General features: G+C 35.7%; 2 protein-coding genes and 1 long non-coding RNA gene across 4 annotated transcripts; 1 reads left to right on the plus strand and 2 right to left on the minus strand.

Annotated features, from left to right (window-relative positions):
• Window positions 1-3,841: 3,841 nt before the first annotated feature.
• Window positions 3,842-39,166, minus strand: LOC127875937 (uncharacterized). Its single transcript, XM_052420695.1, has 8 exons — window positions 39,018-39,166; window positions 24,093-24,276; window positions 22,995-23,188; window positions 21,837-22,046; window positions 20,480-20,767; window positions 17,433-17,605; window positions 10,894-11,128; window positions 3,842-10,129 (listed from the first exon to the last, which is right to left on the minus strand). Exons 1-8 carry the CDS (start codon window positions 39,091-39,093, stop codon window positions 6,486-6,488), a joined length of 5,004 nt encoding a protein of 1,667 aa, XP_052276655.1. The 5' UTR covers window positions 39,094-39,166; the 3' UTR covers window positions 3,842-6,485.
• On the minus strand, window positions 36,290-38,991 carry LOC127875945 (uncharacterized). Of its 2 annotated transcripts, none has more exons than XR_008047522.1 (5): window positions 38,455-38,991; window positions 37,925-38,001; window positions 37,634-37,729; window positions 36,947-37,028; window positions 36,290-36,656 (listed from the first exon to the last, which is right to left on the minus strand). It is a non-coding gene; the product is annotated as an uncharacterized LOC127875945 (long non-coding RNA). The 2 variants fall into 2 exon arrangements; XR_008047523.1 differs by lacking the exon at window positions 38,455-38,991 and adding an exon at window positions 38,343-38,413.
• Window positions 39,167-53,074: 13,908 nt separating the features above from the next.
• On the plus strand, window positions 53,075-101,448 carry LOC127877881 (dimethyladenosine transferase 1, mitochondrial-like). Its single transcript, XM_052424197.1, has 5 exons — window positions 53,075-53,179; window positions 74,330-74,837; window positions 76,942-77,293; window positions 79,057-79,210; window positions 98,592-101,448. Exons 2-5 carry the CDS (start codon window positions 74,580-74,582, stop codon window positions 98,857-98,859), a joined length of 1,032 nt encoding a protein of 343 aa, XP_052280157.1. The 5' UTR covers window positions 53,075-53,179; window positions 74,330-74,579; the 3' UTR covers window positions 98,860-101,448.
• The last annotated feature ends 5,920 nt before the right edge of the window (window positions 101,449-107,368 follow it).

Below are 107,368 nucleotides of genomic sequence, written 5' to 3' on the forward strand. Positions count from 1 at the left end.
CAGGGTCAAATTTGACCCAAAGGGCATAATTTGACCAAACTTGGTAGAGGACTTTTAGATGTTACTGCATACCAAATTCGGTAGCCATAGTCTGAATGGTTTTGACAAGAAGATTTTTAAAGATTTCACAAAATAGGCGCTTTATAAGCGTTTATTCAATTTTGTGACCCCCCGGGCAGGGTCAAATTTGACCCCAGGGATAAAATTTGAACAAATTTGGTAGAGGACTATTAGATGTCACTACATACCAAATTTGATAGCCCTAGGCCTGATGGTTAAGGACAGAAAGATTTTAAAAGTTTTTTACAAAATAGGCCTTATATAAGCATATGTTCAATTTTGTGATCCCCCGGGGCAGGGTCAAATTTGACCCCAGGGGCATAATTTGAACAAACTTGGTAGAGGACTATAAGATGTCACTACATACCAAATTTGGTAGCCCTAGGCCCAATGTTTATGGACAAGTATATTTTTAAAGTTTTTAAAAAATAAGACCTTCATAAGCATATGTTCAATTTTGTGACCCCCGGGGCAGTTTCAAATTTGAACCCAGGGGCATAATTTGAACAAACTAAGAAGAGAACTATATCATGTCACTACATACCAAATTTGGTAGCCCTATGCCATACAGTTATGGACAGAAAGATTTTTTTAAGTTTTCACAAAATAGGCCTTATATAAGCATATGTTCAATTTTGTGACCCCTGGGGCAGGGTCAAATGTGACCCCAGGGGCATAATTTAAAGAAATTTGGTAGAGGACTATTAGATGTCTCTACATACCAAATTGTATAGCCCTAGGCCCAATGGTTATGGACGAAAGATTTTGAAAGTTTTCACAAAATAGGCCTTATATAATCATATGTTCAATTTTGTGACCCCCGGGGCAGGGTCAAATTTGACCCCAGGGGCATAATTTGAAGAAATTTGGTAGAGGACTATTAGATGTCACTACATACTAAATTTGATAGCCCTAGGCCCAATGGTTATGGACGAGTAGATTTTGAAAGTTTTCACAAAATAGACCTATATAAGCATATGTTCAATTTTGTGACCCCAAGGGCAGGGTCAAATTTGACCCCAGGGGCATAATTTGAAGAAATTTGGTAGAGGACTATTAGATGTCTCTACATACCAAATTTGATAGCCCTAGGCCTAATGGTTATGGACAAGAAGATTTTGAAAGTTTTCACAAAATAGGCCTTATATAAGTAAATTTTCATTTTTTGTGACCCCTGGGGCAGGGTCAAATTTGAAAGAGGTTCACCCCAGGAACATTCCTGAGAAATTTCATCAGAATTGGCCCAGTAGTTTAGGAGAAGATCTTTTAAGGAAACGTTAACGCATGCACGGACGCACACAGGACCACGACATAAGCCCCACTTGCCTCTGGCCAGTGGAGCTAAAAATTGTTCAATGCAAGCTAAATTTATTGACTTGACACCACCTGCTGTTTTAATTTTAGTAACAGTGATACTTTGACCAAACTACCTGGTAGCCCCAAAAACATTTCTCAATATTATTTCTGAAGTATATTTAAAATGTAGAACTTATTATTCAACTGCATTTTTGCAGATCTGCAATACATCTTGTTTTAACACCATGTGGATTAATTTACATTGACTCTGAACCTGTCCAATCTGAAATATACTGTATCCATGTGCATCTGATACAGTGACATGGTAAAAACAAGAGCACCGCCTTGCGGGTGCAGACCGCTCATCTATTTTCTTTTTAAAGGTGAAGGGACTCTCATTTTCAATCACAAAGGAGGGAGGAGTGGAGTGAAGAGGGGTGTATAGTGTGGGGTTGTGGACATTTATTACATTATCTTCCAAAAAAGCGAAAAAAAAAAAAAAAAAAATCGGGAGGGGGGGGGGGGGGGGGGTTTGGGTGCGATGGTTGGACGGTATTTCAAACATAACCGTTTTAAAAAAAAAATGGGGGGGGGGTATAGTGTGAGGGTGTGGTGATAATTTGTGAGATGATCTTAAAAAAAAAAAAAAAAAAAATCAAAAAAAAAATTGGGGGGGGGGGTGGGGGGGGGGGGGGGTGGGGGTATAGTGTGAGGGTGTGGTGGTCATTTGTGAGATGATCTTAAAAAAAAAAAAAAAAAAAAAAAAAAATTAGGGAGGGGGGAGGGGGGGAGAGGGCACGGGGGATGGTTTGGGTGAAGTCTATTGTGGTATGTCAGGTAAGAGTAGTTTCATCAAAGTATCAATCAAATTTAATCATAAATAAAGAAGTTATGGCAATTTTAGCAAAATTTAATAATTTGACCTTGAGAGTCAAGGTCATTCAAAGGTCAAAGTAAAATTCAAGTTGCCAGGTACAGTAACCTCATGATAGCATGTAAGTATTTGAAGTTTGAAAGCAATAGCCTTGATACTTCGAGTGGATCGAAACACAAAATTTAACCATATATTATAAGTTACTAAGTCAAAAAAGGGCCATAATTCCGTAACAATGACAACCAGAGTTATGCAACTTGTCCTTTTACTGTACCCTTATGATAGTTTGTGAGTGTTCCAAGTATGAAAGCAATATCTATGATACTTTAGGGGTAAAGTGGACCAAAACATAAATCTTAACCAAATTTTCAATTTTCTAAGTATAAAGGGCCCATAATTCCGTCCAAATGCCAGTCAGAGTTACATAACTTTGCCTGCACCGTCCCCTTATGATAGTTCATAAATCTTGCAAGTATGAAAGCAATAGCTTTGATACTGTAGGAATAAAGTGGACCTAAACACAAAACTTAATCAAATTTTCAATTTTCTAAGTATAAAAAGGGCACATAATTCTGTCAAAATGCCAGTCAGAGTTACATTACTTTGCCTGCACAGTCCCCTTATGATAGTTAGTAAGTGTTGCAAGTATGAAAGCAATAGCTTTGATGCTTAAGGAATAAAATGGACCTAAACACAAAACTTAACCAAAATTGTCAATTTTCTAAGTATAAAAAGGGCACATAATTCTGTCAAAATGCATGCCAGAGTTATCTAACTTTGCCTGCCCAGTCCCCTCATGATAGTAAGTAAGTGTACCAAGTTTGAATGCAATAGCATTGATACTTACTGAGAAAAGTGGAACTAAACGCAAAACTTAACCAAAATTTTCAATTTTTTAAGTATAAAAAGGGCACATAATTCTGTCAAAATGCACGCCAGAGTTATCTAACTTTGCCTGCCCAGTCCCCTCATGATAGTAAGTAAGTGTACCAAGTTTGAATGCAATAGCATTGATACTTTCTGAGAAAAGTGGACCTAAACGCAAAACTTAACCGGACGCCGACGCCAACGCCGACGCCGACGCCAAGGTGATGACAATAGCTCATAATTTTTTTTCAAAAAATAGATGAGCTAACAAGAGATGTGTTTGTCAGAAACACAATTCCCCCTACTGCTCCACTTTGATTTATTAAAAAATTTTTATCATTTGGCAGGTACAGATAATTATCTCCCTTAAAAGCTTATTACTTCCCTTGGATTTGTTACCTCTGACCTTGAAGGATGACCTTGACCTTTCACAACTCAAAATGTGCAGCTTCATGAGATACACATGCATGCCAAATATTAAGTTGCTATCCGATATGACATACAAGTAATGAGCATTTTTCGAAACCTAAACGCAAAGTGTGACATACAGACAGACGTCAAACGGACATCCCGATCACTATATGCCCTCCTTCTGGAGCATAATAATGACAACTGATTGGCTAATATAAATATGCAAATAGTTATTTTCTATACATATGTTAATGACAGATTTTTATAATTATTTATTATCTTAAATATAATGTATGAAATCACTACACCTGGAGTAAAAACCACAATGCCTAGAATTATTAAACATGTATTTATTTTGAATACATTTGGTATGTGAACACAAGTGGCATATGGCTATATGCGAAATATACAAAGCTTACAACCAACACCAAATAATACACAAACTTAATAATTAAGTGTAATAATCATGAATCGATGCATGATGACTTTTGGCTTGATACATGATGACTTTTGGCTTTACGTGGTTACTTATTAAAAATCAACAATCTACAGAAAACCAACAAATGCCCTCTATATAATCATTTACATCCATTTGAAAAAAATATTTCTTAGATGTATTGTTTACATGAAAGCAATTACATTTGTCTTAATACATTTGAACTGACATGTTCACATAACCCTTCATCACTCACATGAGCATTTTGACCAGTTTGTAGTCCCTTATAAAAATCAAGTTTTGATAATGGACCTTCATTACTAGATACAAGTTTTAAAGGCTTTAGTTTAAACGCTGGCATATTGATGAGCAGCACAGTATTAAACCTGAACAATCTGCAAGCAACTCACAAGCAGGTCTGGTTTTAGACTGTTTGCAAATAGCCCATTACCACTTTGCTTTTGAGTGGGAAAGAGTAGACTCCATGAGTAGAAAGTTTCATAAGGAGCTGTGTAACATTGCCACAGAGAAAACAAGTAAGAATAGGAGCTGAACAAGAGTAAAACAAAGGTATAATTTAATAAAGGTAGAGATAAGGAAAATGGCTAGTGTTTTTTTTAAATAAATTAAACACATTCTCGTTATAAATTGATGATTGTGCTATCTGTACTAGAGCCATATGCCTGCTATAGAAATATATACACCTGTCAAATAAACTTCCAGAACGAAGTGTATTCAATGTATTAAAATAATATAACTCAACATACATGTAGGACAGGGCTGCCCAAGTAAAATATCACTATATCCTTTAAAGGAATATACACAAACTACAATTGTACACAGCGAGTATGTGACCTCGATCTTTGATCTAATGAACTCAACAATTAGACAATATTTTGTCCACACCCTAACAAAACAATTCTTTATTTAGAATGAAAGTGTTTTTACATGTACATGGACATTTCAAAATCTACCAATGCATAAAGTTATCAACTTATAACTAATATGCAACCTATTGAAAACATAGGTGATGATAAGGTAAACTTTTATATTTTTTTTTAAATTAGACTTTCTTTCTTAAAACATTTGGACATTAAAATGCTAAAAATGTATTAAACAAATGTCAATTAATTATAAATCATATACTATATCATGATAAGTGACTTTCAAGAAACAAATTAAAAAACACCAACAAACATTAAGATATAAAAAAATTAAGAAAATAAAATCATGCGTCAAAGTAATTCGATCAACAAAAATGATGATTCTACAAAACCTTAAGTGTAATTGAAATCAACACAACAACTGAAAAGCAGCAATTAAGTAGAATTCTTGAAGAAAACAAGAGCCATAGGATGACATATGCCCCGATAAACGCTTTGATAGAAGTTATGAGCATTTTTAGAAACCTAAAAGCATTTTTAGAAACCTAAACGTGGACCCTAAGTTCAAGGTCAAGGGGGCCAAAATTTGTGTGCGTATGGAAAGGCCTTGTCCACATACACATGCATACCAAGTATGAATGTTACATCTGAAGCGACATAGAAGTAACGAGCATTTTTCAAAACCTAAACGCAATGTGTGACGGACAGTGCGATCACTATATGCCCTCCTTCGCGGGCATAAAAACATTGCATATGTATGTCAACTGACATGTCAACATTTGTCAAGACATGTATTACATCCATACATTATTAATTGACAATATTACTGGACTAGAATCAATACAGCTCATTACAACTTGCAAAAAAATCTGAAAACTTGGTCAAAACTGGAAAAATAGATTTGACAATCAAATTCAAGTCACTATCTTACCGACACCTTTGTAATTAAACACTCAAAAAACATAGAATCTTTTGCTCCTCAAAGAATCAAGCATAATGTATTTCAAATAATAAAGTAGCAAATTTGTTTAATTGATATTCCCCGCAAAATTCATTTTGTTTAGAGATTGGTGCAAATCGCTTCGTAAACGGTATAATCCACACACACAATTAATTAAGTATAGGGTAATTGATTGTATGCATTGAAATTCTCCTGATTGATCTATACACCCATGAAGTTTCATCTCAAAATCTTGTAGCATATCTGAAATTAAGCCCTGAAAAGTTACATCATTCAAAAACAACAAATGGCATTAACTCTTATTTTAGGAAGTGTAAGGTTATGGTTCTTGTGCAAGGCAATTCTCCTTATTGATATCTATTCACCCATGAAGTTTCATGTTTAAATCTGGTGTGGTATCCGAGATATGGCCCCGAAAAGTTACATCATATAAAAAACAAAGGGCAATAACTCTTTTTTAAGAAAGTCTAGGGTTATGGTTCTTGTGCATGACACATCTCAATATTGATATCTATACAACCATGAAGTTTCATGTTGATATCTTATATAGTTTCTGAGATATAGCTTTGAAAAGTTTGTACCAGACAGGTGAGCGGAATGACAGGCGGACGCAATTAGGGACGGACAACACCAATTCTATATCCCTCCGCCTTTGGAAGGGGCTAACAAAGCGGGACAATGTACATTTAATGAAACTCAGATGTATGCAGTTTTCGAAAGGGCAAAGGTTCCATCTCCTGGGTCTATATTCTCCTGATCGCACTCGCTGCTCTGTGCACTCCAAGTGCTAGTGTTGTCAGAGAACGTCCTCTTGCTAAGACCGGAGCTCCTGCGTCGGTGCGGGGTCTTCTCTGCAGACATCGACGAATCCTCACAGTACTTTGTCAAACTGATTTCCGATCCTGTTGACAACTTTGGCGTGCTCATGAACCGCGTTCTACTGAGAAAATCAAGGCTTATGCGCTTGTCTTGTCCATATATCGGCGAGAACACGGGTGTGTTATCTATCGCCTGAAGGGGCAGTCGTGGTGCAGATTTGAAGACATTTTCTGGGATCTGGTAGTTACTGGACTTGTTGACAGAGTCTTCCCAAGGGATGGAGTCCGATTGGGAGTGCTGGGACGTTTGACTGCTGGAGTTATCACGCGGAAAACTGGACGCAGAGAAACTAAGGACATTTTTGCCGGCCATACGCAGAAAGTTTGTTGGAGAGTCAGTTGTGTTTTCGAGGGTCCCTGTGTACGAATTGCAGTCAGATTCCTGAGACCACTGGAATGATGATGCAGTGTCTGAAATATTGGACAACTGTGAGCCATTGGAGCGTCGCCTTAATGAGTCGCCTGCTTTTGAAACATCCGTGGATTTGTTTCCTTGGAATGTTTGTTCTAATGACCTGCGCCTAACATCAGCTGGCACAGCAAATGTGAAATTAGACTGAGCTCTCTGAGGAGCCTCGGGACTCTTTCTAACTGGTCTAAAAGCACTATTCAATCCTGAAATATTAATTGGTGATTTACTTTGCGAAATTTCTTCGGACTGCAAACTGCTATTATCGCACGCAAGATCACTTGATATCTGTGATTGTGTACTTCTATTATCTGAGCTTAACTTGATGCTGACATTTTGACGAAGACTGTGCTCATCCAAAATCACAGCATCTGACAGACTTTCAGGAGAAGCTCTTGAACACCTGGCCAGGAATTCACTTTGCACAAACAGATTCTCATAATCTAGATGCACTGATGTGTTGGTTGAGGCCACGCTATCTGCAACACTATCACAGCTCACTCTTCTGATGTTCTCATTCCCACCACTGTTACCAGATGGCTTTCTAAACTTGTATGGTGAATCTGAATATTCTGTTACTTCTATTGGCGAGTTTTTCTTCCCTACTTCACTCTTTGATCGTAGTTCATGCAGTTTTTTAGGAGCCATTTTTGCAACATTGCTCAACCGACCTCCAGGGACTTGCTCCAAACTTGAACGCCTTCTTTCTTGATTAACATTCCCAACACTATGACCTTTTCTGTATGGCGAATACTGGTATGTTTGTAATCTTTCTTCCTGAGTATTAGAATAATAATTGGCTGCTGCCGACTCTTCTGAACTCTGACCTCTGTTTATCCTATACTCAGAATACAGCTGCTGCAGCCTGACTCGCTCTGTCTGGTTTGTGTACAGGTACTCAGACACTCGGTTCCCCGTAGGCAAGCTATTATAGCTGTCTGCTGGGTTCATCCCCTGGGACTCTCCATCCAGGTAGGGCAAGCTGGCCGCCTTCTTCAATGTGGCATCCGAAGCGTTCAGACTTGTAGGTCCCTGTGACCTCTTCAAGGATTCTGAGGACAATGAAATCGTCTCCACTGAAGACTGCAGTCCACCCTTACTGCTGGACATATCAGAAAGCATTGCAGACAGACTGGACTTCTCCAGGTACGTACTGGAGCCATGACGAGTCCCAAATGACGCTGTCGAATTCTGACTCCTGGTCAAGTTCTCGTTTGATGGCTCCTGCTCCTTTCCATTCCAGTTTTCCTCATCCATAGTTGGTGGCTCCGTGAAGAAACGACTGGAGCCTCCAGAACCTCCCGAGGATGAGCGTCTGGAATATCTCAGTGGTGGCAGTGTGGGTGAGCCCTGTTGGTCAGCGTCTGAATCAGACACAGTCTCCCCAGTCTTTGTAGTGTCTTTAAAAAACACAGAATCTCCATCTGAAGTTTTCAAAGAGTTTGTGCTTAACACTGGTGTTAAATTGTTAAAGCTTTGCGAACAACTTTTGTCCCAGAAAACTTCATGATCTAAGCTCATTTTCTTTTTCAATGCATCAGTTGGCTTTTTGGCAGAAATGGACAGGATTTCGTTTTCCAGAACAGGTGTAGACTGGAATACATTTTGATTCTGAGAACTGAAGTTCATGTAGGCGGGACTGGCCATATTGGACTCGTCACTCTGAAAGCCACTGGATCTTGACCTCTGGGCTGACAGGCTGCTGGTGTGGTTTGACAGTGACTGTCCTCGGTCTGAAGAGGGCATCCCACGATCAGAGAGGTACGATGAGGAAGAATAGTCCCTGCTGTTGAAGCTATCCAGCGAATGTTTACCCTCAAACTGGCCAGGACTGGTTTTGCTCATCCGTGAATTCTCTACGGAGGATAACCTGGTGTTGGTACTGTCCTGCCGTGTGCTCTGCACAATATCTGGCTGCAGTTCTGAAAGACGCAGTCTTCCAGAGGCATCAGGGAGGGGCAGGGATGTATCTGAAAATGAGAGCATTTTAGAGTCACTCGAGTATCTGCTGTCTGTGATAGATTCCTGTGATTTATTCACAACTTGCTTGCACAATGATGGAAGTCTGCATAATCCATCCATGTTGTCGGCTGAATAGAAACTGTCCTTGTTCACGGAGTTGTCTTTGGAATTTAGGTCACTGTAGGACAAGGAGAGATGAGTTATGCCTCTCGATACGTCTTGCGTGACTGTCAAAACAGGACCATTATCTGGCAAAACATGAGGTTTAGATTCCAAAGTCAGATATTTCTTCGAGTGGGGCTTCATATCAAATCGTTCTTCTGACTGCTCAATCAGTTTTCTGGCGTCTAACGGTGAAATATCAACCAGATTAAACCTGTCTGTACTCTTATCCCACACAAACACAGAGTCGTCACATTCCAAGGACCTCATGGAATCATTTGAAATCGCGGAAACACGACCTTTCTTAGGCCTGATCTCGGAAAGGGATTTATTCTGCTCATCACTAAAGCTGTACGGTACCAATCTGTACTTGTTCCTCTCCGCATAACTATCCTGATAGGCTGAACCATTAAAAGACACAGAATTTTTATCCAAACCGGAATCATTCCTGACGGTGGAGTGCAGTTGTCTTGTATTTGGTACCTCATCAATAGAGTTGTTCTGCTCATACTGATACAGCCTGTGCGCTGGCGACAAAGACTTCTCATGAAGCAGCGACCTTGCAGACTCATTAGAAGTGTGCGACACTCTCCCTCTAGAACAATCCATTTCAGTCACACTTTTGTGCTGCTCATTTCCATACCTTGAAATAGTTGAAATGTTTTGTTCCACAGCTATAGACTGCAAACCAGCACTCTGTCGTCGGGTCTGGTCAAAGAATGAGTCGCATATGGAGCTGTCAGACACATACGAGGGGTCCTGCTTGCATCGTGAGAACATCTCGATGAGGTTGTAGTCCTGCATGGAGTGCTTGGATACCTCCTGTTCCCCATGCAGGTAGGACTGTCCTTTCATGTCAGACTGGTTTACCAAAGTGCTCACCTGCATACCTAGGGCTGTCCAAGAACGACCGGTGTTGTAACTGCCATCTAAAACAAAAGTTGAACTGGTTTATGGAGATCCCAATAAAAAATAATAATTGCAGGTCAAATTTAACTAAAGCTCTGAGTTCTCAAAATAACTTAATTGGTGATCAAATATTTTGTTTAAAATCATGAAAAACTATGTTGACGATGGAATTCACAGACTGCTTTCTAAAAAAGATTTGATCTCAATTACATATAACAGGGGTGTCAATTGGCCTAAATCTTAAATCCTGAAAATCATCCTAGAATTTGGGGGACGGAGTCAAAAGAGTTTTAATTATTCATTAAATTATGTTTCCTTTGTAAACAATATGCTAAAGGTCAATAATTTGTGTTGAAGATGACATTTTGTGACAAGAATGCTTAAAATAACCAAAACAATCCTCTGTTTTATATCAATATCAAAAATTTTCCTTGAGGGCTTAAATCCTGAATTCAGGAATAATCCTGAAAATTGACACCTCTGATATAAGCCTTCCAATTGTTACAATAAATTTGTTAATTTCAGATGATTAATAAGACACTATCTTCCAGATTTGCAAGATAATAACAGAGTAAATGAAAATAGACTTTCTAAATGGTTTTAAATAAAAACAATCCTGATGTTACACCTGCAGTTATATTATTTTTTTAATATTTATTTATTTGACAAAATGCCATAAAGAAGCATAAGTACCATGATTTAAAGCTGAAAGAGACAGGTACCATAAAGATATTGTAAAATACACACAACAGCATCAGAGACTTCAACTCCAACCTAGACCTACCTGCAAAGTCCCGTCCTTCCTTGCGTTTCCATGTGAGCGTAGTCGGGGACAGGTACTTGTCAGACAGTGTGCTCCTGTTGGGGTTGTCTGGCCTCACAGCGGGGTCGATCAGATTGTCTGGGTTCTCCACTAGTCCTGCCTTGCTGAGGTCAACAGAGGCACTTAGCCACAGGTTGATACGAGCAGATGTGGTGGAGACGTCAAATATGGACGGCTTTTGTGTTGCCGCTTTGTCCTAGAGAAATAATGTGCTCTTTCAGACAACTTTTTTTAGAGGATGAAGAAGACTTTGACTTAACAGGGGTCTGATTTACGAACCACCTTAGGGCAGAATAATGTCCTACACACCTTACAAGGTTCAATTATTGTCTTCATTTGAACAAAGATCCAGACAAGAATATCAGTGAAACTGATGAATGCTCCCCGATGATGCGCTTTGTCAATCTATGTGTAAATAACCACCTAAAAAAATCATTTATTAGCCTCGGTGACCTTGACCCCAGTGACCTCAAACTTAATCAAAAGGTAGAGGCCCATGTAAGGTACCTACATGCCAAATATGAAAGAGGTCGGTAAAGTATTGAAGGTGCTATCAGAAACTGTAACAAAAGTGTGATGAAAAAATATATTATCAGCCTCGGTGACCTTGACCCCAGTGACCTCAAACCTCATCAAAAGGTAGAGGTTCATGCAAGGTACCTACATGCCAAATATGAAAGAGATCGGTAAAGTATTGAAGGTGGTATGAGAAACTGTAACAAAAGTGTGACGAAAAAATCTGTTTTTAGCCTCGGTGACCTTGACCCCAGTGACCTCAAGCCTCATCAAAAGGTAGAGGTCCAAGCAAGGTACCTACATGCCAAATATGAAAGAGATCGGTAAAGTATTGAAGGTGCTATGAGAAACTGTAACAAAAGTGTGACGGAAAAATCTATTATTAGCCTCGGTGACCTTGACCCCAGTGACCTCAAGCCTCATCAAAAGGTAGAGGCCCATGTAAGGTACCTACATGCCAAATATGAAAGAGATCGGTAAAGTATTGAAGGTTATATGAGAAACTTATCAAAAGTGTGACGGAAAAATCTATTATTAGCCTCTGTGACCTAGACCTTGACCCCAGAGATCTCAAACCTCATCAAAAGGTAGAGGTCCATGCAAGGTACCTACATGCCAAATATGAAAGAGATCTGTAAAGTATTGAAGGTGCTATGAGAAACTGTATCAAAAGTGTGACGGAAAAATCTATTATTAGCCTCGGTGACCTTGACATTGACCCCAGTGACCTCAAACCTCATCAAAAGGTAGAGGTCCATGCAAGGTACCTGCATGCCAAATATGAAAGAGATCGGTAAAGTATTGAAGGTGCTATGAGAAACTGTATCAAAAGTGTAACGGAAGGAAGTAAGGAAGGAAAGACAAACTGGCAAATATATGTCCCCTGAAAATTTTCGGGGAGCATTAAAAATTACCGGTAAGTTTATTTGTATAATATGATTGACATTAAAAGTGAGGAAATCAGCCAAAAGGAGGAGAAATCACATTCCTGCTTAAGTTTAAGGGTGTGGTAAAAGTTAAAATGTATGGTAAGGCAAAACATCTTTTCTGGCCGTATTGCCAATTTTTTTGTAATGATTAAATCCTAATGTCACGAGAATAACAAACAAGAGGGCCATGATGGCCCTGAATTGCTCACATGACTCATTAAGATCAGATGAAAACTATGACCTCTATTGTCTACACAATGTTTTTCTATGATTTGACCTAGTGACCTAGTTCCTGACTCTAGATGACCCAAATACAATCCCAATCCAGATTTCATCAAGATAAACATTCTGACCACAGTTCATAAATATTGGATGAAAACTGTGACCTCTATTGTCAACACAAGGTTTTTCTATTTATTTGACCTAGATTTTTGCCCCGGATGACCCAAATACAATCCCACCCAGATTTCATCAAGAATTCTGACCAAATTTCATAAAGGTTGGATGAAAACTGTGATCTCTAATGTCTACACAAGGTTTTTCTATTATTTGACCTAGTGACCTAGTTTTTGACCCCAGATGACCCAAATAAAATCCCAACCCAGATTTCATCAAGATAAACATTCTGACCAAATTTCATAAAGATTGGATGAAAACTGTGACCTCTATTGTCTACAGAAGGTTGTTCTATTATTTGACCTAGTGACCTTGTTTTTGACCCCAGATGACCCAAATACAATCCCAAACCGGATTTCATCAAGATAAAGATTTTGACCAAATTTCATCAAGATTGGATGCAAACTGTGACCTCTACTGTCTACACAAACAAATTGTTGACGGACGGACGCACGGACACACGCAGGCACGCACAACGGACGCCGGACATCACACGATCACATAAGCTCACCGTGTAACTTCATGACAGGTGACCTAAAAATATGTGTCGGAGATAAACATGAACAGTTGTGGTTAAAATCCCATAGAAACAAGGGCTGTTTGTAAAACATGCATGCCCCCCTATATGGGCTATAAGTTGTAGTAGCAGCCATTGTGTGAATACGTTTTTTGTCACTGTGAATGGTGGTGGTGGTGGTGGTGTAGTAGTAGTAGTAGTAGTAGTAGTAGTAGTAGTAGTAGTAGTAGTAGTAGTAGTAGTAATAGTAGTTGTAGTAGTAGTAGTAGTAGTAGTAGTAGTAGTAGTAGTAGTAGTAGTAGTAGTAGTAGAAGTAGTAGTAGTAGTAGTAGTAGTAGTAGTAGTAGTAGTAGTAGTAGTAGTAGTAGTAGTAGTAGTAGTAGTAGTAGTAGTAGTAGTAGCAGTAGTAGTAGTAGTGGTAGTAGTAGTAGTAGTAGTAGTAGTAGTAGTAGTGGTAAAAGTAGTAGTAGTAGTGGTAAAAGTAGTAGTAGTAGTGGCAGTAGTAGTAATAGTAGACGTGGTGGTGGTGGTGGTGGTGGTGGTGGTGGTCGTAGTAGTAGCAGTAGTAGTAGTAGTAATAGTAGTTGTAGTAGTAGTAGTAGTAGTAGTAGTAGTAGTAGAAGTAGTAGTAGTAGTAGTAGTAGTAGTAGTAGTAGTAGTAGTGGTAGTAGTAGTAGAAGTAGTAGAAGTAGTAGTAGTAGAAGTAGAAGTAGTAGAAGTAGTAGTAGTAGTAGTAGTAGTAGTAGTAGTAGTAGTAGTAGTAGTAGTAGTAGTAGTAGTAGTAGTAGTAGCAGTAGCAGTAGCAGAAGCAGTAGCAGCATTACAAGACCAATACTTAAGAATGATCAAATGGCAAAAGGTAACCTTGCACTGGCAGTAAATATGGGGCTCATTTACAGGTCAGATTTGGAATCTCTGCTGTAAAATGAGATTTTGAATGAATTAAAGGGAGGCAAATCTGTAATAAAAAGAACATGCATAAACCGTAGTTGTTTCCCTTGTTTGAACCATGCTAAATCCTTACAAGTTTGGAAAGAATTGGATGAAAAATTTGGACTTTATTGCATAAACACCATTTTCTCAATTCAAGGGGAGGTAATTCTGTACTTCATGGACCAATAATGCTCATTTTTTTGTAGGGTTCGTGTCCTCATTGATATAAAGACACTGTGCAAATTTGGAAAGGATCGGACAAAAAATGTGGAAGATTTTTGAAAGTTTTTACAAAATAGGCAAAAACGAATAAACTTGCAAAGTTCAACGAGCTCCTGCGGCCATGTTTTTTGACGAATCAAATTTCTTTGAACAACTTTTTCAGGGGAGCCTTCAAAGGTCATCCCTGTGAAATTTTTTGAAAATCTGATGAGCGGTTTCTGACAAGAAGATTTTTTTAAGGTTTTTACCATATATGGTCATGGCGGCCATCTTGGTTATGTGATCAAATTTTTTTTAACAATTCTTTCGTCCCATGACCTAGGGATGCTCCACATGAAATTTAGTTGAAATTGGCTCAATGGTTTAGTAGAAGAAGATGTTTACAAATTGTTTACAGACAGACGGACGGCCGGACGCTGAGTGATCACAATAGTTCACCCCGAGCTATCGCTCAGGTGAGCTAAAAACTAGAATATGTATTGCACATTGTGTACAGAATCTAAATGCATGGTACATAGGAGAAATGGCTGCATAAACATGTGTCTAAACGTAAAAACACCAAAAAAATCTTTATTTCCAGAAAGTGGTTTAACAAGAGATGTGTTTGTCAGAAACACAATGCCCCCTATTGCGCCGCTATGAAAAAAAATTCAATATTTAATTTGGCAGGTTTAGAAATTATCTCCCTTTTAAAGCTTATTACTTCCCTTTGATTGTATTTTTTGACTTTTGACCTTGAAGGATGACCTTGACTTGACTTTTTACCACTCAAAATGTGCAGCTTCATGAGATACACATGCACGCCAAATATCAAGTTGCTATCTTCAATAGTGCAAAAGTTATAGCCACACACGGACACACAGATAAACAGATGGGCAGCAGTATGCAAAATTCCCCTATCGCCTGATCGCCAATTTGATGAAATCTTGGCTCTGACGATAGAAAAATTGAATATAGATCGCCTGAATTGCGATGAAAAAAAATCAGAGAAAATAAACAAACAAATAATCAATTTATGCATTTCAGGTGAAAATTCTTACAGCGACACCGCTTGATTACTTTTCTTAGTTTTCTATCATTAGTGATCTCCCTTAGCTGTTATAGAGAATTTCAAGTCCGGCTCGCGTATTAAAAATATCGTAATACTTTTGGTAAACTGAACTTGAATTCTATGCCGATAAATGAAATAATAGTGCAACTTTTTGTTTTTAAATTAAGTAAAACGGTTGAATGTGTGTTATTAATAGTTTTGAAATTATTAAATAACCGTAACAGTGTAACACTTCAATATTTACACATGTCATAAAGTCGCCGATGACACTTTTAAAATATTGGTTTATTATCATGATCGACTGATGTAAAAGCTTATCCAGTCAACTAGCATACATGGGCATTCACTCCAAACAATTAAGGCTTAGATCAAAAGATGAGAGCGAGTGTCATTTTGCCGACAGTTTCGATAGTTTTCTGTTCTGGAAGCGCAATTAGTACACCGCCTTGCAGGCGGAGTTAAGCGGTACATTAACATCGATAGAAACCAATGAGAACGCGCGCAGTGTGTATACATATGCAGTAGTTTACCTAAGCGATGAAATGTTGTCGTTATAGACATGTATTTATGCACAAAAAAGTAAAACACTCGCAACACATTCCCAACAGTAAATATGAATACGATTTACTTTAGGGTGTTATACTGTTAACTTGTTTCGTGTTTCAAAACTCTTAAAAAATAATTCCCCAGTCGATGCGCAATTTATTTTGAATTCATAACCATACACATGTAAACTAACTCACCCGTGCATAGTGCCAATGTATCCATACGTAGACGACTCTATTTTATATCCCTCTTAGTGTATTATGTAAGTAAATGCATATAAATAAAAAATATTTTTCAAAATATAGTGATCAATTAAATCAAAACACTTGAACTCATGAGCCCTGGTGTTTATCGTTCATATGATTAAGATTGATACCTGTGAGCACCGGTTTTGTATTTTTACTGGTAACTACTTGCTGCCGAGAATTACACTTTTATTGAACTGCTAAAGCCAATAATTTTTAAACTGAAATTGAAAGCTACGACAGAATCAAAGTTTGAAACCTGGAATACTGATTTGTTTACAATCTTACGGTTACCCCCCAAATGCAATCTATATATAACGACTGTGTTCGTCCTTTCATGATAATGTCATTGTAAATTATTTCATTTTTGTTCTGACTACGAAAAATTTCCTCTGGCTATGATATTTTAAAGTTTCATAGCCACATTGGCTATGAAGACAAATAAGTGAGTTTTGTAGACTAAGACAGACCATTCACCTGCTATATGCCACCCTACCGAGGGCATAAAAACAGATTGCTTTTTCATCCCTAACTAGTCTTGCTTACTTACATAATATATCCCCTTTTCGATAAATGAAAACATTTAAACTGACACATTAAATATTGAGACTTTTTTTAGTCAAGCCATTCCAAGGCCAAACGTCTGACATTGGGAAAAACATCACTGAAAGTGCATGATTGAAAAGTCATTCTACTTACAAGCTTTAGCCTTATTACAGCCTCAAGTATGACAGATGTTTAAGTTCCACACATTATAGTAAATCATGAACAGTCATAAGACATTGTTGAATGTTGTTAATAACAATACAATATATAAACTGTTTTCAATTTTGAGCCCATATATACTGGTTTTGAGACTTTTTGAATAGAGGAAGAGATAATTATACTTTCTAATATAAATAATAACAAAAGGTTTGTCTTTTCAGCTTATTTTAGAGCATATAACTCTGGGAATCGATTGATCATTGGGTCTGAAAAGCGTCTCGATGGTGATAAGAAATCTGAAGTTTTCATCCAATCATTTTTAAAATGTGGACATAGTCCACTCCACCTACTTTTGTCAGAAGGAAAACAGACTAACTGACCAATCAAGAGCCAGAGTGACTCACAACCGACCAATCAACACCTTTCCCTGCAGTGCATACCAGTGTACAAGGCTCCTCCTCACGTTGATCAGGAGGTATGTTGGTTGGTCTGTGTATGGCCGACCCTCGCCACTGTTGGCTCCCTGCCTTCAGGAAGCTGTCCTGCTTTTTTCGGAGGGGCACCGGCCCACTGTGGTGACAGCAGCCATAATAAAGCAGCAGGAACAATGTGCCTATAAAACAGTCATATCAATGTTTCGTCTTTAACATGATGTAGTTTTCTTAACTGCTGTGGACAAATTTAGGCATTATCTCCAATTTGTATTTCAATAACCAAGATAATAATAATAATGAGTTCTTCCTCAAAATGAAACTGACACCTACAACTGTCAATCCCCTCTCAATACTATGATGATACATAGTGCTGCAACAATAAGCCAAAAACCGTATTGCAATATATTGTCAGTTCAAAAACCCGTATTGCAATATATCGCAATATATTGCTAACTTGTAGTGCTGCAACAATACGCCAAAAACCGTATTGCAATATATTGTCAGTTCAAAAACCCGTATTGCAATATATCGCAATATATTGCTAACTTGTACCAGAATGATAACTCGCCAATTACCCGATAATCCTGTATATTCCAGTTTTAAAGCGACTTCTGGTAAATATTTACTATAGATGTGCTCAACAAAAACAAGAAGCACAAACCTTCGCAAATTTTCTTAAGTATCAAAAACATTATGGCATTTGTTACTATTTAAAGATGTGATGAAATAACGTCCAACCGGGACGTTTTTGTTTTCACTCATGGTTCAAACGGAAATCTCAAACCTAAATTCAAGCACATTTCAAGGACTTTTTAAGGCCAAATTTTCATTTTCAAGGCCGAGAACCGTACGTTAGTTTCCTTTAAAAAAATGCATTTTCAAGCCAGATTAACACAGTATATATCATTTATTTGCTCAAACACATTAAACTTATTACACAATAACTCATACATGTTATTTCTAGATTTTACATACAAATACATGTTATCCATCCTTAACTCAATGAGTCTCACACATGTTTTTACTTTTTAAAGTTATTACAAACAAACACATTGTCTCTTTCTATGCTCACATCAAACAGACTAGTTCATTTTATTTAAACAGAAGTCAGTATACTATAACAGTTTGTATTTCACAGGGCTGTTGTTGTTTATGTCTGTTTTAGATTCAATAGTTTTAACAATAGTACCTTCCTGTTTCACCAAAAAACACATTGCAGGAACCCTGTTTGCTTCTCAATTTCATGTTTTCTTTGTGGGTTTCCCCTTTATAGTGGCTTTTCAAAGCGCTTTTCCCCATTCCCCCGACACCAATGGTCTTCATATAGACCCAACAATGTGCTTTTCGAATGTCATTTGTTTTCTGTACCCAGGAATATTCATAAGTTTCGCGCAAAACATAACGATTAACGTCATTTTGACAACTTGTTTATGACCAGAAAATAGCGCCATGAATATTCATGTTTAAAGAATGTTGACGTATCGTATAAGTTGTAATTATTTAAGCATTTTTCTGCATTTCATCGGTGTTTATGACCAGAAAGTAGCGCCAGGAATATTCAGTTAACCACTCTGGTTTGAAACGACACTACCCCATCGCTGCATTTTTACTCGCGAAAATTGATCACAATGGAGAACCTCTGACGTAGTACACATAATCTGTGACGTGTACACTTAACGTTGCGTACCCAATAGTGTACGAAACTTATATTTCGTACTCAACTTTTTGCGCGAAGGAATTTATGATAAATTTTCGTAATATTTCCCTTAAGATCGATTAAAGTTCATGGCAATGATAAAAGTAATTTTGAACAGAAATAAACATTTTCAAGGCTTTTTTACATGAAATAAGCACTTTTCAAGCACTTATTCAAGGCCAACCTTAGTTCAAGGGCTTTTCAAGCCTAGGACTCGTTTTCAAGCACTTTTCAAGCCCTGTGCGAACCCTGTCACTGAACACGGGTAATTCGCCTGACATGATGTTCCCGTTTTTATACCACACAAAATACACCCATACTTTCCATGCGACGTTCTACATGTCTGCATAATTTTCGCGCGCTTTTTATTGAGACAAAGGACTTTTTATTTGACGCTATTGTTTTATTGTCGCGTAAGCATTAAAATTTGGCAGCGTGTTTCCGAAATTCGGATTACAAATTAAAAATGCTCAATTCAGAATCGAACGAAACATTTACAGTTGTGCGCAATTAATATAGCGATAATCATCGAACGAATGCTCCCATGTATCAACGCTACTCCGTATAATACACTATTTAGAATGCTATTTTTACGTAAAAATTTATTTACACCGCTTTGCTTTGTTTACCATATCGTTATTTTGGATTGCTTTTCTGGACGAAATGTGAATGAATTTTTGTAAATTTTTCGTACCAGTATGATGAGAATCGTATCACAATACAATATGCAGATTGCGTATTGCAATATATACCAATATACCGGTATATTGTTGCAGCACTAATGATACATCTCAACTTAGATAGGGGAGAGTAAACTATCTCTAAGCATTTTTGTGCTCTATTTCTAACAGAAAAGGAAATGTGAATGTCTAGAGAGGATTTTTCTGGTATGACAGGCAAGTAACATATTTTTTAAAAACCCTTTGTAAATAGTTGTTTTGTTTGTTTATTAGGATTTTATGCTGATCAGCAGTATTTGGGTCATATCACAGTGGTCAATAACTTAACACTTTTCCCAGGTTTACTTGATTACCAGTACTAATGGACATACTTGTGCCAGTAACTGACAACTGCCCTATGAAAATAAGAGCTAGGGTGATAATTGGCATGAAAATTATTTTGTGACAAATCCCCATACAAGTTATTTTGCCAGGACGGACAGGGATGAAGGCCATCCTTATCCTATTTTTAGTCCAGCTTTATTCCAAATCAGCCAGCCAGCCCCATTCATTATGCAGCCAAACCATGTTTAATTATTAAAAAGTTGCTTTGTTGCTTGTTTTCTTTTGAAGTATTAATTTGAAAATTTTCACATAAAAGACGATAAATAACTATATGAAAAAGCAATTCAAAATACCGTATGTAAAACTCCCAAAGACCACAGAAAATGCAGTGACGTCAAACCAGACAGGCCCAGTAAACGTCTTGCACATGTACCACACTGTCATGTACACTGCCGTCTCTACTAGCATGAGAATGTAGTAGAATGCCATGCGGTATCTGGACCTTCCATCCTTCAAGTTCAGGAAGCATAAAATGTGGATGACCGAGGCTATGATGGTGAACAGGCGACGCTCGCATGCAGTGGAGCCAAACTCAGGATCCTGCTTGATGATCCAGACCAGCATGATTATGAAATGCAGCACTGAAGTGGCAATAAAAATTTGTAAAAACACACAAACCAAAACGTTTTTTTGCACTATTTACTACAGACATAATATGGGCCTCATCACAATTGCTGAAAGGCTTTCTTTTGTTTTGCTTCATTTCAAATTTTTAAAAACACATTTGTACTTAACAGTGTGTTTTTCCCACCATTTTGGGAATGGGGATGGGTCCCTTTGTATTGGGAAATATCGTGTCTTTATTACTAAAATGGGGAAATTAATGTTGTTGATTTTATGCTTACAAATACTTTTAAATTGGTAATAAAAGTGAGTTCAATATCATATGTTCTAAAGTTCAACTTATAGAGCTGGATTTGGAGATAGTTGATATGCTTAGACTTATGTGGACGAAAAAACACTGCTTTAAAATTATACATTAGATTCTTTTGGTCAAGAAAACCACATTACATCTTTTTTATTACATGGCACTTTTGGGAGTTATTTTATAGTTGTCATGGGGTCATATATCTAATGGCAATAATGTTTCTTTCTAACATCCTGTCTCAAACTTTCATTGTATTACATTGTATTCCCTTTACCGCTTAGATATGTATTTTGACACGTGTAGTCCAATCAAAAGTTAAATTTAATTAAATACCTTCATTACTAAATTCAATTTTTAAAGGCTTCATTGCTAACTCTTAAATACTGATGAGCAGCAAACGGCAGAAAACCTGAACAAGTGAACAGACTGCGAGTTACTCGCAGGCTTGCGAGTTACTCGCAGGCTGTTCTGGTTTTATGCTGGTTGCAAAAGCCATTTTCACTTTGCTTCTTATGAGGGAAAGGGTGAAGGCATATAATTATAAATACAGGTGTTCTGTGTAGAAATTAAGACATGAGAAGTTGAAAGAACCACTTTTCACATTTGTTTTTATTGAAGATTTCCAATTTCTTCAAGTTTTAATTATTACTTATTAAATGTCATTTACTCATCAGTTATATTTTTACCACTTAAATCTAAATGACAAAAAATTCCCAATAAGACCACAATAAACCAAATTCCGAAATGATTCCAACAATACCTGGAAGCAAACACTTCATTACCTAGGGGCACAACAACATATGGTTTAAACACTGATGTAAACAGCACAATGGAGACGACACGTGCAGTGACCATCCCAGTCTGCCAGTTGACGTGGGCAAACATCGCAATGGCCTTGCGCTTGTACATCTTCCTGTAGGCCAGGTGGAGGGCATCCATGTAGGACGTCATGGCCCACGCAATGGACATGAGAGAGAAGAACAGGGAGAAACCTGCGGGCAGATGACAACAGGGAGATCATCAACACTGTTTTATACAGACAGTTTATATCATGGTTTCTCTGCAGTTAAAATCAGCAATAAACATATTAAAAAGATTAAGTTTGCGACCAAGTACCAACCATTCAAATATGAAAGAAAATCATATTTCAAACACCGACACAAAGATTCAGAATACATTTTTCAGAAATGAAAATCAGCTAATTTGTTTGCATAATAATATATACTGTAGTAAAATATGAAAATGATATAGATCTTATGTTTCTCAAGCTATGATTTCATCTTTTATTTTATGAAGCCTGACTTCTAATATAATTACAAAAAGACTTTGTTAAGGGACCTTTTCACAGATTTTTGCATGTATTGCAGTTTGCCATTAAATGCTTGAAATTGATAAAATATCAACATTGGAACTAAATAGTTCACGTTAAAAAAACAATGAAATTAATGAAAGAAAAAAAATAATCCGCAAATGGGCTCGAACCACAGTCCCTTGAAGAAAAAGTCTAACTCTGTAACCACTTAGCCATCTGTGCTCACGTGATAGTGAACTTCATGCTTAGTATAAACAATCTTCGTAATGTCACAAAATATGACAATAACAACAGCGCTCTCCAAGTTACTCAATTGTTTTTCGTTTGTAACACTTTATAATTTCCAGGTTATTAAATCGTCAAAAGATGCACATAATGAATATTTTTCGAGTATGTTTAATGTGCGGTATTACTTTTTCCTCGCAAATATCATAAACTACAAAGTATATTTGCAAATCTGAAACATTTTTATTCAAAGTTGTCAATAAACCAAAACGTGAAAAGGTGCCTTTAAGACCAAGACAATTGAAGAAGCCTGCCTAAAAGAAACTGACAATCTGTAACATATCGGTGCTTGTGCTAATTTTGATATCTGATTATTTTTGGATTTCACTTGTTCAACCCTTACCCAGCAATGTATTGAAGTTCTCCAAATCTGACAACACTATGTAAAGCTGCAGCACCAGCTGTGGTGCCGCCTCTAGGAATGTCTCAAATAGCCGCAGTATGCTGATGTCATTCAGCTGCCTGTAGGCGTAGTCCAAGTCTTCAGGCTTCTGGGTACGGCATGACTTTAATCCCTGTCTGTACACGCTGATGTACCTTCACAATAATAAAGCAATGTTTTATTTTGTACCATAATAGGCCTTATAGTGTACATGTATTGGAACAGTGTAACTCTTGATATGCATCCGCATGCGTATTCTCTGATGAAAAGTAGTAATATTGCCTAATGAGACCATGATACCTTGCAGGGTAACACCTGACCAGACTGCCTAAATGTGCAGGGCGGTCTGAATCTATGCTGGCCCATTTTAAAGCAGCCAAAACTATATGATCTATTGCTTAAGGCATGATAACCTCATAAATTAGAATACAAAGTGATTATTTAAGTGGGCTTAAAAGAAATTGGACAGAAATTTCTGAAAACATTTAGCAGATATAAAATGTTTCAATGCGGACCTAGTTGGGTAACTGCAAACTTTTAACTGATTATAAAACAATGTTGTTGTGTTTCTTTAAGAATATGGCCATGTTCATTTGACCTGTGAACTTGAGCAACCTAATTTTGGGGAGAAAACATGGTTATCATAAACTGTGTGCGCACAACATACAATATGCAATAATTGTTACTTTGAATACACAAGATTACAAAAGCAAAATGAAAACTCGCTAAAAAATTTAATATTGTGATTCAAATTTTGGAATTTTTTTATTAGTACATATGTTTTTATACCATTTTAAGGATGCACTTTGGAATGCGAAAAAGTGAATTTTTACTAAAATTGGGAAATAGGAGTTTATGCAAACTTTATGTGGTCTAATTTAAGTCCATAATTTGACCAAAAAACCTACTGTGACCTATTTTGGATGTTTAATCAAACTAAAAATATTGCAGTGAAATCAAGCATTTTATGTTTTGCTTGATGTCAAATCTAATTCTATATATATATATATATTATATCATATTAAAGTAGAACTTTATTATAAAACCTTTTATTAGTACCTCTGAAGTGGTGCTAAGAAGAGCAGATGCACCAGTAGGGACCGCCATGTAACAGTTCGGTCTGTAACGTGCCAGTGGAAGCTGAAAACCTGCATCACGAGCGCAGCAAGCGCAACAAAGGTCAAGGTCAGCGCTCCCCATACTTGGTGCCCAGACGACAGGAAATACACTGTTAAGGCAATGTCTGAAATTCATACACACAATCATGTTCATCTGCATTTTTGTGACACACCTCCAGTTCACAATGAGAATATAGCTATTTTTCCCAATTTTTATTAAGTACCTGTAAAAGCAGTGACAAGGATTTCAGTAGATTTTGAAAACCAGGAGTCACAATGACTCGAGATCTCTAAATTTTGAGAGGTCAAAATAAAAATGATAATGGTCAAAAGACTGAAATAACTAGAAAATTTCCTAAATGCATCTTTAAGGTTTTGTAATAGCTTATTTATCATAACAATGAATAAAACATTTTCACAAAAGCTTTTTTATTTCAATAAAAGATCATTTCTGGTCCTTTTTAAGTTGGACTGTGGAAAACAAATGCGTCAAATGATGCAAGGCTAATTTTTTGCAGGAGTCAGGGGTTTTTTAGACAAAGGGGAAGACGCTGGACGCTGGGTGAAAGGGGAAAATAGAGGGCGAAAGAGACATATTTGGGGAAAAAATAAAAACTGTTTTAATCAAAGTCTATAACTCATCTACTCTGATTTCAGGGGTTTTTCACCACTGTCTGCATCTCTGGAAAATGGAGGCATTCCTAAAGAAAAAAAAACGACCCATCCCCAATCAAATCTAGATGAAATTTTTCCAAATTACAATAAAGAAGTTTTATGTCAAAATCAATAAAAAAAAACGTTAACAAACACAAATGACATTTAGAGTGACTTCCCTTTATCCATTACGTCATAATTAGCATGCCCTTACAACTCAGATGTAAGCATGTTTAGTTTGAGGATTCTTCTACCAACATTGGCAGCGATAAAGTGCGAAATGTTCCGCTTGACTTTGCAAAAATTAACAGGAACCGCAAACTACACATTCTAATCCAACTCTGTAGAAGCTTATTTCTATTTTAACGTGTTTTAGCGACCACTGCAAATGAGCTAGTAGTGCGCTGGATAATTATTAAAATCAATCAAAATTATCAATAATCGGTTTAAAATGAAATAAATGCTAAACAACGATATGTTTTGGTGAAAAATGATATTATTGGAGGGGAAATTGTATTTTGTGGGGGAAAAATTCTGGTAGGGGAAGACGCCGGCGTCACTTTCTTCGTAAAAAAAAACAACCTGGGAGTCATAAATGAGACAAGAGCACCTAAAAACGATTGCCAGCACTAGGCTGCAGGTGCAGTTTTGAATAAATGAAAGCTTGTCAGACATTTTTTTTAGAGGTCAGTGACCTTGACCTTTGACCTAGTGACCCAAAAATGGGTGTGGCATGTAGAGCTCATCAAGGCGCATTGACATATGAAGTTTCGAAGTTGTAGGTGGAAGCACTTTGATTTTAGAGCCAATGTTAAGGTTTTAGCAAGACGTTTACGGCGGGAAACATGACAAGACGACTTGGCTACACTACGCGACCCTTGATTTTTGCCGCGATTCTCGCATCACCGTAGTCCATGCAATGTGACAAATCAATGTGATTCCGAGCCAGGGCTCAACATTAACCTTAAAACCAACTTGCCCTGCCGGGCAAGTACTTAGAAAATCTACTTGCCCTGAACATACATGTAAAGCCACTTGCCCAAACATGAAATATCACATTAACTGTAAACCTCATTGTTTTAAATAAAGATCAAAATGATAAACCACAAAACCTTTTTTATTTTTGTACATTAAACAAAATGATAACAGCAATTAAAGTCTTATTAAAGTCAAGTCTAAATTAAATGCTCTTTGTTCTTTTTTGCACTTGCCCAGGCGGACAACTAGATTATAAAATAACTTGCCCGGACCCAACTTGTACTTGCCAGGGGCAATAGGACAACCGTTAATGTTGAGCCCTGTTCCGAGCTACAAGAAAATTTGGGTGATGTCTCGGCAAATCCAGGGTGACAGTCGCGCAATGTATCTCGCTGTTAAGCAATCAGTGCAAATCACTGCAAATCATCGTGAACCGCCGTGGTTCACCTTTTTAAGCGATTTACGTTGAGGGTTACACTTACATGTACATGTAACATATATGTATACACTTACATTATACCTTGTAATAATAAAGCTTTTGTTGTTGTTATAATATACAATGGGCATATAAGCTAAAATACTCCCGTTCCGACATGAACTTGATGAAGTAATGTCGGAAGCTTTAACGCCTCCAAATTCATTTAACAGTGCAGAATGATCATGCAATAATTATTGAACATAACATGTAAACATTATTTAACTAATTGCATTAGCAGAATGTTTATTAAAACTTACATGCAATTATATTCAAGGCCCGAATACACTACCACTGTTCAAATTCCATATTGTTGCCATATACATGTAGCACTGTGTAAATTGAAAGTTGCATAGTGTATCCTCATTGGTCGGTTATATATACCTTGTTTCTCTATACATGGTATTTGATTTAGATGAAACTAATAATTTGGTTATTTACGAGAAATTAAACTTTGATCTTACTGTGTGTGCTTATTGATGTTATTAATTATGTTAAGACTTATTTTTGCATTTCATTAAGAATTATAAAGTGTAGCCCTTTTGTTAACAGTGTTTAGCAAAATATTCGCGCCTTGAGACACGGAAAATTGTTTAAGTAACACTTTCATTTAAAGGTTAAATGTAATCAGTAGATTACGTCTAATTATTTGGACTAAATTATGCTATACTTTTTTATGTTCTGGTTCAGGCTCCAATGCAGATAACATGTGTTACTCGCGTTACTTTCCGAGCGTTGCACATACATTTACAATGCTTGACAATCCAGAAATACATTACTGTTCAGTGCTCCAGCTAGGCCTAAATTTGAGGGCACCCCGCCCTGCCCTCCCGAACCTCCGCCCTGCCCTTCCTAGGGCCCCCCCCTGCCCTTTTTTTTTAAATGATAATTAATATATCTCTTATTACATTACAAGTAATTAATTTATTTCTCGTTATAGACATTATGATTAAATGGTTTAATAATAATGGGAATAATATATTCTAACAATTATTAATAATCTATTATAGATTAACATGCATCAGGAAGCATTCCAGAAAAGCCCGCGCGCTCGAAAGTGCCCTTTTGAAAAAAAAACTGCGCGTCAAAAGTGCTCTTTTGACAAAAAAAGCCCCCCTGCCCTTTTTAAATCCTAGCTGGAGCACTGCTGTTCTATTTTTAAGTATATGTTATTAGGACTAGCAACCCCAGCTAATTTTTCATCAACATCTGTTTTTAAAGGCAATTGCATATTTGAAAAGAGCTTTTAAAGAGCTTTTCAGAACAGTTTTTCTTTTTAAAATCTCTTAAAAAATAAATAAAGTAATGGAAATTTGAATATTGCTAAAATGCGCGAAAATTCTGAATTTTCTCCCTATATAAAGTGAACAAGGAAGCGCAACATTCGCGGCACCGGAAATTCAAGTTCATACATTTTTACATAGTAAAATTGCCATAACTTTTTTATTTTTAGAGATATCTTCATGAAATTTGGAAAATTTGTAGATCAATGTATACTCTGTTCATAACAGTATTATAAACACTTTTAGTTATTAATACACACATGGTAATGATCAACACATTAAGGAAGTATATACATAATTTTATTAGAGACATTATCTTTTTTGCGAAAGGCATCAGGCTAAAATATCTACAATTCACACATTTATTTACTCACAAGCAATATTGGAATTACTTAAAATGGATACCAGTATTAACATTTTTAAAAGCAAATTTAACTAATTTTAATTTTATGATCTATTGCAAATAATTATCACAATCTTAACTATCTAATCAAATTTTCACAGGTGTTTGGGGGGGGGGGGGGGGGGGGGGGGCGGAATGTCTTTTCATCGTCTTGGGACGGGGACATGCACACATTCTATAACTTTCTAATCCTTGAAATAAATCTATGAATATTTCTTATATATGTTATATATGTTGTGTTTTGTTGGTGCCTCTTTCACATTCCATAACCATTCAAAATTCAAACAGTCGGGCACAAATCCAACAGAAATTAGGAATTGTTTCTGAACCGTCTGAATGTCTTCTTGTAGAGGCCATTTGCACTGGCCAAGTTTTCTGGTGGTAGTCATGAATTTAACCACAAAGTTTTCTTTATTTTTAAAAGCCATACCAGGATACCAAACATCCTGGTATGCAATTGCAACATATGCATTACAATTTAAAATTCTGCATTTAGATTCATCAAGTCTTTCACATTTTTTTTCACCGGGCACTTTTTTTTTTAAATTGACAAGTTTTTTTTCTGGTCACATGTTCTTGAAACTTTGGTTTTGACATATTTTGCTGTTGATGCTTTAATTGCATGGTTAAGATGACACAGTACATAGAACAACACAGTTGAAATTTTCCCATTTTTTTCTAGTAAAGTATTTATTTCAAGAATGAGTCCATTCTTCAGGGGAGGCGGAAAACTACAACGGGCGAGGCATGGTCAGGGGTGATAACCCCAAAAAAGGGTTAGGGTAAGGGTTAGGGGTCGGGTTAGGGTTAGGGTTGGGTTTACGCTTACCCAAACCCTAACCCGACCCCTAACACAAACCCTAACCCTCTAACCCCCCCTTGCGCAATACCATACCATGCCTCGCCTGTTGTAGTTTTCCGCTTCCCATTCTTCAGCCTGTTTATAGGCTTCAAGGTTTCTGCCTTCTTCAAAAGAGAGGTTGTTACACCATTTTCATGACAGAATGGTCCTGGTTTGTCGTCCAAGATCTACTGAAAAAAGGAAAGAAAAGTCAGACCTACATCATCAGTACATGTATAAATAATGTTAATATGCAACTTTTACCGTGCAAAAACATTCTCACAGGCCAGTGGGGATATGCACATTTGGACAATTTCTACAACGTCGGGGCAAATTTATCGATTTAATCATGTCAATGATTGTTAAGATACTTAATTAAACTTATTTTCATACATATAATTTACGGGTAAAAACACCTTTAAGGGCATTTCATAACAATAACACGGGGTTGGTTTTGCTACGCTTCGATCGCACAAGCAGGTGCCCGTCCTTACATCGAAATTACATATTTGCACTGAAATAAATAATTAATCGAGTCAAAATCAAGGTTTCTAGAACTCACCTTTGTATTTAGAATAAAATTGAACCACATGAAGATGTTTTCTATCGGTAAAATGATGATGCTCAAAATCGTCAATAGAAAAACGTGTTTACGATGCATAATCAGTTAATCAAAATGGCGGTCAAAGGTGAAAAGCGAGGTCGCCGCGTGACTGGAGTAAATTTGAATAAATTACTACGTTCGGCTTAAAATGCGGGAGGGTTCCTACTGTTTCCGACAAAAGATTTGTATATCAAATTAAACTTCAGAACATTCCCTACAATATGATATATGATGCATAGTTCGGAAATCAGTACTTTTTGTAAAAAATCGGCGACATTTTAGGGGACTATATCTTCGGTTCGGATGAACTTAAAAATTTGGATCAAAGTCATGAGTGGAGGTCGTGAACTTTTCTAAATGGATTTGTCCATCTCATTAATATTCATAAAGTTTAAGTCAACCGCAAATAGGAACAAAGTGTACATGTGCCACGCGCCGAGTGCATGAAAGTTGATAATCACGCGCAACAGCAAAAACCATAATATTTATTGTTTATTAACAGATAAAACTGGGTTATAGTGGGTACAATACAAAAGTAAAACATGCATTTTGTAGAGAATTTTATTAGCTTTAAAATGAGACCAGTTATAAAAATATTCATCTACAAATGTTATTTAAATCCCCAAAATGCCACAGGCGGTGTAAACTTTTCACAGTTTTCCAGACAAAATGTGGGATTATCGGAGATTAGCTGGGGTTGCCAGTGATTCATTTTGCCGTGCGTCCTGCGTGCCAGACGCACGTTTTTTTCTGGGGACGCATCAATCTCAAACATGTGCGTTCTTGGAACGCATTGTTTAAAAACTCTGATTTTCAACATTGTCAAAGTTGTACATGATACCGAGTACGATTCGTGGATGTATGCAAAACACATGTCAACACCATTTTGAAAAAGTAGAACGGAAGTCACATTACTTCATTGGGAATATAGTACGCGTATTTTGATTGGTTGAAATATATCAATTATCCAATCAGTTACGGCGTTTTATTAAAAGTTTGTTGGACAATTAATTGGCTGTCCCGGATGGTAAACAAAGAAAATGCGACCGAAAAAGGTTTTCGAAATTGATCCTTAACAATTTAAACTCGCTGTGTAGATATTTATTGATAACGCAGCCTCGATGTAAACCATGTGGTTTAAATATGAAAAATAAACGGCAGAAAACACTTTCACGAAGGTAAAATGGTGTACTTTGAGTTGATATGCAAAACACGACTGTTCAGGTTCGATCCTTTAATTCAACTGCCCGTCAACAACAATACAAATCTATATGACGTCAAAATAATAATAATAATAACGTGCTCATTCGCGGCAACCGCCAATCAATGTTACATCTAAAATCTCATATAATATGCACGACATACTGGGGGCCGCCACGAAGGTATAATGGTGTACTTTGAGTTGATATGCAAAACACGACTGTTCAGGTTCGATCCTTTAATTCAACTGCCCGTCAACAACAATACAAATCTATATGACGTCAAAATAATAATAATAATAATAACATGCTCATTCGCTGCAACCGCCAATCAACGTTACGTCTAAAATCTCATATAATATTCACGGCATACTGGGGGCCGCAAAATGATAAAACAGAGTTTTCACATAAGTATACGAATACGATAATCATAACAAAATGCTTAAATATTAAAAAACAGTCCATCACAACAATATCATGATTGTCCATCAGTTTCCATTGGCACTTATCACTTACAGTGGATAAAGTTTTGCTATTGGCCTTAGGGTATACAGTCCTTACTGGTTTGCACTTTGGCCGCGCGAACATGCCCGTCCCTTCCGGTTACAACATCGACGACCACGGCAAGTTTCCATCGACATCTAGGGTCATCATCATGGATCTGCACCACGTCCCCGGTGTTGATCGTCTGCGTGTTGGAACCAGACATTCGGTGGTGCTCGCGGAGTGACGTCAGGTACTCAGTCTTCCAGCGTCTGTAGAACTGTTGTATGAGCAGCTCACGTCGCCTTGCCATGCGGTTAAATGAAGCATGGTCGGCTGCAGCAACAGTACTCCCGGCATCGACTGTGACGTCATCGTGAGGCAGCGTTGTAACTCGGCGACCGTATAACAGCTGTGACGGCGTGATGGGCGTGGGATCGTTAAGATCTGTTGATGCATATGTCAATGGCCGATCGTTAAGTACAGTCTCGATTTCTGTGACGATTGTCTGTAGAGACTCAAGCGTGACGTATGCTCGGCCAAGTACTTTTTTCAGAGCGACTATCGTTAAACCAATAAGTCGCTCCCACAATCCCCCGTACCATGGGGCACGTTGTGGAATGAAACGCCACTCTATTCCCATACCGCTCAATGTTTCTTGGACTGATGTAGACTCCATTAGCGTCTTCAAATGGTTAGACGCTGCTACAAACGTGGTAGCATTGTCGTAGATTATTAATTTTGGCAGTGACTTCCGGTTAACAAATCTTCTAAATGTGCATAAAAACGATTCCTTTGTTAGATCGGTGACAACTTCGAGATGGACGGCTCGAGTAATAGCACAAGTGAAAAGACAAATGTATGCTTTTGTTTCACTTCCGTTTGTCTGCTTTACGTATAGAGCGCCCGTGAAATCTACCCCCGTTATTGTTAAGGGCGGCGTGTCTTCAACTCTCATCTTCGGTAATGGTGGCGGCCCTGGGACTCTGCGGCAAGTGACGCACTTCCGGACGACTGTCTGCACACACTGTCTTATCGCTGGAATCCAATACTTCTGTCGTATATGTGTCACAGTTGCGTTGACACCCGAGTGCAGATGTGTGATGTGCGCATCTCTGACAATCAACCGTGTGATGTGGTGTTTTTTCGGTAACAATATCAGGAACTTCGCCATCTCCGATAGTGGAGCGTTATTAATTCTTCCACCACATCGAATAATGTCGTCACTGTCGATAAACAGACGAAGTTGTTTCACAAGCTGGATGCGACACATTCGTGATTTCAAACTTATTTTTTCATCATTGTATTCTGTGGCTTGACAATGCCGAAGTTACAGTTTTTCAGCACATCGGAGTTCATTTGCATTTAATGTTTGTTCACGGCACCAATTTCACGAAGGTATAATGGTGTACTTTGAGTTGATATGCAAAACACGACTGTTCAGGTTCGATTCTTTTATTCAACTGCCCGTCAACAACAATACAAATCTATATGACGTCAAAATAATAATAATAATAACATGCTCATTCGCTGCAACCGCCAATCAACGTTATGTCTAAAATCTCATATAATATTCACGACAAACACAGTTTGCGTTCGTCTGTTGTGAGCGCAGACAGTTATTATTTATATAGTAAAGTGATGTTATTATACTTTTCTAGATATATTGAGCAGTGTTGTTTTTTCTAAAGTGACAATTAAAATTAGCAAGTTCTGAAATAAATAGCATGATTTTTATACGGTACATACATAATAGTGATACAGATCGTACAGTATTCCGTCCTATGTTACATAGAATGTAAGTGCATATAACAACACAGACATCTGCTGTTCATACTGCAGGATGTGAGAGGGGGGTTTTCTATACAGAATAAGGTCTTGACCAAATTCATGAACAGGTTTACTGTAGGGAAACAAGACAAACTCATGAGAGTGCAGTTGTGCAATTTTGCCCGGAATGAATTAGTGGAAAAAGCTCTCCCTGTTTGGAGAAAAAACAAGGCGAGAAGGCTATACACCTTAAATACAGTATGAGTGTTGTTACACTAAATATGTATTGAAGTTGTAAACCTTTTGACCAAAGGAGAAATTGTATTTTGTCACACTGTTTGAAAGGGCTAATTTTGACCAAAAATTTATAAACTCTAGTCATCCAATTTATTAAAAGTCTAGTCAGTCCAAACTGTTAAAGATGTAAAAAGTCCTCTGTTTAAGATGTTATATGTTTCACTGTTTGTTATTAAAAGTAAAACAAATAAAGATTTTACTTGCTATAAACCTATTTCTGTTTTTAGCTGTAAAATTGCATAAAAGAGACCCTGGCAAAGGTGTATCATGTTAAGTAGATTATTTGTAACGAATTTACAAAGACACAATCTGGGACCCATTGTTTTCAGTTTGGACCCATTATTTCAAAATATGCAAGTCCCAGGGACTCATTGATGTAGATTTCAAAATGAATCACTGGGTTGCTATTATGACATCATGTTATATAATATGTTGTTATTACATCATTGCCTATATATTTAAGCCATTAAACATTGTGTTTGTTTTGCTGAAAAAAAAAAACGAGTATATCAACGTAGCACTGAGCGCTCGCAGAGTTCAATAGATTTTATGATGATGTATAATGTACCTACATGCATTTCTCTGGGTTTTCACGCCCAAAACAAAAAAAAACGTCAACATTTGATTATTTATTGTGTACTCAATCTGTGCATTCAATCTAAATATAAATACGCTTGTCCAATGAAAACTGTGTCCCACATTATGCACTGTACTCTTTACACTTCTGAAAAATGGCGTAGTCATATCAGTCGTCGAAATTTGCACTAGTCCGACAGCAAAAAACAAGTATTTTTTCTTTCGGGCTTGTAGGAAATCCAATATTACAAGCCAGACGTGCTTGTACAATTCATTAAACAAAAAAACAAGTTCCACTTTCATTTTCAATATTTGTAAACAAAGTTTTGAGCCGCTTAAATCAACAGCCACTTATGTTTTAACACACTGCGCACACGTGCTGGGCAATCAGCCGACAATTGGATTACTGCGCATAAACGCATGGTTATGTGATTCCCGGATTACTATTATCAGGGGTTTTTTTTAGAGAAAGGGGAAGACGCTGGACGCTGGGTGAAAGGGGAAAAAAGAGTGCGAATGAGTGATATTAGGGGAAAAAATAAAAACTGTTCATTTCAATGTCTATAACTCATCAAAAGAGACTTGTCTCTGTCCTTTTTGTTCTTAAACACAGTTAACACGTATTAAAGTCAAAGTCCTTAATAAAGTTGCAGGTGTAGATCTAATAATGGGAAATGTTTCAACTATATTTTTGTACTGGGGCCGGGGGACGATGTCAATTTTGTGATTTCAATTTCATGATGAATGGGTTGACGATCTTGATTTGCTACAGTATTGGAAGGGAAAGGAGCGGCAGCTGCCGATTGTCTACTTTCACTTTCACAATGTTCGATGTTGATTACCTCGGAATCCTGCTGGGTTATAACGGTTTTCGATGATTCTTTCTTAAAAAATGCCTCGATGCGTTCAGTATCTTCCGAGTTCGAATGTTTTATTTTGTTTGTGTAAGAACGCTAATTATAACATTTTTTTCTGTTTTCACGTTTATACCTCGGCTTGCACATAGCCCGGATGAAAATTCGACTGGTTTCCGGTAATTAATTGACGAAACACCCTTCTCGCGCAAGACCGGTATCCAGTAAAATAGTCACATGATTATTGCCCAGTTTACATGACGTTATTTAAGAGCTATATTTAGAATAACTGGGATTCCCAGATGTTGTGTGTTCGTCTGGAGAGAGAGAGCGCGAATTCGTTGTACATGGTGCAAATTGGATAATTGTCGAATGCCCCAAGGAAAAATAAACATTTCTTTGAGAGAAAATATTATATTTTGGTGAAAAATGATATTTTTGGTGGGGAAATTGTATTTTAAGGGGAAAAATTCTGGTAGGGGAAGACGCCGAATATCGGCGTCACTTTCTTAGTAAAAAAAACCCCTGATTATGTAAAATAAATGTTTTGCGTTGCGTTCGGGACACAGAGAGTAATGGCCGAACAGTTGTCATTCAAGTACGTCGTTGAGGAATGCGAATCTGAGGTAACTGTGATTGACGCATTTGTAAACTGGCTTTTTGTAGAATAACCTGGCACTTAATTGCTTATATATTTTCGAGTGGTTCAGGTTTGCTCTCTCTTTCACATGGATATATGGGATAACTTTCTGCTAATTTTTTACCTAAACTTAATATATTTATAATTGTGATTTGATTGAAATCCATGTGTGAAATTAATTTCTTCTTATTTCAGGATCCGAAAGAGGCTGGCTCAGATGACGAGGAAGCTAACTTGGATGAGGATGAAATTAATAAAAGATTTGTATTGTATTCTAAAGATTGAATAAATGAACGCTTCTTTGGATGTTTTATGTTATGTTTATCTGCATTTAACAAAAATGTTTGGGCCAGTAAAATCTGACTCGGGCTTGTTCAAATTCCCATAGTTCTAGCCCGACTTGCTTGTAAATTTAAATCTCAATTTCAATGACTGTCATATGGTTGTGCACAGACTCTAGATGAGTCAATATACGCCCCGTGGGTTGTGTTAATGTTATTCTCAAACATATTTACCGACATAAATGTTTAAGATTATTTTTTTGTAAGTGATGTTGTAATTATGTTGGATTATTTGATAATTGTGAACATTAGAAAAGTGATATGTATACAGTTATCAATATGTTTCGGTTTAAATGCATGAATTGGCGAATCATAGATGGCACCGATATCCACTGCGATCACGGCAAATCACCGCAAAATTGAGGGGAATCAGCACGAAGATTATCTTGCTCTCGCGTGACGACGGAGTGACAAATCACATGAAATCGCAGTGATTTTCCACTCAAAAAGCAAACTGTCCACCTTGACTGTGCAAATTAGGCAACAATCAAGGGTCGCGTAGTGTACTTTAACGATAATATTAATAACAAAAACTCCTTCAAAATCTACAAAGCTAACAAAAACTCATTGATTGGTTCAAACATTTTACATTGAATTTTCAACAATCGTAATAACGTGATTACAAAACATACCATTTGCAAACAATCTTGACAAAGACTAAGTCAGTGTGACTTCTAAACTATTTTCAAAAAGGAACGAACGAACCAGGTTACGACTAAGTTAACGTGCAACTTGATTAGCAATAACCACTGATTTTGAAAATTGACATAAACCCAGTAAAATTATACATTTTCTGATAGATATTAGTAAACCATTTCCAAATATGTATGGTTTGTCTATCTTACATTGTCTAAAGTAATGTTAGTGAATGCGGAAACATTGAAAAATCCCATGTGTAAAAATTGTCATTTTTCATTTTTTCAAAATAGTCAACCTGGGTGTATAATTTGTTTAAAATAATGATTTAAGAACACATTTTTTATCCAAACTTTTAATAATTCATTACAGATACATTTCAGCTATGTTAGATGTCCTTGCAATTGGATGGTCCGGCAGGATTCTGGTCTGAAACACGTTACCCCCCACCAACCCAGGACCCAATAATTCCTGAAATAGACAATAAAAAGTTGATTTTTCTAAATTGCAAATGTGCATGTGATTCAATATCACAGTTGAAATAATGTACAACAAAACAAGAATAAATGTTCAAAAAACAAAAACTTATTTGGTTAGTATTTAAAAAAAAACATAATCCAAAACATGTACAACTGCCCCACCCACCCAATACAAATGTGATACAACCTGGTATTTAAGAACATTTTCTAAGTAATATAATTTCTCTTAAACAAAATTTTATTTATGAACTAGCAGTTAAATTGAACAGGAAAAACACTTACGGTTGAATATGCAGCCAGTAATCTGAATTCTTATCCAAAATTCTGATATGTCGGTTGATTAGGAATGGCAGCACCAGGAATTCTGAAAGATCGACAATGCATTGCTAAATTAAATCTTATATACTTTTGTAAAATGAAACAGAAACACTATTTGTTAGAATAGTTTAACACACACCTATTCAAAAAAAGATAAACATATAATAAAATAATTAAAAAAATATTATAATAATTACTGTAAGAAGTTTCGAACTCATAATAGGCGAATGTATGTAACAGCTCAATATCTTTAAACAACTTCTTGGATTTAGTAAATCATTGTCGATACATTAATTAAGAGCTTGTTTTCTTCATGAAAGGAACTCCAAAGATGCTGAAATATAATAGTGCACTGCATGCAAATATTAATTAAGTGATACTGACAAACTGAAAGAACAGAACATTTAACCGCAAATGTTTTCTACAAGCTTTTACTGATTCAATGTTTCTTTTTTCAAAGTTTGCAAAAAAATCATGCTGAGATCAAAATTAGCCAATTGTAAGGGTATTTAATATTTCATCCATTTAAGTCATCTTTTTAATGTAGCGCCATATGATGAAATAACTGGAATTCCTTTGCCAACTGAAGTAATTTCCAATTTAATTTTAATAGTAATATTAAAATTAATAATAAGATGCAGTCACACATACTGTTTGTCAAAAAGGCTGTTAAACAACTGATCTTTCACTGGAATATTCCTGTCAACCAAAAGGTGAAGGTGGTTGTGTCTCGTCAGAGTCCGATATCTATGCAAATGAACAGACACATACATATTTTTGTCATCATACTTACAAAGTACATTTCCAACAATAATATTATTTCTTACAGTAGGGGCATGTGTATATTCTGTATTATTAAATAATTAAGTTTAAATTCAGGATATAATTGTTAACCATCAAATTCAATGTCTTCAACATGCAACTGCTTAAAATGTTACTAACCACAATGTAACTGTGCTCATGTATTTGTGAAATCCCATCATAATCACTGTCCAATAGATCTTTGTCAGTCATGTTCTCTATAAAATAACAAATAAATAAAATAGAATTTCAATACCGGTATGCACAAAACCTGCGACACATAATAACCGAGTCTTAGCATTGCATCCTCAATTTTGCAAAGGTTAATTCTAGAACCTAACCTTTATATATAATAATATCCATTTATTTTTTGTATATTAATCATGTAAATGAAATAAGAACTGAAATTAATTATAGCAGTTTTAACACGTTAACAAAACTAATAATGAGATGGTGTGCGAATTATAATGCTCCCTAAATGTATAATCAACTTAAAACTAATAACGTAACTTAGCTTTTAAGTTTATGATTATGATCAATCACAGAAGTTACATTTTACATTTGTTACAAATGAAGACAAGTCCGGTACGACATGGCGCGGGTACGATCTGGAACAGATTTTCTTTGACATAATTAACACAATAATTTAGGTGATTTAAGTGAATTCATACCTGCATCGATACCAAATGAGACGATTTCTCTTCCTGCCAAACAAATACTGTGTGTATCGTACCGATATCCGTAAAACTGCTCAAAAGATCGCTCCCGAATTCACCGTAACAACAATGTAATAATTCCGCGTAAAGGGGAGTAACTCTACTGCACAGGAATAGTGGTGTTGGAAATAAATAAATATATATTATTTCACGCGCATATACCTGATTCAAATGGTTAGAATTTATTAAAAAACACAATAATTGATTTATTAAAAGCTAAATTTCAAGTGAATCTGCCTTCTTTCTGCAAAATATTGGCCTTCGAATTTTTTACTTTCACTTTTGAGCAATGATTTTTTATTTTCCGGTCATGGCAAGGTCAGATACTGCTTATTTGGACATATCTCCTCCCACATATGCAAATTTTTCATTTGGATTACTTCTTTCATGCTCGTAGTGAAGCGTTAAAAACACCCCACATTTTTCGGTCAACTTTTTGCCTGAACACCGATTGCGCAATAATTTGCATAGCAGGTGCGTGGTTATTGCTAACTTGATGTACTAACGTATAGACGAACCTGTGGCAATGTCAGCTACATATGAAACTGCAGAAAAAATAACAATAACTTTGTCATAATGCGTAAAACTCTTCATTTTCAGTACTGTTTTATGGCACGCTTGTCAGAATCTTTTTTATCTTCCATATTGTTTGTTTGAAATTGGCGGATATCACATGACTTTTTGAATAGTGAATAAGTCGAACCGGTCACAAGTTAAACCGACCGTAACAAGCAATCTCCACGCAGAGTTGCACTCTCTTACAATGCGGTTCATTACATGTATGTTGAGGCACGAACGACAACTCTGCTAGGAGCATGGCCGAGTTGCACTCTCGTACACTGCGGTTCATTACATTCTCTTTGCGGTGATTTTGTGTTTACTGGGTTCCGAAAGAATACCGGTAGGCAGACGTTGGTGAAATGCTTCTTTGTGCACATTTAATAAAAAAACAACAATCAAAGTGTGTACATATTGTTATTACATTTCGGAAAACTCCGCGCAGATATTAGACATTCACCGTTGTGTTTGGCACTCTCTGACACTGCGGTTCATTACATTCGCGTATGTTGAGGCACAAACGACAACTCTGCTAGGAGAATGGCAGAGTTGCAATCTCCACGCAGAGTTGTCGCGTCTTGCTCTCAAATACAATCTCTGCCATCACAAGAAAATCCTACCAAATTTGGTAGGATTTTCTTATTTTGTTTTAGTATTATATAATGAAAAGAAGTATAATTTTCTTTACATTTGGACAATAGTATATAAGTTTAGCTTGATAATAATAAAGGAATTTCCTATCTTGGAAAAAAAGTAACAACGAAAATTATTGTACCACGTGGCTTGGCTATCATCACGTAGTTGGTTAATAAGGCAGGGAATTGATCCAGCTATGCTGGTTCCAGTCAAATCTCTACGTGGAGGTTGGCAGGGTTGTAGTTCCATGCTTTCACATACAATCCCTCAACCTCCGAGCAGAGATTTGACAGGAACCAGCATGTTGCATTTGAGAGCATGGAAATACAACTCTGCGTGGAGATTGAGATCTGTATGTGATGGCATATAACGACAACACTGCCCAGAGATTGATGTTTTAGTTTATTATTTGGCACGGCTATCATCAAGTGGTAGGTTATGAGGGCACGGATTTGTTGCTCGTTCCAGTCAAATATCTGCGTTGAGGTTGCTTTAAAACTGTTAAAACAAATTCCAGACTAGTAACACACAGTAACATATGGTCTTAACCGAAAAATATTTCAGACCGAACACATATACATCCAGAATATCGTTTTAACAATATTGTCGGCGAATATCCTGATTTTAGTGATAAAGGTTGTCTATGTATGTTTCCAAATAAATGTAAATCAAGGGAAAACAAATAAATTTATTTCATTTATTTATCTTTTGTGTTAGTCGCTTATGTTTTAGTCGTTATGTTTTTCATATTTATGTGTACATTTTTTAAATTAATATTTATAAAGATCAAAAATCCATAAAATATAGTGGTACCTGAGGCGGTAGGGATCAAGAGTTACGTGTATGGGACACAAATAGTGGAGTAAATTTAAATAATCTACAAAGTTTACCATCACAATTCCAACTGTAGCATCTTTGAAAAGACACAGCACACAAAACATTTCAGATGCAAACTTAAACAACCCCTCATACCCCAAGAAATGCAATACACTAAATGGTCTAAACGAAAAAATATCTTGCCTTACATTGAACTGTCATTCTGTTATCAGAAACAAAGATGTTTTGATTGGTCAATATCTGAGAGAAGAAAAAAAATCGACTTTGCCGTATTCACAGAAACCTGGTTCTCAGATGAAAAGCAACACCAAATAAATACCTCAGACTTAAATCAAAATGGTTACACAATGAGTACTGTAAATCGTTCAAATAGAACAGGCGGCGGAGTGGCTTTAACTTGTCGGACTGGGGTTACTGTACGAAAAGTGTCAAGTAGTAATACCCGGACATTTGAACATGGTATATGGCAACTGATTCTCAAAAACATTACAATTAATGTAATTGGCGTTTACAGACCACAAACATTAGGGACTGAACATCAATTACTAACATAATTTTTCGAATTCATGTTGGAAATTGTTCCCAACTATTCAAATCTTATGATTCTTGGAGATTTCAACTTGCTTGTCAACAAAACTAACAGTGTTGTGACTGAATTTAAGAATTCTCTTGTAGCAACGGGTTTGGAACAACATGTTAATTTCAGCACAAACACAGAGGGAAATACACTCGACCAAGTAATCTCTGAGGCTACAAATGGTATTGAAATCAATTCGTGTGAACAAAGCCCTTTCTTTTCGGACCATTGTGTAGTTAAAGTCGTTACCAAAGTACAAAAAGAAAATATCAAGAGTCAAACAATAAAATTTCGAAATTTTAAAAACATAGACCAGCATTTACTAACGACCTCGATGAAATGTTAATTCTGGCAGACAAAGTATATACTTTTGTAGAGCAAATTGAAGATGAAATCTGTAGAATTCTTGATAAACACGCTCCATACATTTAGAAAAACAAAATTTGTCGTGCACCAAAACCATGATTTAATGAAAACATTCTTGAACTAAAACGCAAAACACGCAAACTGGAACGTTGATTTTCACGGAGATTCTAAAAAATTCTACAAGTTTGTATCAGATTTAACAGGAAAAAATACTGATAACCCTATGCTGGAAGGTGAAAGCGACACCGCGATAGCTGAAAATTTTGCCGATCACTTCCTGGATAAAATTAACAAAATTCGAGATTCCCTTGCAAGTTTCGAAAAATTCACACCCGATCACAAGGAAGTACCATGTTCCGGTATGTTCGAGGAGCTAACCCAAGATGAAGTGAAAAAGATCATCAATCATCTTCAAACAAAATCATGTGAACTTGATGCATTGCCAACAAGAGTACTTAAATCATTTTTTTTAAAGTTACTACCGTTCGTGACAACATTGGTTAATCTCTCTCTGAGTCAAGGAGTTTTTCCTTCAAAATTTAATCAGGCAATAGTAAGACCACTTCTTAAGAAAATTGGACTACACCTGAGTTATACCAACTATAGACCAGTGAGCAACTTATCATTTCTATCGAAAGTGATTGAAAAGGCTATTCTGTTTAGACTCAATATGCACGTAAATGAAAACAATCTCCTTCCAAAAAATCAGTCAGCCTACAGACAATTCCATTCATGTGAATCTGCTTTACTTAGACTAGTCAATGATATACTCGAAGGTATGGAGGAACAAGAGGTTACAGCACTTATCGCCATTGATTTGAGTGCTGCCTTCGATACAGTCGATCATGACTTTCTACTAGACGTGTTGCAAAATCAATACGGTGCATGTGGCACGGCACTAAAGTGGATAGACTCGTATCTTCGTCCAAGAAGCTGTTGCATAAGTGTTAATTCAGCTTTATCGGCGGCACGTTCTTTGGAGTGTAGTATCCCCCAGGGTAGTTGTCTTGGTCCATGGCTCTACCTGACGTACGCTGGAACACTGTTTGATGTCGTTCCTCCCTCCATCACAGTCTACAGTTTTGCAGACGACCACACCGCAAACAAGCGAATCAAACCTACATCTTCTTCTGTTGAAAGAACTGCCATTCAAGAACTTGAAAGTTGTGCACTCTTTATTAACAACTGGATGAACGAAAATAAACTGAAAATGAACGCATCAAAAACTGAATTCATCATGTTCGGTAGTAGACCCCAATTAAATAAATGTCAATCTAAAGAAATAGATATTGCTGATGACACCGTTAAAGCAGAAAGATGCATACGGTATTTGGGTGCATATTTAGACGAAACACTAAATTTTAAAGAACACATCAAAATTAAGTGCCGTACAGCCATGTGCAACTACCTTAAAATCAAAAACATAAGGAAATACTTAACAAAAGAAGCAACATAAATACTCGTTTTGTCTTTGGTAATATCCCATCTGGATTATTGTTATCTCATCTCTCATCTTGTATAAAACAGCTCAATGCGAAATAAACAAAATGCAACGTAACCAAAACATGTGTGCCAAATTGGTACTCGGCCGACAGAAATATGACAGTTCAAAAGATGCCTTGTATGAGCTACACTGGCTACCAGTAAAGGCTCGGATAACATTCTGAACTTCATGTATAATTGTTCTGTTGGTCTCGCGCCAAAATACCTTACAGAACTTGTAAAAGAAAAGGTACCAGCACGTAACCTTCGATCTACCGCCTTGTATGACGGATGTTATGATGTGGAACGCACAAAGAGATCAACTTTCATGGACAGGTGTTTCAGAGTTGTTGGTCCGAAACTGTTGAATGACCTACCATCAAGCATTCGGACTTCTGTCTCAATAGACATTTTTAAAAGGAATTTGAAAACACTTCTCTTCAGAGACTTTTACAACCTATTTTAATCTGAATACCTGTGATTTCAAAACAAATCGAGGCTAAGTTGTATGGGCTTATTTGTCCAACAACCATGACTCAGAGGACTAAGAAATTAAAGAATTGTGCGGTCTTCTTTGCTCGAAAAGGATATTTATCGTACAAGTGACCGGTAACCAAAAATCATTAGGGCTTCTTTGCTCAATGATTGAATGACATCATATAGCGGTCTTTTAGTGACGCATAGCCCCTCTAATTGTGTCTTATAGTCACACTGAAATTTTAACCTTCAAGTTGTGTCGTGTAGTCACACTTGGTCAGTCTATTTGTGACTTCTAATTGTTTTTAATGAAAATTCAATACTGCTCCAGCAGCTGGAGTTTCACTTCTTTATATTGCATTGCACAACAGTTTGATGTGTGCTGCGTGGATGCAGTAGCGTGTATCCCCGTACATATCTTCGATGTTGTTATATTTTCAGCCTTCAGAGGCTGGTAGCGGTATTGTGTTTTTATTATTTTTTAAGAAACCTTGTTTAAGACCTTTCATATACTTAGATTCTTATACATTCTCTGTACTTATAAAGTAAACGTGTATGTTCATCAATTGAGAGTTCTGCAGGTTATACTGAATTTTTACAGACCATTATCTGACAAGCTGCCTCTTACTCTTTTATGTATGTTGACTTGGCAATGTGTATTAATGTGATTATAAGATTGGTGGTTTCGCCAAATAAATAACCTATGGACAGATTGATTACAAAAAACCCGAAAGTTGTTCTCTCACCATTGAGAATTCCGATTACACGTAGTATTCATTTGCCGTTAAATTATAGACAATTACTTTTTTCTAAACCTACAGTCAAATTAAGTTTACTTCGAACATCTTTCATTGGAGGTACAATGCGGCTGGGTTCTAGTTCGCAGCGTAATTTAGCTCCGTGTAATCGGTATCCTACAATAAATAAGTGCAACTCCAGGAAGTGTTTATGTTGCAAGTTTTTAAATATGTCCTCTTTTATTCTTTCATCGGTTAATAACCGCAAATTTTCAGTTAATATTAAATCCGATGTCTCATGAAATTCTATGCATGTGGTTTATGTTATTACTTGAAATGTACCCTGTTGTGGTGCGCAATACGTTGGGCAGACGGGTAGATCACTTAAAACACGTTTTAGGGAACTTTTTTTTTAAATTAAAAATAACAATAAATTTTATAACTTCATTTACCAGCACTTTAATAAAACAGGTCATAGCGTAACTAATATTTCAATTCAATCTGTGGAGCAACTTATTTTTAATAATAGTACTTCAAGTCAGTGCCAATTAAAAGCAAGGTGCATGTCAGAATTTGAATGGATTAAACGTTTGCAATCAACTTACCCACTTGGATTAAATGATAATATTCTAAATGTTGGAACAATTTCTAAAAATAAATCGATTAATTCATTCTAAATGTTGGAACAATTTCTAAAAATAAATCGATTAATTCATTTTCTCTGTTTAGTAAACGTCTAAGAAATAAACGTTCACATGGCATTAGGAAAAATGGTAACTTAAGGCGTAAATTTAAACGTCTGCTTTCTTTAAATGATTGCTACACAGTATTACAAAATGGGGGTAAACATAAATTTCTAAGTGCACTTTGCTCTCTTTCTGTTTCTTCGTTGGCGCATATTGATAAGGAATGTAAACTTATTTTACTTCAATCTGACCCTCTATATGAATGTGCTTGTATTATTGAATCTTTCACTGACTACTATCTTAAACCTTTTATTGAAAATGTACTTAACAAAACTAGAAATCGTATCAAAATTGAGTTTTGTAACAAAGGTCTTGATTTAATTGACCTTCCTAAAATATTCAATGATAAAAATGTACGTCGGTTGATTCCCCCTTATTTCCGCAATACTGAATCACCACTTATTTGCTACAAATATAGTAAACCTGTAAGAAGTATCGTTTTTAATTATAATTCTATTTCCACAGATTTAAATGTAATAAGAAATTGTCCTACATTATGTGACTGTACTAGTTCTAAATATATATATGGTCCAGTTGGACATGTTATAACTGGGGACCTTAATTTCATTCAAAATAAAAACCTTAGAAATTTGCTACGCAGAGGCCCTAAGTACAGACTGCCTATTCCTGTTGATTTTGATGACTGCATTAAGAATATCGTAACTTCCTTACATGATTATTGCACTAAATGGTGCAGGAAGGAAAATGCTGAAATTACTGCACTCAATGATTGGAAAACAAAAATATTTAGTATGGCCATGAATAAAATATGTTTTTATGATACACATCCTTTGGCCCTACCACATTCACCTAAATTTAATAAACAAAATCTCTGTAAATTGCTTGAAGACTTAAAATCTAAATTCGTCTTAGTTCCTGCTGATAAGGCTGCTAATAATGTTATCATAATATGACGAGTGTTTTATGTTCAAACTATTTCACAAGAACTTTCACAAACTACATCATATTGTGAGTACAATAAGCTACCTAATGAAATTATTACCGACCATATTGCCCAATGCATAAAGTTAAATGTAATAGTCAATATTACTGACAAGAAATTGCCATCACTTTACTGGATACCTAAATTACATAAGACGCCATATAAAAGTCGTTTTATCGCTAATTCAGTGTCTTGTACCACCAAACAATTATCAGTGTATCTTACATCTGCATTGAGTGCTATTAGATATCATATAGCTAAATTTTGTAATAAAGTTTATGAAAATAGTAATATTAACCTATTTTGATCAATAAAAAACACCTTAGAAGTTATTGATAAAATTGAAAATAAAAAATATAAGGTGTCGCAGGTAAGTACTTATGATTTTTCGACACTATATACAACGCTTCCTCACGCTTTAATAAAATCCAAACTTGTTTCTTTGATTGAAAAAACTTTTGCTAGAGAGAAATGTTTGTATCTAGCTTTAAACACTAAAACAGCTTTTTTTACTAATCAGATATTAGATAATTACATCATTTGGACTGGTCTTGACTTTTGTGCAGCACTAACTTTTCTTTTGGATAACTTGTTTGTTGAATTTAATGGTAAAATATTTAAACAAATTATTGGCGTACCTATGGGTACTAATTGTGCGCCACTTATAGCTGACCTTTTTTTATATTGTTATGAAAGCGAATTTATGTTAGAATTATCTAAAACTAAGCAAGTAGATTTGATTAATTGTTTTAACCTTACTAGTAGGTACATTGATGACATACTTAATTTAGATAATCCATTATTTGAACAATATATTCACAAAATCTACCCAAAAGAACTAGTCTTAAATAGATCGTGTATATCCAATACAGACGCTGCGTATTTAGACTTACATTTAACTATTAAAAATAATTTGATCAAAACTAGTTTATACGACAAACGGGACGATTTTAACTTTGAAATTGTGAATTTTCCGTTTCTAGATGGCAACATTCCTAAAGGACCTTCCTATGGTATTTACATTTCGCAGTTGGTACGTTATGCCAGAGCATGTTCGTGTATTAAAGATTTTAATGATCGTAATCTAATACTAACTAAAAAATTGCTAAAACAAGGCTTTTTGTATCATAACTTAAGAAATAAATTTGCTAGATTTTACTCTAAGTATGGTGATTTAATTTCAAAATATAATGTTTCTTTAAAATGGCATTTAAATAATGGAATCTCCCATCCATCATTTTACGGAGATGTTTTGAAGCGTGTCCGCAAATTAAAATATGTTAAACCAAATGTTCATATTAAACTTTTCAATTTAATTAACTTGTTTTTATCAAAAGGATACGATGCTTATGTACTTAAAAACACGTGTTTGATGGTTTTCGATTCACTATATCTTTCTTCCCTTAAAATTTGGAATCATTAGTGATATTATAGGCATTTTTCACTGTTGAATAAAATTGTGTCATTGTGTCGTATGAACAAATCTGCACGAATACTACATTATAGGCATTTGTCACTGTTTAATAAAATTGTGTCATTGTGTCGTATGAACAAATCTGCATGTAAACTACATTTGGACTCAAATCGTACATCAAATCATTTCTGTCTTTAGTTGTCAAAACACCTAGATCTATATACTGTTTGATTCCAATAATGTCGCTTTAATGGAATTACCATTTGTATTCATTTGCTTCTTAATATTAAATCACGTAAACTTGTTTTATTAGTAGCACAGCCCGATTAATATTTTTATTTAGTACTGCCCTTGGAATTTGTTCACGTCATTATGTCATTATGGATTTTTGTGACGTCATACGACCGACTTTCCCAGTTGTAATCAACATGCATAGGTCATTGGGTTTATAACGTTCCATTTTATTTATATTTTCTCTCTGATAGGCGTTTCTTGTTTGATTTAATTATTTTTAATTTGTTTAGCAGTCACATAAACAACCAAGCTATGTAATATGGAATTTTTACACCCATTATTGCTGCTTCTTCCTGTATTTGCGCGATGATTATCTGAGATATTAACTCTATGATTCTACATTCTCAAATCTTTTCTATAAAGAAGGAATGTAGTTGACAATTGTTAATAGTTTTATTTGATCGTTCGTCAGTTGTAATTCTGTTACTCTTGTATCTTCAATGCAATTGAGTAATTAAATAGCAATTAAATTGAATGCGTTTTAATTCCCTTTTATTATTGTTTAATTTGAGTTACAATGCTATGACGTTAAATTTTATTTACACTTGAATGTATTATGAATATTGCTGGGCCAAGTGTGAGGTTGAGCGCTCTATAACCAGGTTTAAACCCCCAATGCTTTGCATTGACCGTTCCAAGGCGGTGACCCCAGCTTTATTCATATTTTGTGTTTATGTTGGTTTGTATTGTGCTGTATTGTGCTGTTTTGTACTGTTTGGGCAATCGGTCACTTGCCTTAAATAAAGGACCAACTAATTGTTTTTAATGAAAATTCAATACTGCTCCAGCAGCTGGAGTTTCACTTCTTTATATTGTAGTCACAATAGTTCAAATACGGTTAAAAACCAAAAAGAAGTGTCCGTAAGGGTGACAGGCGACCGGTAGCTGTGGGATCCGACAGCCAGAGTGCAGAAATATCCTTTTACGTATCCTTTCAGTTAATGAAAAACAGTATCTTTATGTTGCCAAAACTTTGCTCATAATATCATTATTATTATTATTGTCTTAACCCTTGTTATATCAATTAATTACATAATATTTTATATTTCCTGTGTTTTAATATCGTAGCCTGTATTGTTATATTTCTAAAGTTTCTTACAGCACTTTTATTTATTTCACACATTTTTAGATTATTAATCCTTTAATTAATGCTGCATAACAGTATAAATCACTCTTATTTTTATCAATTGTATGTATATTTATATGTTTTGTACAACGCCATTGAATATAATTATATAATTAGGCGTTTCATCAAATTAGCAAGTTTACAGTTTCAAGTTTCACAAATCATAACATAGAACACATAACATATTACATGCACTTTTAAACATTCATGTATGCTTGTATTTGCAGTATAAAATACATCAATCAAATATGGATTACATATAAGCATATACACGTATATTTAAACTGCACAATTGTATGCGTATGATAAAAATGATACTTAATCATATCATAATATATGTGTGATCTTATTTCATATTATGTATATAATTAGTTGTATGCTTAACTGATGACTTATGCAAAATAATTTTTAATTGTTACATGTCGACATGAAACTATAAAACATGCATTTTCTTTAATATACCAGGGTAGGAAACAACGACAATGGCAATAATTATATTATATAAGATTATGTCAGTGCACATAATGTAATAATAATTAATAATCCTGTAAAATTATCCGTTGAATTTCAAAACATCCGGGCCTGAGCGCCAGCTCGGAAATAGCATTGGTTAATTTAATAATGCATCTCAAAAAAGAGGTGGCGCCCGTTATTAACGGCCGTGAGATTCTCGTAACTGATTGGACGTTACAGTTTCGCGACTGGAAAGTTATCCGATAATTTCCCGTTTATGTATGAGCAACGATCATCGAAACCAGGTTAAGCGACAGAGACATTTTAGATGGCGTTATTGAAACGAAACGGCCGTAATTGAAATGGAACAGTACACATCACTGTGATATGTGGTTTGAATATTTCATACGCTCGTTATTTTATATCTATTCAGTGGTCGAGTGGTTTCAGCGGAAGCATTTTCACATATGCAGTTCACTTTTTTTTTAATTTCATTATTGTTTTTATACCGGAGCCGTTAAGTTCCGATGCTTAATTTTGTCTATGTAAATCATGTAATCAAAAACTTCAAAACACGCCAAACTATGTAATTAAGTCCCTTTAATTTGTTAACTTCCGACCGTGCGATCGGTTTATTTGATTTCATTTTAGTATAACTTTTTTATGAGGGTTTAATAAAAAAAAGAAGTTTGATCGGACCCACACAGTACCTGACCTGCACATTTAAAATGTATGTATACCTAATAAATTATACAGACTTATATTCAGACAAAATAGTATATTTTTGGACCATGTCAAACGTTTCTGTACCGTGTTCGTTATTTAAAAAATAAATAATCATACTTTATTCTGCGAATCATTAACTTTTTGTCAAATATTTGTTTTGTTTATTTTTTACGTTTATTATAAAAATACAATGTCTAAAAAATGTATATAAAAATTGATATTTGTTCTGCCACATGAACCAATGAACCGCATAATGCCAAATTTTGGCATACTATACCATAACGTCGTTTTGTCTTTTGTTGCATCTTATGGTAGGGTGTGTTTGCGACACTGGCACTTAACATGTTCGACAAATTTAACTTACACAAAGGACTGTGTATATTTATTTCGCCACGAAATATCTTAGCAAAAGCACAAAATAACAGCTCCCGCTAAGAAAATTCGTAGCGAGTAAAGCGAATATTAATACGAAGCAATAAAGGGTATACAAAGGCGAATAATATCTGTTACGGTACGGACTTCGCAATCTTGATCGTCACGTGATTACTTCATCTGCATAATACAGTTACAATTGACTTAATTTAAGTCACGTAATTGGAACATGATATATGTACGTTTTTACTATATTGTCTATATTTTAATTAAGACATCTTTCACTTATTTATATATTTCAAACTCCGGAAAGTACATGCATGCATTTTGAACGGTGGACAAGCAGAGCGGAAGAAAATTTTGAACGGTGGACAAGCAGAGTGAAAACAAATTGGAACAGAGAAAGTAATAGTTAAAAATGTGATATATGCAACATTATCAAACAAGTTAAATAACACTCCTGGAAAAGAAAAATGTCAAACATATCGGGTTTGTTTATGGATAGTTATTTATCAATATCACTAGCATTATATATCTTTTGTAACGTTTTACATCAATACTTAGTAAAATACAGATAATAGTAAAATTGCTTTTAAAATACGCTGTTAATAATATATTTAGTTTTACTGGTCCATTGTGAGCGAGTTGCTTATAGCACTTAAAGTACAGGGCTCGAATCTTGTATTTTATACTATTACAAATATTTGTATAACTAAATTACGAAAATATGTAAACAGAACCCTTTATCGCGAAAATATAAATATCAAAAAAGATAACGGTACCTTCAGAATGTATGATAATGAACTAGTTTCCACACATTTACATTTTGGTTCACTTAACAATACAATGCTTAGTGAAACTGACATATCACATGAATTGGCGAATGTATGAAATTTTACCGTACATCATTATACTCGAAAAAAAACACACAATACAAAGCTTTAACCTTCCATTTGTACTTCAGTCCATATAATTTTTGGACCGACGAACAACTACAACATGCTGGAATCAATTAAAGGGGCCTTTTCATGTTTTGGTTGATTTACAAAATAAAAAAAGTTGCTTCAGATTCGCAAATTTTCGTTTTAGTTATGATATATGTGAGGAAATAGTAATACTGAACATTTACCATGCTCTTAAATATCCATTATATGCATATTTTGACGATTTGAACAGCTAAAAATTATAAAGCGTTGCAACGCGAAACGATTAAATAATTTGGAAAGTTCAATTGCTGTCGTTATATTTTGGTAAACTACGAGGCTTGCTTATATAACTAAAAAATACATCCGCTTTTAGCATGAGCACGGATTGTCGAGTGGTCTAAGCGGGAGACTTTTTACTCCAGGACTCCAGGGATCAGTGGTTCGAGCCCAGTTGAGGGTTACTTTTTTCCCTTTTTTATTGTTTTCTTGTTGTTTTTTTTACTGGATATTTGTGGTCCAAGGCTTAAATTTATCAATTAAAAGCATTTAATGACAAGCTTACATGACATGTCTTACCCGCTACAAGAGGCTATGCCTGAATAGGGATCGAACCCAGGACCTCCAGGCTCTAAGAAAAACGCCATACCTAGTCGCTATATACAAGCTAGCCCAAAGAGCTCATAACATAAGTATCCCTTGCATTTCATCTTATTATATATATAATTTTCATCCACGAACTTATTTCTACCATGGCATCTGTGGGACTTTGTACAGACATGCATCCGCCAGTAAGTTATGAATTGTGTTCCCTGCGTTGGGTGAAAACGTAGCCTAGCTAGGCAAATCAACGGCCTAAATTGGGACCGAACACATGACCTCTCAGTTCCAATATAAAGAAGTGAAACTCCAAGCCAAAAGCTCTACTGAATCGGTATAAAAGCTAGCTCATATACTATAGTAATGAAGTGTTAGTGTGGGGCGTTTATATATCTCTCAAAAAGACGCCAAGATTTGGCTATACTCAAAAACGTACTCGAGAGCGTCTACATAAACCTTATGTTTTTAATGCAATCAAGCAAATACAAATGTTTAAATTGAACTACCGGTATACTGTACTTCCTCCATAATTGTCCACAAAAATCACTCAGTCATGACATCTTTCTGACGTCGTACAGACATGCGTTAAAAAATCCACATTTCAATTGGAATTTAACTAAGTACACCAAGGTTCTAATGCAAATTTTATACTGCGTCCTTTTTTGTTAATATACTGTTTCATAGGGACAATTTGTCATGTTTCTTCGAAGATCTGCTATTGAATCCTATTTTATCGTTTTGGGTGTGTGGACGCCAAAATAAACCCCCTCTTGTATGCTGTAGCTGGTTGTTGTGGATACATGGCATCTTCTTGGGTTGCATGGCTCGAGTCGGTATGTTTTTTAACTGCTAGTGCTAGTCGAGATCTGCGTGCGGTGCTTTTGTGTTTTCTGTGGTTTTCATAATGTTAAAGAATACTGATAGGCAGTCGTTGATGAAATGCTTCTCTGTGCACATTTAATGTAAAAAAACACACACAACAACAATCAAAGTGTGTACATATTGTAATTACATTTCGCAAAACTCCGCGCAGATATTAGACATGCACCGTTGCGTTTGGAAATGTCAATATCCCGATTTGACTTGCGGCCGATATAATGCTCGATTAGATTACCCTTACTTATTTTATTATTTTTATTTGCTTCCTTTTTTATTTATCGAAATTATTGTGTTAATATCATATGATACAGAAATCTAAATAAAGTAATAGTGAAATTCAATACATTAAACCGGTAAAATTTTTAACTATTTAAATTAAATACTTGACAATCAAGAGTGTTGCCTGGCCTCATTCTATACATAGATGGTGACGTCACTACGTCAGTAAGACCGGTGTGAACACAATGGCCCGGCCTTACATTTTACGCATGTGCTGCAGGTCTGGCGATAGACAAGTGATGCGATGATTGATTGGTAATATCGAATTCAACGCATTTAATGCATGCCCCCCCCCTCTTTGCACAGGGACATCTATTAAAAATTCTCTACATACTACACATATATATATGCAAGGGATACAACTGTAAAATTTCCAGCACAACACCATGATCTGAACAAAAGCAAAATAATTGCTTCCATTGGAATGGAAGTTCCCACAGGCAGCAGTATCATAAATTTGCCCCCCCCCCCTCCCCCGAGTTTAACCCAGGGGTTCCAGATTGTTTAATGTATACCTATTGTGTATGGTTTGACTTTTCAACAACGAATATACACAGTTTGAAAAAATAACCCTCGTATAGGTATTATATATACACAAGCAAAGACCTATAGATAACACAGATTGGAAACTCTCCTCTTCGCGATAGGGATATGCGATAATATCTAACGGCCGACGCGGGTCGTGGACATTGATTTTGGAGATGCCGGTGTACCTGTAGATTCTTCCCTGTTCCAGCTACTGTCGGCCATTTTGTTATAAAGCAATCAATTATTCTTCGTAATTAGTCGTTAATATTTGTTGTCGTAGGGTATTCTGAGCATGATCTGGTAGTAAATATTATATTGATATTGTTATTAACAATCTTAATGTGTTAATTAGTGTTTTTAGCGCTCGGTTGTCAGTTTGCAGAGCAATGAATGTCTGAAAGCGCAACGTTACAAACTTCGCGTAGTGAGCAAAGTCGGTTGCCGAAAAAAGACATATTGAATATTTTTTGTGTGAATAAAAATAAGTATTTATTTTCTGTGTTGATAATTCTTTAGGTTTTGGTAGTTGTTATTCTAATTAATTATTAATTTATCGGAATTTGAAAGAGAACACTGGATTCGTTCATTTTCGATAATTTTTTAAAAATTGAAAGGCCCGAAGCATTTTTTTTAAAACATCTTCATTAAGCATCACATATTGATAACATAAGATTTTTATGCTAGGTGAGATGTTAATCTATGTATGATTTATAAAAAGTAGACAAAAATGAGGTATTTTAAAGGATTTTGCCTTTGTACAATTTGTACTTTTTTATACTGTTATTCCATTCAATCATTTTTCACACCTGTCGCCAAAGTGGTGTGTTTCTTTTTGACAAACTTTTCTAGTTCTCATCCCATATCGTTGAAGTAAGATTTTTATGCTAGGCAAGATGTTAATCTAAGTATAGATTTAAACAAACCAGAAGAAAATAATCAATTTAAAGTATTTGGCCTTATACAATGTTGGTTCAATTTTAAGCTCTTTTCTTCTGTTGTACAAGATTGCTGTCAAACGTGTTTTTGTTCTTTTTGATAAATTTTTTCATTTTTCATCCCAAATAGATTAAGTCTGATTTTTTATGCTTGGTGATATGTTAATCTAGGTATGGATAAACTAAACTGGAGGAAAATGTTCATTTTAAAGGATTTTGGCCTTGTACAAAGATGGTACAATTTTAAGCTCTTTTACCCTATTATACACACATGTCGTAAAAGGTGCTTTGGTTCATTGTGAAAAACTTCGTCATTATTCACCTCAAATCGAAGAAAAAAGATTTTTATTCTGGGTAATATGTTTATCTTGGTATGAATAAAAAACAAGATGAAAGTACAATGTATGGGTTTAAATTCTCATTTAATATCTTTTATTAGTATTACCAGTTTTCCTGTCAATGTTACACATGCAAGTTAATATACAAACATATTTTAACAGATAGCTGTGAGATTACTATTAAAACACAAACAAAAGCTGTGAGATGACTATAATTTGCCGTCCACGGCCACTGATCACACAATTAAAATCAATCAACAAAGCATACTGATAATTGAAGTTAGGATCCCTTCTTTTAATTAATTCTCAAGAATAAAGAAAAAACACACAAAGCATCTTCTTCAGTTCGCTAATTGATCCTACGATTAACACGCGCGTGAAATGTTGTTGTTTTTTTCTTTTCGCGAAATCCTAGCCCACGATACTGAAAGCTTAATTTAATTACCAAAAGAAAAAAAAACTGGATTACAAACAAAACTTTAATAACCTATAACTCATGAATAAGATCTAAATAAAAAGAGAATTAAACAATTGAAAAAATCTACACAATCAATATTGAAATAAGTCTAACTGAAGCCGTTTTTGGATCGAACGATCATAGCATTTATTATACTGTAATGTTGTTTTATTACAGGGCTTGCACTAAGCGGCGTACGGCCGTATATTACGCCCGATAATTGTTTCCATACGCCGATAAAAAAAAGCCATGACGTCCACTGTACTTCCTTAAAATTGGTCATACGCCGAAAATAGCAACCCGTGACGTAAGCTGTCGATTAAAATAACACTTCAATCAACACTGCTTTCTGCCGACTCAATGTGTTTTGCACACGTCTCGATCAGTCTAAACTCCGCCTCCTTATATTTGCTACCGCCCGCAGGTGATTAGCAAGTTTATTGTTTATCTAACGGTTACACAATTTACCCCCCGCGCGGATCGCAAATTGACCGTGACAAAGCAGTCGCTTAAAATTGGTTGCTTTAACAACACACTCGTGTCTCTTCGCGTGCCATATGTTGTCTAATGATTAGGAGATGATTGCTGGTTTTGGGCAGACGGTACGGTAAAAGAAAGACAAAATTGATCAAAGTTTAATTAATTACGTAGATTCACTACCGTATTAGGTCCCGCGAGTTTTCACAGTTTGTTAATCCACCGATAATTACGAGTAATAACCATCTTATATAAACTGGAATCACAGTTCATTTTCTATACTAACAAGTCATTTTACTAGTAAGAAACATTCAGAAAACACATTTCCTTGATTAGATATAAATTATCCGAGTAGAATTAAATTGCTACGTCATGATTTTCGACATTGCAAATGGCTGACCTGTTGTAACATTCAACCCGCGTTCAGTTCAAAGCTGGCAATTCAAATTACAAGTAATGTTGGTTCAATAATGGAGAAAACATTAAATGGATTTACAAAATGTAACAAATAATAATAAATAATGATAAGGTTTGTTAAACCAGATAACAACAAGGAAAGTTTGGATTATTGAAGTTTAACTGGTAAGGCATTTATTAAGTGTACATATTTCGGACATATATAGTATTCGGATAAACAGTAATTGATATACTAGATGCTCCATCATGACCATTCATTAAGATTGTGTTTTGTTGCAAATGCAGTCATAGGAATGAGGATAATAAAATGACAATAAATATGTGATGAAAATGTGCAACCGCACATATCTCAAATTACTTAAATGTGTTGAATGACTTAAATGTGTTATGATTACATAGATTTTAATGAGAATTTATTGTTTTTACAAATGAACATAGTAAAATGATAGAAATAATCAAAGTTTTGAAATTAACATGTTTTGTTTTTTAAGTCGATATTGTTTGCACAAACTTATACCCTGATTTTCCAAACTTCTCCCTATTTTTAAAGCCTAGGGTAGTCTCCGCCTTGTTGTAAGATATACATGTATCTAGTTACTTTCACAGATGTACAGTGACCCAAAATGGATGGGAAGAGTTTGTGATCATTTACGCAGTTGACATTCCGTTAACATCAACATTAAAGTTGTTTGGACTTCCAACATTTTTGAGTGGGACTTCCATAATTAAAGGGCAGGAAGTCAGGACTTCCAAAATTTATTTCTTAGTGCAAGCCCTGAGTTTTAATCAGAGACCTAGATCTATGTGTCCACATATATCTATCCGTATTGAAATAATAATATTTTATAAGATTTTAACTGTTTGAAATACCAAATTATACAAGAATATTTTATCAGCAAAAGCCTTTCAAATAAACTATTCAACAGCATTCTCGCCACGATTTGGAAGTTCTTAGCGCTATTTCTTCAACGATCGCGGCATTGTAAATTCTTATTGTAGGTAAATAAAATCGAGATTTAATATAAAAAAACATAATTACCCATGTTTCTATGAAACTTTATTTTATAGAAATCGGATCATTATTGACCAAGTTACAGCCGCCTTTCATATGGCCGTAACATTTTCGCATAACTTTGCTCGATAATCGTAGCCGTTACTAGTGACGCGTAGCTATCTTATCGCAATCGTGATACACCGGCTATCTCCGGACTCCTCCGATTGATTCATGGAATAAATCGTCTGCTGATCCTCAGTGTGCTTATCGGTTTCTTGACCACGTGACCCCGCCGAGAGATAGCCCGATAAGGCGCGAAGTTTCCAATCTGTGTTATCTATAGGTCTTTGACACAAGGTATGAAACGCACTATATGCCTATTGCTGAAAGATTGTGGAACACTGGACGTGACCTTTTTCATCGAAAACACACATGTTCCCATGCAGTTGCCGACAAAATCCAACTGGATTCGTTAAACGACAGTAAAAGCAATGTGATTACACAACTAACCGATCTCCTGCGCGGCTAATAACTATAACTAATAAATATTCAATTAAATTCGACTTTCTCGCTACACGTCTGTGTTTTGCTGTCATATTTTGTCGATCGAATACTCGGTTCTTAAACGCCATATCATTGGCCAACACAATGAGAACAACCAACCAGATGACGCGTTATAAAATTAAAATGGTGTACATGTGTAGATGAAACACCGAGTGACATATAGGGGGGGGGGCAAGTTTATGATACTGCTGCCTGTGGAAGTTCCAACAGCAATATTTGCACCAAATAAACAATATCCTACCAACCCAAATTCAACGACACCTAAATTCGACGATGTTCTATTTGTATTGATTAAATGGATGATTATTGTCTTGGAATCATTTCAAAGTAATACAGCTGAGTAAAATTATTATTTTGTGCTAGTATTAAACATTTCATTATTTCTTTCATTATTTGCTAAATATTGCTTCATGTAACCGTTACATTGTCGAATTTGGGTCACACTGGGATATAACAATAGCCAAGACATTTATCCTTCAGAATAAAACTTCGAATTTGGGTCACACTGGGATATAACAATAGCCAAGACATTTATCCTTCAGAATAAAACTATCTTTATAGCAGTCAATGCGTAAATAGTTTTCTTTGAAACGGAAATTTCATGAAAAAATGTAAAATTTTCGAACTCTGACAAAAGTGTTCACAACGACTTTGACATATTTTGTTCCATAATTTAATAATACTGAGCAGTTCAGCAAATTTTACCTTGTTTTATAATCCAAATATAATTTATGAATCAAAGTAGACAACTTTAATGATGGCCTGTAACTGCATATGTGTAAAAACACCGTAAATCTTAAATTGTTTACTTTATCTACAATCTTCAAGCATGTGTACATGCAAGTTGTTAAGTAATGTAACACGCAATGTGATTGGTTAGCTGTTTCTTGCAGTGGAGAATTAACCAATCAAATCGCATGTTTTAAATACATGAAGTGTAATATCTAGAAAGTACAGGTTTTTTTTCCACTTTTTGGGAAGATAGCCCATGGCTTTGGAATTGGGAATTGTATCGGCATTTTCATGAAATTGGGAAAATAAATTCATTAGCCTTTTTTTCCACATGAAAAGTCCACTGATTAGGGAAATACTAAATTTGATATAACTCTTTATAATCATTCAAATTAAAAGAACAAAATCATATAATACTTTTTTAGATGTAATTGAATTGAAATTGAGATAAAATACACAAGACTTCTTAATAAAAAAATAAAAAATAAAAAAAACTTTTTTTTTTTTTTTAGGAAATTGGGAATTTTTTGCCACATTTTGGGAAAAAAGTATACTTTTTGGGATTGGGAACATAGCCGAATTTCGGCTATAAAATCGGGCCAAAAAAACCCTGGTATATCAACGTAGCACTTAGCGTTCGCAGAGTTCAATAAATTTATGATGATGTATAATGTACATGCATTTCTCCGGGTTTTCACGCCAAAAACAAAAAACCCTCAACATTTGATTATTTAGTGTGTACTGACCAGCAGGTGATAGTGTTTGTTCAAGTGTCTAATTGGCACTCTTTGTACGTGTTCAAACTGTGAAAAGATGTGACAATCACAGAAACAACAGGATGGCGATGCCAATTAAGTGCGATAATGGATCAAAGGGCATTGACAAAAAATAACAGTTTGGATATATTTTTCGGCGTTTACTCAGATGGTCTCTCACAACAAAAAAACTATACAAGTCAAAGTATTACGTTTTTTACATGAAGGCGTATGACGCAATAAAACGTTTTTTGTAAGATCGTATTGTATCAATCTAAATTTAAATACGCTCGTCCAATGAAAGCTGTGTCCCACATTATGCGCTGTACTCTTTACACTTCTGAAAAATGGCGTAGCCATATAGTTGTTTTAATGAAATTCTCAAACATATTTACCGACATAAATGTTCAAGATTATTTTTTTGATTATCGGATATTTGTGAACATTAGAAGCGTTATGTACATGTATAAAGTTATCGATACGATTCGGTTTCTATGCATGAATTGGCGAGTCATCGTTGTCACTGCGATCACGGAGAATTGCGGCGAATCGCAGCGAATCACCACAACATTGAGGGGATTTAGCGCAAAGATTATCTTGCTCTCGCGCGACGTCGGAGTGACGAGTCACGTGAAATCGCGGTGATTTTCCACCGAAAAAGCAAAATGCCCGCCTTGACTAAGCAAATTAGGCAAAAATCACGGGTCGCGTAGTGTACATGTAATAAATAGAAACTTGAAAAGTAGTTAGTATACAGTAATAGAGTCGGGTTGAAACGGATGCATTGGGGAATTGTTCGAGTCGGGATTTTACTATCTGTGCGGGAAAGTTTTAAAACAATTAAACAATATAAAAAAATGTATTTATTTTTAAATGACTGGGGGATTTTCTTGAAGAGTCATAGCGCACCAAATGACGTCTTTTGACACTGTTTTTCTTTGAGTTATAACGCACCACAGAACATGAATTGACACGTTTAATTTAAAAAAAAATCATATGACATCTTAAACAGATAACTTTTGACATCTTTAACAATTTGGACTGACTAGAGTTATAATAACCACACCTATCAGCCCCGGGGCGCCTGACAAAAATATCCTGTGGAAAGCACTGCAATATGCACTACCCGGAGTGTTTTTTTTAAACCAATTTCCCCATTTCTCTCCGCGAGAGTCTCTTTCATGGAACAATTCCCATCGCCACTTGTTGTTCACATCACTTTCAAGTTCTTTTGTGTTGTACCACGGAGGCAAAAACATGATTTTATCGTGTTCTTTTGGTGTTATTAGTGAATTGAAGTTATTTTGACTTCTCCGCCATATTTTTTTGAGAGATAAAACCGTTTCTTAACGTCGATTTCCATTGGTCGACCGATTTTCGTGAATCGATCAATACGCTTATTTGGAAACTGAGTCAGATTCCCGATTTACTTCGAGTTATTATGTGCGGTAAACCATTTCAGAGACAAAGAAACCGTAAATTATCGGTAGATTTCGCAAGAATATTCTAATGAGGTGACATCATGCTGCCTTCTGCACGCGCGGAGGGTCTTTTGGCTTGTATCCGTACCAGATTCCTTTTGCGGGAGGTATGTTATTTCGGCTCTTAGCCGTAACTGTTTTGATGATAAACTCAGGTCCGATCAAAATCAAAGGCAAAGAAATAAATTCATTAGCCTTTTTTTCCACATGAAAAGTCCACTGATTAGGGAAATACTAAATTTGATATAACTCTTTATAATCATTCAAATTAAAAGAACAAAATCATATAATACTTTTTTAGATGTAATTGAATTGAAATTGAGATAAAATACACATAAGACTTCTTAAAAAAAAAAAAAAAAAAAAAATTATTTTTTTTTTTTTTTAGGAAATTGGGAATTTTTTGCCACATTTTGGGAAAAAAGTATACTTTTTATACGCCCGTATAAAATACGGGACGTATTATGTGAAACCCCTTGGCGGGCGGCGGGCGGGCGGCGGGCGGCGGGCGGAAGGCATCACTTTGTCCGGACTCTAATTCAAATTGTATTCATCCGATCTTCACCAAACTTGGTCAGCAGTTGCATCTAGTTGATATCTAGGCCAAGTTCGAATATGGGTCATGCCGGGTCAAAAACTAGGTCATAGGGTCAATAAGTGCATTTTCAAAGGGGCCACTTTGTCCGGACTCTATTTCAAATTGTATTCATCCGATCTTCACCAAACTTGGTCAGCAGTTGCATCTAGTTGATATCTAGGCCAAGTTCGAATATGGGTCATGCCGGGTCAAAAACTAGGTCATAGGGTCAATAAGTTCATTTTCAAAGGGGCCACTTTGTCCGGACTCTATTTCAAATTGTATTCATCCGATCTTCACCAAACTTGGTCAGCAGTTGCATCTAGTTGATATCTAGGCCAAGTTCGAATATGGGTCATGCCGGGTCAAAAACTAGGTCATAGGGTCAATAAGTGCATTTTCAAAGGGGCCACTTTGTCCGGACTCTATTTCAAATTGTATTCATCCGATCTTCACCAAACTTGGTCAGCAGTTGCATCTAGTTGATATCTAGGCCAAGTTCGAATATGGGTCATGCCGGGTCAAAAACTAGGTCATAGGGTCAATAAGTGCATTTTCAAAGGGGCCACTTTGTCCGGACTCTATTTCAAATTGTATTCATCCGATCTTCACCAAACTTGGTCAGCAGTTGCATCTAGTTGATATATAGGCCAAGTTCGAATATGGGTCATGCCGGGTCAAAAACTAGGTCATAGGGTCAATTAGTGCATTTTCAACGGCGCCACTTTGTCCGGACTCTAATTCAAATTGTATTCATCCGATCTTCACCAAATTTGGTCAGAAGTTGTGTCTAGATGATATGTAGGTCAAGTTCAAATATGGGTCATGCCGGGTCAAAAACTAGGTCACGAGGTTACTTAGTGCATTTCAAGCATTTAGCATGGTGTCCGCTCTCTAATTGAAGTAGTTTTCATCTGATCTTCACCTAATTTGGTCAGAAGTTGTGTCTAGATGATATGTAGGTCAAGTTTGAACATGGGTCATGCCGGGTCAAAAACGAGGTCACATAGTGCATTTCAAGCATTAAGCATGTTGTCCGCTCTTTAATTGAAGTAGTTTTCATCTGATCTTCACCAAATTTAGTCAGATGTTACATCTAAGTGATATCTAGGTCAAGTTCAAATATGGGTCATGCCGGGTCAATAACTAGGTCTTGAGGACACTTTCAAGCATTGAGCATGGTGTCCAAAACCCTCGAACGGGCGTATCTTGTGACAGTTTGGCACTCTTGTTGGGATTGGGAACATAGCCGAATTTCGGCTATAAAATCGGGCCAAAAAAACCCCTGAAGTAGACTATTGTTATTGTGACATAGAAGTGTTTTTATACGAATCTCGAGCAAAATATCACAATTAATTTTAATTATGTTATATTAAACTATAAACAGAAACAAGCAAATGAATATGTACGTTCAAAAGGGGTTAGTTTTAAAGGAATGTGGAAATTACAACCAGAATTATCAGTTTTCAGTTGTGCACACTTGTGTCGCAGTTAGGATTTTTGAGCTTTTTTGCATGAAATTTAGGTATGGTTTTAATTTAATGAATGATCGTAGTTTATTGCCAAGTTTATTATTGTGTGAAAGATAAATGTCTCTGATGTTGGTATACCGTTTATTTTGTGTAATTAATGCTTTTGGAAGAGATTTTTTTGCTTTTGTTCAGACCATGGTGTTGTGCAGGAAATTTGACAGTTGTATCCCTTGGATACTGTTATATAGTATGTAGGTTTTTTCTTAAAGATCCCTGTGCCTATGTGAACCCATCCTGTGAATGATTGATGCTTGCAGGCCAATGTTATATGATGACATTGAAATTAAAATACATGGCCATGGGATAGTCCATATAAACGGACTCCCAGAACCTTTGATAGTTTTTGCTATGGCGGCTCTGGGAGTCCATATGCACTCCTTCATACACATGGGTGCAGTTCAGCGCACGGAATCTGTGCGCTTCATTAAACAGAGTTACAGACGTTGTCCAAGACAAATTGAGGAAAATAATGAATAAACTTCATAACCATGTTAAATTTACTTGAATGGAAACCTATGGATGTTATCCTTTGCATGCATCCGATAAAACACGACACACTTTTCTCGCTGACATTGTTATGTTTAAATTTGAAACAGTGTATTCTGTATCAAATACCACGTTGTAATCGACTTTTTGGCTCCAACACATAACGCGACGTACAAAATATTGGTGTAATGCGACCTGACCTATATTGGGTCAATTTTCCAATATGGCGAATACAGCGTACAAAATAAAACCTTAGTCAATACAAATCAATTATTTCTTGCTTTACCATTGGATGAGTTTGTGGTTTAGATAGGTAAATTTTAATAAGCTCTTGCAGTTTCAGTGTTCATTAACCTTTGAATTGTTGATAACATTTTGCACCCATGGACAAGAGAGAGCGCATTGCAACTCTCAGCCTAAGCTGAGAGTTGAATTATCGCAACTAGGCCATGGGATAACCCTAACAGATAAACCGAAACTGGCTAAACTAAATTTTGCACACTGGACAAAACAATACACACGAAAGCGCAGTTAGACATACAAAAATTGCACTTGATTATTTTGTTATGATCATAAATGAGGCTGCAACAAAGTTTTATTTTGTGTTTCTAAGATAATGAAAACTCATCTATTTTTATGCCCCGAAGGCGAAGGAGGACATAGTGATTGGACCGTCTGTCTGTCTTTCCATCACGCTTTGCATTTAGGTTTCTGCATTTAGGTTTCGAAAAATTCTCACAACTTCTATGTCCCTTCAGGTAGCAACTTGAAATTTGGCATGCATGTGTATCTCATGGAGTGTATTCACCAAAGAACCCGACGAAAACGTACCGAAACTAAAGCAAAGACAACCTAATAAGGAGTGGAAAGAATTTGATATAAATGAACGTAAAATAGCTAAATTACTCCAATCTTTGAATCCAGACAAATGTCCAGGAATAGATGGTATGCATCCATTATTCTTAAAAGAACTAAGTAACCAACTAGCAAAACCACTAAACATAATATTCAATAAATCAAAACATGAAAGAAGAGTACCAAACGACTGGAAAATAGCAAGGATAAGTGCAATCTATAAGAAAGGAAACAAAACACTTGCAAGTAATTACAAACCAGTTAGCCTGACATCAGTAATCTGTAAGGTAATGGAAAAACTAGTAACTGAACATAAATAATCACTTCAATAACAACAAATTCTTCACCAAAAAACAATATGGTTTTATAGCAGGAGGATCAACATAATTACAACTACTAAGAGTACTAGAGGAGTGGACAGAAGCTATAGATAACGGGAAAGGCGTTGACTGTGTCTACATGGGTTACCAGAAAGCCTTTGACACAGTCCCCCACAAAAGACTCATAAACAAATTAAAGGCATACAACATAGGAAATAACATGATAGACTGGATCGAGAACTACCTTGGTGGAAGGAAACAACAGGTTACAGTCAACAACGAATGCTCAAACTGGCAAGATGTAACCTCCGGCATACCTCAAGCGTCAGTCTTAGGACCAGTACTATTTGTCATGTATATTAACGACCTGCCAGATACTGTCCAATCCTCAATTTACCTTTTTGCAGATGACACGAAAATATTCCAACTAATTAACGACAATAAAGACAGAGAAATCCTGCAAAGAGATCTAGATCAATTAAAAAAATGGAGTGATACATGGCTGCTAAAATTCCACCCTGACAAATGCAAATACCTCCACGTTGGAAAAAATGAACCAGACACTAACTTTCAATACAAGCTTATGGGGAAAGCTTTAGAAAGAATTAATGAGGAGAAAGACAAAGGGGTTATAATAAACAACAAGCTTTCTTTCGAAAATCATATAAGTGAAAAAGTTAAAAAAGCAAACTCCATGTCGGCAATAATTCGAAGGACATTCCAAAACCTTGATGAAAAAACATTTCTACCACTATATAAAGCACTTGTAAGATCACACCTGGACTACGCCAGCTCTGTCTGGTTCCCTCATCTTGAAAAACACAATGACTTAATTGAAGGTGTACAAATATGCGCCACAAAGCAACTTCCAGGCTTTAACAACTTGAATTATGAAGAAAGACTAAAAAACTTAAACTCCCAACGCTCAATTATAGAAGACATCGTGGAGATATGATTGAAATCTACAAAATCTCAAGTGGTAAATATGACCAAGAAGCTGCAGACATCATTAAGTGGAGGAAAGACCATTCTACATGTAAAACATCTAGAGGAAATACACACAAAATCTTTGTACAAACCCCAAACTTCAAATCGCAAAAAACACTGCTTTACACTGTGAGCAGCAAAAATCTGGAATAGTCTCCCAGACCACGTAGCAAGTGCTTAAACTATAAATTAATTTAAAAATAGACTTGACAATCATCGGTGTGTTTTTTAATGAAATATTAGGCGTTATTCGGCCCCATTCCCCCATCTCTAGAGTATATATTTTTCCCCCAATTATTTGAAAAATTCCCCTCTCAGAAGTCTTATTCAATTTTAATCAATACCTCATTTAAATACATCTTTTGCTACGAATTTATTTACTATAATTTTCCTGAACTACCGCATCCGCTTGTTTACTTTCTTTTAGCATTTACTCCTTTACCGCAAACCGTACGTAGTTCACTATCACGACTTTCGCTTTACAACATCTACCTCAAACCGTACGTATTCCACCATGTCGCACAACAGCAAAAGCTATCGGGAAAAAATGACAAAAAAAATATGTTTAAACTTAAAAAAAATTGATATTCTGTTTCAACAAGCACAACTTAGTCAGTCCTTTTTAAATGCCGGCAGTATTGAAAGACTGTTTAGTTTGCTCAACCTGCTTTGCAGACCACACAGAAACAGGCTTGGGGAAGCTACACTTGAGTCCCTGATAAGACTATATCTGCACACGGAGAGACTTGGTGAAGAGGAGGTCACCAGAATAATTGACAAATTTGCAGAAAAGCCAAGAAATGTTGAACTTTGAACATGAACATAATATGTTGATGAAAAAAAGAGTTGGAATAATGTTTTTCTCTCTCTGTATGGTGAATTATAGTGTTAAAACTTGATTTTGTACTGTTACTTGGTAAGCATTGAAATTTCCCCTTTTACGCGTGAATTTTCCTCCCTTCAGGGGACCAGACCCCTTTCCCCCAAAACTGAAAAAAAACACTGATCATTGGAAAAACCAAGATATGAGCCCGGTTTTTCCGTCCAGCACTTTTTAGTTACATCCCAAAAAAACTGTAAAATATAAATTTCATGTATGTATTTGAAAAATGTTGTGGCCATATTTGATAAGATTAACATATAACTTGTTGATAAATATCATAAAACTACCAAGTTCTACCCTGTTAGTACAAGAATGTGAAACAAATACATGCAGATTCTGGACAATAAAGGTATACCTTTTATAGTGCCCATGAGTTCCTGTTTCCATCACTCTACCTAAAAAACTTGGGCTACTTACTTTTATTTCAATACCGGTATTATCAATAAAGGTTATTTCTTGGAAATAATACTTAAAAAAGGCACAAACCTATACAATTTTCAGTCAGACAATCATTATTTTTTTATGAATGGTGACATAACAGTTTGTGTCCAATATGTTACATCTTGAATTAAGATCTCAAACTGTTTTTACATAACTTGTGTAGCGTCTACAAATGTTTTGATACAAACAACGATGAGGTCGAAACGCTGTGATGACGAATCAATGGCGTTAATTTCAACGAGAATATTTTAAAATTGCGTATACAAATCATGTTTTCTCAGTGGTGTCCAATCTGTTACATCACTAAAATTACCTTAATTGCCGATTTGGGAAGTTGTCTTACCGTTAGAGTCAACAATATAATATCATTTGGAAAATAATGTAAGCGGTTGAAAATTATATTTGGATGATATCAACGACCTTTTGTTTCAAGATGGCGGACAACGAGGCAGGAGTGGGGTAAGCGGGAAATGTTTGTTACATCTTTGATTTAAAAAAACCCCACCCTTTCGGTACTTTGCCGCAGCAGAAACAATAAAAACTATGATTTTTTAAGTATTTCAAATTCAATGCAATTTGAATACAACTAGAAAAGCTCCAAGATTAAAAGGAAACTCCTGTTATTTGATATGGAAGTACCCCACCAACATGCTTTTCTGAGAATTTGTCAACTTTGTTGTTTAATACCAGGATAGAATAAAGTGGAAAAGATAATTGAAATTTTATTTAGAAATTTATTTTATTTATACTGTATTTATTTTAGTAAGACAGCTCTCACATATAATAACTTTAAAAACTTGATTGGATTTTTCATTCATTTTGTGTGTCCATGATATGTCATAAAATTTATATATTTATAGGGTGACTAACAGCCAGTGGGTGCATACAGAAGGATAAAGAGGTGCATACACAAGGATCTACAGCTATTCAACACCAAACATGTTTTATATCACACAATAGGAATTTATTAAATCCACAATTATTCTGTCTGTGTCTGGTGTTACATCATGAAGTGTTTGAAAACATGTATATCTGGCTTTTCAGCTATCAAAGTGTATTAAATAAATATGCAGGAAATAAATAGTGCTGCAGTGTGCCATTAAATGTACTGATTTTGCTCAAATAAAATAATTATTATTGAAACAAGTATGTTTTAGTGTCCAGTTACATCATGGAGACTAGAGTTGGACAACTCTTGCCACTCTACATAAAAAACATTAAAAATGTACTTCGCAGATGCTTAGAAAGAAGCTGAAGTTGGTTCATTTTACATAATACTGTTTTTATGTCCCCCACTATAGTAGTGGGGGACTTGTATTTGCCCTGGTCTGTTGGTTGGTTGGTTGGTTTACGCCAACGTTAACATTTGCAATAACTTTTGCAATATTGAAGATAGGAACTTGATATTTGGCATGCATATGTATCTCATAGAGCTGCACATTTTGAGTGGTGAAAGGTCAAGGTCATCCTTCAAGGTCAAAGGTCAAATATATGGGTCAAAATCGCTCATTTAATGTACACTTTTGCAGTATTTCAATATTCAAGATAGCAACTTGGTATTTGGCATGCATGTGTATCTCATGGAGCTGCACAATTTGGGTGGTGAAAGGTCAAGGTCATCCTTCAAGGTCAGATGTCAAATATATGTGGCCAAAATCGCTCATTTTATGAGTACTTTTGCAATATTGAAGATAGCAACTTGATATTTGGCATGCATGTGTATCTCATGGAGCTGCACATTTTGAGTGGTGAAAGGTCAAGGTCAAGGTCATCCTTCAAGGTCAGAGGTCAAATATATGTGGCCCAAATCACTTATTTTATGAATACTTTTGCAATATTGAAGATAGAAACTTGATATTCGGCATGCATGTGTATCTCATGGAGCTGCACATTTTGAGTGGTGAAAGGTCAAGGTCAAGGTCATCCTTCAAGGTCAAATATATGGGTCAAAATTGCTCATGTAATGTCACTTCTGCAATATTGAAGCTAGCAATTTTATATTTGAAATGCATGTGTATCTCATGGAGCTGCACATTTTGAGTGGTAAAGGGTCAAGGTCAAGGTCATCCTACAAGGTCAAACGTCATATAGGGGGACATTGTGTTTTACAAACACATCTTGTTCTTCTTGCTTTTTTCAAACATTTAATACAAAGTGTCCAGTGTTACATCATTGACTTTTAACCAATATAAATCGTCTGTGTTTGCAAAATGCCTTAACAAATTATTTTTTTCAATTTATTAAATTGTAGGACTTTCCACAACCTCAGCACCGAACTAAAATTTTGTGGTAAACACACCAGCTTAAAATTCACAAAATGGTGGACACCAAGCTAATTATGATATAACCAGAAAGTGCTGGACGGAAAAACCGGGCTCATAAATTATGCTATACAACTCTAAGGCAGCGATTAATTGTAACACCGGAAGTCACACAAGTCGCGACCTTGAAGGTTATAATGAAAACTCTGAATCCGGTGAAGAGGCTTGACCTGTGCTGGAAAATATCCATTAGTATATGGAGCTGTACATTTTGAGTGGTGAAAGGTCAAGGTCATCCTTCAAGGTCAAAGGTTAAAAAAAACAAATCCAAGCAGGCCTTTTCTGCCCTATGCCATGGGTCCGAATATCCATCCGAAAAATATTGCATAATTAAATTATCTCAATCTGTTGCCTTAAATTTGTATTAAAAACAGTAAAATATGTTAAATTGATTATTTAAGACTCATTATTTTCCCCAAAATCCGGCGTTTCGCGCGATTTTTTTCCCCTAAAAAAAGGCCAGGCCCTTTCCAGTAAATCAGATAAAAAACTTCCACCTATCACACATGTTTATAATATTTTGTAAAATTTAAATAATATTTTATCAAAATAGTCGTTATTTACCAGTTAACGGCTTCTTTGAAATATAAGAAACACTATTTAGTATTTACATGCGATTATTTTTCCCAATTGTTCCAGTTTTGTGATTATTATTTTTCCCAAAATGGTTTTTTTCACGACGCAAAATTCCAGTGTGGTGTTTTCCCAAAATGGAGAGGAAAAGGCCTGCCAAGGAAAGTAATAAGCTTCAAAGAGAGATAATTATCTATACCTGCCAAATGATAAATGGTTTATCAAAGCGGCGCAGTAGGGGGCATTGTGTTTCTGACTACAGGTGGTTAGCGTGTGGCTATGATATTAATTAGTGAAAACATCATTTTGTATGATAAATAATTATATAACTAACAATCAACTTGTCTGAAAAATAAGTGCACTAATATATATATAAAATTATATATAACAAGGTATCCAACTCAAAATCACCCGAAAATGGGGTGCATCACTTTGAACAGCCATAACTTCATCAATTGTGCAGCGATTTTCACGATCTCAGTCTTATTCAACGCAGAAATGAATTATCTTTCTGGAAATGTATATATCTTGTTATATTTCTACAATTGCTGGGTCAAATTTTAAGAAATAACACGATACACAACTCACGTGACCTACTTGAGAGCAATCAGACAGGATTAATGAATGAAATCTTCAGGTGTAAAGACACACCTTGGCATGGGACCAATGAAATCACTAGTGTGTTTAAAATGTCGGTTAGTTGAAATGTATGTAAACAAAGGTTTCAAACAGCGCTGGACAGTTAAGTTTTGATGCATAATGCAAAGGCAAGCATGATAAGAATGTTTTTTCATACGTTTTAATGAATTATGACATCGTGGTCCGTGAACTTTGCAGGGAAAAAGCCATTTACTCCGTGAAGATTTTCTGACAAAGACATCTCTTGTTTTAAGAAGTGAAATGAAGAAAATTAACCCGAGGTCTCGGAAGTTGGTTAGAGCTAAATTAACCAAGCAGTGTGTGGTTATGTTGATAACTTTTAGTCATGTTTAAAGAAGCACAACCTTAAGGCTCTTTATATACCACATTTTTTTCTGAAAATTGGATGAGAAAGGTATGCAGTATACAGCCCTTTCCCTTCTGATTTTTTTTCCCCTCAGGAGGTGCCCATTATTATTTCCAGAGCTTACAATTGTTCACCTGCAATGACCGCCTATAAACTCCATAAAGGCCAAACTGGGACACTAATTGGTTATGGTAGTTTGTGGTTTTCTTTAATTTTATGTAAGCAACAGAAACTAATGTAATAATTTTAGTTAATTTGGCCTAAAAGCTCTATCTTACCAGGAATTATTGTTTAATGTCATACATTTGTACCTATGATAAAGGGTAGCTTAACAGAGCTGAAGCTTGTAGTCCAGTCGATTTGTGCAGATTTTCACCACAATTGTTCAAGTTGTGATTAAAGCATGAAAATTTGCAGAATACTAGCTAAGAGCATACTGATCAATATCAGATATGGACCCACTCTCAAAAATTTGCATAAATGGATAAGGCGGCCATTTTAAAATGGTGGCCGTCAAATTTCCAAAAAAAAATATTTAAAAATTCATCAAATTTTTTTTAGTGTATCAAATGACCTGAAATCTTGTATTTACCATGCAAATTACTATTTACCATGCACATTACTTTATCAATGTTATCAAAACACCAAATTAAAAAAAAATATGATCAAATTAATATGCGGCCATCTCGAAATATAAAATTCTAGTCACTTTTGTCAAAATCAATGAAAAATATTATATTAAGCTGTCTTGAACATTTTTACGATCCATTTGAAACATACACTGCAAACATAATAACAATAGTAAGTGATTGGTATAATTGGAATAGTTTTTGAAACAAATTTAGGTTAAGTAAGAGTTCACTATCCGTAAACAACACAGATCACATGTGTATGATCAAATAAACGTTTATTGTCAAGTCCAAAGTACATGTACAAGTAAATGTATTCATTCCCTATCACATTGCCCTCCACATTTACATAGTATAATAGAGCTGTGCAGCTCAAAGCTGCTTTAACACACTTGCAACGTCCTGGGCAGCCATTTTCGCTTTTGCATCCACATCTTATGAGTTCAGCACAAGACTCTGAAGCTTGCTGTAAGGATGTCCAGAAAGGTTCTCACATTCCATCTGTGTTGCCCTTCGAACCCCATTTGAATTTATGTGTTATTTTTTTCTACATGCTTTCATATAAATTATAAGCTCTACTCATAAAATATACCTATACTCTGGCTCCTTCGGGAGAATGACAGGTGGTATTATTGAGTATCTTTCTGGTAATGGTTTTATATTGTCTTTTTTCAGGTTTTCATTGATAAAGATCCCTTCTCTGTCAGTACATAGGTTATCAACTTCTGGGTGTTGAAATAGAGAAATCGCAGTTCCATGCAATGATCCTTTAGCTGTAGTGGAGCTTGGCTTGTGGTCATTATTATCAACTGCTCAAGTTGTAAAAATATTGCCACGAAGTTTTGCTGGACACACAAAGTCATCGTTTTGAAATCTGTCACAAATAGAATTTCCCATAGCTGTCGCTATATTGGGAGTGTTTTCATGGTCTATTGCTCTGTTTTAAGTCTCCCAGTTATTTACACAAGCATGTGCTGGCATGACAGAGGTTGCGAAAGCAATTGCTAAGCGCGTCGCATGAATTACTACAGAACATTTAGATATGTGCATGTATTGAGTTGAACAATAATTGACATAGATAATGTGTTAGGACATACATTTAAAGTAATATGTAAGCTTTTGTAATTTTAATGAAAAAAAGATTACCTACTATTAATAAAAAAATAATTTTAAAAATGCATTTTTTTGGCAATTTCCAAAAATGTAATTTTTAAAATGGCCACTTTTTAAGATGGCCGTATTATTTTTGCCAATCGAAGAAGTTTATTGATTGGGGATATTATTAGAGATTTGTATACCAAATTTTATTGAAATAGATGAAAAAATATAATTGTTATGATTTTTTGAAGATTTTTTATGAACAAATTATGGCCGCCATTTTAAAATGGCTGCCAAAGTCCACCATTTTGATTTTTTAAGATGGGTCCATATCCAAAATTAATTGTTATGACCTTAACTCCATTTCTGCAAAGTTTCATGCTTTTATCATTTTGTGAACAATTTTCACACAAATCGACTAGACTATTTACACTTACAAATAAAATTGACATCTAGCGAGGCTCAAAATTTAGGGAGATGTCACTTCTCCCTAAAGCCAAAATAGGGAGAATTGGTAACATCATTGGGAAAAAATAGTACATTTGCATAATAGATCTTAGTTTTACGTATATTTTCCGGCAACTTAAAGGATAAGTGGTTTCTGTTCAGCATTCATTCAACTCTTCACTTGTTTTATACAATAAGACATGTTAAGTGTATAAAACCTACATTTTTCTTATTTCTCATTAATTGTTGATAATTATGGTACTTATAATTTTTTTTTCCTGAACAGGTGTATTAAATAAACTTTAATTGTAACAAACCAGTAATGATCAGAATCTTTTTACTTCCTTGTTAATTTTAAGCAATTCAACATTAAATCAAATTTATATTTTATTACAAATATTTGTTTTAAATTAAAAATTCATTTAAAATCTCATTTTACAGCAGATATTCCAAATCTGACATGTAAATGAGCCCCATATTTATTGCAAGTGCTACATGTAGGTTACCTTTTTCAATTGATCATTCTTGAGTATTGTTTTAATAATTGGCCATTTAACTTTACTTAAGCATACTTATCTGTTGCCAGCACAAGGCAATTAATCAAGGCATCATCTATGAACAATTTTAAGAAGTCTAAAAGCTCCAGACTGTTCTTTTGAATGTTCTACTTTGCTTGACCTGTAAATGGGGCAACTTATGGCTGAGAATCCTCCTGTGTCCAATTCTCCATATCAAATTGATTTTAATGGGTCAATGTCTGGCACAAACAAATTAAAAGGGGGAGAAGTTACTTGGCCTTCATGAAATTAATGTGCGAAATTAATATTCCCTGGATCGCCCACTCCCAAGACCCCTGATTTAACACATTTACAAAAGATTACATGTTTGATCTAAACATCAAGGAACGTATTTAATTTAAAAAGTTAGTGTTTGTTATTGCTGTTAATTATTTGTTATGATTATATATTGAAATTTAAGGTTTAAAGGTCGCACATTTATTGTAATCAAGGTTTTTAATTCAAAACAGCGCAGTTGGGCGCATTGTGTTTCTGACAAACACATCTTTTGTTTGTAATGTATGTGTGTTTATCCTCATAAATGCTCCAAAATATATAATTTCTCAGTTTGGCTGAAACAAGAAAGATAATTTTGTCAGTTTTACTCGAAGAGATGCAAAGGTGGTGACACAAAACTCAGAGCCTAAATCTTACAGCCTCAGATCATACAAATTAATTATTAATATTTTATTTTCGAATGAAAAATATTTAATGATATTTAAAACCATTTGATGCTGTTGGTTTGAATGGGCATTTAGAGTATTCAGTAGGTTTCTAAGTGGAATTTGGGGCTGTTATTTGGCCATGTTCCTAATGTAACAAATATTTTTTTTTTTCCCCTAATGACTGCCTAAAATTACTAATTGAAGGCTTCATTGTCATTAGTTATAATAAAAGAAAGCCAGGTATTGTGTGTACAGAAAGATACATTTAATGATGAGGTGCGCTTCCAACATCTCTTATTCTTTCAAAGATATTTTTGAGAGAAATCTTTAATTTTTTTTCTTATTTACAGAATTACACTGGAGGACCTGTGAAAATAAAATATCTTTGTGATTAAGATGGGCTTAGTTAATCCAAGTTAAAAAATGTTAAGTAAGTCTATTGTGAAAAAGTATTTGGACAGATTTAATGTCACACCTATCAATTTATGTCTATCAAATCATTGAATATAGTGCAAAAGTAAACACACAAAAAAACTGAATCTGAATTGTATAAAAATCGACTTGTACAATTACAAATGTGGAAAAGTTAAAAGTTTAAAAATGAGGCTTCCACCGTTGCCAACAATACGGGACTTGATCCGAATGTACAAGCTGTCAGCTGTCTCGAAGCTGTCACAGAACTTCATAATGGACATGACCCTGAACCACAAGATAGTGCAGAATGCTGGTACCCTCACTGGATGTTGTGTGTGCGAGGTAGGTCCGGGACCAGGGGGGATAACTCGGGCAATCCTCGAGAAAGATGTGGATCACCTGCACGTGATTGAAAAGGATAGGCGCTTCTTTCCTGGCTTACAGGTAACAGCCTATTTAAATGTTAACAATGTCGTTAGCAAATGAAATATATATATTGATGTACTAGATACATTTTTATGCCCCCTTTAGAAGAAAAGGGGGTATATAGTTTTCACACTGTAAGTCTTGTCTGTCTGTCAGTCTGTCACACTTTTTGTGTCCGCTCTCCTATTCAAATAGTTTTCATCCGATCTTTACGATACTTGGTCAGAAGTTGTATCTAGACAATATCTAGGTCAAGTTCGATTATGGGTCATGCCGGGTCAAAAACTAGGTCACGGGGTCGAAAAAAACAAACTCAAGGAAAGTAATAAGCTTTCAATGAACATAATTGTCTGACCTGCCAAATTATATATTTTTGTTAAATAAATCAAAGCGGCGCTGTAGGCGGCATTGTGTTTCTGACAAACACATCGTGGTAAAAGGTCAAGGTCATCCTTCAAGGTCCAAGGTCAAAAATACAAATCCAATGGAAGTAATAAGCTTTAAAGGGAGATAGTTATTCAATATTGAATATAGCTACTTGATATTTGGCATGCATGTGTATCTCATGGAGCTGCACATTTTGAGTGGTGAATCTACAGTCACAGTTAGTGGCTTTTGATTATTTGCTACTAAAAATTGAGATTTGTTAGAGACAATTATTTTCAAGGGAAATAATATAATTATAAATCTCAGATTATATATTTCCTTACCAAGAATTTAAGTTCTTTTCACAGTTACTGTAAAGATTTTTATGCTCCCGGTAGGATGGCATATAGCAGTTGAACTGTCCGTCAGTCAGTCTGTCCGTCCGTCCCAAAACGTTAACATTGGCCATAACTTAAACAATATTGAAGATAGCAACTTAATATTTGGCATGCATGTGTATCTCATGGAGCTGCACATTTTGAGTGGTGAAAGGTCAAGGTTATCCTTCAAGGTCAAAAGTCAAAAAATGCAATCCAAGGGAAGTTATAAGCTTTAAAAGGGAGATAATTTCAAAACCTGCCAAATGATATATTGAAATTTTATTTCAAAGCGGTGCAATAGGGGGCATTGTGTTTCTGACAAACACATCTCTTGTTTATTTTGATAATTTATAACTTGAAGGATTGATTTGTCAAAGTTCTTTTTTTAAATGATATAATAATCATTTCTTTCCTGTACTAATTTGTGAATGGTAGGGTTCATTACATACCTGTGGACTTATGTCCATAGATACATGATGAACTCTGGCTATGATCTCTTTGATAAACCACAGGCCTTGGTTGTCAGTGATGTCATTTTTTACTGTCTACAGACCCCCCCCCCCCCCCTCCCCCCCGTTGGATTGGACAAAATCCAAGGGAAGTAGTAAGCTTTAAAGGGAGATGATTTCTATACCTGCCAAATGGTAAATAGAAATTTTATTTCAAATTTCAAAGCGGCGCAGTAGGGGGCATTGTGTTTATGACAAACACAAAATTTGTTTGTTTACATTTCAATTATACACAATGCATTTTTTGGACAGACTTATAATTTTGGTAACTTATGATAATTTTACCTAACTTTTTGACAAAAGAAATAAGCAACTTAATTATTATTAGCTCAGCTGTTTTCGGAGAAAACCAGGGGTATTGTCATAGCCATCTAGTCCGCCGTCTGCGTCATGCTAAAACCTTAACATTAGCTCTCAAATCAAAGTTCTTCCACCTTCAACTCTGAAACTTTATATGTAGCTGCACCTTGATGAGTTCTACACACCACACCCATGTTTGGGTCACAAGGTCAAGGTCACTGTGACCTCATTAAAAAAAAAATAAAATGACAAGCTTTCATGTATTCAAAACTGCACCTGCAGCCGAGTGTTAGCATCTGCTATGTGGTGCTCTGGTTATTTGTTTGCTCTAATGCAAATTGAAAAAATATGAAGGATTGAATGTTTTGTGCATTGGCATTTACCATTTTTGAAAGTCACTACAATTATTTGAGTAAACTACTGTTTTAAGCTCACCTGAGCGTGAAGTGTTCAATGTGAGCTATTGGGATTAGTTAAGGTGTCATTATGTTGTGGGCCTGGTTCGCTCAATACAGCTCTAGAGGCCACATTTGCCATCATGACCTTCTTGTTTGTTTTCTCCCACAGATGTTAGCAGATGTAACTGGCAAATTGACGGCTCACCATGGTGATGTACTAAGATTTGAGATGAACAATTTATTCCCAGAATCATTCATTACACCCTGGAGTGAATCTCCTCCCAAAATTCACATCATCGGAAACCTGCCATTCAGCATAGCTACTCCACTAATATTCAAATACATGGAGTCGATCAGTACCCATAGCGATGCATGGCGGTACGGGCGTGTGCCGCTGACATTAACCTTTCAGAAGGAGGTTGCCGAGAGGATGGTGGCGGAACCTAACGCAGAGGACAGGTGTCGCGTGTCGGTCGTCGTTCAGAACCTGTGTCACGTGACTGTGAAGAAAATCATTCCAGGTATGCTAGAGACTTAGCATTAAAAAAACTTAAAGAGAAAAATACGTGCGGGGCTTGATTCCATAGCTACCAAACACTCGCCTGGTTCTCTACACACATGAACCTGTAGTGTGATCCGGGGTTAAAAACCAGTTCCTCTGCTAGTTCAGTTTGTAGAACACTTTGGTGTGCTGGGGATATTGAGTTCATGCCCCACACATGGTACAATTTTCCACAAGGTTTGCTTCAGAACTAGCATTGGTTGTTGTAAGGATGTGATTTCTTCTCCCTTTAGCCAAGTTCTCTAGTACAATTCCAAAATAGTTTTACAAATTAATCTTTACTTTGCTGGAATTATAAAAATATTTTAGTTAGCAGGGACTTGGGTATTTCCCTCCCCTAGGTTGAAATGTATTGTTTGGATGATTTAGACACATGATGATCTGAGTCTATTTAAGTCAGTTGGTTCTTACCAACACACCAATTATTTACCTCTCACCTTTCAGATGACTCGCATGTACTTACACATTTAATATAAAACGGAGAAGAAAACATGGTACGGAGCTCAAACCCTCGACTTCTTTAATACCAGAGTTTTATTGTCTGATACAGCGTCTGATTTCCATGTGAATTGTTCAGTTGCATTTAATTTATTGTGTCTTGAAACAATTCTGTTGTTGTGCATAAACATTGTCAAGGATCATGAATACAATACATCACTGATCTGCTTATGATGTTAAAATGTAATGCATGACAATTAACTCAGCTTTATTGTCCCCTACGGGTTTCACAGGAGGGGACTTATGGTTTGCGCTCTGTGTGCCAGACAGTCTGTCACACTTTTCTGGATCCTGCGATAACTTTAAAAGTTCTTCATATTTGTTCATGAGACTTGAAACATGGACAGATGGCAATATGGAGATTTTGCCCATCATTTCATTTTGTTCCTACGTTAAGAATTCTGGTTGCTATGGCAACAAATAGACTAGAAATACTGCTGAAAATGGTGGATCCTGCACACTTCTGGATCCTGCAATAACTTTAAGTTCTTCATATTTTTTCATGAAACTTGAAACATGGATAGATGTCAATATGGACATTATGCACATCATTTCATTTTCTTCCTACTTCAAAAATTCTGATTGCTATGGCAACAAAGATAAAAAAAAAATAATATAACAGTGGTGGAGCCGGTAGGGGATATATATTGCTTGACAATAGTCTTGTTTTGTTATGCTCCCCCAAAATTTATTTTGGGGGGAGCATATAGTCGCCGCTTCGTCTGTCCGTGTGTGCGTCTGTCTGTCCGTCCGTCCGTGCACAATTTTTGTCCGGGCTATTTCTCAGCAACTAATGACCGGAATTCAATGAAACTTTATGGGAAGCTTCACTACCAAGAGGAGATGTGCATATTATCAGCGGGTTCTGGGCGGATGATTTTTCACAGAGTTATGGCCCTTTGAAATTTTCTATAAAAAAATTCTTGTCCCCCCCCAATATTGTGCCCTCAAGACGTTTCCTTTTATCTGAATATATAGTGCAATATTGTGAAAAAAAAACACTGTAGGGAGTATCACCCATCTCCAACAGTTTCTTGTAAAATTATTTTCCGTCACATTTTTCTCCTTATTGAATGGCTCGTTTTGATCCATAAGGCAGTGCGTTTGTGCAATATTGTGACAAAAAAACACTTTAGGGAGTATCACCCATCTCCAACAGTTTCTTGTAAAATTATTTTCCTTCACATTTTTCTCCTTATTGAATGGCTCATTTTGATCCATAAGGCAGTGCGTTTGTTCCTGCCCCAGACGTAGATGTAGGACTGGTTCATTTTGTTCCTAAGAAGAAGCCAATCATAGATCTGCCCTACAGGTTGGTCACCAAGGTTACCAGAACAGTCTTCCATCATCGACAGAAACAGTTGAAGAACAATCTGAAGTAAGGCTACCAGTTTGACCTGCAGCTGCATTAAATGTAGTTAACAACTGATTGAATACTTGATAGGAAAAAAACTGATATGCAACTCAATTAATTGCTGCCTTTGTTGTTTTTTTTGTAGAAAATTGTCAGATGGAATTGTTTTAAATTTATCATACTGTGAATCTACATGATTGATATTTATGCCCCCCTTCGAAGAAGAGGGGGTATATTGTTTGCACATGTCGGTCCGTCCGTCTGTTTGTCCGTCCTCCAGATGGTTTCCGGATGATAACTCAAGAACGCTTACGCCTAGGATCATGGTACATTGATCATGACTGGCAGATGACCCCTATTGATTTTGAGGTCACTAGGTCAAAGGTCAAGGTCACAGTGACTCGTTCTTGGATGCAGTTTAGGACCACATTTGCAGATTATATTATGTACTGGTGTGGTGGGGTCTCCGTCCCCACCAGATGGTTTCCGGATGATAACTCAAGAACGCTTACGCCTAGGATCATGAAACTTCATAGGTACATTGATCATGACTGGCAGATGACCCCTATTGATTTTCAGGTCACTAGGTAAAAAGTCAAGGTCACAGTGACTCGAAAGAGTAAAATAGTTTCTGGATGGTAACTCAAGAATGCTTACGCCTAGGATCATGAAACTTCATAGGTACATTGATCATGACTGGCAGATGACCCCTATTGATTTTCAGGTCACTTGATCAAAGGTCAAGGTCACAGTGACAAAAAACGTAATCACACATTGGCTGCCACTACAACTGACAGCCCATATGGGGGGCATGCATGTTTTACAAACAGCCCTTGTTTGATTTAAGAATTAGAAATTCAAAATTGGTAATTGCCATTATCAAATTATTAAGTATAATGAGTAATCCTGCAGCAGCGCTTTTTCTCACCATTTTTGGACATGGTGCATTTTAGTGAATTAAAGGGAATTTTAGCATCAATTTACTTTGGGAAAAAATTATTGCTTGATTTAAAACAAAAAGCTCTTGAAAAAATTGTAGATCAATGATATTACACATTCAATCTGTACTAAACAGCTCTATTTCCAAATATCTAAAGGTAAAATCATCAATTCGGAATTTTTGGACTGGATTTGGGATTTTTTCCTATTGGGAATTTCACCAAATAATGGCTGTAATATATGCCAAATTTTTTTCAGTTCTCCATTGGGTAAAAAACATTATTTACATTCAGGCATATTTGTTTTTACCTAAACAGTGCTTGTGTTTAGAGTTAATTCCTATGAACTAGATTGAATAAACCATTGCCTGACACTCAAACTTCAGAGAATTATTGTAAAGAGTAAATTTACCTTTTTTAGCTCACCTGAGCACAACGTGCTCATGGTGAGCTTTTGTGATCGCCTTTTGTCTGTCGTCCGTTGTGCGACGTCAACATTTGCCTTGTTCACTCCCAAGAGGCCACATTCAGGGGTGGCGAAATCTCAAAAAACTATACTTGTCCACGGACAACCATTTAGGAAATTTAACTTGTCCGTTGCTGAACTACACTTGTCCGTCCGTTAATGTTTATATAAATTATTAACGCATTTATTGATTAATGTAAAACAATGTGGAATATACCAAAACGAGTATGATTTGCTAGTTTTGTTTATAGTTGTATTTCAATAGTACATTCATTATAGCAGTATATTATAAACAATACAAAGACTTTCTAAAACTTTAGATCTTGCAATGCTAGTGTTATTAAAACATGTGTTGAACATAAGTACATCGTAATCTTAACAAATTAAACTAGTCCAATATGTCGACCTCATCAGACTGAGGCTCTGCGCCGCTACTGGTAGCAATTTGATTATCATCAACTGGTAACCATTGAAAATCTGTGAGCCAAGTTTCTTGAAAAGTTCTGGTGCGTTTACTTAGATCATATTTTTTATCATAATCTTTCCTAATTTTTTTGGAGGTGGACTGCTCAAAGCTTTGGGTTTCTGCTCCGTTGTTGAAGATTTAAAAAAATTAAATATTCCATTTTTACCATTAAAGTCGTCTTAAATAACAAGGTAGACCGTGTTTTGATTATCTTACTTTGATACTTTTTATTTCCGTCTGATTGTAAAAATAAAGAAACCAGTCTGTACACTGTCTAACAGTCGGGCCAAATGTTTAAAATGTGGCATGCTCCTGGTCTCTTATAGAATAAGGGAGATCACTGCGTAGGAGAGTGCCCGTATTTTAGCTTGATTGCTCCGCAAATAGCACTGGCAATATAATCGCATGTCAACATCCGGTTTTGTAAAACTTAATTACGGCTTTAATACAATGTATTTTTTTGTATACCTGGACCCGACTTTTAAAAAACTTGTTGTCCACGGACAACTTAATTGAAAAAAATCAGTTGCCCAGACAAGCAAATGTACGACTCGGGCAACTCGGACATTTGATTTCGCCACCCCTGACATTTATTCTCCAATCTTTATGAAATTTTGTCAGAAGATTGGTTTCAATGATATATTGGATGAGTTCGAAAAAGGTTACGTTTGCTTGAAAAACATATTTTTTACATTTGAGTAACTGGAGTTTTCCACTCTCCATAAATTGTGTTCTTAGATTAAGGGGGGTAGCAGATTTCTTTATATGTATTGTAACGCCTGCCTTGTAATTGTTTACTTTGTTTTTATTCTTACAATAATAATTCGTGAAATTACAAAATAACATATAAATTTATTAATGATAGATCAGGTTAATTTTCATTGTATGATAATTGACATGACGCCTTATCTATGATCGCTCCGCCCACTCGGGCGCACTCGTTAGCAACGACCTGTCCGCCATTTTCTAGACAAGCTACATGTTTAGGTTCTCTTTTATTCCAACGAGTTTCTTTTGTTTTCCTCTTTAAAAAAACGATTTAAATGGTTAAACGGTGTCAATGGGGATTGTGTAACTCGGACAATCGATATCCTGAAAGATTAGTTGGTGACATTTAATTGATATCGTTTCCAAAGCCGAAAAGAGATCTTGAGAAGTGTAAGAGATGTATAAATACATGCGGTCGTCACCACAAACAACTGAACGTCAACACTGTCAAAGACAATTATAATATATTTTTATCGGATATACTAGCAGATTTAAATAGTTTATGTAATCGATCTGATTATCACATAATATTTCACTTTAAAAAAAATAGTTTTATCAGTTACTAGGTCAGAAGCGAGGTTCATCTGCATTACTTAAAGAGAAATAAAACCCAGCATGAAGCCTAATTCATGCTGTGCTATATTTCTCCGATAGTAATGCACTTAATTGACATCATACATGTTATTTGAAGGTGACGTGTGATATATTATCTTATTAACGGTATCTACACATTTGTACTCATGTGGTGTCACCAATAAACGCTTATAATCCACACAAGGAGCTCGAATGCCTAGATCTCATTTTTTAAACGAGTTTCGTTTATTTTGTTCGGATTAAAAAACGGAAATGAAATATGGCAAAAACGGTGTAAAAAGGGTTAATGCAACTCCGACATTTGGTATCCAGAAGGTTAAGTTAGATGAATTAAATTTGTACCATTTCCAACGCGGCAATGCGGTCTAAACAAGAGCGAGTGGAAGCTTTAAGAATTACCGAGATCCCCTTTATAGAACATTAATTTATTTCACAAACTTGAAATGTCATATAAGCAATAACTAAGCATTATTAAGTATGTATTATGTTACATGTGCATGTAAAATAATTGAGAATTTTGGTTCCCAATTTGTGTAACTTTACGAAATCCCCGTTAAAAATCGCGTTTCTGTGTGTGTCAGAAACAAGTTAAAACCATTGTGTTATTATTTTAATAAAGACGTATCGATAATTGCTATTTTAAAAGAGTTATTATTACTGATATTAGTTAACCAATAAATGCGGTAACTTCGGAGAAGTCGGTACCTGCGCGAGCGTCTGATATTTGTAGCCTTATTAATTTATAATAGCCTGACCGTATTCCATTTCGTACAACGCTAATTTTATATCAGACAATGTCCAAACTTACTGTGTTGTTTTTGCGCTTTAAATTATAGTGATTGATAAATGCCCCATGAGCAATGTTTAATATGATTAATATCACTTTTATACACAATAACATGTGGGATTGAGGTACCCACCCGGCGTCAGAAACTTCACCGAATTCCCAGTTATAAAGCGCTATTTCGTGTCAAATACACGGGTAGGGGGAATGTTTCGGTAATAATTTTGTTAATAACACTGGTAAATACCGGTGAAGTGTTAATTTATTGCAAATACCACCATTACACGTAATAACGGGTTCGATTTCGGTAAGCGCGCAAGCGTTTGAGAGCGTGTTTAATGTACCGATTTACCCGTTATAAATAGCTGATGTTCTCTTTAATCGCATATTTTTTGCATTTGCAGAATAACTTAATGGCATCAACCCCTTTACAAGTGTAATATGGTGTTAAACAAGTCCATAAAATCATCCGGAATGTCGCGTAAATCTATATGCAGTCTATAGGCAAAGAAGCCATTTTGGTGTTAGCTTGTCTAGGTTTTCTTCCCGCTGAGCCACGTGATTAAGTGGGCGGAGCGATCACTGATAAGGCGTCATGTCAATTCATAAGAAATGAAATAAATGCTTTAAACACTCTGTAAGTGCAGATAGTTTACATAATGTGGTCAGTGATGATCTTTGATCAGTGCTTATCTTTACCTGGATGCTAAGAATAGCAGTGCTCTCATTTGATTGGATGTTTACCTATGTTACTATGCCTGCTACACTTCAGAATCAGGGGACTGGCACATTGTTGACCTCTCCCATAAGAACTATTCAACCAAAACATCTGGGTATACATGTGAAAGACTAATGCTAGACCCCCTGGCTCTAAGTTGAAAGAGTTAGTCCACTAATTGAAAGATTGGGGTTAGTGAATTACTAATCTGCCAGACCTGTTTAATGTAGCAATTGTTAGTTTTATCATGGAGGTGAGTTTAATGTTCAAAGTTGAAATTTCACCATGTAAAAGTGACTTAGCAGGGCTTGACACTTACTTTTTTTACCTACTGACCCAAAGGACCACCAGCTTTCAGAAATTACTGGTCCTCCAAGATTTCAAGTGGTCCAACAATTTCTCTGTTATTTTACTTAAATTTCAACTTACTTTCCAGACTATCAACAATGTATTGTGCATTTATAAAAAGAAAACTATACTATCTACTAAATTATCTCAATATCCCTTTCATATTTTTTCTGTACTTCAAGCTTCTCGTCATTAGTTTTAGGTTTTTAGGCGTAGGTTCAACCACCCCCGGAATGAAATTCCACATCTCAAAAACTTGTAATCTTGAAAATACGCACCTTTACTCTCCCGCAATATCAAAACATTATTTGGCGCCCTCCAGTTTAAATTCTCACTGTAAACAAAGTATATTCTGATGGTATTAAGATCGATAAAATGCTGATTATTGCTGCTTTTTCATAATAATAAATACCATTTTGTTCATTTCCCAATCCGAATGATTATGTTATGTTAATTTGTGTATCGATCACAGCGAAGTCCGAAGCAGGGCTCCCGCTACCGTTCGCCAGATTCGCCAATGGCAAAAATTTAGCAAATTCTGCGAATAAAATAATCGTTTTTGCGAAAACGTCCGGCGAACGATTTTTATCAGGAAAAAATCGTTCAAAACAAAAAATCGTTCGCCGGACATTTTCGCCAAACGATTATTTTCTTGACAAATGCCATCCCAGATAGTAAACTCTTTCAGCTGTAGACTGTGCTTTAATACATCGCTGTGTTATTGACCCGAAAAATTGATACGCAGTCTGCATTAACACCTGTCAGAACCAGATATCGAGACAAAGGAAACTGACTGTTGTGAAACAAAACAATGGTGTAACCGTTGATCTTATTGGCTTAAATAAACAATTACATCTGATTAAAGATTGCTGCCAAATTCAATCAATTTGAGTAAAAGCCGTATCAACTTAGTCACACAATGGCACGCGCTGTAACTAAACGAAACATGCCGATACATTTTCCACCAGCGCAATATTCTGGTAATATAATCATGAATGAAAGTTGCGGATCTGATCGACAAAACAGCCGAAAGTTATTTTTATGTGCGGAACTTCACATAAAATAGTACCCAAGAAAAATAATATTCATTGTATAAATCTTTGCTTAAACCGTGTTAGAATTGAAATAATTCGTGTACTTTATAGTTTGTTGTTGAATAACCCATGACCGGAAAATTAGATGCGTGGTTTCAAATGCTTCACACTCGTGATTTAATCCCTACGCATCTAAACTATCGGCCGTGGGTTATTTGACAACAAACTTGACCGTACAAGAATTATTTCTTAATTATTTTGTTGAGTTATGGTCAGTAGCCAACCTATGCGCAGACTTTTGTTTGGTTCAGTGCATGTTTGTAAGCTATTATCGAGTCGACAACGATTTAAAACATCGGTATAGACTAACATAGATTTAAGAATATTGACTTCGGCGAAGACATTTTCTGGAGCCATTTGCGGATCGCAAATCAATTTTTTGATGCGACAACAGGTTTTTGTCATTTGGGCATCTAGAAAAAATTGAAAATTCCAATGATTGCTATTTTTATCCCGGTCTCGAGTCGGCCCATTAAAAAATGATGAAATTATCGGTTTATTATGAACATATGAAGTTGTTTTATTGATGAAAACGGCTTTCCAACAGTATTTCACAATAAGCTGGCCAGGATTTTTAACTGGTCCGACAGATCAACCAAATTTCTAGTTTCACTGGTCCTCCCTATTTTTTACTGACCCCGGGTCAACAGACCACCATTAGTGTCGAGCCATGGACTTAGTCTTATTTTTCTCTAAATGGAAATTTTGAATTAATGATTTACTGTGTTTCACTAACTGGGAATGTTAAGTTAATGGTGTTTGTTTAGTTCTTTCATCTAAGTGCAATTATTAGTTAATTTGTGATTACTAAGGCAAAGTGAATTAGTATTTTTTTCTCTAAGGTCAGAATTTTTTATTAAAATGATTTTCGGACCCGCCGACTCCGATTTTTAACGAAACCCCCCCCCCCCCCCCCCCCCTAAAAAAAAATAGAGATTTTTTTCGGATGTCAAAAGGTGGCTTTTAAACACGAAACGCTTGCCGGGTTTTAGAAAAAGTCAAATGAAATCCTGAATGAAATCGATTTGTAAGTAAATGTTTTATTTATTCTTTACAATTTTTATAAAATTGATAGTATTAAAATGACTAAAAATTATTATGAAAGAAATACAAAAAGAACGATTTTAATTTAACACTGTTAATAACAGGTGCTCAAAATGCGATACCCATTTACGCCTATGAAATTTAAACCTTCCATATTTTACGCACAAATACGGTAATATTTTTTAGAATAAAATTGTATGTGTTGTTTAATGCAATTGTAGTGAAGAATTTGTGCATATAATATGTGTTTTTTCGTTATTTTCAATGGGTACAAAACTTCGGTTTTGTTCCGAACTGGTTCGTACCAAACAAAAATCTCAAAATCAACAGTTTTTAAAACAATTTCAAACCATGAATGTCCAAATAAAATAGTCAAGTTTATGGGGGTTATTATTGGATTAACGACTCCTTTATGGCATATGTTATCCTGGGATTAACTGTCACGAAGATCAATAATTCTAACGATTATAATATTAGGGACGCTATTTCTTTAATCAATACCATGACAAAACACTGTTAACTTGTTTCAACAGGCATTTGTGAGCATTTATGTTTAACAGTTCCTTTATTATAATGTTCTGGGAACGATATATTTTAATTAAGATGCCAACTATTTCTGAAATCAAAAGTAGGTCGTTTACTCGATGTACTATATTTCGGATATGTTAAAATTTGGATATAAAGATAGTGATATTTTTGTGTTGATTTGTTGTATATAGTTTGTAAAAATATGTTTTGTGTTTTTTCAGACAACAAGAATGGATGGTGGCAATTATCCTGGCTCTTTCTGTCAAGAAATAGATGTGAAAAATATTCATTTAATTGAACCTGGAAATCAGCCACCACAGCTAACAGAAAACCTTTTAACAATAGGTGTTGTTTTAGAATTTGTGAAATTTAATAATAAACAGAAGTTGATGTATATCATGTCCAAATGACCAAATGAACTGTTTAACAATTTGAATTGAGATGCTTTATTTTCTGATGTTTGATTTATTTTTCCTTTCAGATGATGTATATTTGTGTGATTCTAGGTTTTAATAAATAATGCTGAAACATTTATGCAGCATACTGTTACATTAATTATTAAATTAGTTTGAATTTTAAAAATATCTTAACTGGTTCAAAAGTTATGCAATTTTGTCACTTGTCCATAATAAACATTTTTGGGTGATTTTTTTGCTGAGCATTTTGGTCATAGTATCCGTGCGTTTTGTGGACTTCCTGCGTGGAACAAAATAACTTTTTCATAATTTGCTATCATTTGAATTTATTTTTTGCTTTAATTGAACTGCACATCAAGACATACAATCTAATTATGATCATTTTGCACATCAACATGTTTAAAGAAAATCACTGTGGTTGCTTAGTAAAAAGAACTTCATACCATAACATTTTTAAAATGAGTGCATATTTGGTCACCCATCTTTTTTTGAGCTGATGATATCTTGGATTAGTTCGAAAATGGTTTTGGATGCTTTAAAAACATGGCCACAAGGGGCGGGGCATTTTTCCTTATATAGCTATATATGGCTATAGTAAAATATTGTTAACACTCTAGAGGCCACATTTAGTGTCCAATCTTCATGAAATTTGATCAGAAGATTGGTCTCAATGATATCTTGGATAAGTTTGAAAATTATTATGTTTGCTTGAAAAAAATGGCTTCCAAGGGGCGGGGAATTTTTCCTTATATGGCTATAGTAAAATCTTGTTAACACTCTAGAGGCCACATTTACTGTCCGATCTTCATGAAACTTGGTCAGAAGATTTATCCTGATAATATCTTGGACGACTTAAAAAATGCCGGTTGGTTGAAAAACATGGCTGCCAGGGGGCGGGGCATTTTTCGTTATATGGCTATAGTAAAACTTTGTTAACACTCTAGAGGCCACATTTATTTTCCGATCTTAGTGAAACTTGGTCAGAAGATTTGTCTCAATAATATCTTGTTAACTCAGGTGAGCTTTTGGGCCTTTCAGGCCCTCTTGTTTTTTGTTTTTTTTCCGTCCTCCTACCAGACACTTTTAGAGAAAAAAAATCCGAAAATCATTTTATTTTAAAATTCTGGCCTAAGTGAAAATATTGAGTTAGTGATTTAATAAAGAACAGGACTTAGTAAATTTATGCATCAACAAGTTAGTGTTTTTAATAAGTGAGGAGTGAATTTATTAAATGACAAATGTCGGCTAATCTTTTAATTAAAGTGACTTGGTGTGTTGTGATTAACGCAAGTTATAAGTGATTAATCAAAGCCAAAGAAATGGATTTAAACTGTTTGTTTTCTGAAAGTGTCTTACATTAGACTTAAGTGAATAATACAATGAAAGTGAGTTCTTAATTATTTGTTCAGTGAAGTGAATTGAGTGAATTCAGTTATAGTGATTACGGGTGTTTGTTTATCCTAGTGCTTTATACAGGCATTTGCCTCATACTGAACACAAACTGTTGACCTAGTATAGACATGAAAGTGTATAATTGTTTTCGAAACCTTGTTTTAACTATGATTAAATTTTGAAAGTTTATGAACTGTATTTCTATATGAATTGTTTGTATTGTTTGCATTATTGCTTAAGCAGGCTGTCAAGCGGTCATACTTTTTCCTACTTTTTCCTACTATTTCCTACTTTTTCATCAGGATCCTACTTTTTCCTATTTTTTTTACCAAATCTTCCTACTATTCCTACTTTTTCATTTTCAATTGAGAATTATTTTTTTTAAGAGTTTATTTAGTAAACTTGCTGGATGAATGAATCAATGGCATGACTGTATCCCTGTTAATGTGCATTCATCTAGATGAGACCTGACAACCCATGCTGACTGTCTGCTAGCACCTCTTCAGGAAGCATGCATAAATATTTATTTCTTATGTAACTTTTGAAAATATTGACATTTTTTTTTAAGTAACAATAGTGCCTTGTTTACTTCCTTAGCATTTGTACACTGCAGACTTCACATACCTTACACAGTTCCCAGTGATGCAAGAGCTGAGGGCACCCATTGTTTATTCCAGTTTTATTTTGTCTCTATTGACAACAATTTGACCAAACCTTATGCATATTTACATGATATTGCTGTTTGGAATGTAGAGATATAGAGATACATGTATTGTATGAGTGGTTATGAAATATGGAATTTATTACACAAGTTATTGGAAAAAGATAAAACTTAAGAGTTTTCATCATTTACAAATATAATGTAATAAATTCTGTATTACATGACAACAGATATGATGTTCTATTAATATCAAAGGTACATCATGTTTAGTAATTAAAGATAAATGCACAGAGCCTAAATGTCCTGATACATTTTTATGCTCCCGGTAGGGTGGCATATAGCAGTTGTACTGTCAGTCCGTTTGTCTGTCTGTCTGTCTGTCTGTGTGTCTGTCCGAAAACTTTAATATGGGCCATAACTTTTGTAATATTGAAGATAGCAACTTGATATTTGGCATGCATGTGTATATCATGGAGCTGAACATTTTGAGTGGTGAAAGGTGCAGGTCATCCTTCAAGGTCAAAAGTAAAAAAGTACAATCCAAGGGAAGTAATAAGCTTTAAAAGGGAGATATTTTCTAAACCTGCCAAATGATATATTGAAATTTTATTTCAAAGCGGCGCAATAGTGGGTATTGTGTTTCTGACAAACACAATTCTTGTCTAATGATGCCATAGCTAGTAAGGTAACTTCAAGGTGTTACAGCGTAGTATTAAAATTATTTAACGGCATTATTACACTCCGGCGAAGTAATCAATAATGTAAAAACCATTATTTGAAACTGGAATAAACAATGTAGTGCAACTGTTTCATTGCCCAATCAATGATGTCATAAAAGATGTCAGGTGATAAGGTCCTATCTCCAGTTGCATAATCTGCTCTGCAATGACCAGTCATTTTGAACGTAACTTAAGTTATTATAACTGCACCCTATTGTCAATTTAAAGGTTTCGCAATGTAGCTGTAGCAGAGCATTGACACTGCTTTATATACTAGTATTAATCTTGAACAACAAGTCGGTGTATCACTAAATAAATTTGGTCTTCTGCTTAAGGATATAACATGCACAATATATTACCATTTTTATATCCATACACAGAAGACCTCTAACCACTTATTTGATGATACACCAAAATGAACAGCATCTAATTACATGTATACTTCTTTATCAGGGTAGTTTTGCTTGAAACTTAATTATCATAGATACACCATAAGTGCTAAAATGCCTAGTGGGAAAACAAAGTTTAACCCTTCATGGATGGAAAAGTTGGACAACAGTGGAAAAACACTTGGATCATGGTGCAAGAGAGATACCGGCAATGAGTTTGCAAGAGATTGTACTGTCTAAATGAAGTCCATCTTGTTGTAATTCTGCTAATCAACTGATAAGTCATGCAGATGGATAAAAACACAAGGAAAACATGAAATACATGCATGATAATTCACAAAAGCGTGGAAGTGCCCCAAAGCCAAGCAGCTCTCAGGGTGGTGGGGATAAATCTTATCTGTATGCAAGTACAACCATCACACAAGGAACAGATACAAAAGGCAGAAATCTTCTGGGCCCTTAAGTTAGCTTCAAGTGGGTATCCATACAGAACATGTGATGGCACTCCTGCTCTGTTTCAAGCTATGTTTCCTGGACCTGTGTCTAAAAGATTAGTATTATGTATTCCTACTTTTGAGGGAAAAGTTCCTACTTTTTCCTACTTTTTTCCTACTTTTCTTGCAAAAGTAGTTCCTATTTTTTCCTACTTTTTGAAAAAAGGTCACTTGACAGCCTGCTTAAGTAATATGATTATAGGTGCTACCTAATTTACGGGCAAAAGCTTTTTAAGTAATTACCGGAATAAACCCCCTTCGGAAGAAACCCCCTTCCCTAAAAACGGCATAGTGGAAGAAACCCCCTTTCACATTTTGCATACGCGGAAGAAACCCCCTCGCTAGTTTTGCATAGGCGGAACAAACCCCCTTCGAGTTTTCAGACAGGCGGAATAAACCCCCTTCGTGTTTTCAGAGAGGCGGAATAAACCCCCTTCCTAAGTGTTAAGTCTTTCCCGCAGAGGTAGTAAAATGCCGACTCGAACGATTCCCCAATACATCCGTTTCAACCCGACTCTATTACTGCATGCTTGATACTTTTCAAGTTTATATTAATTTCCCGATAATCCCTATATAACATTTTTAAAGCACTTTGTGGTAAATATTAACGATAAAAGCTCTCAATAATTTCTTTAACACAAACCTTGCCATTTTTTCTCTTGTATCAAAAAAAATTCGGCATAAGTGACTATCTATAGACTTGATGAAATATTCCCTCCGAACATGCATCAATCCCCTGACTAGTTGTGTGCTTGTTACAACGCTTAATACACCCACGCTTTCTACGCTGCATAATTGTCGCGCCCTTTTTATTGAGAAAAAGAGTCAACACAAAATAGAATTTGCACTGCAAAAATATTTCAACGTTGCGGTAACATTTACATTCGGAAGTGTGTTTCGTATTAAAAACTCGTTAACACCAACTTACGGAAGTGTGATTCGGATTTACAGTAAAGAAATGTACCGGCCGTTTTTTCACAAGTTGTTAATGAAGTTGTTAATGATACACACTTAATATTCAATCTGTGAAACTCAAACATCGCTATCATGATAATTGAGTAAAGGTGCGAAAATCTGATTAAAGGAGTGTACCGGCCGTTTGTTCACGAGCTGTGAAGAATTAATCAAGAAGGTAATAAAACAAATAATGTATGAATAGGGGAAAGAATTATTATTGAAGGATAAAATAGACAAAAATAGAATGAAATATATTAACATTTATGTACAAAGATCAAGCAAGCATATACTAGAAAACATTAAACAAATTGTTGTTGCAAAAAAGGACACGCATTTCATGATAAAACAGGCATATATTTACATTTATTTACAAACATCTCAAACAAGCATATATTAAAAAGCAATATAAAATTTGTTGTTGAAAAAAGACACACATTTATTAACGATTAACAGGCATATATTTACATTTATTTACAAAGATCAAATCATTCCCTAAAATCACACAATTATAGCCGAATGCTAATGTAATTAAACAAAACTGTACATAACTTCACACGAGCCGCAAAGGCGATGATCAAGACACAACTTCTCATCATTATCTACAATAGTCGGTACATTAAAGGACCTTTTATATAATTAAATGAAGGTGCGAAAATCTATTTCCAAACTGTTATGTGCTGAGTAAAGAGGTGTACCGGCCGTATGTTCACAAGTTGTTAATGATGAGATGCTCGTGTGAATTTGTCTTGCACTCGTATCAGTGAGATTATACCATTTTATATGCGTTAACTTGTACTAGATTGATAAAAATAATAAAAACACAAAATTAGCGCCCAGAGCCGATAGTGACGAAGATATTTCGTACATATTTTTTCCTTCAATAAACGAAGCATTCGTCTTAAAAAAAATATAATCATGCAATCATGCTTCCCGGGAACTTTCTGAAAATGAAAGTGAATTTCTGTAAACAATTACCGTGCGTTTGAATGTAACTTAATCGTCTGGAAGGGGGTTTGTTCCGCTTTGGAAGGGGGTTTCTTCCGCCTATGCAAAACTCGCGAGGGGGTTTCTTCCGCCTATGCAAAACTAGCGAGGGTGTTTCTCCCGCGTATGCAAACTATGAAAGGGGGTTTCTTCCGCCCTGCCGTTTTTAGCGAAGGTGGTTTCTTCCGTACACCTTTTTAAGTTTTTTTGATAACCATGTATTTTTAATAAATATATGGACATGATTGTGTTCAAAATATGATAATTGTTGCAATAATTGAGTAATGCATCCAAAAAAATCAATCTTAAAACGAGTTACATGTTCCAAGCTTAAAGATCTAGCATCTTATTTTTTTTTTTCTAGCCACAGGAATTTATAGCTGGTTCGGTGTCTGTGGTATAGTGGATGGGGTGTCTGCTACATGTAACTGGCTTAGTCACTGGGAGGTCTCTGTATTGATCCTTTAAGTGGGAGCATTCTTTAGATAACCCTAAAAACATACTATGGCGTACCATTTGGGTTGAAAGTCAAGAAGACCTACACGTTAAAAAGAGAAATGTACGTCGAAGTACAATAATTGTACGTCGACATGAATACACTTCGAAGTATATATTTGTACGTCAAAGTACAATTTGTACTTCGACATACATGTTTGTACTTCTACATACACATTTTCTGAACAGCCAATCAAAACACTAGTCTCTTGAGCCGCTTTTCCTTCAGATTTATTCATAATAAATGTTTAAAATCTCTTTTTTAGTTGAACAAAATGAATAAAAATATCAGAATGGCAAAAAAACAACACATAGAAGTTTCAAATATTCAATGCATTGACGTAGATTATATACAAATTTGAAGAAGATTCAATTGTAACCTTTTTAAAATTAAAATTATTCAGCATATTGTGTGTATGAAATGATCATGCGGGGCGGAGTATCACGACCGTCCAGCGTATTACTGTGTAGGAAATTCCCAACGCAGCGATTTTCCTCCTTCTTTATAAAGTACTGGTAAACGGTACTTTCCCAATCGAGCGAAATTTCCCAAATTACCAATCGGCATCTGAAAAAATCCCAATCGGCGTCCGAATTTTTTCTCAAAACGATCGAAAGTTTCGTAACAAAACCCAACATTCGGCAAGCGAACAAAGAAAATCGTATAGTTGTGTGTAACCACGCGCTCGATTAATTTCGGGTTTTATTATTCAGCGCATGCAATCAATAGAGTCGTTACTGTTTCCGGTTCTTTTGTCAGGCAGCAGGGTACTGTTTTACGTCGGTTTGTAACCTTGCCTCTGTGGAAAGGGTGTTCAGTCTAATGAACAATCTTTGCAGGAACGATCGGAACCGTCTATCACAGGACACATTGACAGCACTAATGATGCTGTGCAGAGAGGGATGCCAGCAACTGATAGATGATCAAACATCAAAGATTGTTGAAATTTTCAACAAAATGAAAGACAGAGACATTGCTTTACAAGAGATTAAAACAACTTGTAATTGATTTTGTGTGTTCTTTATAATATTTTGTTATTTATATCAACTTTATTACTTAATGGTCATTAAGGCATGCCTGCAAATGATTATTTAATGGGTATGTTCAATTTAGTATGAACTGTATGATGTATTCAATAAGACCCAAACTTCACGACGCGATTTTCCCAATTTAAGGATTTCACGACTCGATTTTCCCCAATTTTTAGGTTTTCACGACTCAATTTTTCCCAATTGGACCTGTACGGGTACTTTTCCCAATTGGACAAGGAAAATCGCTGCAACGGTAACCAGTTACCAAGCATTAATGGGATAAATAATGTATTATAACTCCCCGTTGGTCGTATTTTGTGATAACCATAACTAGCATAAGTCAGAGGTTAATTCCGCCACGCCAGGTCAATAAATACGCACAATATCTATGAGTTAGCCGTCGATAGTCGCATAATTTGGTATAAATTATAATAATAATAATGTTTAATAAATACGCACAATATCTATGAGTAAGCGGTCGATAGTCGCATAATTCGGTATAAATAATAATAATGTTCAATGTCAAAAATCTCTAAAAGCAACAGACGTAAGGTGTCTTCTGATTGGCTAACACTCAAGGGTCGGTGAAAATTGTACGTCGAAGTACATTTCTCGTTCTACTTAGTAGGTCTTGTACTCTTTCGACGTCATGGTACGTCATATAGACACTAAGTACTGGTCCTACCCAGGAAACAGTTTGTTTCATCAAATGTCTCAATTCAACTTGACAGCTTGCTAAAGCAGTTGCATTAAGCATACAGTACACTGATTTAACATAATCAAAATCATGTGATGTGTCAAATCAATTTTGATTGACAAATTTGACAGGATTTTTTTTTAATCCAATAAGTTTTAGACTGTCAAATAACACACACTACGTATTGAAAGCCATACCTGAAGCTTTCGTCTGTATATCACTGACTTCATCAGAAGAATGATTTCTACTGTTGGGAAATGTTAACACCACTAATTGTCTTCTTATTTATTATCAATGTATAATTATGTGTAACAGCATAACAACATACTTGATTCGCAATTAAAATATTTAATAAATACAGGTATCTTGCAGGTTTCTAATTTTCTTTCGCAAACTATTGTTGAATAGTTTAAATTTTGTCGCCACTAAAAAACTAGCCATTTTGTAGCAATTCTAATATCACAGTCTAAACTGCATACACTTATCTCTATAGGTAGTTACAATTTGAATGCAAATATTAGAATGCATCATGTTATATCATCAATATTTTTTTTTATTTAAACATTCAAATAACACATAACACAGTACATATATAAAAAGGTATGTGGTATTGTGTGGAGATACAAAACACCTCACATCATTTATTTGCACATAAAATAATAGTTACAAATAAGTAAAACTGAAACACTGTCATCAACCTACATTTCAAGAATATTCACTTATATGAAATTACAAAGTGGTGTTATTGTATTACAGTTTACTAAATTAACATTGCTGGTTTTGTACTAGCCATAAAACATTTATCATTCATGGATTAACAAGTAACAACCAATTTATTAATTACACAATAGAACAGAAATCATATTAATTGCATTATGCATTTACTAAACAAGCTATTTGCTACTGTTTAGAATTACGCTATCTTACTAAATATGATCACAGGTACTTAGTGCTTTTACATACTTGTGGTAAGTTTTGTATTACTAGTTTGACAATTATTGGCAGACACTTGTCGATATACAGACTTAATTTGCATGGGAACTTTAATATTTTTTCAGCATAATTGCCTTCAAATTGTTAATTTAACAACCCTTTGACATTGTTTGCACATCTGATCTTATTATACCATAGCTGATTTTTGTTTATATATAGACAGATATAGACTTTTCAAAGTTCTATAAAAGTTCACACATGTTCCATCCAAGTAAACCAACAGAACCAATAAAGACCACCACAGATAATAACTGTGTATATAGCTTGGAAATTTTGATAGTTTAGGAATCCCTCCTTTGTTGATTTCTATAAACCAAAACTGTCAGTTTTGCTGGATAGAATGGCATGTATGATGCCCAGCTCTTGCCTTCGCAGAACAGCTTCTAAAAACGGAAAACCAACAAATATCTTAAAATTTGATCAATAATGCAGACAATTTATAAATGTCTTGTTTTTGTTGATTTCGAATCTGGGAGATTTTTTACGTAAGATTGTGGTACGAACATCCAACGGTATCGGATTTTGTGGTTTTAGGCATGAACTTATTATAGTGATATGTAACCATTATGGGATTTCGGTAAAGTGCGAGCAGACGAGGTGTTAATACGTTAAAAATGAAAACGAAAAGACTAAAAAGTTAGATCGGAATATCTTTAAATTTTGTGAATAAATGTGTTTCTGGTGGATAACAACGACAACTTGCCAGAATATTGCTCATGATTACACGTAAAACTTCTTTCTGAGACATTGTGTACACACCGGTCTTACTGAAAATAACGAAGTGACGTCACCATCTATGTAAAGAATGCTTTCTGAGAGCGAATGGAAAATGCGTCACATATTCTGACAAATAAACAGTAGGGTGTCGTTATTGAAATACCGCGAGAATACTGGAAGAATAGAGATGCCAACTATAATGTTTAAAACAATTAATTTTTTAACAAGCGTTTGTGTTTTGTCGGGATAATAATAACAATAAGATATCGAAAAGATCAAAGCAAATAAATTCGACAGAAATCTGAGATTCGGCAATATATGAAAGACGGGTTATGTTCACCTAAATTGTGTTTGGTAAAGACTGTCACTATATGTAGTGAACCAGTCTTCGGCTTATACCCACTGAAGAAGAGCAATCAGGGGAGATAATTTAGTAATGACTTAATTCTAGAACGGTTGCGAAGAAAAACAAATAATGCGAGAATATTTAGTGCGATTCGCTACACAATTATGATGTCATTGATATAACTTTTCCTGAGGTATGTATTTACACGTGATTTAGCATATGTCAAAGTGTTTTTGATTTGTTAAAGTTTATAAATAGCATCGCGAAAATATATGTCGCGTGGCAAATTTTTTTGAGACATATCCATATGTGTTATTCCTATGTAATTTTATGTCTAAATTCCCATATGTATGAACGGTCAACGCCCGCTTCGCGGGCTTTTGCCCGTATAAATGATGAATGTTTGGAAAGAATAAAAAATAGTTTAGTCACATTGTTGTTGAAGAACAGGTCATTTCTTTTTATCTCAGGTGAGCGACTTTGGGCCTTTCAGGCCCTCTTGTCTAAAATTTTGTTTATCTAAATCACTGGGTCTGTGTTGTAAAAGATCTGATGACATGTTATCATCAGTGTTTTTTTTTCACCATTTTGGGAATGGGTTGGGTCCCTTTTAATTGGGAAATTTCGCGTGTTTTGACTAAAATTGGGAAATTAGTGTTGTTGCTGTTTTGCCAAGAAATGCTTCAAATTGAGAATAGAAATGTTTTTCCTATGTTTTTCAATATTTTTTTAATAAGGTTGAACTGATATGGCTGGATGCAAGATGAACAAAATGTTAAAACTATAAAAAAGGATTGTTGGAAACCTTCAATTGGGAATTGTTAGGTCCCATTTGGGAAAAATATATACTTTTTCCATGGGGCCAAATACGGGAACCGATTTTATAAGAAAAGAACCCACTGTATAGTTATTCACAGTTTGATCCAGAAATAAAGGAAAAGCAAACAATATATAATGTCACATTATAAAATTACTGAAATCAAACAATAATCGTTGCTGGCAGTTTTGCATTTGTATACAGTGATATTTTTTTCCCAATTGGGAAAAGTACTGGTACTAGCCCAATTTGGAAAAATATTGCACAAAGAAACTGAATTGGGAAAATTTGCGTTGTGAAGTCTTCATATTGGGAAATTGGTGTAATTGACCTCTTGCCTCCGAATACTTTAAATTGATAACTAAGTGTTGTCAAGTTGTCAATGTTATATCTTAGTTTCCAGCCATTTGTAGTTTTTTCCTAATTGGGAAAGTACTGTTTTCCGGTACTTTATAACGGAGGAAAAAATTCACTGGTATAAATAACACAGTTTTATAGATATGCTTTTTAATATTTAATAAGACACATCTATTGATTCCCTGTTGTAGAGCATTATTCCCAGATGACCAGCAAAACTTAGTGGATGCCATGATTGGCGACGCTGACATCGACCCGGGCAGACGTCCAATCAGCATCACCAACGAGGAGTTTAAACGTCTGTGTGTAGCTTACAGCAGAATCTGCGACCGCCTTCCTTACATACTGAATTATGACTATCGAAATCCTTCTTCTAAGAAAAACTATCTATCCATTAGGGCTGTAGAGGAGGAATTAAATAGTGTAGAGTTACAAAGAGAACAGAGTAAAACATTTTGAAAGTGATGTTCCAGTAATTTACTGTTATACTGTTTGGTGCTATAACAATTATGAAAAGGGGTTATATTCTGCTCAACAGTATTTTCAACAGGTGTTTTTTTATGATGGACAGATATTTTACACAGGACTTTGTGCAAAACATGTTAAGGTAAGATACTGGAAATACTTTGAAATGACCAACATGCGAAAAAGATGTCAAGGTAAGATACTGGAAATCCTTTGACATTACCAACCGTTATATTTTATAAATAACCTTAGCTGTTCACTGCCCACTAAGCATGTATTTAGAAGTATTTGTATGCTTCCTGAAAGGAGAAGCGTATAGTTGCCGCATTTTCTGTCCGTCTGACTTCCTATATGACGATGTTCAATTCCAGTTGGTTGGAATAATCTACAAAAAAAGTGGCATGAAATCTCACAACATTTCAGTATTAATTACATAATTACATAACAAAGGCGGAGGGACACAGAATTGGGATTGTTTGTCAGTCAGTCTGTCTGTCACAAAATATATTTTTAGTGGGTGATATCTATCCAACACATTATTTAAGGTTGCATTACAGCTTTTAATACATATTATTTATTAAAAATCTATTTAAACAAACATTAAACGGAGGAATTTGTTATACAATCCAAACAATTGTTCAAATTCATTATGGCCTTTATAGACCAGTACTTACACACTGGTAATATACCATGTCTGATGACAAATTTCCTTTCAACATCTTGTAATTCGTCTCGTAACTGCCACACAAATGGTAATGGGGGTATAAAAACTAAGTGTGAAGTTAATGTGTACTGCCAGAAATCTAAGATTATTTGTAGGAGTATATGTGTATATATATATATATATATATATATATATAATAGAAGTCACTTTGTCTGTCGGTCGGTCTGTCCCGAAATTTCATCCGATCTTCACCAAACTTGGTCACAAGTTGTATCTTGATGATGTTTAGGTCAAGTTTGAATATGGGTCATGCCGGGTCAAAAACTAGGTCACTCGGTCACTTAGTGTGTTTTAAACTGAAAGTTTGTCCGGACCATAACTATGTCATTTATCGTTAGTTTTTAAAATAACTTTGTACAATTGTTCACCATCATGGGACGGTGTGTCGCATGAAAAAAGTACGTCGATATCTCCAAGGTCAAGGTCACACTTGAAGTTCAAGGGTCAAATGCTTGTCCGGACCATTACTTTATCATTTATTGTGATATTTTAAAATCATTTGGCACATTTGTACTTCATCATGGGATGGTGTGTTGCGCGAAAGAATTACATCAATATCTCGAAGGTCAAGGTCACACCTTGAGTTCAAAGATTAAAAATGGCCATAAATGAGCTTGTCTGGGCAATAACTATGTCGTTCATTGTGAGATTTTAAAATCATTTGGCACATTTGTTCACCATCATAGGACGGTGTGTCGCGCGAAAGAATTACGCCGATATCTCCAAGGTCAAGGTTACACTTTGAGTTCAATGGTAAAAAATGGCCATAAATGAGCTTGTCCGGGCCATTACTATGTCATTCATTGTGAGATTTTAAAATCATTTTGCATATTTGTTCACCATCATAGGACGGTGTGTCGCGCGAAAGAATAACGTCGATATTTCCAAGGTCAAGGTCACACTGTGAGTTCAAAGGTCAAAAATGGCCATAAATGATCTTGTCCGGGCCATAACTATGTCATTTATTGTGAGATTTTAAAAATACCTGGTATATTTGTTCACAATCATTGGACGATGTGTCATGCGAAAGAATTATGTCGATAACTCCAAGGTCTAGGTCACACATGGAGTTCAAAAGTAAAAAAATGGCCATAAATTTGGACGGCATGTCATGCAAAAGAATTCAAGAGTTCAAAGGTGTTATGGCCATAAATGATAATGGCATTTTAATTCTTAAAAATTGCCATAAATTTGATTCTCTTGTTTTGTGAAGACAGCATGCAAAATAGTCGTGTGTCAATGCGGCACATGGGGGTATACGTCACGTCTGTGACAAAGCTCTAGTTCATTCTCCTTGAAGGCCATGACACATCCTGGTTACCATCTATCTGACTATGCCACAACCACATGGTCATAAATGGCCACAGTGCCCAGGCTTGACAGGGCACCCACAGTGCCCAGGCTTGACAGGGCACTTTTGAGATGCTCCAACTCGATGTTCTCATAGTCTTCTTTTAAGTCTACTGTTTTCCGTTTCTTCTTTTTAGGTCCTTTCATCATGAAAAAATAGCTCCCATTTAACCTCCTCGTCATGGTCTTTGTGTTTTACTCCCTTCCTCGCAGACTGCCACAGATTTTGCTTGTCATCTTCATTCATTTGTTCGAATCATTCTGCAAGCTGTTTCCTGTTCCTTTTAACAGTTTAGTGGTGACGCAAAGATGCATTCGGCCGTCTCTGTTGAATGTTGTCAAGATCCCCGAAATGGTGCTCGCTAGATAAATTTGTTAAACATGCAAATGCAGTTCTTTAAAGTGTTGCGATTTCTTGTTCGCCACTAAACTGACCATTGGGAAGAAAGTCTACTAGTTGTTTTTATGTGGCTCTTTCAACGAAATATAATTATATAATAATGCGGTCATTGTGATCTTTTTTCATCACTATTTTCTCCATTATATTTATAAGAATGTATGGATACAAATAATGACATTCAAACAATGTTTATCCGGTAATTATGGACCAAATTGGCAGAGTTGCATTCACACATGTTAATCCCTTTTATCAAAACACCGCAGTCAACACACACTAGGTCAGTAGACATGCTAAGCGTGTTTTTATAACGCCCAACAAAAAATCCAGTTTTGTCAAGATGTTCTCTTTAATCAGTATACACGGCAATAACTGTTACAATAATGACTTAACTTAAAGACTGTAACGATAAACATAAACGTCTAACATTATCGATGTCCATAGTTACATTGCTCATGTCCCACCCATTAATTTTTCGAGCCATTTTCCTACCAACCGATGTAAATGGTGCCTTTTCTTATCATCTGAACTACTATGGGACCAAATTAAACGAGGCAAAATATCAATCCATATAATATGGACATCATGGAAAGCTGTCTTGAGATAACGTAATCCCAAGTGAATGAGACGAAAGGTAGCCAGCTGAGGTGAAGTCATGTTGTTCCCCCTTGAATGGAGGAAAATGTATTTGGGTGCCGACAAGAACACCACTCCCAGCTGGAGGCTGTGCTGGAAATCAGACCATTTCATACCCAGGACACCACACCAGCTAACAGTGAGGTTCGGGCCGATCTCCAGACAACGCTCTTGTGCATAAACCCCAGCCCAGTGTAAAATAGAGTCGCAAATCATCCAGATATATGAGAACAAAGTAATATACAAATGTATACAAATATAAAACCAACACAAAACAAAGTGTTAGATAATTTGATCACAATATCTTAATTACAGAAGTGTGAACATGATACTGGTTGCTTTCTTATGTAGGTTTGGAAGACCCCAGAATGCCATCTACCCAGTACCCGGATTTTGAAAAATTCCAACCACATGACAAAATCTAGCCTAATATCTCTGCTTACCCTCAAATGATGGTGAGGCTTAGTAAAACCACATATGCTATGAATAAGCTGTCTGCAAAATTGACATCCTAATAACTCAATATCTTCCAATCTAACAGGAAGTAGTCGAAATGCATTCTTTAAATCCAATTTGAATAATTTACAGTTTCTCCCCAAGTTGTGTATCATATGTACTGCTAGTCTGGTCCACTGCCTCTTACTGCGGAAAAGAAGTGGTGTCTCAATGATAATGTGTCTTGTTCTGAGAAAACTGGGCATAATGCATGTGCGTAAAGTGTTGTCCCAGATAAGCCTGTGCAGTCCGCACAGGCTAATCAGGGACAACACTTTCGGCTTAAACAAGATTTTCGGTAAAAAGGGACTTCCTTCAAACGAAAAATACCAGTAAAGCAGAAAGTGTCATCCCTGATTAGCCTGTGCAGACTGCACAGGCTAATCTGGGACGACACTTTACGCACATGCATTTTGCCCAATGTTCACAGAACAAGACACATATGAATGCAATTATGTATTAATTAAATTAAACTCGCCCTCACCAATGCAGTCTTTAAAGGCTGTGTAGGTTTTTTTTCCTGAAGGTGAGGACAAGTCACGCTTTCTGTTCTGTCATAGGTGTGTTTTCTGACTTAGCTGTCACTGGTGTGTATGAATGATCACTCAAGAAGAAAGATGGAATTCTTTCTTGCTTTCTTTCATGTTTTTCTTTGGAGCATTAACTTTTTTCCAGGAGCTGAAAAAAAATAACGGTAAACCATTTATCATATGACTCCCGCACAGGCGTATCACAAAGACAGCATATTTTCATGTTTCTGGCCATTTTGCCGTTACATGTGGATTAAATATTTAATATTTTAGCAACAATATTTTTATGGACCCATGACTGGTGTCAGTCAGTGGTCAGAAACACAATATAATATTATGGTCAGAAACACAATATAATATTATAAACTCTGTTACAGTGCTCTAAAATATATGTTAAAAGTCATTTGCAGGAAATGCTTGCATTAATCATTCCTAAAATATTTCAATAATAACTGCTGCAAAAATTCTAAACATTGCAGACCTGTTTACTTCTACGGATTCGCCGTAGTTACTACGGATTATTTGGCTTAACTACGCACTACGGATTTGTACTGAAAAACTACGGATCCATCGATCAAAATGGTCAAATTTCACTTTTTAATTGACTTTCGCTTATTTTCGGTCTTTGCGGGTAGTTTATCAATCATAATCATTTTGGCGCTTGCGTAGTAAGAAACGTTAAAATTCAAGCCTCCCGGGGAACGAGTGCTGATCGAGCTTGTCGAGTTGTCACCGAACAACAACTGACTTGCGTATTGGTTCGCAAATTTAGCCGAATATATACGATTTTACGTGGCTATCCAGAATTCACATCTCTCTCTCTATTGCGGAGAATACCGACGATAGTTGATGTATCGGGATTGAGCACGCCTGTTTTTACACAAGTCCAAGATGGCGGCAAGCAGACGAGAAATTGCGATTAACGGCAAAAATAATTAATACCATTCAAATTAACAACGGATATCATATGGTCATTAGGGAATATTGTAATGCGTGTGTCAATTCACGCAAAATACTACGTTTGAGATAAAAAATAAAATATTTATCAGAAATATGTACCGTGATTGTGCGTCACGGAAACAAGGAGCTTATGATCAAATGGTGTATTTAAGAATACATAGATTTTAGTAAGTTTAATATGCATGTGGATGGATATTAATTAAATATTGTCTTCATTGTAAGAAGACATTAAAGCAGCACTTTATAATATAAAAATGCTGTCAAACATGCACTTAAAAACAATTTTAATTCTGTTACTTATAATCATATTTATAATGCTTAATGTTTCCCAATTTCATGTTTTATCGCGCTTTTTTTTCCAAATTCATGGTTTATCGCGCCATTTTTCCCAATCCAAATGGCAAAGGCTGTTACAAATAAAAGCAAATAAAATCACTAAACAGATTTATTTATTAGCAAGTACATTCATCTAATGCTTTATGTACCGTTAAACTGATATGTGACCCAGTCACGGTGTTTTAATGCTCAAAATGATTGAAAAGGTTAAAACTACTGACAACAGCCCAAAACTACTGAGAGATGCCCTCCATACTACTGAGAAGCAATCGAAAGGGTAAACAGGTCTGACATTGGATTATCCGAATTTTACTAAATCTTTTGTTTTATCTGAAATATGGCTAGTTATTTTTTAGTATTTTCTGCATGAAATCGGGTAGATCACAATCAATGGAAGACACTTATGTATTTGTTATATAAGACTGTCTTTATCACTTTCACAATACAGAAAGGATTGTTTGATTTAAAGAATCAACCTTACCTCAAACCGCACACTGGCTGAAGCCATTATTGGAATTTGCCTGACCCCGATACGTATTGAAAGGGAAAGGAACCCAGACTAATGTACTGCATCATCAATATGTGTATATTGAACTGAACATAAATTTAAATCAATAAAAACATTAATGGAAGCATTCTCCGGACTGGACAATTGATGTATAAACCGAAAATCGCTTGGAAATTTTTATGGCTGATTGGAGAACACTTCAAATTTGGAAAAGGGGGTTCCTGAAAGGGGCCAGCCATCCGACCAGCAAGAATTTCTTTATCTATTTTATGCTTAACTATATCATTGAATTCTAAAACAGATTTCAATTTATTTTAATCTCTTGGTTGTCTGGGGCGAGAGTAGTGTAAATTAAAACCATGTGAGAAACCATTAAAAATTATCTCAACATCAGCCTGATATCCATAATAGGGAAGTGCTTTTTGAAAATGATCGAAGTTGATGGGTTATGGAGCCAGTGACTTTTGGTCAAAATTAATGGGGTCTAGCTGAGCGAATTACACCACTGTGGGCACCTCTGTTGAAACGAGGTCTGGGTGACTGCCCCAACAATTAGAACATGTATGGGAAAATCGACAAACAGGCCAAGAGCAGGCACCCTTGTTGTAGTCCAGGCATGGGTACAAGGTACCGACTCCCTGTACACTAGGAGTTTCAGTACTACTAGGTTCCAACAATATGTCCCATGATGGTGTACAGCTCCACCACAAGTTGGTATATATCACTTCCCATTAAGCAGGGCTGACATCCTGCTGTAGCAAAAAAGACATCGTAAGATCTCCAAGCAAAACCAGCCCGCTTGTTGGCTGCCTCCCTAATATTATACATATATTCTAAAAGATTCAGTGCCACGATATACATGTAAATTGATATGTAAATTATGAAGGCATAGATCCTTTGATGTTCTGATTTTTGGGACTTTTCCTCCCTGGGCCTGGTTTTGATTGTCCCATTGGGTCCCTGGTAAAGGATTACCAGGGACAGTACTCTTGTAATTCGGATCAAACCTTTGAGATAAATGTTAAAATTACAAACTGTCCAAATGCATTCTTTCAATTGCATGTCAGAAGACTTCACTTGTGCATCGAGTTCGGTCTAGAATTTCGTTATATAATGGCTCAGACCAGGACTAAATAGCATAGAAATGTTGTTTTCCCCATTCCGGATTCTTCTTGAATATATGTATTCAATGTGGCCTTATATACAGGCTCGGACCACATCTAAAAAGCAAAGAAATGTTGTTTTCCCCATTCTGGATTCTTCTTAAATATATGTATTCAATGTGGTCGTATATAAAGGCTAAGACCACGACAACTTTGGACAGCTTCTGCTCGAGCACCTTGTCGTCACTTGTATAAATGCTAATTGTTACAAACTGCACGAGCAGGTGCACAAATACCACAATTCCAGTGACAATATATGCTGAAGGCTGTCAGAAGTTGTGGAGTTCTGGCACTAGCGTAGTAAAATGAATGACTTTAATCACCGCCAGCACCGACCAGACAATAATCTGGCGGGCAGAAGGCGGGGCAGTGCATGCATTTTTACGGCAAGGCTCTTTATCAGACCCTGCCCCTAAATCCTGCATCTGAAATTGAAATAATCAATGACTCTTACATCTGCTTTGTTTAATTTCTCTCAGATTTTGATTTCTAAATTCCTCTTCAATCATATTGTGTAAATGAGTCAGGCAGGTGAGATCAGAGTATAATGACTATGAGTCTATATATTTAGAACATTAAAAACAACTTGTCACAACTTACACATCCACTCGACAAATGCTGCAGTATGTGTGCTCAATGACTTGCTGATGGCACATCCTGTTGAATTTCACTTTGGGCAGCTTCTGCTCGAGCACCTTGTCGTCACTTGTATCAATGCTAATTGTTACAAGGTGCACAAGCAGGTGCACAAATACCACAATTCCATTGACAATGTATGCTGAAGGCTGTCAGAAGTTGTGGAGTGCGGGCACTAGCGTAGTAAAATGGATGACTCCAATCTCCGCCAGCACCGACCAGACAATAATCTGGCGGGCTGAAGGCGGGGGAGTGCATGCATTTTTACGGCAAGGCTGTTCCTCAGACCCGGCAATTAATTATCCCGCTTCTGAAATTGAAATAACCAATGACTCTTACATCTGCTTTATTTAATTTCTCTCAGATTTTGCTTTCTAATTGTCCCCTACCGGTTTCACCGGGGGGACTTATGGTTTGCGCTCTGTGCGTCTGTCTGTGAGTCTGTCTGTCTGTCACACTTTTCTGGATCCTGCGATAACTTTAAAAGTTCTTTATATTTTTTTCATGAAACTTGAAACATGGATAGATGGCAATAAGGGCATTATGCACGTCATTTCATTTTGTTCCTACGTCAAAAATTCTGGTTGCTATGGCAACAAATAGACTAAAAATGGTGTTTTTCTGGATCCTGCGATAACTTTTAAAGTTCTTAATAATTTTCCATGAAACTTTCAACATGGGTAGATGGCAATATGGACATTATGCACGTCATTTCATTTTGTTCCTACTTCAAAAATTGTGGTTGCTATGGCAACCGAAAAAATATTC

Source organism: Dreissena polymorpha, chromosome 4, assembly GCF_020536995.1.
Source record: "Dreissena polymorpha isolate Duluth1 chromosome 4, UMN_Dpol_1.0, whole genome shotgun sequence".
NCBI lineage: Eukaryota > Metazoa > Mollusca > Bivalvia > Myida > Dreissenidae > Dreissena > Dreissena polymorpha.

Excerpts from the sequence above, each read along its gene's own strand:
- LOC127875937 (XM_052420695.1), bottom strand. The coding sequence starts at position 39,093 with ATGAAGAGTTTTACGCATTATGACAAAGTTATTGTTATTTTTTCTGCA. Across the intron at positions 22,047-22,994 it reads GAACTTCAATACATTGCTGG|GTTTCTCCCTGTTCTTCTCT; the intron begins GTAAGGGTTGAA and ends ATCTGCCCGCAG. Across the intron at positions 10,130-10,893 it reads GGAAGGACGGGACTTTGCAG|ATGGCAGTTACAACACCGGT; the intron begins GTAGGTCTAGGT and ends CTTTTGTTTTAG.
- LOC127877881 (XM_052424197.1), top strand. The coding sequence starts at position 74,580 with ATGAGGCTTCCACCGTTGCCAACAATACGGGACTTGATCCGAATGTAC. Across the intron at positions 77,294-79,056 it reads TGTGAAGAAAATCATTCCAG|GCAGTGCGTTTGTTCCTGCC; the intron begins GTATGCTAGAGA and ends TTGATCCATAAG. Across the intron at positions 79,211-98,591 it reads CAGTTGAAGAACAATCTGAA|AGCATTATTCCCAGATGACC; the intron begins GTAAGGCTACCA and ends TCCCTGTTGTAG.